This window comes from Paramacrobiotus metropolitanus, unplaced genomic scaffold (genome assembly GCF_019649055.1).
Source record: "Paramacrobiotus metropolitanus isolate TYO unplaced genomic scaffold, Prichtersi_v1.0 Parri_scaffold0000159, whole genome shotgun sequence".
Lineage (NCBI taxonomy): Eukaryota > Metazoa > Tardigrada > Eutardigrada > Parachela > Macrobiotidae > Paramacrobiotus > Paramacrobiotus metropolitanus.
In genome coordinates this window covers 111617-248272 of record NW_026570379.1, presented here as the reverse complement: position 1 = coordinate 248272, position 136656 = coordinate 111617, and the positions used below count along the sequence as shown (strand labels likewise).

At 43.3% G+C, this 136656-nt stretch overlaps 12 protein-coding genes, 3 long non-coding RNA genes and 3 pseudogenes across 22 annotated transcripts; 9 read left to right on the top strand and 9 right to left on the bottom strand.

Annotated features, from left to right (window-relative positions):
- The first annotated feature begins 55 nt into the window (after positions 1-55).
- Positions 56-4027, top strand: LOC129599999 (peptidyl-prolyl cis-trans isomerase FKBP4-like; annotated as a pseudogene).
- A 228-nt stretch (positions 4028-4255) lies between these two features.
- LOC129599988 (uncharacterized) lies at positions 4256-5249 on the bottom strand. The gene is made up of 3 exons (XR_008691994.1): positions 4885-5249; positions 4663-4740; positions 4256-4550 (listed from the first exon to the last, which is right to left on the bottom strand). It is a non-coding gene; the product is annotated as an uncharacterized LOC129599988 (long non-coding RNA).
- Positions 5250-5543: 294 nt separating this feature from the next.
- Positions 5544-7447, bottom strand: LOC129599986 (uncharacterized). 3 transcript variants are annotated; one of them, XM_055498362.1, is made up of 7 exons: positions 7327-7447; positions 7128-7255; positions 6925-6981; positions 6725-6796; positions 6259-6498; positions 6154-6198; positions 5544-5900 (listed from the first exon to the last, which is right to left on the bottom strand). In XM_055498362.1, the coding sequence occupies exons 1-7, from the start codon at positions 7409-7411 to the stop codon at positions 5733-5735; spliced, it is 795 nt and encodes a 264-aa protein (XP_055354337.1). In that variant the 5' UTR covers positions 7412-7447; the 3' UTR covers positions 5544-5732. The 3 variants fall into 3 exon arrangements, with proteins under 3 accessions (XP_055354337.1, XP_055354338.1, XP_055354339.1); XM_055498363.1 differs by lacking the exon at positions 6154-6198; XM_055498364.1 differs by lacking the exon at positions 6154-6198 and having other exon boundaries at positions 6342-6498.
- LOC129599987 (uncharacterized) lies at positions 6167-6549 on the top strand. Its single transcript, XR_008691993.1, has 3 exons — positions 6167-6226; positions 6295-6333; positions 6400-6549. It is a non-coding gene; the product is annotated as an uncharacterized LOC129599987 (long non-coding RNA).
- Positions 7448-8322: 875 nt separating the features above from the next.
- Positions 8323-9860, bottom strand: LOC129599998 (guanylate-binding protein 5-like). The gene is made up of 4 exons (XM_055498372.1): positions 9759-9860; positions 9098-9283; positions 8504-8752; positions 8323-8361 (listed from the first exon to the last, which is right to left on the bottom strand). Exons 1-4 carry the CDS (start codon positions 9858-9860, stop codon positions 8323-8325), a joined length of 576 nt encoding a protein of 191 aa, XP_055354347.1.
- Positions 9861-12819: 2959 nt separating this feature from the next.
- On the top strand, positions 12820-15556 carry LOC129599997 (rhomboid-related protein 2-like; annotated as a pseudogene).
- An 11381-nt stretch (positions 15557-26937) lies between these two features.
- On the bottom strand, positions 26938-33055 carry LOC129599981 (uncharacterized). Its single transcript, XR_008691992.1, has 9 exons — positions 32773-33055; positions 32543-32674; positions 31453-32337; positions 30375-30474; positions 30115-30163; positions 29370-30045; positions 28619-28732; positions 27322-27473; positions 26938-27121 (listed from the first exon to the last, which is right to left on the bottom strand). It is a non-coding gene; the product is annotated as an uncharacterized LOC129599981 (long non-coding RNA).
- Positions 33056-39047: 5992 nt separating this feature from the next.
- Positions 39048-41007, top strand: LOC129599996 (uncharacterized). The gene is made up of 3 exons (XM_055498371.1): positions 39048-39258; positions 39562-39877; positions 40614-41007. Exons 1-3 carry the CDS (start codon positions 39048-39050, stop codon positions 40783-40785), a joined length of 699 nt encoding a protein of 232 aa, XP_055354346.1. The 3' UTR covers positions 40786-41007.
- A 14555-nt stretch (positions 41008-55562) lies between these two features.
- LOC129599984 (uncharacterized) lies at positions 55563-57304 on the top strand. Of its 2 annotated transcripts, none has more exons than XM_055498359.1 (2): positions 55563-56469; positions 57059-57304. In XM_055498359.1, exon 1 carries the CDS (start codon positions 55693-55695, stop codon positions 56449-56451), a length of 759 nt encoding a protein of 252 aa, XP_055354334.1. In that variant the 5' UTR covers positions 55563-55692; the 3' UTR covers positions 56452-56469; positions 57059-57304. The 2 variants fall into 2 exon arrangements, with proteins under 2 accessions (XP_055354334.1, XP_055354333.1); XM_055498358.1 differs by having other exon boundaries at positions 57034-57304.
- A 2485-nt stretch (positions 57305-59789) lies between these two features.
- Positions 59790-61320, bottom strand: LOC129599982 (uncharacterized). Its single transcript, XM_055498357.1, has 3 exons — positions 60866-61320; positions 60451-60552; positions 59790-60290 (listed from the first exon to the last, which is right to left on the bottom strand). The coding sequence occupies exons 1-3, from the start codon at positions 60969-60971 to the stop codon at positions 60049-60051; spliced, it is 450 nt and encodes a 149-aa protein (XP_055354332.1). The 5' UTR covers positions 60972-61320; the 3' UTR covers positions 59790-60048.
- A 189-nt stretch (positions 61321-61509) lies between these two features.
- Positions 61510-69317, bottom strand: LOC129599995 (uncharacterized). Its single transcript, XM_055498369.1, has 6 exons — positions 69172-69317; positions 67030-67922; positions 66720-66748; positions 66505-66651; positions 66368-66451; positions 61510-62428 (listed from the first exon to the last, which is right to left on the bottom strand). Exons 2-6 carry the CDS (start codon positions 67330-67332, stop codon positions 61744-61746), a joined length of 1248 nt encoding a protein of 415 aa, XP_055354344.1. The 5' UTR covers positions 67333-67922; positions 69172-69317; the 3' UTR covers positions 61510-61743.
- A 2162-nt stretch (positions 69318-71479) lies between these two features.
- Positions 71480-74388, bottom strand: LOC129599974 (uncharacterized). Its single transcript, XM_055498347.1, has 4 exons — positions 73820-74388; positions 73026-73412; positions 72403-72647; positions 71480-72113 (listed from the first exon to the last, which is right to left on the bottom strand). The coding sequence occupies exons 1-4, from the start codon at positions 74193-74195 to the stop codon at positions 71757-71759; spliced, it is 1365 nt and encodes a 454-aa protein (XP_055354322.1). The 5' UTR covers positions 74196-74388; the 3' UTR covers positions 71480-71756.
- Positions 74389-74668: 280 nt separating this feature from the next.
- On the top strand, positions 74669-93365 carry LOC129599972 (myotubularin-related protein 5-like). Of its 4 annotated transcripts, none has more exons than XM_055498344.1 (24): positions 74669-75000; positions 75780-76005; positions 79555-79628; positions 80235-80507; positions 80575-80677; positions 80787-80903; positions 81404-81536; positions 81665-81776; positions 81835-81951; positions 82323-82400; positions 82460-82573; positions 82634-82762; positions 83022-83675; positions 84008-84193; positions 84319-84570; positions 84740-85479; positions 86114-86434; positions 87567-88311; positions 88786-89095; positions 89593-90185; positions 90500-90685; positions 91148-91643; positions 92284-92441; positions 92846-93365. In XM_055498344.1, exons 2-24 carry the CDS (start codon positions 75939-75941, stop codon positions 93098-93100), a joined length of 6213 nt encoding a protein of 2070 aa, XP_055354319.1. In that variant the 5' UTR covers positions 74669-75000; positions 75780-75938; the 3' UTR covers positions 93101-93365. The 4 variants fall into 4 exon arrangements, with proteins under 4 accessions (XP_055354319.1, XP_055354318.1, XP_055354320.1 ...); XM_055498343.1 differs by having other exon boundaries at positions 74669-75027; XM_055498345.1 differs by having other exon boundaries at positions 74669-75047.
- Positions 93366-94299: 934 nt separating this feature from the next.
- On the top strand, positions 94300-96806 carry LOC129600001 (uncharacterized). Its single transcript, XM_055498376.1, has 2 exons — positions 94300-95686; positions 95748-96806. The coding sequence occupies exons 1-2, from the start codon at positions 94480-94482 to the stop codon at positions 96485-96487; spliced, it is 1947 nt and encodes a 648-aa protein (XP_055354351.1). The 5' UTR covers positions 94300-94479; the 3' UTR covers positions 96488-96806.
- Positions 96807-101861: 5055 nt separating this feature from the next.
- LOC129600000 (glutamate [NMDA] receptor subunit 1-like) lies at positions 101862-108369 on the top strand. Of its 2 annotated transcripts, XM_055498374.1 has the most exons (18): positions 101862-102522; positions 102820-103236; positions 103290-103688; positions 104348-104530; positions 104611-104999; positions 105065-105311; positions 105400-105538; positions 105610-105776; positions 105856-106095; positions 106160-106394; positions 106452-106524; positions 106588-106595; positions 106651-106718; positions 106790-106947; positions 107003-107181; positions 107271-107524; positions 107623-107915; positions 107978-108369. In XM_055498374.1, exons 2-17 carry the CDS (start codon positions 103159-103161, stop codon positions 107806-107808), a joined length of 3003 nt encoding a protein of 1000 aa, XP_055354349.1. In that variant the 5' UTR covers positions 101862-102522; positions 102820-103158; the 3' UTR covers positions 107809-107915; positions 107978-108369. The 2 variants fall into 2 exon arrangements, with proteins under 2 accessions (XP_055354349.1, XP_055354348.1); XM_055498373.1 differs by lacking the exons at positions 107271-107524; positions 107623-107915; positions 107978-108369 and having other exon boundaries at positions 102817-103236; positions 106588-106718; positions 107003-107143.
- A 7366-nt stretch (positions 108370-115735) lies between these two features.
- LOC129599994 (uncharacterized) lies at positions 115736-117095 on the top strand. Its single transcript, XM_055498368.1, has 2 exons — positions 115736-115834; positions 115891-117095. Exons 1-2 carry the CDS (start codon positions 115736-115738, stop codon positions 116941-116943), a joined length of 1152 nt encoding a protein of 383 aa, XP_055354343.1. The 3' UTR covers positions 116944-117095.
- An 8462-nt stretch (positions 117096-125557) lies between these two features.
- On the bottom strand, positions 125558-126643 carry LOC129599993 (IDLSRF-like peptide; annotated as a pseudogene).
- Positions 126644-130298: 3655 nt separating this feature from the next.
- On the bottom strand, positions 130299-132364 carry LOC129599985 (uncharacterized). Its single transcript, XM_055498360.1, has 2 exons — positions 130432-132364; positions 130299-130365 (listed from the first exon to the last, which is right to left on the bottom strand). Exons 1-2 carry the CDS (start codon positions 132315-132317, stop codon positions 130362-130364), a joined length of 1890 nt encoding a protein of 629 aa, XP_055354335.1. The 5' UTR covers positions 132318-132364; the 3' UTR covers positions 130299-130361.
- Between the last annotated feature and the right edge of the window lie 4292 nt (positions 132365-136656).

The following is a 136656-nucleotide window of genomic DNA, read 5'->3' as shown; positions in this document are numbered from 1 at the left end:
GTATTACATACCAGAGTGGTTGGAAAGGTTTTATCATCAGGTCATTATCTTCGGAATGGAAGGGATGCAGGAGAATCGCAACGATGTATTGGCTTTGGAGGTGAAATGTGAGTACAGTAAAGCAGCGTTTTAGGTTTCAAAGTAAAAAAATTGTTCATGTGGCTAACAGGAAGGACAGTTGTGTTTATGTGTTATCTCCGAAACTACAACCATCGATCAGGTGAACTATGGATATTGTTTTTCTCTAAATCACCTAAAACACAGATTCCAGTTGAATTTTAGCACGCTTAACCATGACCTTCGCTAAATTTAAACCGCCACCAATGAGGACCAGCAATGCCAGTCTGTTTTACTGTTTAAATTATTGTTTAAAATTTTTACTGCCTGTGTTTACTGTTTTTCTGAATCATTTTAAGCAGTTTTACTTTTTTACCTGCGCAAGCTCATTGTTATCTGAATTGGCTACGAATAAACAACACTCAACTAAATTTAAACTGTTTAACTAGGTATTTCAACAGCGTTGGAAAAATTCCCAGCTTATAACGTGCGACGATCCTTTGTTAACGAATGGTCGGCTACTGGAATATTTTGCCGAAAGTGTCAAAGACGGCCAAGTTGTTGCTACCACACATCAACAAATTTGTGGACGGAAGCGCGAAAGTGCGTACGGCCCGATTTAATCGAGCATTCGTTGTCGCAACCAACAGCGTGATCCCGAGAGCTGCTAACGTAAGTTAAATTCTGTAGACATTACAACTGAGTTCTTAACTTCGTAATACTGAATAATGCACTACGATTCCATTTCTTCGTTTTCGACGACTACCACGTTGCATAATTCGTTAAGATCCCATATGATAATTCAAAAAGAAACGTCAGGCTGATAATAAAATTGAAAACCAATATATAAGAACCTATATCAGAGCTTAGCGCTTTCAGTCTAACCATTGCACTGGAAAAGTTCATGCTCAGCGGTCATCAGACATTTACCCATGATCTCTAATAAATCTCCAGTTGGAATATTTTTTGATTTTCCCAATAAATATATGACGCAGGTTAGTCAGAATGGAAAGGATGATCGGTGGTATCGAAGTTTGATTATGACTATAAAGGTCATTATGGAAATGAATTAATTCTTCATGAGTATTTCCTCTGTGTTTCAACGAGTCCGAATTCTTGCTGCAGAAATGGCGAATGAATATAATTTAAGTATTAAAATTTCAATTCTTGCTGCAGAAATGGCGAATGAATATAATTTGTATTAAAATTTCAGTGGACGCGGATTTTACGGATATAGGCTTGTGCGTCCGATCAGGTATATCGTTTATTATATTCATTTGCTTTCGTATTGATCTTGAAACGTTATCTGCTCTTAGCTTACTGTGTTGGTAAGATTTCTCTGCTGCAGCACCATTGTACGTTATAACTTGACGCTTCTCTTGTGGTTTTCAGCGAAGTCATCTGAATTTGACCTAGATTTCGATAAGCCGATGGAGAAGATGCCGGTGGACTTCGACATTGAGGATCCGGCTCCTTGACTGTAGCGACAAACAGGATCGTGGCGTTCTGAAGAAGATCATCAAAGAAGGCACCGGACGGATACACCATTCGATGGATCCATTGTGCACGTCCATTACATCGGACGCCTGGTGGATGGCAGTGTTTTCGATTCCAGCCGCAAGCGAAATGAGCGTTCAAATTCGTTCTGGGAAAGCGTAAGATGCAGTTTCTCTTTCCGTCGTCATTTTATTGTGAGGATAAATTTCAGGAGAGGTGATTCAAGCTTGGGATTGGGCTGTTTCGACCATGAAAAAGGATGAGATCTGTGAGATGGTCTGCAAATCAGCCTATGCATACGGAAAGATTGGTAGTCCATCAAAAATCCCATACTCAAACTCAACACTGATTTTTCAAGTGGAACTACTGAATTGGGATGTAAGTTTGTCTGTGTATTAATTTTAGCTTTTGTAGATTTTGAGATTTTCGGAACCGATTTTTCCGAAGCGGTCAAAACTGAAAAGTATTTTATGTTTGCGTTTGCATAGCGCTTTTGTATGTAATTCGTAACTCTTGTGATTTGTGTAAAATTCTTTGGGTTGAGTATTAACTAGAAAAGTGCACTCGCTTTTGCGGGCACTGCATGACCGAAGAGTAGCGTGAAGGGTAGATTTAAGGGTTAAGTAAGGTAAGTTCTTGTCGTAAGGGTTAAGTTCTTGTGTTGTACCAGAACTAATGCAACAGATTACTGAAGGTAATCTGCTGCATTAGTTCTTGTGACTTTTTGGTCACCTCAAATTATCGCTACAGAATGTCATAAATTTTTCGAGGCGCATAGAAACGAAATTAAATAATTGGCTCATTAAAACGCAAAGCACTAGTAAATACGCTATCGTTTGGTTTATTTCAGGATGAAGAAATTGGCACAGAAAAACTTGTGAAACGGATTATACGAAAGGGTGCTTCCACGCCCAGTGACCATTCCTTTGTTGAAAGTATGTATATTACCGGAATTTGCATGACATCGTGTTTGGACAGGATTAGCCGGAAAGCAGTTTTTGGCTGCATAGCTTTGCTTCAAAGAAAAATGCAATATGACTTTTCACTGATAACCTTTAACATCGTGGGATTCGTATGCGCTGTGCAATATCATAGTCATAATTACTTTGTTAATTCCAGTCCGCCTGTGCGGGTTGTATGAGGGGCGCAAGTTTGACGAACGAGAAGTGGAATTTTATGTTGACGAAGTAGACGACGACCTGCATCTTATTCCTGGCATTGATTTGGCCGTGAAGAAAATGAAAAAGCATGAATGTTCGTTATTTACTTTTCATTCGGATGTCGCTTTTGGACGAGAAGGAAACAGGCAATGGAAGATCCCCGGTAATGCGGAAGTACGCTACGAAATCACGCTTCTGGATTTCGAGAAGGTAAATGTCGCTTCCAGTATATCTTCGGAAATAATTTTGGTCCTACGTTGAGGTTACCGACTAATAAAACGCTGAAGAATCAAGCTGTTGTGCAATTAAAAACCTAATGAGGTTGTGAATGTACAGGACCAAGACACTAGGTGCATGAATCCGGATGAGAAGTTCGAAACAGCGGAGATGTATAACGAAAGAGGATCTCAGGCGTTCACGGTTAGTAAAATAATTTGCGTTTAACGTTGAAGCTCATTTAGTACTGGATTTTTATGCTATAGAAAGGAAGACACGCGGCAGCGATTAAACATTATGAACGAATGAAAAAGATGCTGGCCGCTGACGCGGAATTTAAAGATGAAAACGAGGAGAAACGCAAGAAAATGTTGGCTGTATCGCATAACAATTTGGCTGCCGTTCATTTGAAATTGGGCGATCTGTACGCTGCGAAACGAGCCACGGAAGAAGCTTTGACGCTGGATCCCAACAACATCAAAGGGCTTTATCGAAAGGGAACTGTAAGTGCAGATCTGTTATCTTGGTTTGTGAATTACTGCAACGTAGTTAATTCACATACTGGGGTTGCTCTTTAGGCCAACTTCGGCTTGAGAGACTACGAAGAGGCTAAACGCGATTTCCAGCGAATTGTCGATCTGGAGCCGAACGGATACGAAAAAACAAAGGAGTATCTCAAGACGATCGCTGATATACAGGATGCTGCGGAAAAGGAAGAACATAATAAAAGAATGAAATCGATGTGCGGTATGATGAAAAATGTTCGCAAATGAGTACGGATAAGGCCAGGCCGTAACCTCCTTTGAAGGGCAGCGAATCGATTGGCAGACATTCGTTTTTAAATTCTGTGACATTGTCTCATAAATACGGACTTGCTCGGTTTTGGTTTTTTCTCCCAAATATTTTTACTATGCATCCGTGTGTTGCACATATATTGCGGGAAATTGTCGTTGGGACGAATTTTATGTATGTTTTGTGTTTTATATGTATTTCGATGCATGTTTTTTTGCCTGAATGACTGGAACTGAATGCTTGGATTGATGGTTTCGAATGAGTAAAGAATCGGCGTTTTTAACGGGGAAGATTTAATGGCCAATGATTCTGCAACGCAGTAACCAATGGGCAACTTAAATTTTCGGGGGTAAACTTTTATGCTCCTGGCCTCGTTCTAACGTCTTATAGCATTGGGCGCGATTCAAGTATTACGTAACGGAAATTTTCCACTTTTTCGACCACCCCCCCACCCTTTTGTGACCTTTATCCATGTATTACTTATGGGCGGGTAACGCCAGCCGGACCCACCCCCCACCCCCTGAGCCGTTACGTAATACTTGAATCGCGCCTTGGCCAAAGTTTCGTTGTATTCAGTTAGACACTTCATAACAATTTCGCGACTGGGATACTTTCCTAATAAATTTGGTTCCATCTGTTGAGCGGAGCTTTGTCTTGTGGACATACATTCGGGACTGCTCTGCGGACGCAGAACTGCCGGATTTCGTCTTCAAGATCGTTGGCATGTGCACACTTCTCGAACAGCATTTGATTGGTTTCCTGATACAATGCCACCTTGTCCTTCAGCTCTGTGATCTGCTGTTTTTTGATCGAAGAATAATTTGTTGCCTAATAAAATAATTAATGGCAGTACAGACTGCTGTTTCTGACAATGACTAAAGAAATGAGCAATTAAATCGCGCATAAATGCTTTTATAATTTTTCTTATTTCAATCGTCACCTGAAACCAGTGGTGTTATTTCCTATGCTCATCCGTTTAAAGCTGAACAGTAATGAATAGGCTTCGATAGATTCCAGTCTACTGGGACAATAATTGTTATAAATTACATAAACGAAATTAATGTGGTTTTGAAAAATTGTAATTGTAACTGAAACAATTGGACATTCCGAGTACAAGCACCTATAAGTTTATAACTGATCTACCACTGATGCGTACCCTAACCTTTCAAGACGTCCATCCGTGAAGCAACACAGGAATCGTGATACGCGTCCCTTTCTCCCTTGAACCGTTTACACTGTGCTTGTACGCTGTTTAATTGCTCTAGAACATGCGCTAACTGATGCTGTAATGTGTCACAGTCTGAGCAGGTTTTGGGCATGGCTTGACAAGGTCACATGAGGAATGAGGTCGAGCCCTTTGATGTTAAGATGTTACGTACAAGGAATAACACAGTGGATGGAAAAATATTGTGATAACACCACTAATTATCCAGAAAGAAGTGAAATAAGCTATCTAACGAAAACTATGAGTTTTTAGATGTCTGTACTTCTGCTTCGATAATGTAAATGCCTCTTTGATAGCAACAAAATTACTGTACAGTTTTAGTTCGAAAATTTTATAGAAGTACGTAGGTATTCTTGGGGGAGACCGTTACAGTACTTTACAGATAACTCTATACTACTTCTGCAGCTAGTTTTACGACACACTTTTGCCATGTAAAGTGCTTTGAAAAGTTGTAATTGTACTCTTGTACTTCGCTTAATAATTAATTTTCTGCTTAGGTACTGTACAGATACGTCATAATGTTTTTTAGTAAAAAATTAAATTATTTATGCATATAAATTATTTTCTTTCCTCCAGTATTTTGGAAATTAAATTATTTATGCATATAAATTATTTCTTTCCTCCAGTATTTTGGCCTCCGACATATAAAGCACGTAAATGTTGTGAATCACACGTATAGACAAGTTGTGTTAACGGTGTTCCGTAATGACAAATTTTATTTCCGTATGTTTCACAAAATTCTAAGTTTTATTTAATAATATGTTAATTGACAGTTATAGCGGTTATCAAAGACTCGCTGCAGTCTGTTTTCGGGAACGTATTTTATGCAAGCAGGAGATGATCCAGTAGAGAATATAAAGCAGCAAAAATGCTGCTCCCAGGGAAATAAAGGGAATAATTGGTTGCAAAACAGTGTCGAGAAATGACCCTGAATCATCCTTGGCCATCGCAACCTAAATGGTCAGCTGTGTCAGTAACCGGCACCGGTAAGACTACACGATTGCATGTTGCACTCTTTTATACGAATTAATCAGAATAGAATATAATATTAATAACAACAATTACCAGATCATAAGTTGCACTGAATTTCGTTCATAGCTTTGTATGTACACTCCATACAGTATCATATATATAGATATGCTAATTTGATAAATAGTTTAGACTTTCATTAGTGTATCTGTACACTACATAAAGCTAATTGCTTACTATTCCTTTTTGAGCATATTTGTTCATCTGGGAAGCCATCAAGCTCTGCACTTTATGTCATCAAATTTCCTCAGTATGTACAGTAAACATCGTACGTTTTCCTACCTGCATTTTTTGTTCGTTGTTTTTAATTTGTTCCAGAGCATGGTAAAATCTGCGAGCCTGAAGGGTGCGATCTAGGTACTCACTGCTTTCATAGTACAAAATCTTCGTGGCTTCGTTCAAAAGTTTTGGCTTTCGGATTAGCACTTCATGATGACGGAGATCGGAAACAAGACGCTGCCGTAGGGAGAAATGTAATTCGCGAATTTCTTCTTCCGGAACATTTTTATGATTATGTAATCGCTATGGAGAAATGACGATATTGGCTAATTATACGAACAGCTTACGATTAAAACTTGCATTGTACTTGTTAATCATGGATAACGGTAATCATTTTAACTGTTTTTGTATAATTGGTTTTTAAATCACTTCTTACTTCTTAATTGAATTTTACAAGATATGATAGACTGAAGTACAGAGCACATGAGGCAATTGGTTGTGCCTACTAGCTGACGATGAACACAAGTACCTGCAAAGTTGCTTTCTTGTAATGATTTATTAACGTCGCTGTGAATTCCTGGCCGATAAATTCCAGCTCTTTCTGTAATAATGTAATAATTTCAACGCAACCAATGAAATAAACTTGCTCCATATTTAAACTAAAGCTCCACTCATTGTCTGTGTATAAGTAAAGTCAGAGATATTTATTTGGCTACTTCATAAAGTTACCTCCAAGGCATCCTGGACCGTGGGAATACGCGTGTTCCCAAAAATTTCTTCATACACCTGCAAGCGTTTTTCCTATAATTTGTATAATGCAAATTATCAAGATTACGAAAAACACTAACTTTTACACATTTAATTTGCAATTTGAATAACTGTGTGGCGATATTTTTATCATAGGAAAATTAATACATAGGTTGTTTGAAAACCTTTAATCGCTCAGCCAGATCGTGACCGGTCAGCTGCTTTCCAAAGATAGTTTTTGGAAAAATTGTGAGCGGACTAAAGTGTGAGCTAAACAACTGAGAACAGGCCTCTCCAAACACTGGATTGATATCTGCAAAAAGCTTCCTTGTTCACAAAATACGTTTCCCAAATCTATCAATTAGTCGTAGTATTTATGTTCACCATTTTTCGTAAACTGCAAATTTGTGGGATCAAGCGAAATCGTAGGCAGAAATGAACAGCTTATGCCGTGAAATCCTAGCTGCATTTCTTGCAGTGATCCATTCCGATCCGAATCAAAATACCTGCACGATGCAAAATTCACAATATGACATTGTAGCAGAAGTTATAGCTATAGTCATAATAATGGTGATATACTCGTATATAGATATGACTCATATAGCGGTGATACAGTCGGATTATTGTACATTGCTGCTAATAAAGCCTTAATACGCTTAAACTGACAATATCCGAAATGTAATATTCCGCTTCCCTGCATGTACACATCCGGATTTTTTTCAGCAAGGTGATAATCACGAATCACAAATAAAATATCTTGCAGCAGTCGTTTGTTTCGGGATTCTAACAGAGTGATCACTGGTTGATCGGATGCTGCAACAAGAACACCATGCGCCACCAACACTGAAATTTTGCAAGACGATGCAGAAAGGTTATCTGCGCAACTACCCGTAGCACTTGTTTTGCGGCAACATTAACCGAGTTACAGCAACCATTTGCATAGAATTAGATAGTTAGACTTAATTATAACAAACCTACAAAACATTACTACAAAAACATTTTTTGTGTTTATGGCATTATGGCTTACTTATCGAATTCCCACTGTTATCGATCGTATTTCGAAGCCTCACGGTTGGAGCTCCAAGAAGATTCGTCAGTGCCCGGTCCAGAGTTTGTTTGGTGTTTATGATCTGTGCAAACATTCAGTAACCTAATGTAGCATTCTGGTTAATAGTTTCCTGTATTCATTTTCTTCTTATTTTTACTTTTCAGTATTGGTACAGTTAAAAAAATTCGCTAGTATTGACAACATGGGCTCTGTTAAACGGAACAAGTACTAAACAGCAATAGTTGCCGTGAAAAAATATTTCCATCATTATTTGAGGGATTATTCACAGCTCCCAGTTATTAAAATCATTTCAGTATTCTAAATCTCTTTTATCACTGCTGATAGCGATGTGTGCAAGGGACTGGTGGATTCTGTTAGAACAAGGCATTGTTAGTTTTGAAGAACTACCCTAGAGATCGCTCGATTATGCTGGTAATTTTTATACAATACGTCTCACGAGCAGTGCTTGCAGTATTTATCAGTACGGTAAACCTAAATTTTAATAAAGCTTACCGTTGTGGAAGAAAGCAGAGTAGAAGCGTAGAAGAGTTCCGAGTCAGTTTGGCTGCTGTTGAGATGATTATCAAAAAGCCCTTGAATATCAACGAGGAACACCGCCAACCCATTAGGCATCAGGTAGGGATGTGCCGTGATCCACATGCCTTTAGTGCAGACAAACTGAGCGGACGATGTCTCAAAAAGTCGTTTCCGGCAATAGCGCGGTATCACCGAAGCGTCGTCGTACAACCAGTCTCTGGTGGTCTAGCGCAATGCAGTATAATTATTCAGACGGCAAAAATTAGTTCCCATATATATATTGCAGTGTGCCGGCTCTTTTATAAGGTCATGCACCCATCCTCCTTGGTTCGTTTAAACTCGAATAATTCCTTGCAAATACAGTATATAAGCGGTATTTTTACGTACAGTACGTAAATATGCGCTATCGAATTTAGTCACAGCGCAGCGTTATATACGAGTACACGTCACGCGCATATTTCTAGCGGAACCGTATTTATCACGGACGCATTTTATTAAAATGAAATTAAAGGTCACGGAAGGTAATGAGAAAACACCGCGAAATGTAAAAGGATTGGTTTCTTAACCCACCGTGCTACTGCATGCTAAATATCGTGACAAGATATTCAGAAGTGTCGATTTGCCGCTTCGGTACGTCCCCACGATACTGATTATGGCTACTTTACGTTGTCCAACGAATTCGTTTGACTTCAGCATTTTCCGGAACTTGTCCAAATTGATAAATTTTAAAGACCCGTTTTCTTTGATCTTTGCCAGCTGTAAATGCAAATTAAGGAGCACTGCATATATCAATTCTCGGGACAGTGCATAATTAAGCAATAAAACATAATTTCAAACATAGATTTTCTAGTGAACGCAACGCTTGACCAAACAATAAAAGGGCTATACCAAGATCCGTCACAAGTAAAAATTGCAGCTCATTACGTGCTGCTAAATAAATCGAAGCAGTTGTGCTTTACATTAAGGTATAGGTACTTACGTGTCATGCGTTAGTTTTGCGTTAAGGTTACAATTAAGTAAAAACATTCTCTAGCATTATTATTGCTATTAAATAAAAGACAAACCAAAATTTCTTAATCAAGATGCTATAGGTACGAGTATGCCGACTGTAATATGTCTGCAAGCTTTGAGATTGTCAGCAGGATTTCGATACTAAGTAGTCAAACTTTATACTGATTTCAACTGGTGCACTGCTTACAGTTTTTTAAAATACTAATTAAAGGTCACATACCTGGTAAACAGATTGACGCGTGTGTTTGTGCTTCGAATGTTCGCACCAACACGGCAGTGAATCGTATTCCAGTTCTTTATCAATCAGCACATGCTGATCCATTGTACAGAAGCTGATCATGCTAATCATTACCAACAAAAATAAGAACATCCGCAACGACAAGTGCGCTTTTATCACAGTTTGCATTTGCATGTTTGTTTGAGCAAAGTAAAGGTCTGCCAAATGCCCATTCTAATTACTTTGAATATAGTTGAGTTCATTGCCAGAAAACGATTAACTGACTTTTTAATTCGATTCAAAGCACCTCGAGTTTCTGTAGAACCAACTCGCATAGTGTTTGTACGCTTGCTTCGTAAGCTGTCCGCTACTCCCAATGTTTTGTCTGTATGTTCATTCTGGATCGTATAAGAGTCCACATTTTTTGAGAGTTATTAGGCAGGAGATAGGTTTCTTTATTGAACATGCGTACATACGTGCGTTTTTGGCAATGAGGAGTACTTATAGACCACGAGCGGTGTTTGAGCTTAATTTGCGTACTGATGGGATATTAATATAGATCAGGGACCAAATTATGAAGTCAATCTGTCAAATCCAGTCCGCGCCAGTCGTATCAAAAAATATTCTGACTCTTCTGGCGTTGACACAAAAATATTCGGTACTTCTATCTGTATAACATAAAAATGCGCATAAACTTGCGCTTATGACAAAATTAAACGTAGCAGTACGATCTTCACAGTTTTTTATTATAATTCTCTAGATATAGAGGGTACAAACTAAAGGTTAGCTTTTATATAACAATATCTTTCTGTTTTTTGTGCTTGCACACATGTGACGAGTAAATACTCAACACAGTACTTTCGGCGTTAATATAAGGGTGTACTTTATTAACTGGCGGTATACTAAAGTCACAATTTTTCTATCATAATAAGGGTGTACTAATTTCACATAATATAAAATATTTGTGTAGTAAACCGCCAAATTTTTCGTGACTCTTGTTACATACAAATTCTGATGATAATATCAGGTGCGCTTGTGCTTTATAAGCCTTGACCGTGGTCTGTACGTTGTAGATGATATTTTTAGATACTGAATAAATCTTTTTTCAAACACCGGTAATTTATGCGGTACAACGGTATTGAAACTACAATTATGCATGACATATCAGTGAAGTTTGAATATCGTCGCCATCCAAACGTTCGGGACATGCTGCATGAGATCCTCCAGCTACGCATAAATTTTCTTACAACAAATGGGCGCATCCAAATAGTGCAACCATTAGCCGCTTTTTTGTGTCGTACGTTCATTGATGTGGACGGGCACTGCGCTAGCTGATCCACCAATATTTACGAGTATGTATGCAAATAACCGAAGCAAAATTATACGGAGCCAATTCGTTTGTCGTGTAACGTGTTAGAAGCGATGCAACACGGTAGTGGCACGCAGTCAATAATACAACTTGCATATTATTATGGTACAAAGAATCAGATTTTACGTAATGTACCAGAACAGAATGTGCTTCGAACTATATTACCTAAAATATGGCTTCGAAAGTAATTATCCTGTTTCTGTAATCTGGCTAAGATGAGCTAATCCAAACCGAACTGTCTTCCGATCTGACAGTTTTCTGTGAGCGCTCGGAAATTAAATTATTTCTTGAACCCTGCTTGACCTTTTGGAAATTCAACTACGATCATGTGCTTCGCAAGAAATCGAACGTCTTCTTTTTTTGCAAATCACGAACAGGAACATGTTCACTGAATTACGTACAACCGGTGTTTAGCTTGTAAAATTTACTTTTTGCAATCGCAGCCCGGACAAGGACATGTGTAAAGTTTTGCGAATACAGTTGTATTACTGTGCTATATTATCGAAGAAGTACATGTACGATTATGAGCATGGACAGCAGCTGCGGTTCGGTTAACCCATCAAAGATGTTTGCTAAGGATTAGATCGTTGTTTACCATTGTGAACCGGCTTGTAAGCGGCCCAATGGTCAGTATTTAAAGTGGCTAATTTACGGCGATAATTATCGCGGCCAGAACACTGCCAGTCTGGAATGGAGAGCGACATTTCGACCCGCCAAGCGGAACACAAGAATGTACAGCGCCATGCTTGACAAGGCAAGCTTATGATAAAACGCCCCCAGTGAGATCTTTATTGCACCCAGTAGCCATAATAATATCCTGTAAACAATATATCCAATTCTTAGACAAACTGTCAGTAACTTAAAACCTTTCTTTCGGAATTCTTGTTCGCTCTACTTTAAGATTACCGGCATTAAATATCAAACTTGCAGTACTACCGTAGGATATGCAGTACATCAACCAAATTGAACTCTATTTTTCAGAGCAAAATAAGTATTACTTCATTAGCAAAACAACTGGCGAGAACTTTAGAATATACGCGGTGGCCCAATTCACCTAAATGATAAAATTATGAATTCCAAAAACTGCATCATGTTATATACAGTATTTGAACGTGATTTGTATCAATCACAATACTTCATTGGTGATCAGGAAGACTGCAATACCGAACGGAGCAACAGAATAAGATACTTATTGTCAGTGTAGCTATATCTTTAGCTCGCACGTGAATGAATATTTGCAGCGTGTAATCATTTCTTTGAAATATAAGTGTTATGTTGTTATTTGCATAAGTTATTTGTACCAGTATAAATTGAATTAAATTAGTTTACATCTCACCCGCAAACATTATGCGCATGTTATAGAATATGAATATTAATAACGTACATACTCTATAACCAAACGGCACCGCGTAGCCAGCAGCTGGATATCCCGTTATCAATTTCAGCATAGCAATATGGACCAGTGGTCAACTGCACTTTCCGCACGCACACGTGCACATGTGGCATAACAGTTGGTTGGTCGTGTCCCTTGGGTGGTACGTCTAGTTAACCTCGTCGATGACACCGGACCGTGTGGAGCATATACTAGGGCGTCTCCAGCTGTTCGTGCACATCTGTCCAATCTATGCGCTACTTAGATATTTTATTATTCGGGAAATATGATCATCTAACCAATGCCCGGCATTCATTCTAGGCATGTTGTCCATTCATTTTCCCAAATTTCTACTGATGATCATCTTTGACTGGTCAAATGTAAATGTGTGGACGGTCAGCTGCAGTTGTGCTTGGTTGGGCGTATGTCTCGAGTACCAGTAGTGGATATATGCGACTGTGTGGTGGACTGTGTTGACGGATAAGTCAAAATATTTGGAGTGTGCCACTTTATGGTATATATGATTTTTTTGCAGGTAAACATATATTTACATCACTTATCATATGGATATACATGATTTTTATTTACCGCATTCTGGAAAGTTTACTCAGAATGGAATGCAGTTTTTGTCCGTTTACGCGGTTAAACATTATGCGGCGCAAATATTTTTTGTTAAACTGTTTTATATAATAATATCATCTATATTAAGTTCATCGCCAGAATTCATACAGGTTGGTGGTCAACGAGTAATTATGTGGCTTACCCGAAGCAAGTAGTTTGAAACCGCCTCAATTTATCTTATGATTTGTGTCTACAAAGTTTTTAATGTGGCTAGCTGTTCGCAAATTTCTTTTTTTTACATAATAATGTGGTGTACGTATACGCGTACTTATACCTAGTTGCCAGTCTGAAATTTTTAATTTAAGGCAAGCCGATGATGCCTTATTGCGCGATATAATACGTATCCTTCCTACTACCAAAACCAGCACATCGGGTAAAATTAAGCATTTGGTAAAATTAAGCATTTTTGCAGTTTATCAATAAAAAATATAATTTGGCAAGTAGTTTTGCTATATATTGACAAACTTAATAATTATGAGCTGCTCTGGCGCCAAATATTTTTTTAATGGGAACGTGTATGCTTACATTGTTTATCGGCACAGTAAAAGAACAATAAACAAACAGCTGTTGTTTCAAGAGTTATCAGACAGAATAGTCGCAGCTAATGAAGCCCGGTTCGGTCAATTGTTACAGATTCATTAGCTATTATGGCAGCGGAGTTTATATAAATTTCTTCTATGGCGGAAACAAAGTGGCGACGACATTCACATGTCGGATGATAACACTGACGATGAATTCGGATTTATCAAGCCGACCATTGAGCCTAACAAGCACACTATTGTCCAGAAAGTCGTTAGGAAAGCCGTGAAGGAAGTTTTGGTTGAAGATGGGCTTATCGGATATTACGCGGATAATTATCGATGTCGACCCCCTCCGGTCTTCCTCATTGCTGTCAGCATTACAGAGTGACAAGCAAATGTCCTGGATGGTTGATAATTCTGTATCATTATAAAACTATCATCCTGGATTTCGTTAGCGAGCACTTTTGCACAGTCTCGGTCCTTATTAAAATTATGGATCCATTTTATAATGCGATACGTTTTATAATCTGTGATTCTAAATCACATCTACACAACACCTGTTTGCCATTTTGTGATACGATAGTATTGCATAATAGCGTAATAAAATAATAATTTAGTAATTTGGTATTGTAAAAGGGCCACAGAAACTTGAAAAAAATGTTGTAACATATTTTGGTGGTAAACAGCTGAATTACTATAATTATGACAAAATCATTGCAAGAGGTATAGTTACCTGCAAAATACTCGCAGTTTTCGTTAACCGAAAGAGTCACTTGGAATTATATTAATTGATGTTGGCATATGTCATATAAAGTAACGATGGTTTCTAAAGCTTTCCGTCTTTGTGGAATAAATACGTCAAAAACTCACCGAGTATAGACATAACTCGTGTATTTTCGTGTCGGCAGTGGTCAATGCTGACGTGCTGCTTTTGAACGGTCACGCGCACTGGATTTGGCTTCTTTCTATACACGCATTAATAAAATTCATCCCAACAGGGCGCACATGAAATATAGATTATCGATTAGGAGCATATTGCATTGAATCATCGACAAAAGCCATTAGTTTGACCGTTGGTCGGCGGTATATTGATTCGTCGCACTGGCTTTTGTCAGTGACCATTGAATAATCCATAAATTACTCATGCTTTCGCCGATAAATTGCCCTGTAAGTTAAGTAATCAACTATTTTCTTTCCAGCTTGCCGTATTTATCTACTATGGAATTGTGATGGGAAGCGTGTCGACAATTGGGCCTGTTCCCATCGATAGCCCGTTTATTTATCGTCCTGACCGGCGACTGGAAATCTGGCGATCCATTACATATTCCTTTCTGCATGCCGGGTACGAGCTGTGTGCGCATAGCGAACAAACAGCATAATTTTAACTTTTATGGAGAAATTTTGAGTGACCGACGCATCAAATGCATTAGCCGCCAGTATTCACATACAGATTCTCACATTTGGGAAAATTAAAGATAACTCTCACATGTGGGAAGTTCTGCAAAAATGCTTAGTAAATAATTTGAAGTGTAGCTGTATAATACAGTAAAATTATCTTTGCGTATAATGCATAATTCAAACTTATTGTTATTTTAGGTAATAATATTATTTCTTTTGCATGCCGGTATGACCTTCTTATTATTATGCTAATCGTTTTGACAATAATTTTTGTACATTATATACGAGCCACATCATATACATTCAGACAGATTATTATGGTTTTTCAATTCATTTATTTGACTTACGATGTTTTTCTTACAGGTGGTTTCATTTAGTTTTCAATATTATTATCCAAATTTTTGTGGGACTTCCACTGGAAATGGTCCACGGAAATTTTCGCATCGGCATAATATATCTTTCCGGTGTTTTAGCAGGTCAGCGTGCATTTTATTTCTGCGTCTATGTTGTATCTCAGTAGTACGTTTGTTTAACTCACGCCAATTCTGCGCATGTGCATTTGCATTTGCACGGATGCGCAAGTGTGTATGAGCATTTGCACGCGCATCGTAAAGTGCATTTCAATTCACCGGCAAAGTTTTGTGCATGTGCAGCCGATTTGGATATTAATTTTGTAAATTTATTTGTATGTACACAGTAGTACGTTTGTTTAACTCACGCCAATTCTGCGCATGTGCATTTGCATTTGCACGGATGCGCAAGTGTATGAGCATTTGCACATGCGCATATGTATAGTGCATTTGCAATTGCACACATGCGCACAAGTATACGATACACCTGTGCATGTGCATCTGCACGGATATGTGGATAAATGGAAATAATTTTGTAAATTTGATTTGTATGCTGACCACAACACAGTATGTCGTGATTGAATGTACCATGTACCATGGTACATGGCCCAGGTACATGGTACAGGTACCGTTACCATGGTAACGTACCTGGTGCCAAGTACCAGTCGCATATAATAACAGATATGCATTGGCCTATGAAAATCTAGTTGGTAATTACAAACATGTGTGCATTCTATCTGAAAGTTACGGAAGAAAACTGTTTTCGGCCATTGTATACTATCCAATCTTTTTTTGAACCATTGCAACTGCTACTGATTTGTTTACCGGGTGTTGATATGATATTGTTGTACTATTCCATGGATTAACCAGGATTGATAGCCAATTACTTTCAAGCTCTGACGGAATAACGGGTAAGGGAAAGAAGTAAATGTTTGTTTGGTTTACTTTCGTTTCACCCAGAATTCCGATCTTGCGTCAGATTTCGTTCTGTTTGTGTGGATATTTAATTGCATTATTTAAAGCTTTATTGCATTTGATTTACCAGCTTTACTTAATATATGTCGTCATAAACAACTCCGTTTATCATGGCATCATTTTGTAAATAAAAAACCACAATATCAAACAATGTTTCGTCGGTACATGTGACAAAAGAAATTGCAAACACTACAATTCCAGTTTCTGGATACAAAACGTTTTAATGTGTGAAAACCAGGCTCTGTAAAGTTTGGATTCCAAAACGCCCAGGGTGCCATTGCTATCAAAGGCCAGCAGTGCTTCCCACTATTTGCAAGTATTTAAGCACCGTAGATCCACCTTTTTTGTGTCGAAGAACTCCCGAAATACGGAATGGTCGTTATTTACGGACATCAGTCCCCTCCACATGGTATTCGGGATCTGCGGTCTGAACAAAGGACTTAGGGTTACATTCTTTATCGGGCATCTCGTTTATCTTTATTGCCTCACCTTTGTCGAAGAGACGGAACGCAGGATGTGAGTTATAGCGTCATATTACGTAATGTCTGATTCAGGAATCACTTTGTAGGACTTTTCCTATTCCTTCCGTAATGATTATAGCAGCGAATACTATAAAAAATAACACGTACAGAATCACTAACAAAACTTTTTCGCATTTCTTCTGGACGCCAACAGCGTCCGGAAGCATATCTGTAGCCCAGCCATGTTATGCACCTTGTGTTGTGTTTGCAGTGCTTAAATAGACTCGTTATTGTTTTGTGCAGACATGAACATGAACAGAAGAGCGCTGAAAAGGTGTCACCTTTTCTGCTGGCTGAAGCAAGGAATACCATCAAACCATGTGCGTGAGCGGTGGATAGCTTCTAATTTCAACATCAGATTACTTAATTTGCTGAATTCGCCATTTAAGCGTAGAACAATACTGAAAACATTATTTTCAAAATGTATAGTACTGTTAAAGAATATCCGCCTCAGTGCGCCCTTTGGGATGTGTGTTTGTGGACCGACCATGTCAGGTAAATCAGAGTTTGTTTTCTCATTAATTGAGCAACGGAACCGCATGATTGATAAACCACCAACAAAAATTATCTATTGTTACGGTGCTTGGCAAAGTGGATTCGAAAAGCTACTATCTGCAAACCCTTTTATAGAATTTATTAAAGGATTGGACGAATTCTTTGCCTGTTCCGAGTCACTAGATGAAAAGGTGCCTACATTAGTTGTTATTGACGACTTGGCGACTGATCTCTGCAAAGACGTGCGGTGTGCCAATCTTTTTTACGCGGAATCCATCACAAAAATGTTTCAGTTATCGTGCTTCTACAAAATCTATTTAAGCAAGGCAAGGTCATGCGGGACATTACCCTCAATCTACAGTATCTAGTCCTTTTCAAAACGTGAGAGAATTTATTAAAGGATTGGACGAATTCTTTGCCTGTTCCGAGTCACTAGATGAAAAGGTTTACATTAGTTGTTATTGACGACTTGGCGACTGATCTCTGCAAAGACGTGCGTGTGCAATTTTACGCGAAGAATCATCAAAAAATGTTTCAGTTATCGTGCTTCTACAAAATCTATTTACGGCAAGGTCATGCGGAAGGACTACCTCAATCTACAGTATATAGTCCTTTTCAAAACGTGAGAGATGTAAATCAAATAGCATTATTGGCCAGACAGACCGGACTGAAGCAACTGGTTACTGCTTATAGTAAGGTCACTACTACCGTACCAACCTTTAATTTTGGACTTGCGACCAACGTGCCCAGAATACTTACGTATTCGCTCCCATATCTTTCCCAACGAGCACATGAGGATTTATTTGGATCGAAATTCGTCACAACTGCCAAAATGTCGGAACGCGTAAAATCGTTAGCACCCTTTATCATCACCTACAGAATTTAAAACCGCGACAACGACGCGTTCTGATGAGTTACATGAGTAAACCGCAGATGAAAGCTTTGGAAGAAATCGCCGTCAACATTGTAAAAAATACTGTCGCATTGACACCATCCCAAATGGATAAATGTAAACGCCATCGCAAAGCATTAAAGCTCATTGCACTGCGACGCTATCCTCTCAAACAAAAGCGAATAATCTTACAACAAGGAGGATTTATTGGGGCTATCTTACCGGTTATTGCTGGGGTCCTAACATCGTTGATTGGAAATGGATGAGTACTATATTGTTCCTAGACGCATTATGGAAGAGCGCCTGCATGAGAAAATACAAGTTAACAAAAGAACCTCCGGAAGCCAGAGCTGTTGTTTCTTTGGACGAACTTGTGCCAAAACATAAAGACGAACCGATATAAACGAGTATGAGAAAGCCGACCTGCTAACAAGCATTTTGGAGCGTTTCTTAGCATTGAAACAAAAGTCTTACCTGACGAAAACCCTGTGCAATTCTCCGATGAAACCGTGTTGCAACCGGCACCATTAGGAGTACAACAAGAGCTGGAAAAGTTTCGCAAACGCAAAAGAACTGACGAAGATGAAATAGAACAAGTGCCAAAGCAACCGCGCCCACAATTATTTCCATCGACGTTGCCAACCAAAGGGCAAAAAAAGGTATCTGGAAGACGATCGAGATGGTCCAATAAAACATGGTCGTGTCGCCTTGTTTCCACCAACACTGCCAGCAAAGGACGAAAGCGTAAAACCGCGGACGATCATCCAAATAGCCGTAAACAACGCCGTACCCTTGTTTCCATTATCCATTGGAAAAAGGAAAACGGAAAGTGCCAACGAAGATACCGGTCGGAAACTGCGTTCCCGAACTGTTCAAAGTGGTAGTGGTCAACATAGGATTCAGTGGATAACCTTACCATAATGTCCAGCTTTCTTCCTACTGTATTGCGACTGTGTCGGATATTTAAGATCAATTGCGTATCCAGTTGTTGCAATAATGGAGAAACTGATGAAAAAATATCTGAACCCTCGCGATCCCGGAAGTCTTGGCGGCGTCGACAGGTTCCGAAAAGTTTAAAGACCAGAGCCGACAAACCGAAAGCACAGGCGATCTTGCAGGAGATCGATGCCTACACTGTCAACAAAGAATCACGCAAACGCTTCCCGCGCAACCGCATAATAACAACTAACCTCCGCCAACAGTATCAAGCGGATCTGGCCGATCTAGCCAAGTATTCGAAGGAAAACGATGGATACAAATATTTGCTGTTTGTTATTGATTGTTTTTCCAAGAAACTCAGTATTCAACCTCTGAAAACCAAAACGGGTGCTGATACCAAGGAAGCGCTAACCAATGCGTTCAATGATTTGGGAGAGCCGGAAAAACTGCAATATGATAAAGGGACTGAGATGTTGAATAGAACGGTGGCCAAGTACTTGAAAGACAAACAAATTCAGTTCTTCACTTCCGAGAACGAAGACATCAAGTGTTCCATGGCGGAGCGCGTTATTCGAACCATCAAAACGCGGATATTTCGATTGTTTCGGTCCCGCTTATCGACGCGCTATATTGACAAAATGCAAGACCTGGTGTACTCGTACAACCATTCCAAACACCGTGCGCATGGTATGCGACCCAGTGATGTACGGCAAGACAATTCGTTGGCAGTGTACAATGCTTTGTACAAGCACAAAGACGTCAAGAAGCCACGGTACAAAGTCGGTGATGCCGTGCGGATTGCGGTGCATAAAACAAAGGTGGAAAAGGGTATACTTACCGTTTCAAAGAAGAAATCTTCTACATCCATCAGGTGATCCGCATCGTATTCCGGTCTATCGTTTGAAGGATTACCAAGATGAAGTTATTAAAGGAACGTTTTATGAGCATGAACTGTCACCAGTCTCGAATCCACAGCATAAGGAACACGCAATTGATTTTATTGTTAAGCGGCGCGGAAAGAAAGCATTAGTCCGTTGGTTAGGTTACGGACCCGAACACGATTCTTGGGAACCACTATCATGTTTGAAGGAGCGCCTTTCTACATAACCTTACCCAGTGATGTCGCCACAGAAGCGGCCAACACGCCCTCCAACTGGACTACCAAACTGAAGCATCCCATTACCTTGAAGGGCAAATGGGAAATGGCCCTGGTGGAACTGCAGTATTTAAATTCTTTCTATACTCTACCTACCGAGCAAAAAAAATTCAACTGGATATTGTCCGCGAATTTCGGGTTAAAAAAGAAGAAGACTTTATTGATAGCGTCAATTACGTTGTGCACCAAGAAATTTTGACGGTTCCTCCGGAAATTATAAGAATGCCGAGCTTTTACTGCAAACCGTCAACAACTTAGCTCCTACAATCGGACCGTACATGGTGGATGACGCTGTACATCAGGATAAAAGTGCTTTGCCGGATAACAAAGCTTTCAACTTGCAATTTTAACCTCAACAAACCACCGAGTGAAACTGCTTATTGGCAACGATCGAGTGTCAGTTACGTTTCCCCTGGATCCGTTACCTTGCAAAAAATACTAGGGTTTGAACAAGCGGAATTTAAACCAGATGTACCCGCAGAAACTCACTCCAATGCACTGGGACCCTTTCCGTTTGTTACCAAACCAGTAGCATCAAGTACTTGTCATTCCTCAGTAAAGCTCCTCCACCTAAACTGACCACCTTCTTGTCGGAACGACCGGTGAACACCATGCTGGGGAACCAAAGCCTGTTTCTGTACAGTGATGTTGCAGACTACAGCCTGATTGGTGATACTGCCGCGCAGTTTTTGCGCGCTGTACCTATTAGAGGGAGGTCAACCAAATTGTGGAAGCACGTTTCGACATTCCCCACTATGTTCCCGTATTACGCCAACATTTCGAAACTATTCATTTAACTATTGCCAACGACCTGGGTGACGACGCTAAATTTCAGACGGGAAAATCACTAGTAAAATTACATTTTCGACCACAACGCTTATACTGAAAATGCCCTCGTCGCCTATGTCCCAGACCCGCGACGCTACGAAAACGTTTTCGTGAGCCAAACGGGAGGAAGTGCTCTCATTCGCTATCGTGGCACACTACAAAATGGATCCGGGTTCCCACAAATTTTGAAGAATTTATTTGCCAAAATTACCAACTTTGCCAAACCGATACTGCGTAGAGCAGCGCCGCATGCTAAAGCTGCTTTGGAAGCCGCCACCCCTCACTTGCAAGATGCGGCAACCGGGGTTATTAAAGAAGCAGGAGCGATTGGTAAACGCCTAGTTTCGCAAGAAGGAGAAGGCGTTCGGAAGAAACAACGTGTTAAACGTACATCGCATTAAACGTATTCCGCCAACCAGCATTCCGGACTTTTTCTAAACAATGGCACTGCTCATGATGGAACATTCCGAACCGGCCATGCAGCTGGAAAATCAGCTGTTTGCCCTACATTGACCGACCGCTGGCGTACCGAACACGAGAAACTGAACCCTACAACTATTTTGACCGACAATGGATCCGCTGGTGACATTAATTTTATACCACCTAGTACGGCTGGTCTGCTCAGTTTGGCAGATATGATATTGGAGTTGGAAGTGGGCATCAAAGTGCGTAAAACTACCGGTGACTGGGAATTGGTAACCGCGGATGATGGGGTGGCACCGGTCAATAATTTCTTGCACTCGCTCTTCTCATCCTGTCATGTAACGGTAGCCAATCGACTGATCTCGGATGCCGCCACGTTCTATCCATACCGAGCATACTTTGAGTCATTGCTATCGCATAGCAAAGAGGCTCAAAGTAGCCAGTTGACTTCGGCTGCATTCTATTTGGACACGCCCGCCAAACATAACGATGAGACGTCTAATCAAGGAGAAAAGAGCCGTAAGGCTTTATTTCAAACCGGACAATATGTTCAACTTTCTGGAAGACTGTTTTCGGACTTGTTTGACCAAAGCAAACCACTGTACAGGGGTTCCTGTGAACATCCGTCTGGTAGTCAGCCGCCCTGAATTTGCCCTGCGTGTGTGGGATAAAGATGCCACGAAAACATAAGCCCTTCATTCGCAATGCTCGGTTGTCTATCCGACGCTACATTCCCTCACCGGATTTTCTGACAGCTGTTGCTGGTGAATTGTTAAAGAAAACCGTCAAATATCATGTTGAGCGGATAGTTATGCGCGTGTCGGACATTCCTCAAAAGACGCAAAGCACCGTGGTCAGCAATCTACAGATTGGGCAAATACCCAAAGTCGTGTTCGTTGGATTTGTCGATAGCGAAGATTTTCACGGATCCATCAAAAAGAATCCGTTTAACTTTCAACATTTCAACATTACACAACTTAGTGTGGAAGTGGATGGTCAGAGCTTCCTAGCAAACCCTATAAGTGATTTTGAACACAACTTATCCTTGGAGTGCTACGATGGTTTGCTCGATACTCTGGGATACCGACCGAGTTTGCAAGGCGGACTACCGTTCAACCGCACCGAATATAATCAAGGATATACCATATTTGGTTTGACCTTACACCAGGACATACTGGCCGCGGACCTTTGACCTTGATAAAACAAGGAAATCTGAGTGTATCAGTTTGCTAAACCATTGACGACAACAATCATGATGGTGTGCATGCTGATTTATGACAGCATCATCGAAATTAATCAACATCGCCAGTTGATTGCGGATTTTTCAACATGAACACGGAGCAAATTCAACACTGTCTGCAGGAAATCCTGTTACCACCCAGCTGTTCCGCGGTGTGTTTGCCAGTGACCAAGTTCCGCCATGTTTAGCCCCGTACCCTGGAGCATGTGTAGTTAACACGGACCCTCTGACCAAAATGGCACACACTGGATTGCTTTGCTACAAACCCAAGGGAATCTTGGAAGTGTTTGATTCGTATGGTAAAGCGTTGGAAACGTATTCTCCAGCACTTCTCTATGCTTGCTCAGAATAATACTATTGTCTGTCAAGACGAACAGTTTCAGTCCGAATATAGTACCGTGTGGTCAATATTGCTTATTTTTTGTTTTGAGACGCGCTAACGAATCTTTATAATATTGTACATTTATTTACCGATAATCGAACAAGCAACGACAAGATGGTGTGTCAGTATGTAAATTCTTTTTTGATATCAATACAGCACTAGTTGACGGATCTTTTCTCCGTCAGATATGTCAACGATTAATGAAATGAACCATGCAAAACGATCTGTTCAAAGAAATAAATAGAACAAATGCCGTGTTATACTGTAGTGACAACCATAAAATGCATTACAGAAATCCTAAGTTAAACTTGGTTCAGAGCAGTTTACTTGCATACGGATTTGATTTTCATGTATCCAAATACTTCACCACATCCAAACTTAAAGCTTGCTTAAAGCTCAGTTCAAAAACCAAGCAAAATGCCATGCACAAAACGAGCATCCAACAGACGTTGCACAGCATCTTTCCATTCCGTATCCGTTAACACGTCGGAAATCAGGGCATCTTTCATGAACTAGTTTCACCATAGCATCAATAATAGCGTCGCACAACTTCTCCTTTTTGTCGCATCCACATCCTCAACGATTTCGTCCACACTGACAATATGTTTGAAGAGAGTGAAATCCCGTATGAGTTCTTTCAACGCTTCGTAGCACTTCTCGTTCAATGAAATCCGTTTCTCGTGGGCATCAAATCACCTTCTTGAGACCGCTGATGGCGAAAGCTAGCCACGATTAGGACGGCTCCAGCTGAAGTACACCCTCGGTCCAGTAAGAATAAAGGAGGTAAATTTCCATTGGAATGATCCAGATCGGCTTTTCCCGTCAGCAGTAACGATACCAAGCGCATGAATCCTCTTTTGGTAAGGCTTATCGTTTTCGCCCACGTCTGCTTCCATTTCCCGGGCGGTCCTTCCTTCCATTCACCAATAAAAATTGAGTTTCTTCCCACTGATAATCGACATGCACAAATTTCTCGTTGCCCAGACGATACACAGGACGACCGTTCTCTGTGAAGGCTAAACGAGGATGAGTCTTCTCGACACTGCACTTAGTCTTGTTGACTAGTGGCATTTTAGGCTTCGAGTCTGAACGGCGGCGTTTTAGAGATGGTTCCATTTTGTCAGAGCTGAACTCAAATGAAGTGTATGTTGAGCGCACGCAAGTTGTAAAACAAATGTTTGAAGGTCAACTGTGGTACATGGTGCCAGGTAAAGTACCTGGCACCAGGTACCATAAACTAACTGCTATTGCCGAAGTGATAAACGAGTTGTGTATTTCAGTCTAGTCTTGACCATGGCTCTGCCATGTGTTTTAGATGCTGATTGGTTTATAATTGAAAAGGTACCATATATCAAACAGCTGGCCTTCTCGTGCCCAAAAAAACATGACAGTGGGCAGTACACCTTCAGCTTACCACGATCAGCCGGTAAACACGCTCGCGAGTTGCAGAAACAGGCCAAGCATTCCCATGGGCTTCTCTGGAGCACCTTTGGTGATTATCGACACAATCAAGTGACGGTTGCCTTGGAAGACATGTTTAACCGTATTGGCCGTCCTAGTAAGCTAACTTTCTATGCCAAGGGTTTGGACAAGTGCCGTTTACTGGAGCGTTATGTGCCCCAAGTGGTCAATCTTGAGGAACTAGGTTGCCCCGTCTATCACCGTCTAACAGATGTGCCCCAAACAACACTGCGCAAAGCTATTCGGTTCGGTTTGTGGTTCTACTGCCATGCCAAAAATCATGAATGTCGTTGCCGTTGCGGATTTAAACACTATCCTCAATCTGAAGGAGATTGAAAGAAAGTACCGATGGCGCAGTATATTCCCCGCAAATTTTCCGGCTTACTCCTTCGTATTCTCTCTCCTACAAAGCACATTGCCAACTATATTCCAATGGAAAAATCACGGTCAATGGAGCTCGTTCGGAATCTGCTGCCAGAGAATTGGTCGACAAGTTTACCAGCATTCTTCAATCAATTGGGTACCGTTGTATCGTTTCAGGATTTCGAATTGTTAATATTGTTGTCACTCATGATTTTGGTGCGTATACATATTGAGAAATTCAGCCAACATTACAAGTTGGAATATACTCCTGAATTGTTTAGTGGTTTGCGTATAAAATTGCCTTGGTTTACGGCTGTGCTCTTCCCATCGGGGAAGTGCAATTTTTTGGGATTGAAAGAAATGCATGACATACAAATATCTGTAGACTTTGTCGGTAGAATGATTGCAATGCAATAAATTTATTCAATTGTGTATCCTGCTGGCCTTTGATAGCAATGGCACCCTGGGCGTTTTGGAATCCAAACTTTACAGAGCCTGGTTTTCACACATTAAAACGTTTTGTATCCAGAAACTGGAATTGTAGCGTTTGCAATTTCTTTTGTCACATGTACCGACGAAACATTGTTTGATATTGTGGTTTTTTATTTACAAAATGATGCCATGATAAACGGAGTTGTTTATGACGACATATATTAAGTAAAGCTGGTAAATCAAATGCAATAAAGCTTTAAATAATGCAATTAAATATCCACACAAACAGAACGAAATCTGACGCAAGATCGGAATTCTGGGTGAAACGAAAGTAAACCAAACAAACATTTACTTCTTTCCCCTTACCCGTTATTCCGTCAGAGCTTGAAAGTAATTGGCTATCAATCCTGGTTAATCCATGGAATAGTACAACAATATCATATCAACACCCGGTAAACAAATCAGTAGCAGTTGCAATGGTTCAAAAAAGATTGGATAGTATACAATGGCCGAAAACAGTTTTCTTCCGTAACTTTCAGATAGAATGCACACATGTTTGTAATTACCAACTAGATTTTCATAGGCCAATGCATATCTGTTATTATGCGACTGGTACTTTGGCACCAGGTACGCGTTACCATGGTAACGGTACCTGTACCATGTACCTGGGCCATGTACCATGGTACATGGTACATTCAATCACGACATACTGTGTTGTGGTCAGCATACAAATCAAATTTACAAAATTATTTCCATTTATCCACATATCCGTGCAGATGCACATGCACAGGTGTATCGTATACTTGTGCGCATGTGTGCAATTGCAAATGCACTTATACATATGCGCATGTGTGCAAATGCTCATACACACTTGCGCATCCGTGCAAATGCAAATGCACATGCGCAGAATTGGCGTGAGTTAAACAAACGTACTACTTACGTGACAATCACTTGAAAAGTGTATCAAGCCGGGCCTGTGGAACGGTTAGATACTTACGGCTGAAAATTAAAGCGGACGAACCACGTACAAGTTAAACAGCACGCCGGCTCTACAGATAAATGACTAGCGGTGCTTGCGAAGCAGAGTATTGCACGAGCGCGAGCGCCAGTACCACTGGGAAATGGTATTGGGACTGTGGAATTGGAAGAGCGTGACGCACACTCTTCGTGGCGTCAGACAAATTTCATGCTCTTGACGAAGACTTACTGCAGTATCTCACGCTTCGCGCTCGGTGCAAAATTGCAAATTAGCGGAACAGGCTCAGGCTCGCAACAGTTATAGTAATAAAACGGATGTACCTTTAATAAGTATCATGTCATAAGTACAAACTTAGTACTAGAAAACATTTATAACAGAAACACCTCCCCAATGCTATCCTGATCGGGAATTGTACCCATTACACAAATCGCATTAGCTATAGTACTACTCACGGTCAGGGCCCGCCTTGCGCTGCTGTCCGTCGAACGACAGCGACCTCTGCGGTTGTGGTGGGCTCGGTGGGCTGGCTGACGGACATCCCGCCGACAAGGACAGCTGCTGCAGCAGTATTACACAGCTGCACAGGAAGGCCTGCCAAAGGCCGCAACGGGCCTGAGAATTCGCCATCCACGAAGCCATCGCCGTGCGCCTGCATCAATCAACCATTCAGACTGTCTTTTCCTAAGCTTCTACAACGTTGTACAAGCTGGACACTGGCCAACTATCGGCCAAACAGCTTGACATAGACCTGTGCTTCGCCATACGCGCATACATGGGGTTCGCTGACAAAAATACAACTAACATTATCCAATGAACTGATTATGCGCAGCTTTAATTACTTGGACTTACCCACTTCGATTCGGATCAGATATTTATTTTAATAAAACGGGAGAAAGATGGACGCCGGAGAGGTGCAGTGTGAAGTGCAGTAGCTTCTTAATTGTCCCTATGCAATTTTCAGGTTGTCAGGAGGTTATTCAGCGGATAATCACATCCCGGCGCTAAAACAGAAGTCAGTGATTTATCGCTAATTTAGGTTGATGCCGTATATATACAGTATTAAAGATAAACGCCGGCCTTCTTGCAAAGCTGCCGATTTATCCGCAGAGCCTTCGCCATGGCAAGTGATTGGTTGACCTTTTTAGCCGGACGCCATCTTGCTTTTGAGCGCACTTTGCTTGCTGACTGATCAAGAAAAACCCAAAAGAATTTTCTATGAAACTCTACAAAAAACAGCTCGTTTGCATAAAACCGTATAAATTACTAATTTTTGTTGAATTTCTAACCATTTGTGCAGTAAAACTGAGTGTTATTTTCGCGCCGCGCGAAAATAACTTAATATTGTACATTCAAACAAGAATAATATATTACCGCACGAAATAGGCATACAGAGTTCATCATGTTCTATAGTACTTAGTACACAATCTCCTGGTAATCCTTTACCTGGACAGATGAACCAATTATTTTGACAGTTGCTTTTTCCATTTTGATGATAATCCTTCAACTTTGTATTTAAAGTTTAAAGTGCAAATCAGTACAACAAAGTTGAGTCAACTGCAAAAATAGATTTCAATCAGGATAACAGTTTAAAAAACAGAGCATAGTTGTTTAGACGTTTGACGAACTGTTGGGCGAACTGTGCGAATGCTGCAGGTACTGGAAATGGCATTTTCCAGTATTTGCAGCATTCGCACATTCGCCAGTGAGAGGTACTGGCAGTCTAAGTAAGCCTAATCACAGGCCTACCAGGTCGGATTTTGCCATATTCGCCACCTTCTAACAGTTCGCCAAGGGTGCTTTAAAGGTTAATCTCAGGAGGTATGCCAAACGGAATGCCGAGTCTGATTTTCCCATGTTGGCAACGTTCGCCTCTTTAAAGGTCAATCTAAGTAAGCTAACTAAAGACATACCGGGTCCGAATTTCATAATGCAAAATTCGCGCTGTTTCGCCGCGGATGCTACAAAGGTCAGTCTAAGTAAGCATAACAGACGGAATGCCGGGTTATACGTAATTGCCGGGTTCATGTAATGCTTTTAGATAAAATGAGCGTCGTAAGCTCGTAACTCGTAAAAGCTTATGGAAGGAAACACTTAACCAGCCTGCGGCTCCAAGGCCCCTTTTACTGCAGTGTGTACGTCTCTTTACCTCATTTACTGCAAAAATGGTAATAAATGCAGCGTCTGGGTCACCAGTTTTCGCTGAGGCGATTCTGTCAGAAGGGCCGTCTGGATGTCTTCAATGGTATCGGGAGGCGGACTGCTCCACCTACAAACAGTTTAACAACCCCTTTACCGTTCACCCAGTTGTTGCGTTGTAAATGCGTAACGTACAACTGTACATGTTGTACAACGAGTCAATACTACGTGTCATGTCGCGAAATTATAATTATGTTGAATGTTTTTATGCAATTTCCGCTTAGTAGTTGTTTTTCTTGTATTCACCTAGCAGCGTTATCGGTCATCAGTTGAGTTGTTGTCTTCCAGTGAAAGCAGCGTAAAAGCGTAATAAGATACTCTGTTAGATCACTTACGCCTACTCCGGTGATTTAGCACACCGGTCTACGCAGAAGTCTTTCGAAAATTAATAACAGTTACAGCGCTAACTAGACTGAAATATCCAAAACCTTTGGTGAGGAAAACATTTTCTAAGAAGTTGTTACTGATTTAATATGGTTCAAGTTTACGCGACTGATAATGTTTTTGGCGGCCTTAATACGTAACCGTGGTTGCGGACGAAATGTAAAAAAGACGCAGAAAGAACGAACTTACTACTGTAGTGACACAGGTTTAAGGAACGTAGGGGAGGCGTGGTCAGCGCACCCGGATCGTTGGTCTCTTTGATCTTGAAAAGGGCCGACGACTCGTGTGCGCTGCCCGGCCCTGGAGCGTCCTTAAACCTGTCCAGCATAAACGAGACGCTTAGGAACGCCCACAGTAATTCCTCCGGCAGATGTTCGGGGACTGTGAAAGCGTTTAAGCCATACAGCAGACGATGCAGCTGTGTGCCCTCCAGTTCCGGACAGCACACTTCTAACATTCGGCGAACGGAAGCCGAATAATCCGCTGTCGTTGTGCCGGCAAAACTGAACGACCAACGAGCCACGTTGAGAAAGAAGGTGGCTTCGTATCGGGTGCACAGATCGTGGTCCACGCCCCCTGTCTCCCCGTTACGACGTACTATAGGGAGGTTAATGGAGTTCTTCGCGTCGAACACACACTGTCGCAGCAGGAGATGATCGCATATGGTTCGGAACTGCGGAGCCTGGTAAGGGAACAACATATACACATCCGGCTCGATCACGGTTAAGACATTGGTCGGCTGGGGAAATCCAGTTCGTTAATGTACAGGTCTGTATTGCCAGTGATGACGAGCCACTTGAGCTTCAGTGACAGAAATTTCAGTAAGTCGACCAAGGAGAACAGACAGTATTCCCACTCTCCCACGAGGCACAAAACGCGGCAGTGCTCCGTGACAGTGCGCGCCAGGTAGTGCACACAGGCGAAACTTCCGTTTCACCTCCACGTTCTGCTTGCTGCGTCCGCATCATCGGGACCCACATCCTCATGAAACGGCTGCACCGGCAGGATGACACACGACCGGATTATACTGGAGTCCAGCAGATGTAGAAACGCCTTACTTACCCTGTAACGCCAGCAGCGTTTCGTAACCGACAGGTAATTAACGTGCCGTCTGCGGACCAAATTTTTATTGTATCGCGAAGAATCGATTGTCAGCATTTATACGATTTTGCTTTTTTATCAATTAGTTTCGTAGCAAAAACCTTGCTTCGTAAACGCGGCTCACCGTTTAATTATTTTTACGCACGGTAACGGGAAGTAGTGGCAATGACGCCAGAAACGGTCAAAATAGAACCTCTAGAAATGTCTACCCCAGCTTTTACCTTTTAAGTAGATTTTGATGGAATATGTCCAGATTGGAGTAGACGATGATTTGAATTTCCAGGATTAGTTCGCTAAAGTAGGGCTCATCGTCAAGAAACTCTGCAAATTAGAGAGTTATCCAAGCACATTGATATTGTAGCCGTACAAATGAGATCTGTAGTGAAGATGTACATCTCATTGGTGCTAGTTCAACCGGAAACATTTGAGTGTGTACTTGTACGAGATGACCAGTTCTAACGTGGATTTTCTAGACTTATGAGATTGTTTGAATGTTCTGAAATCATGCTTGCTCTTGCCCGTGCCCTTACTCTGTCCCCAATGACTTTTCAGCTGATTAAAAATGTTTGTGCACTTTGACAATCGCGCCGGTATCGGTTAACATGTTCGCAATTGCATAACTGACTTTTGAGTAATTCGCTAACTCGTAACATCACCGTAATAGGGGCCAGTGCCGTATATGACTGCGTAATATGCTCGTATACTGTGCTGACGGAAAGTGAAAGTAATAGTTCTTAATTATAACTTTAATCACACAACAAGCAGGAATAACAACGAGATGGAAAGCAACAGGAAATGGTAGACCGATCGCTGGAATGATCGATATCATTCACAGCAAAGCAAAACCTTATATCTCAGTGCCACCGTGTTGCAACGATTCTAGAAAGTTCGGGTAACTTTCACGGTGACAATAAAACATGAGACCAGTCTCTTAGATTGTTATGCGTTATGGCCAAAGCCATAACGTGCTCATCCATGCACACATTCGCAATGAAACAAGCTGTAAGAAAACGCATCATGCACAAACACAAGTTTAGCAATAAAGCTCATAAACATAGTCGCCTATCAAATGACCGCTATGCGTATACCGGCGTAACAACCGACGGTCACCGACGAACCATTAAAACCTAGTTTTATCGTGGTACGGGTGGATTAACCCACTCCACTAGTGGCAGCTTAGAAGTTGCCGTTGTAGTATCGTGATCGCTTTACTAGTTTTGCCGCTGATAGTTGCTTTAGTGAGACTGCCAGCTTTTGCAGTACATATATATTTTTGGTTCAAGTGCTCGAATGTCCTACCTTCGGACTGTAGAACGGTGCAGACTAAGCCACCGAGTATGTCGCCGACCGTCCGCTGCTGCATAACGAACAAGCCTTCCACAAATTCCGTTGTCGCTCTCCGCACTAGAAAACCGTCATAGCGGCCTGTGTCGGCGAGGTAGTAGTTCTTCACTTCGTTATACATTTCCGCGCGCTCGGGGGGGCCAGCAGCAGCTCCATATAGTCATCGTGAAGGCCCAGCAGCATCGTGTGCGAGTCTCGCAGCCAGTATGTATGGAATCGTGGGAAGGAACACGCTGCTTGCAGAAAGCGCACGGGATGCGGATACTTCTCGGACGGACGGAACATGGGCTCGGACGGAACATGGGCGCGGACCTTTTGAAAAGCACCACGAGGCACGAGCGGGCCGTGATCTCCGCGCCGGCGCAGCCGTTGCGTCAGTGCGGTGGGTCCATCAATGACGGTGTAGTGCCCTACGATGGCATCCGCTTGGGGCACTTCCACGGTGACGACCCGAATACCCGCACGAACTAGGCAGGAACCATTCGGTCTCCGCCCAGCGAATGCTGTCCACCAAGCGAGCCGGCGTCCACGCCGCCACGCCGCTGTCCTGGAGGTCGATGCGAACTTCGATATCGCCCGAGCTCAGGTCCGTAGTGGATTCATCGAAATCGGGGTCTTTAACACTCCACACATCACCATACGCGGCATGCTGCACCGTATGGGCGTCCAGCCTAACGGACACGCCGTGCTCGTCCACATCACAGACATACCCACGCATCAGTTCACCGGACGCTCCCAGTATATCCACTACAAACGGATCATACAGACCACTGTCCGATTCTAAGGAGTATTCCGGCCTGTATATAGGGAGAAGAAGAAATTTTCCCAAAGGCATGCTACCTGCAATGGAATATACAGTTGAACCTGGTACTTGTAAGATACAAACTATTAGGATTTCATTAATCGAACGGAGCACAGCAAAGGCCCTCTAATTCAGACAAAATTAAAAATCCTCGATCCGCTACGGAAGTAAGAAATGACGTCATACAAGGAAGTAAATGTCGCCATATGAGGAAGTTAAGGGACAGCTTAAGGAAGTACTTACAATATATAGATATGTTTGCACATCCAGTGTTCAAATGTTAAATACGGCACGGTTAGTAAATTTTTCCGCCATAGGTACTGCGCTCAGACACATATAGCGGCTGCCGACGTTTTCATTTAAGGCAGCGTCTTTCTGTTAAATAAGACAAAACATATTTGGCAAACCACATAAAATGCTTTAGTTTTCCATCAAAGTGCGTAAAACTGCATAAAATCCATGGTGCGACTCACTTGTCAGGAAACAGGTAGACAAGGCCACGCAGAACGAACGCTCCACGAATAGTTAAAATTATTCTTGAACTAGTTACTTAACAATTGGGAAACCAGCATAATCAGACTAGCCAACAATTCCAGGCCTACTATCGTCTGTATTGGCAACACTCGCAATCGAATCAGCGGACGAAGAACGCTTCAACAAGGAACAAGGTTGGGAGAAGAAACTGGGAATCGGCTTAACTGGAATCTAAGGGGATAGTGCGGAGAAAATGCATATGCGCCAGTGCAGAAGGAACTGCTCGTCGGATCAGCAGCGAGAAACGGCGACGGATCGATACTATTGCGTAACTTCGTAGCGCGCAGCACGTGCTGAATAAAATCTTGTTGCGAGTGAACAGCCGCAGTTGGCGGTCTGGTGGATACGTATCGTGAGGATGGATGGCAGGGATGATGAGAGATGTGGCTGGGCGAATAATCCGACTGCAAGGCTGAACTATACCGGCATCGACGGAGATCATTCCTGTCTATATAGTCACAGTGGAGGCCGATCAACGGAGGTGTCAAAGATTCTTATTGCGGTGATCAGAACACCGCTACCAGTTATACAGATATTCTCCGGATCCTGAACCTGTCCCACAGCGACGTCAGCCATCTCCATCCGGACGCGCCTTCGACACCCGCAACTTCGTCTTCGGTAATTTGTTCTCTCTGCAATTCGATGGCAATGTGACCTTTCCCCGCGCAGCGTCCTGGACACCCTCAGTCTGACATGGCAGTCGACAGTGACCTTTGGGAACAATTTCCTGTGCCCGAACGTCACGCCGGACTGCGCCTGCTGTGCGGCGTTCGGGATCGTCGGCTTGGCGTACGAGACGGCGCTGGGGACGGAGGACGTCAAGCCCTGGTTCCGGTTTCGCTGCGGGACGGTGCCCCTTCAGCCACGAGTGGTCCGTCGGCGGTCCGGGAGGACCACGAGAAAGCCGATTATCCCGGATGTCGTACTACGAAACTTGCGTGAATCCGAACGCTCCGCCGACCTCCGAAGCACCCTCGATGATCTCCGCGACCTGCAATGGTCCTTTGAACGACACTAGGGACGCCGGAAACCTGTACGCCACCGGATGTGATCACGGCGACGTGCACCCGGGGCAGTGTGACCTTTTCCCAGGTGGATTTTCACGCGTCGGACGCGCTACAAGCCAGGGTGTCGGTGGACAACAGCGCGCCTTCTTGCACAGTTCTGACCGGAAGCCGGTTTTTGGCTCAGTGCACTTCCTTCAGCCCACATCGGCAACCTACTCGACGACGAAACGATGAAAATTTCAATTGGCCTGCGTCTGGGAGCGGATATCTGCGAGCCACATAACTGCACCAAATGTCACAAACATGTTGACAAGTTGGGCCACCACGGATTATCATGCAGCTACTCGGCTGGTGGGCATGCGCGCCATGGAGGGCTTAACAGTATTACGTGCCGCGCCTGTGCTTCAGCTGATAGACTCGTAACCGTACACTGCGCAATAACTGGTTGTTTAACGTTGTAATGATTAACGGATAACTGCTGAACTCCAGATTCGGTGTAACGTAATGATAATGTGTAAAGCATTAACAAGCGATTAAATATGACCGACAGAAATCACGTATCCTTCTGACACACATCAGACGAACATACTCGTACAGATCACCACAATGTAGCCACATTCCTTATGTGCACCATTGTAACAGTTCTCTCTCACTCAGAAACATGTAAACATGACAACGCATGAGCAGCTGTGAATTAGGTAAGCTAGGAATGGTGGGAATCAGTGATCCACACGACTGGTGCCATCCTTTTGCGGCGTCTGGCTGGCACGCGCCACCACACACGCGCACATCCGGCTAACCGGCACCGGCAGCATGCAGGCGGCTTGCACAGCTGGTGTCCCTGCTAAGCTCGAACCACGCGGCACGTCCTCCATGACAGATCAACGCCCTGACGGCTGTACAACATTCGCCTGGAAAAGAGGAATGTGTCTGGCCTGGGATGTGACGTGCGTCGACACAATGGCCCTTTCCCATTTCCCGCCTACGTCGATTACGGCAGGTGATGCTGCTGTACAAGCAGAAGAAAAGAAGTCCCGACTGTATGCCTATCTGCAAGGGCGCTACATTTTTTCTCCGATCGCCTTTGAGACGAAGGGTCCTTAGTGCCCATCGGCTATCGCCATTGTGCAGGAGTTGGGCAAAAGACTTCAGGAGCACACAGGAGAGCGTCGATCACACGAGTTTCTGCGTCAACGACTATCGTTGGAGATTCAGCGCGGAAATGCAGCATCTATCCTTGGCACGATGGACGGAGTGGATAGTTTAATGAAGGTTTGCTGTTGTGATTAATATAGCGAGTTTCTTTCTTTATTACCATAACTGCGCGATGATTTTTAATAAGAGCGTTTAATAAAAACACCCTGAAGCGCCGGCACGTGCTGCGCGACATGAACGCGTGGATACTGCGCCAACCGCACCGACTGCAGCTGACCGCAGCCCCCAGCGGGTTAATTTGTTAGAAAACGAAGAACACAAACTCAGAATACAACTTAAGGGATTTGGCTTGGTACATAGCACCAAATTCGCGTACATTTACGGGGACTTTCGCTGTCGCGCACTCCCAAACACGTTTTGCATTGCTTTTATGGTATTTTGTAGCCAAAAGAATTGTATACGAAGGTGCGAAATCCGTTTTCGCGCAACATCCGGTTGCGGAGTTGTGAAGGCAACAAAATTCCAAAAGATTAAATGCATTCAGGTGTACCAAAGTCTCGTTATGGACCGATCCTTTCAAATTTTGCACATACATAAATACGCATAACCATGAAGATCGTTCTTACATCGATTCACTGTTCTAGCATGTTTTCAAATTTTATAAAGAATTTCAAAAATTTTAAAATCGAAAAAAATCTTCAAGTCTGGCTAGGTGTAAGAACGATGTTCATGGTTCTGTGCATTTACGTGCAAAATTTGAAAGATCGGTCCATATGACTTTAAACACCGGAATGCATTAAACTTTACAATTTTGTTGCGCTCATAACTTCGCAACCGGATGTTGCGCCGGCAATGCACGCCTTTGTATACAAATCATTTGGCTATACAATGTCAAAACCAACCCTAAAACGTGTTTGCAAGTGCGCGAAAGCGAATATTCCCGTTAATCTACATGAATTTAGTGCTATGTACCGGGCCAAATCCCTTAAGATCGTATAGCATAATATTATAAATTTCGATGTTGGACTTATTTTGAAAAGGTCATTTAATTTCGCCCCGAAACACTTCGGCAAAATACAGCTGAACGGGGTGAGTGCCGCATATGACTGCGTAATATACTGGTACTGTGCTGACGGAAAGGGAAAGCATTAGTTCTTGACAATAACTTTAATAACAAAACAAGCGGTAATATCAATGAGATGGAAAGCAACAGGAAATGGTCGACCGAAGGCTGGAATGATCGATATCATACACAGCAGAACAACACCTTATATCTCAGGGCAACCGTGTTGCAGCAACTCTAGAAAGTTTGGTAACTTACCAGATGACAATAAACATTCACAACTTCGTATGACAATAAAACATGAGAGCAATCTTTTAGGAGTTTAGATTGTCAGTCGTTATGGCCAAAGCCATACACACATACGCAGTTGAACAAACTGTAATATAACGCATCAAGCACAAACACAAGTTTAGCAATAAATCTCATAAACATGGATTCATCTTGTTGTCAATACAACAACTTGTTTCCAAGCTGCTTCACAGATGTCATGATTGCACAGTGACGTTTACCAAAACTGCAAAACCTGTACCATGATTCAGCCGAGCTCCAAAGACGCAGAAACACCGCCATCGGCCGGAGTTTAATTATTCAGTCTAACCTAATGTGTATTGCTCTTATGGCTGGAAGCACTAGATTCCTGCCTTAAAAAGGGCAATTTTCAAGATTTTATTTCAAGAATTGTCAGAAACGGGCGCTGTTCTAGTCCGATTCCTTATGTTGTATGGAAATGGGACGAGTGCAGCGATGTGGAGGAATTCGCTATACAAGTACAGCGGATTGCTCCATATCGCTGCGCTCGTCCCCCGTTAGGTCGCCGGGTCCGGGGCATCGTGTGGCGTCGAATCCCCGAAACCCGTGCGGATCGTCACGACGGAACTTCCTGTTGGCAGTGTTGTCTGCTCTCCCGCCACTCCCTGCAACTACTGCCAATTTTCTACTGAATATTGTACTAGTGCTATTACTGCACAGTGCACATGGCTACTTACTTTACTAATACTCGTATTATTAATTTTTATCTGTACTTCCTTATTTACTATTGTTCAACTGTCGCTTTGGCCAATGTCAAAACGCCGGCAGAATTTTCTGCCGACCGAATTTTTGTGTGGTCAAAATGCCGAATTTTTGCCTCGAGGCATACTTGGCACGCGGTGTATAACAAAGGTTTGGGAATCTACACTTATGCAATTATACCAGTTTCTTTATCGGCACGATTTTAGTGTTGCTTTGACAGGGTGTATAAAAACTCGCAAAAAGAGAATCAAGAGGCCGCGCAAAAGACAAACAAGGTGCCACAAAATAGGTAGAAAACCAACTTAAAGCGATCCTCGCATAAAGTAAAGGGTTAACATATTATGTACTGTATTCGTTTCAGAAGAAGCTTCTACCTGTACCCATACATGTTCCATCGTCCGACAAATAAGCAAAATTAAAGGAGTATGCAATGCGCTTTCAGAAACCAATCATCTAATCATATACCTGACATATACCTGCTGTGCTGCGCGACGAATAATGTTATACGTTAAATGCATCGACGAACGCATTTTCTTTGTGAGCGCGTCTGCGCGTAGAAATTCCTTCACGAGAGTCAGCTGTGCCAGTCTAGACTCTGAAGTTCTGGCTCATCTCAGGTACGTTCCAAAAGGAATCAGACAAAATCACACTTCGGTGTTATTGCCGCTGTGGCATTGTTGAACACCTTGTTTGTCTGTTTTGCGCGGCTTTTCTTTCTCTCCCAGTCTCCCGGGAGTTTCTATACACGCTGTCAATGCAACAGCACTAAAGCATGCCGATAAAGATCCTTATGTAACTGTAAGATCCAGATCTTTGTTATACACCGCGTGCCAAGTATGCCTCGAGGCAGGTATTATTTTTAAATTTTTACTTTTAGCTGAAAACGTTGAAAAAATTCTGCCGGCATTTTGACCACCGGAAATTCGGCCGGCGTTTTGACCCCTCAAAAATTCTGCCGGCAGAAAATTCGGCCGGCATTTTGACCGCACAAAAATTCGGTCGGCAGAAAATTCTGCCGGCGTTTTGACATTGGCCGTCGCTTTACGCCGGGAGTTACAGTAGTTGTTCAGCTCATACATCACAATTTGCGCTCTTAGTCACAGACTTTTGCCGGTTGCCCTGTATGTCACACATCGTCAACCTAGTGAAACAGACCCATTTTTTTTTAAATTTTTTTACTGTTTTAATTTAGTTGCACGCGTGAAGAATGTTTGTCCCTGTAACGGGGTACTTCTGCCGGGAAGATGTCCTGCTGCAAGCTAGTTTTTCTTCTGAATAACCATTTCCCGGGAATTTCTTTGGTTACATGTATATATTTTTTCAGGAATTTTGCATGACTTACAGATAATAGTCCCTGTGTTAGGAATCACACCCGAGAAACGACTTAGAGACAGCGTCGTTAATTTCCATATTCTCAGCAGCAATTAAGTATATATATCGCACGCTGGGTCCAAATCGAGATGCGAATCGACTCAAAACCAAACTGCGTACTTTAGATTATTTCGGTATCCAAAGCACTGCACCGCGAAGGATAAAAATCGCCCATAAGTTCTCAATTTTTCCATCACAACGAGTGTCTATGTGTAATATACTATAAACCACATTCCACGAACTTGTGAAAAAGTTTGCCTTATCACCGAATAAATCGACCATATCCTGACTGTTACCATAGCATATATAGCATAGCATACTAAGCCTATACCCGCTCAGAAATGCATACATACAGAGAAGTTAGGAGAATGAGAGTAAGTATGTAAACCGAGCCGTTTTCGAACAAGTAGCCGAATAAAGCAATCGCAAAGTACGGCTATCAGCTATGTTTTTGTAAAATAGAATGATAATTTAGAAAGGCTGGTGAGCATGCCTTCACCATGACAGCATCGGCCGGTATATAACGCCATAATTCCACCGCACATTTTAAAGAACTAACTATTCTTACGACAGCCAGAATATATTGTGGTTAACTATAGATCGCAGAATGCTTCGACAAATAACGTTGTTTTCCTTGGCGGTGTTTGCCCGCATCGTCGTCAGTCTGGACTGCGAGGAACTAGCCGCTCAGTGCCAGGAGTATGGCAAGCAAGAGCGCCTAACCGTTGAACGCTTAATGAGCTTGAGCATATCCTGGCCGTTGACCGCGGAGGCCCTGCGGGAATACCAGCCGTTGGACGAAGCCTTTTCTTTTGCCGGTGTGGGTTAACGTTGCTTCATTTATTCGCCGTATTTCTATTATTAGTGCGTCATTCTGTCATTAAGGATAATTACACGTTATTGCTTGTGTTCATCTGGCCATAACCTGTGGTGATAGTACTCTGTACGGCTGCTTTTAGGATTCGATTTAGGTCTTGGTTTCGATTTCTTAGCTGGGTAACTTTCTACTCAAAAACATTTTCCAGTAGCCTGGTATGGTATTCCCGTTAATACAGTTTGGCTGCTGTTGTTCGGTAATAATAATAATAGTAATAATAATAATAATAATAATTCACTGGTAGTGTTTTCCATGCGGCTGCTTTGCAGATACTCCAACAACACCGGACACTGCGTCCGCAACCTGCTGACCAGTTGCCCGGAATTCCTCCAGGACAATCCCAGCGGATGGTTCGACTCCGAGATGCTCATCGCCAAGGGCCGTCTCTGCGCGACGAGCATCGCCCCGGTCCAGTACTATCGCGCGCTCAGTCACTGCCGCCAACACGATCCCACGCTGCAACAGTCCGTCCGCCGGGCCGCGGAAGCGACGGCGAGAGACGAGGTAGAAGACGTCCCGGTCAACAGCCATCCAGTGTGCGGTCACGTTGAATATTGCCAGTAGGTGGTGTCCATGTGGCTGTTGCCTGCTGGTAGTTTTTTTAGTGGTGTATAATTGCGCGACTGTACGTTTTCACTTTGCACATACAAAACGTGTCTCATCTTTATATTATTCATACTCGTACAAGTAACAAGCTTACCGAGCAAAGCGTTTTTATTTATGCGCCGTTTTTATGGACTCGTCAACGCGTGGTCAATTTAAGTCCAGCTTTGTCTTAAAAAATTCCATATATCACAGATGTGCCAATAGATTTTAGTGACCTCTGGTCAGAAAATAATAATTTCATCGGGTCTTCAGTACGGGAAACGTACGAGTAGAACACCGGAATAAAGCCCAGACTGTAACCACGGAGAGAGTAAAACCAAAATAATTTATGCATCCACTATATAGACTCTCCGTGGTTACAGTTATTATGTTAAGTACTTTTTATTGCTGTGCAGTGAATACTTCTTCGAGTGCTCTTTACGTTTCCTGTACTTAAAACCTGGTGAAACCATCTTTTGAGTTCTGACCACTGGTTCATAAAACTAAACAAATATCTATTGGCACACCTATGGAAAATATGGAATTGATATGGAATTGGACCAAGCTGAACTAAAACTGACCACGCGTTGACGAGTCTATAAAAACGACGCATAATACGTTTTGGTCGGTAAGATAAAGATATCGGTATATGCGTATTGAAAATTGGGTTGCAAAGACACTTTGTACTGATGTTCCCGCTTTGTACTGCAGCGTTAACGCGGCGGGAATCGAGGACGCGAGTGGTGAAGCCGGTGCGAAAATGGCGGCATACTGTGGCGCGGAGGCCGTGGAGACCCTCCGGGAATCGGCGGTGCAGATTTATGCCGCTCACTGCCTGAACGAGAACGATAGCGATAACGCCATACGTTTAATCCAGCGATAACGGCCGACATTTAGTTAGATTGCGTTCCTTGCCTGTCACCAGAAATTCTATTATTCTGTGAACAGACAACTATGTGAACGCGTGTGAAGTACTAGAACTTGGAACTGTCGGAAGTTAAGCATGATTCAACGCTGACTAACAGTACAGATACAAAGGCGCACTTATATAAATTCTTTTAAAGTTCCAGTCTGAACATTTGCCTGATTTTCCCTCCCGGATTTGTACACATACCAGTACGAATAAAAATCGTTAAGCACTTTATACGCATTGTGATACATGAACAGGCAGGTTCTTCCACTGATTTCCTCTGCACTTTCCCGTGGTAAAAGCAGAAGCGTTGTACATTATGCTGCTTTTCATAGCACTCTAAGCCGTGACCGGTCAAATTGTGCTATCTTATCGCCGAAGGGTTGCAAAATGTTCATGGCCGGGGACGGGGAATTTTTTCTTACTGTACCGATGGTCGGCATTATTTTTATCAGGCTGATCCGGCAGCACTTTTTACTGGCACCGCAAAATCGCTCCTTGCAGTAACTATATTTAGGTTTTTATTTTGGGTTTTAACTGTAAGTAAGTCATTTCGCCCCTTATCTGTAGCGTCAACTTACTCGCTCACAGCTTATAATTATTAGTAATACAGATTTTTTTGGGTGAAATGACTGGTAGTCTGGCACATGCACATGTATAAGGTACGTAGAACGCGCAGTATTACAGCACCTCTGGCTGATCCATAGCTACAACTGGTAGGACTATGATTGTTGTTTGCTGGCCTCTCTGCTGCTCCGATCCGATTATATAGGGATTTCCATGACGGAATCCTTGCATGATGCGTCCGCTGCGACGCCAGTTGGAAGTCACAGAATTCCGGTAACAATATCATACATGCAATCATATGTTCGCCAGACGCCGGGTCCGCGGCTCATTGTAACAGCAATTGCTGTTACGGTCCAATGCGCGGAGGAGCCGGCGTCTGGCGACGCTTCCCGATGATGGCGAGCATTACCAGCCGAGCGAAAAAACTTCCGGCCGCAGTTCTGGTTGCGATAAAGCCGAGTGGATCCATGCTTGCTTGTGCAAAAATTATAATAAATACTACAGGATAACTGTAGGGAGTGTGTAGTGATGCGGTATGGTAAGCGTTGGCGGAAATGCTAATATACTCTGCAGCTTATAGCCTTAAGGATACTTAACTTACTGCTACGCTGCCCGACGAGGCAAGACGGCAGTGGATAATCACATTAATCAGCACCAGCACCGTTTACACCGCATCGAGCTACCCTGGAGTATTGTGAATGACGGAATATGGTGTACGGTAGCGGCTAAGTACAGTACTTTTTCCATCAGTACTCGTACATGTTTGTACTTTCTAGCATTTTCCTTTTGTCTTCGGATATACTTTTGGCTTTTTCTACACGGAGGCGCTTCGCGCCTATATAAGTCCGAGAGTTGCAGTCTTTTGGCATGAGTTGTTTCGCATTCGAAGTTTGGCAGTGTCGGAGTTTTTCTATTAAAATCTATCGTCGGAATGCAGTCAGATTCTCGCTTCGCGTAGGTCGTAGCGTATGCATATTATTTAGTTATGCCACATTGAGATTATCAGCTCATTCTCTGTCGTTGAGTCAGGTCGGTAGGATTGATATTACGGTATTATCCCTATCGTACTCGTCTCTCCGTCATGGCGCCCACCGTCAGTTCGAACCTTTCCTAGGCCAAGCTAAGTAATATGTGAAGTGTGTGAATTGTACATTCCCAGGTGCTCAGTCCGGGTACTTCGGTACCGACTGGACGGATGTCCGGGCAGTGACTGCCGACTGGACGCCTTAACTAAGTAGTCCGGGTACTGGCGACAGGTGGGTTGGTGGTGAGCCAATTCTGCCTGTGCCTGCGACCCACGACGAAAACCTAATTGTCCGGGAGCTTTGCTCTGTCTGGACGCTGTGCAGTTTGTCCTGCCAGCTGATCGATGCAGGGTTACCCTGTATATCGATCCTGAGCACTAAACTGGGTAAAGTCTAACTAAAGTAGGGACTCAATTCTCCTGGCCAGAGATTGATGTTCCCGAATTATTCTTAAGCCAGCGAACAGACGTGTTCCTGGAAATCTGAAGTGGAAGTTGCGCAACAAAACTGCGAGTAGACAGAGTCGAAAGCAGAATTCTAAAGCTGAAGTACGTATGCTGAGAGCAGTGCCGAAGCATACTAGTGTGCACACAATCTTGAGCGTAGCTAAAGCGTGGACAGCCAGAGCAGTGCTTGAGCTGTAAAAGTGAGTGTTACGAACACGGAGAACAAAGGCGTAGCTAACGTATCCGGGTTAAACAAAAGACGGTTCTCGGATTCAAACAAAAGAAGTCAGTGCAACGAGCGCTGAACAAAGAACTGAAGTGAAAAGTGAAAAAGCTGAAGAATGGATAATTCGAAAAGCACGGCGTCACAGCCTGTAGTGCAGCCGAAGTTTACAAGACAAGCAGTAAAGCAAGGTGCAGCAGAGCTGATACCGGATAAGTTTATCGTGCCGATTGGCGTTAAAATCGAAGCATTCCTTAACGAACTGAATGTTGCAATTCCGAAATCAGGAATATGTGGCAAAGATTTCGTTACCTATGATAACGATGAAGCCAAAATGGGAAAGCCACCGACAGGTTGGCGAGTGTGGTTAGAACACATAGAGCTGCCGACTAATATTACGAAACTGTTTACTGTTGAAGCTTATAAAGCTGCTATGCAGAAGTTTAATGCGCAAGTGCAAGCTGTTCAAACAGCAGCTGCTGATGCGTATGAAAATTCTGGTGAAACGGTGGAAAAGGTTGTTTCCCCTTTTGCTTTTGTACAGCATAATAAGGAGCAGGAAGTTGATAACACAGCTGCTACCAATATCGAAAAAGATATGAATGCGAGTATCATTGATGAAGATGTGCCAACTGATGGGGTTGAACCACTATCAGCACAGCCGTTCTTTCAGCGTAGTACAGTGGCTCCCGGTCAGAGCGACGAACAGAATAAAACGATGGACGTGATCCATCCGTTATTTGCCGCAGTGAGGCAGTTTTCCTTAGATCAGGAACAGTTTGATAATACTGTTCAGGCATGGGAAGGCAGTATAGGAAATGAAAAAGATTTCGGCGAAATGAAAGAAATGGCCAAAGCCGGTTTAAATGCAACGGAAGAAATGCACATGAAGTTTGTAAAGGCTAACACGTGGTGTCATACACTAAGTGATGACAACGACGCCTTGAAAGAAGATGTGAAGAAACGAGATGAAAAAATAAATGATTTGGAAGAAAAGATGAAGAAGCACGACGAAGAGTGCAAAGAAAATGTCAAAAAATTGAATACTGAGATTTTCGATTTGCGCGTTCATAATGACAAAAACAAAGATGAAGTGGACCGTGTACGAAACACGAATAAAAATCTCGAAAAGCAGTGCCATGATTCAATGGTCAACAGTGGTAAACTGCAACGTGACGTTATACGTGCGCAGAGAGAACGCGATGATCTGCAAGTTAAACTAAAGGCAGAAGAATCGCGGGTCGATGCGGAATTGAAAAAAGAACGTGACGACCTTCAAGGTCAATGGATATTTATCGAAGATGAGTTCGATAAAGCCAAAACACGTGAAAAACATCTGGATGAGTGGGAGGCCAGACTGCAGCAGTGGGAAGACAGTTTGAAAACTAAAAGCAGAGCTGTCAGTGGTCAGGTTGAATCCCGGGTACATACTAGTACTTTTGAACGGGAAGCGGCATTTGATGCAGCACCGAAGCTGACGTCTGGTTAACAGTCGCAGCCGCATATAAGCCGTCGTGTGGAGTTTAACGAAACCCACCGCAGTCGGGATTATGTACCCTTGCGTAATAATGAGTACGAGTACGAAGACGACATGCGCAGAGCAGAAGACGCGCAGTGGGAAGATGCACAGTACGAAGATAACGAACAACCGCGTGTAAATACTCGTACCGACGAGTTGATTGAGCGCAGTATAGCGTTAATGGAAAAATTTGAGAAAAGTGGAAAGGGTACAAAAGGAAAAACTCACTACCCGCAGAACTACAAGGGTACGCAAGAAAGCGGTAAGGTTGAAAAGTTTATTCTTGACTGTGAACGCTGTCAAGACTTAAATGGTTGGGATGACAAACAGCTTATCGACAAAGGTTTCTCAAATTCGCTAAAGGATGATGCGTATTTGTGGTACGCAGACCATAAAAAGAAAAATCCAGATAAAGACTGGAAGTACTGGAAGGGAGTACTTCTAAGTCATTTCTCTTCCGAGAGTGATCCCGCAGAAATACGGCAGGCAATGTATGCCCGTGTATTTACTGACGCGCATACGGTAAACTCGTACGTGGATGGTTACCTAAACTGGTTCAACACATTGGGAACAAGTGAAGAAGAGCGTGTGTCAATCCTTATTCAAGGATTAAGACCGCATAGATGGCGCTGGTTTGAAAAGTTAACTGAGTCCAAACCAAAAACAGTTGAAGAAGTGTGTACTCAGCTGAAAACGTTTTACAGCTTGAAGTCGCAACAAGCTGAATACAATAACACCAGGAATCAAAACAACAACAGTTACGGTAATAACGGCAACCGTGGACGCGGTGGATACCGCGGTAATAATAATCGTGGTCGTGGTGGCCGAGGCGGATACAATAATTACCGCCAGAACTCGTACGAACAAACTGGAAGTACGTACGAGAAAGGAGAGAGTATAATGGAAAATACTCAGAATAGCGGCCGACGGCCGTTCATGATCGGCAACGTTGAAATTGACTTAAACAAGTGGAAGAATGATGCCGGTCAGCTGATTTGCTTTAAGTGCCACGAGCTGCACCCAGCAAAGTTTTGTACTTTCAAAGGGAAATTCAAAGAGGCGACACGTGAACCGCCCGCGGACGTGTTAGCCCGGCATAATAGCAGAAGAGCGGAAGCTCGTGCAATGGAAGTTTGCAAACTTGGGAAGGACGTGCAAGTGAATGCATTGTCCGTAGAGCGAATACAGCAACTCTCACAGTATCCAGATGCTGTGGAGAAAGGGTTCGATGTTGCGTTACCGACTCTAGACGCACAAGCTGTCTACGTATTATTGTCTATGAATGACAATGATGAAGTCAAAACGTTGGTGGATACTGGAGCAAGTATTTCCATTATGCCTATGCACATAGCGGAAAAGTTGAATGTGAGCATTTTAAAATGCCCAGCACATGTGTCAGACGTAACACTGAACACGGCGGCAAACGATGTTACCGATATTGATCCCTTGTGTGGTATTGTCCGAATCGAATTATTCGGTATCTGCTACGAACATGCTGTACTTATTGATCCAAATACAAAGGTTGACTTTGTATTACTGGGTACAGACTTTTTCACTGGTAAGCCGGTAGCGTTCGATTTTAGTACGATGGCGTTTAGGCCTACTCGTACAGACGCCGGTTATCCCAGATACCACCCAAGAGACTGTGTCAAAATACTGGATTATATACAGCAGCACAGTTTTAAACCGGTTCTGAATCCCGGTGTACGTCCTTGTCCTACGATACCAGCGTGGTTCGATACGGGGCGTGTTCTCGAATACTGTAAAGCATTTGACGGAAGTAGTGTCACGTATGAACACTTGAATAACTGGATAAATAAGGAGCGGCCGACGATCGCTGTGAAGAAAGCGGAAGTACAGAATATTGGTACAAAACGGAATGAAATATCGCCACAGAAGTCATTCGCAAAAGCAGTGAAAGGCAAAATTAAAATTCTTAAGAAGCCGCAAAATGCACCCGGTGCAACGTCAAGTTTGCGGGGGTGCGAGCAGCCGCAACAGAGTACGAGTACTCTAGTTTGCGGGGGTAATGCAGATGCGGACGAAGGTACGCTGCCAGAGGGACAGTCAGTTACTTTCGGTAACTCTAAGTTAGCCGAACAGTTAACTACAAAGTACCCGGCGAAAGCGTGGACACGCCCGCAGGGGCAACCGGAAAACCATGAGCGTATAGTCACTGCTGAAGAGTATGCAGATGAGGCATTTTGGCAAGCAGAACAGTGTAAATGTAAAGATACCAAACACTGGTATTATTTATACAACAACCCGACGAAAACAACAACTGATTTTGAAAGAGATGAAATAGGGTTATTTCAAGTGTGTCGCGGCATGTTATGTCGTAGACGAAGCGGAAGTGGAATTCCACGAATACTGGTGCCATACCAATGGCAGAAAAAACTCGTGTATTCGGTTCACCAGAGATTTCACGAAAATAAATTAATCCCAAAAAATGTGTCCATTCAAAAGTATCTAGTAACTAGGTACTACTGGTTTAACATGTACGATACAATTAAAGAAGTATTGTCACAGTGTACACATTCACCAAAGTGCAAAAGTGGAGAAGTGTACAGGACTATGGGTCAGGAGATGAGAAACTGGTCAGATCCACAAGTACGCGAAGAAAAAGGTGTGATTGGTATTGGTCCCTTTCAGTTCGCACACACCAACAAGTTCGACGTACTCAATTCATTTGAGTCAGAAGACGTTGGCGAAAGCTCGCAGGAAAAGTCGCAAGCAGTGCAAAATGCTGCAGTTCAGCAGAAGAAATTTACCACAAAGAAAAGTAATTATGGGAAACAGAATCGCGGTGAACAAAAGCAAAAGTACGAGTATAACTTTGCCGGTCGTCGCATCGGTACTGATAAACCGAAGGTAGTTAATCAGTCTTTAGCTGATCTGAAGTCTGATGCCATTATCGAAGTAGATGGACAAGAAGTGAAAATGGTTCACAACGGAAGTGTGAACAATACCGAAAAACGTAAAAGCGCAACAGTTGAATGTCGCCGCATGGAAATATTCCCGAATAAATCGATTACTGTACATCCAAAAAGTTACGTTGAAATAACAACGCGAATTAAAGGCGCAAATAACGTACAGTATAAGCGCGCTGAGTTGTGTGGAAAGCCGTTATTCTACGATGGTAGTCTGCATACAGATAATGCGCAGATGTTCATTGAAGATGGCGTACTTGATGTGTCGAACAAAGGTACATGTACAGTACGTATTATACATGACATGTCAGATGTCATGTGAAGTTGGATAGTGGATACTTCCCTTGGCAGTGTGGAAGTTGTGGATGAAATTCTCACTTCTGCAGACAAAGAATTTGATACTGCATATCACGAGTTGTACTGTACAGATAAAGCACAGTGCGAATGCCGTAAGGCAGAAGTCAATGCGGCAGAAGTCAGTACTACACCAGAGACTGAAGAGACAATAAAGAAAGTAAAAATGGGTTCATTATTAAAGCTGGAAAATATCGAACGTTTGTACAAAATACTTCGCGCAAACAAGGAAGTATTTCCGACTAAGGATAGACCGGTAGGATGCTGCAATATATATGAGCACCCGGTCGATACAGGTACAAGTGCACCTGTAAGACAGCCTCCGTATCGTGTGTCCTTCGAGGACAGGAAATGGCTCCGAGAAAAGACAAAAGAGATGATGCGTGATGGAATAATTGAGTTGACAAATTCCCCGTGGGGATCGCCTATATGTATTGTGAAGAAAAAAGACGGCAGCCGACGGCTGACCGTAGATTTCCGAAAATTAAATGAAAAACTGCAGGGCAGCAGTTATCCACTGCCCAGAATTGACGACATTTTAAATGCAGTTGCGAAAGCGAAAGTCTTTTGAAAAATCGACTTAAAGTCCGGTTTTTGGCAGATTCAGTTGAAGGAGGAAGACCAAAAAAAAGCTACAATGGTAGCTGAAGAATTTACTTACCAGTACAAAGTACTACCATTTGGTATGAAAGATGCGCCAAGCGCATTTCAAAGAGCCATGGACTTGACCTTAGCTGAGTTAAAGCACAAAAAAGTACTCGTATTTATTGATGACATCATATGTTTCTCAGATACGATCGAAGAGCACTTTCGTGACTTGGCAGAACTCCTTGCACGCTTAAAGGAGTGCGGCTGGACGATTAATCCAGACAAATGTGAATTTTTCATGGAGAAAATATCATTTTTGGGTCACGTGGTCGATGGTAACGGTATCAGTACCGACCCGGAAAAGCTGGAAGCAGTAAAATCGTTCGTTCCGTTGAAAGACCGTAAAGGAATACAACGATTCCTCGGTATGGTCGGTTACTACCGACAGTTTATTCCCAAATTTCAAGACCTAGCTGAACCGCTTCAGCGTTTAGTCCCGAAATCGGCAGAATTTAAGTGGGGACCGGAACAGGAAAACGCAATGCAACAGCTGAAGGACGCATTGTGTTCGGCACCGATATTGGCGCGCTTCGATGACCAGGCGCCGATACAAATGGTTATTGATGCATCAAAAATTGCTGTTGGCGCAGTACTCAAACAGTTTATTGATGGCCACTGGCGGCCGATTGCGTATTTGTCGAAACTACTTACGCCAACGCAGCGAAGAATATACTTTCCACTCGAGCTGGAAGCGTATGGACTCATTTGTGCGCTTAAAAAATGGCGTCATTTCTTGGCGTATAAGAAGTTTGAAGTGTACACAGACCACGCTGCGTTAACATTTTTGCGTAATATGCGCGATATGCACGGGCGTATTGGTCGTTGGGCACTGTACGTGCAGGACTACGATATGGTGCCAAAGTACATAAAGGGAGCAGCGAATGTTGAAGCCGATGCTTTGTCACGGCAGACCGGTAACATGAAAGAGCCGGAATCGAATGAGTCGGATGTCATTCCAGACTATCGTGAAGATGACCAGCCCGATGAACATACGGTGGCACAGATCGATGCAGTGCGTAAGAGAGAAAATTGTAAACAAGTACAGTACATCGACGCGTTCAGGGCTGAGGTCCGTTTATTTAACAAAACAGAGCGGAAAGAAGTAAAAAATAATACGGAAGTCACGTTCGTACCTGAGCAACGTGCTCAGTACTGGGTGGAAGAGCAGTCAAAAGACCGCGTAATTGCACATTGGAAATCACTACTTAGTGATCCTACGCAGGATATGAAGCCGTACCAGCGCCGGTACTTGAAAAAGTTTATTTTGAAACAAGGCGTTGTGTACTATCGGTACTCTGTAAACGGTAAAGATTTCTATTTGTTTTATGTACCGTACCAATGGAGAATGAAGTTTTTGTTCGAAAATCACGATACGCAGTATGCCGCGCATCAGGGCATTGAAGCGACATATAAGAAGATGCACGCGTACTATTATTGGCCGCATATGAAAGAAAGTGTCACTAATTATGTGATGTCCTGTGCACAGTGCCAAGCACGTAATCCTGTGAACCTAAAAACAGCGGGATTTTTGCAGCATAATCCGATTGTGAATCCTCGCAGCTGCTGGTCAATTGACGTTGCTAGCAGTTTACCGTTGACGAAAAACGGTAAAAAACACATCATGATTGGTGTGAATTATGGATCAAAGTGGGTTGTCGCACAAGCGGTAGAAGCGAACGACAGTGCTACGCTAGCACAGTTCGTATTCGAAAAAATTATTATGCCGTTTGGTGTGCCGAAGAATCTCACGTCGGACAGGGGGTCCAACTTCATGTCGGACATGTTCGGTGAATTATCGGCCGTTATGGGTATTGCACACGTACCGGTAGTTGCGTACCATAACATGGGCAACGGGTTAGCCGAGAAACGTGTGGGTGAATTCAAAAAGGCGATATCAAAGTATATCAATGATGAACAAACAGATTGGGATGTGTATCTCCCTGCTATCTGTTTCGCCTTTAATACGAAGCCGGTAAAACGTATTGGCGGTTTTACACCTGCAAAACTGATGTATGGTGAAGACTTGCGTTTACCGCAAGATAACTTCATTCCGAAGTATGACGGCGATGAAGACTTCCCGATCCCTGCGCATTTGTTCGTACAACATCTGCAGCTGTCTCTGTCAGACGCACTGGATCAAGTGCGAGCGGAAGAAACACAGCAGCGCTTGAAAGATAAGATCCGGTATGACGCTAACGCACGGGAAGTCGAGTATGCAGTTGGTGATCAAGTTATGGTTCGAGCGATGGCGCGTACGAAAGGGAAACATAAGGCGTCTGAAGGCCTTTGGCGCACAGGATATGAGGTGAAAGCGAAATTGTCCAGTATACACTACAGAGTGCAGTGTAATAAAAGAGGAGCAGTGAAACTGGACGTTGTACACGTATCGCAAATGCGACCGTATAACATGCGAAAACCTGATGAGCCAGAGCCGACAGATATTGAAGATATAAGTACAAGTCATAAGCCGCTTAAGCCTGTGGAAAAAGAGCTGGAAGACGAGATCGAGGAGTTTCCCGTCAGGCCAGAATTGCCTGAGCCGGAAGTCCAGGATGTTCCCGTTGTTCCAGTCAGAACTCGTTATGGCAGAAATGTGAAACAGCCGGACAGGCTGATTAACAAACAGTAATCCCCGAAATCCCCGGGAACTGTCGCAACCGCCGCGAGACGGCAGGTTAATGCATTATCTGTATGCTGCAGTACTGTATTGTGGGTAAAACAGCGCATTACAATTTGCAGCTGTACACATTTGAATTTATTTTGGGTTCTTCGGTTTGCTCTTTGCGGATTGATCTCTTTTTCTTTGTGAATCTTATTTACCATTGTGGAAGTTTGAATTTTGCGTTATAATGCCTCCGTATTTTAACCGTGGACGAGGCGGCCGTGCCCATCAACACTATCGGAATCAGCTGCTACAAGGCCTTTATAGCACTACGCTAATGGCTGCAGGTTTTCAAACGCAACGAGGAAGATATGGCCGTCGTCGTGGACGATTTGGTGGTAGAAACCGCGGTGGTGAAGCTCGAGGACGTGGTGGCGTTAACACTGAAAGTAATGCCTCTGTTCCCACGGACAACTGGCGTCGAGCAGGGCGAGATCTTGCAGCAGATCCCCAGAATGGACAGAGTGGCAGTGTTGGTAATGTTGTGCGTAACGGTGATGTGGATATGACTGCTGGTGTAGGAAATGGCTCAGTCCCTGCCCATAATTCAGCTGCTTCCTCTAGTGTCCCCACTGGCCAGCCGAGTGCCTCAGCTGTGCAGAGCGATGCGGACAAGGAGCGTGAGCGACAACAGAAGCTTCGTCAGCAGATGGCCTTGGATGCCAGCAAGAACGCTCCGTCGACAGGTACTGAGCAAACTCGGTTCTCATTCTGATCGCGCTGACAGTTTCTGCTGATTTTGCCAATTCTCATTAATTCTTACTGAATCCCTGTTGATCTCCGATATGGGGTTTTGCTCAGTTTTTTCCCATGTGATTTTTCTAGAATTTGCTGACAGAATTCCTCAGTGCGAAAGTGGCGTTTTATTTTTATTTTTGTGTTTAATCGCGGATGTTTTTGCCTTAATTTTCATCGGCGATTTTACCTTAATTTAATTTGGATTTGCCACTGAAATTCCGATTTATTTTTCCGACGATTTTCCTGTTTGTGTTTTCTCCGACTGCCGTGTTTCCCATCAATTCATTTCCTGACAACTCTCACCTTCCACCCCGTCTTGGATCCTCTCCTCATTCACCATCTCACTCAGTCACCCGTGGAGGAGGATCATGTCATTCTGGGACGGAGGATGGATTTTGCCCGCCTTGCCCAGTCGAGAGCGTGAGAACTCATTTTATTTAGTTTTTTATTCCTGTTCTTTTCGTTTCTTTTTGTGTTGGGTTCCCCAAGAGCCGTTTGCGGGGGTGACGGAATATGGTGTACGGTAGCGGCTAAGTACAGTACTTTTTCCATCAGTACTCGTACATGTTTGTACTTTCTAGCATTTTCCTTTTGTCTTCGGATATACTTTTGGCTTTTCTACACGGAGGCGCTTCGCGCCTATATAAGTCCGAGAGTTGCAGTCTTTTGGCATGAGTTGTTTCGCATTCGAAGTTTGGCAGTGTCGGAGTTTTTCTATTAAAATCTATCGTCGGAATGCAGTCAGATTCTCGCTTCGCGTAGGTCGTAGCGTATGCATATTATTTAGTTATGCCACATTGAGATTATCAGCTCATTCTCTGTCGTTGAGTCAGGTCGGTAGGATTGATATTACGGTATTATCCCTATCGTACTCGTCTCTCCGTCATGAATAAATGTATCTTCAGCGAAACCTATCATTTCCGTGCCCTAAAAGAATTTTATTATTTCATTACAAGCACTTTTCGGCAGCGAAAGCCGGAAGACTGCAGGCATAGATATTTTAAAGAAGAAATGACGATCTGAGAAAGAAACCAGCTCACCGATTTGCTTGCTGGGATACTGCATGGATACAGGCACAATATACCGGTACGTACCGATAGTATGTGTTTTTGTTCTCAGTAAATTGTTTAACAGCTTCCGCTTAAATGGTTTTACCTACTAGCGAAATCCAGGTGCGAGAATAACAAAATCTATTACTCGTAGTCATTTGTGGGTGAATTCACCTTACCACGATCTGTCGGCTGTTAGTGTGGGAAAGGCTGGCACGGTCGGCAGCGATGCTGACCGGAAGCTGGATACCGTTTATACGGGGGATAACGGTTGGATTGCACGATCATCCCATGGCGGTTAAACAAAGTAACGCCAGGACATCGCCAGAGTTCATGGGCAAGTGTACAGCACGATTCAGCGAGCAAAACAAGCTGGATGAGCAGGATGCGCATGGGCACAGTTCATTGGAAGAAATTCCACCCGAGCTCAAGACCAAAACTGTACAGCGCATCAGGCGCCCGCCCGCAGAAAGCCACGTTTCGTGAAATCAGGATTGGGTTTATTGTGCCGGGCACGCGTGATAAACAGCAGGTTTTCCAGCAACACTGCGAAGTGTGATTCCAACGACGGGCAGTATTCAGGCCTGAGCACTTTGGTCGGAGCACCCGCAATAGTGCTCCAACCACAGTGTCCGGGATGAAAATCACCGCCCCGTCGTCGCCTTAGCCGGTGATGCAAGGAGTCGTACAAATCTGCTTACGGGATACAAACGGACTACGTACATCCATCCGACCACGTGTACGTACCGTGTGGCTCCACGTCCCATTGCATGGGTCGGTGCTTCCAGGGTGAGTTGATGGCACTCGTTGTAGCGGAGGTCATGAACTCATGATCCTGCTTAACGCCATCGGAACTGGCGTTAAGCAGGATCATCACTTCCGCGGCGGTGAGTGTAGCGCGTAATGACCCATCACGGCGCGGCATCACCGGATGTAGTCAATCGACGGTGTCCCGGTGAAATTCTGCGTCAGTTTTGGCGGTCCCGTAACCCCAGAAAACCGAATGTTGACGTGTGCACCGGCGCTCTGGTGTAACGAAAGCGCCAACTTTGAAGCTGTTTTACCGCGTAGTTATTGGGATGCAAAAAACCGGGCAAAAGTCGATATCGGTCAACAAGATATGCCACATGTGACACCAGCCGTATCGGCATCGTCGGCCCGTCAGGCGACGCGATATCGTCAGCTGCGAAGAAGATGTGAAGCGTCCGCGGCGTGTACCACGCTGGACCGGATGATGCCTGGTGCAATCCTTCGTACTCATCCGTCTCAGCCCTCAGTCAACAATTTCCACTGTTTTGGTAACCGTCTTCCGGTAGCTGATGGATTCGCTGCTGATTAACAGCCATCCGAGCACCAGCAACAGAAAAATCCGTCTTTTTGCAGTACTTCGCCATTCTGTATCGGCTGCAACAAGAACAAGCACGGCGGTTAAATAAATAGCTACTTCGACATTTTCTGTATATGACAAACGCTTTCCCTATATGATTTCATGGCAGGGATCCTACGCTTGGTCGGTCCAGCGTCCCTTAGGTTTCATAAAATATGACGATTCGTTCGGTAACAAGAATCAGGCTAATTGGAAAAACGTCTGGCAACCGCACAACATCAGCCCCATTGGGTGGCATGGCTCTGTGTGTCTGTCGGAGAGCAAGCGAGGAAAGGATCCACTATTCCATAGTAGTCTACCGGGCGCGATCTTTTAACCTACGTTGTAGTCCCTTCTCATGTTATCTGGGACACATTCTTCATTTGGTTGTTACTGTTGAGCGAAGCTCGCTTTGTGCATATTGAGAAATAAACTGTCCATTCTGTTACAGTATTAAATTATTAGTGGGCTCAGTACAACAGCCGATAGAAATTAACCCCAAAGCGGAAAACCATAAGAGAACATAAGAAAACATAAGGAACTAGGATCCAAACAAAATTTAGCCCAGATCAGTGCACACTCCATTAGGTCTTACACAGTTTACACTCACCACCGCATGAAGACTGCAACACCCAAGTACTGCTCAGTAGTTAAGAGAAATCATTGAAATCGCAGGTTGTAATAACGATTTTGACCAAGACACTTGCGTGAAAAGTAGAAAACCCGGATCCACGGACCACAGGCATGCATCAGTCCCTCGAAGGAATGTGGCATGGCAAATTAATGCCAAATGTATTACTGCGTCTAACCGACGGCAGAAAGCGAACGCGTGCCGATCAAGTATCGCCTGAGTGAGCCGGCCGCTGCCGATCGGTGATTGGACGACAGGGCGACGGCGGCAGACAGAGTGGGAGTGCCTAACAAAGAGGGCGGGGCGTCTGCAGCGCCGCCGGAAATGACGCAGAACGGCCGACGCGGAGCAGTAATTATATTTGAATTCAAGGTTAAATATATATAAGCCTTAGATTACATCTGTCTAGCGACCGGTGCGGTGGCTGGTACATGCCATGACAAAGACCTTCTCGGCCGATGATAACATCGTTATCGGCGGCGTTTTATTGATTGGCACTGGTAATCGATGTGCCTTGAATTCGCACACACGCTTAGCAACCGCCGTGCACCACAACGCACGTCTGATGTCACAACACATCCGGCGAGCTAAAGCAAGAGTAGTGCTTTGAAACAGGAGTAACTAGAGTACAGTCAGATGATTTTGACAAGAGTTTTTCCACAACCTTCCTAAAATTTCATTTCAACCGTACAGACTGTACAGTATAACGGATATATATAATTATGGAGGAAGCCATGTCTTTTACACGTATGGTCGTATCCGACGCCATGAATGGCAAGTATCACTTCCCCATCTGGTCGTCGTCGCGCCGCGTTCGGCGGACAAATCCGCGTCGCAAACACCACGATCTGCGGGCTCTCCGGGACAACGCTTCCCGCCGTTGTCACGCGTCTCGAGCATTGGCGCGAGGACAATCCATGCCGGCAAAAATCGAAGCCAGAATTTCCTCGAAGCGCTCGGCCCGCGCCCTGTCGGTGCATTCCACGGCCGCTCCCAGCCGGAACCCGGATCCCGGCAAGGGTGTCGACGCCGAAGACCCGGACCCGGATACGGTGGACTACGTGGCGCTGTGCGCGCCCACCCAGCCGGTGATCCACCGCGGCTTCCTCTACCGCCGCGCGCCGGCACTGGACACGCCCGAGCACCTGGCCTACGCCTGCGCGCACGGGGCGCGCCGCCGGGAGGCGTGTCAGGGCGGCCTGTACATGGCCCGGGGGGAGCCGCAGCGTCCGGTGCGGATCCCGCACTGCCATCGTCCCAATTACGTGCGCTGCTTCGATTTGTACCTGCAGGAAGCGGCGCTGCGGCATCTACGCGAGCAGGTCCTGGCAGCGGACAATCCGCGCAAGGGATACCAGGATTTCTACGGCCTGGACCGGGAGCTGGCCAAACTGCTGCCCACCTGGTCGGCCTTTCAAAAGCATTACCGCGCGGAGCTGAAGGCGGCCAAGGAGCGCAAGTGTCGTGGTGTACATGCGTGATGATTCACGTATTATAATGTATACTTCGAATGCTGCCTTATATGGGCTCCCCTTATATTACTCTCCCTTATCTGGGCTCCCCAGCAATATGAGCAACCCTCTACACGGGCGGTTACGTTATTACTCACACTTTCGCAGCTGTTATCAGTGTTATGCTTGACTGAAAATTTTGATTTATTTAAAATACTTATTTTACCAGTACTTTTGTAGCATTTAGTTTGTTTCAAAGTGCTCAGGTTGCATCAACGACAGATTCAAATCTTTTCTAAAATTCAAAATCTTTCTAAATTCAAATTCTTTCTAAACGTTGCCCGCTTAAATGCATTAAGAACCCCATGAAAAAATAATGTGATATGAAATTTTGGCATTTTTGATTTTTCAGTTTGTTCATTGGCAAATCCGATTAAAATTAATGAAAAAAATTATTGTATAGATAATATATATAAATATAATTCGGATGTGAAATTTCGGAATTCTTTGGCGTGCTCACTTGTAAATCCGGTTGAAAGAAGTAGAAAAGGGTTCTGCTATAAATCCGATAAATTTAATTTGACGGGTATTGCTAACTAGCCGGGAGCCCAGATAAGGGAGAGTAATATAAGGGGAGCCCATATAAGGCAGCATTCGAAGTACTGTATATGGGTGCTGCAAGCTGATGCAATATTCTATCGATACTTCTATATGTTGCACGGATGCAATATTCTGATACAAGCTGTGTATATATCGCTATAGAAACTTGGCGCTCTGCGTAGCGCAAGTTAGAGTTATCCAGAGTTTACCATAGTAACGTATACTGTACTCTGTACTCTTATAAACTAACGTCTTTCAAGTGAACATAAAATTTATACCGGCAGTACAAGTACATGTGTCCGACTGTCCGTGTATCGTCTACTCAGTACACACATAATTATGTATCTTTAAGTCAACAATAATTGTTGTTAAATTAATGTCGTTTACTATGGAGTGTAGCCCTCTTTAAGCTAAAAGTTATAAAACGATAGAAGAAAAGATTACTTCACAGACGAAATGTTTATACAGACCCAACTGATGGCCATTAAGTAAACTTAGTAAAGACCAAAATTTGCAGAAATAACATACAATTTAGCGTACTTCTAGTTACAGCTGCTGATCTATCACTTTCAGAGTGTTGTTGAGATGCCCTCTCGGCTTATCTTTCATGACGTCAAGCGGATGATTTCGGGAGATCAGAAAGTCATAAAATCGAAAATTCGCTGAATAATTCGTCATAAGTGAAAAATCACGGTGCCTATAGCTTGAGAATTTGTTTTTGGAAAGAATACTTTTCTACATGTACAGTATATACACTAACAGCAACAGGTGTCAAAAGAATCAAGCAATTCCCAAAAACTTCCACTAGTGTACTGCATCTTTATTTTCACCGCTCTTTACTTACATTAGCGACTAGCGTCAGCACGGCGTAAAGCAATCGAATCGGCTTACTACGGCGACAGTCTGACAGATACCGGAAATACGAGACAACTCAACACTAAGCGATTCATCAGCGACAACCAAACAGGTACCTACCTATTACGTAGGTATATGTACGAGGAACAGAATTCACGCCAATTTCACGATGATCACGCATACTGTATCTGTACGTCTGTCCAACCATTTGTAATGCCCGTATAAGTTCATAACCATTCTGTAATGTTAATTCTGTAATGTTGTGGCAGCATCAACGAACACCGGGGTTCGTCGATGCCTGTATGTAGCACACTGGGGCTAGGTATATACCTAATGCCCATTACAGTCTTCCAAATCCGACTCCTTCTCCTGATTCACAATTCATTTTCTGTATTGGCTCTCATAATCATAATCATACTTATGATTATGTGAACATTAGGCAACCGATAGAACAGTTACAGAACAGCAGTAAACCGCGGCGAACAGTAATTAACGGTGGTAAACCGGGAAAAGCACGGCTTCTTCTCTTCTAAATCCACGTCGTACGTTGTACCGATAAACTCTTCGGATCCATCAAATAATTTCCTGCAACAGACAACAGATTACCCAGTTTCCAACGGTGAAGGGCGTTATGTACGCTGCTCACCGATGAAGCTGTTGTTGCGAGCCAAGTGATTACTTAAAACAGCAAGGACACTAACATCCCAGTCTGGTGGTGCCTGGTTCCACAAGGACTGATACGTTGCGATCACGCTTCCCGCTCTGATAACGTGCAACAAACGAAGCTTTAATCATCGGCAAATGCAATAATAAACAAGCAACATAAGTGCCGAATATTGAGCATACCGGAAAGCGCCAGTCTGGCGTCCACCCGGTTTATTACACGTCACCATAATTACGAGTATATGATCATGTATACGAGTTACACTATATTGTAACGCGGGCGGTTATGCCGGCGTTCTAACGGGTTGGCGTGTTGACCGTACCACGATGTTGTGTCGGCTGTTGGGATGAAAGGTTGGCACGGCCGGCGACGATGCTGGCCGAAGACGCTCTTACTGACGTCACACAATTACTGAACGTAACAACGGAAGTTCACGGCATGTTTAATGACAAGAACAATGCAAGACAGGGACAAGGTTTGGGCAAGAGTTTAACAAGCTGAACAAGCTGATGCAAGCTGTAACAAGTGAATGCAAGAGTGAATTCTAGAAATTATGAAGAAGAACAGCTAGCCGGGAAAATGGACAGAAATTCGTAACGCAATGATGGATCATAACTTGGTGGTCTATGGTTGTACAACTTCTGTCGCTACAATATGGAGTGCACGCCAGCTTTTCACATGTTTCTACGTAAATCAGTTTATAGTACAGTTACTACGATCGACACGCTGCAAGAGCGGGCAGTAGTGCATGCGATAATAGCCAGTTACGCTGTCAGAAACGGCGACAAGGTGCCCTGAGGTATGCCTCGGCGCTGATAATCCTCGAAGAACGCGTACTGCCACCGGCAACGTTGCACGATGCGTGTTACAATTGAATTCAGTCGATTTCTTCTATCTCAAAGGTTTTCATAGGTTTTGTGAAGTTGTCTTTACGCCGGTAACGACGAAGTCGGTGACCTTTTAGTCGACCGTTGCGTCTATACAGATGCCAAGGTGACCACGTCGCCATGACGGCAGGCACGCCGTAAAGAAAACTCTCCCGCAACTGAATATCGGCGCACAGTAACATTAACCAACTTTAACGTGAAGGTATTATACAGTTGACCTTTATGTGTTTTTGTATAGCACATTTAAATTACAAAATATTAACTTTTCTCCTTTACAATTACATGTGCCCTTAACTAATGAGAGAGGATGTTGTTCAAGATGTTCACGATGTGTACAAACACCTGGCGTGAGTAATATACCGTTTTTTAGTACTGCAGTATTGCTGCTTGCGCTAATGCATGATTTAATGCCAATCCCAGTGCTGTGACCTTTTCTCAATGATACACGTCGTCAAAAACAGTTCAAACACTGCTGCCTGACTGACGTTATATGGTACGTAATAACTCGGCGCTCTGATTTGGGCAATTAGGATTAGAACATGCGTCCGTCTGGTCTGCGGTATTAATCCGGGCGTCACGAACTAACTCCGGGAGGGCTGTAATAGCCATCCTCTGCTCGGGTTAATCGAGCATGTCGGGCGCGAGGAGGCCGCGGGTTTCCGGTTCCGGGTAGACGGTGACGCCGGCGATGGGCTGGCTATCCAGGGAATTATTCATTTCCTCCACGGCCTTCTTCCGCTGGATGTGCGCGGCACCGGCGCTCTTCTTCGTAAAGGTCACTTCGTAGTTGACAATGTGCTGCTTCCCCCTCATTTCCTCTTTGACAAATTTAATGCTGGTCGCCGTGCGCGCAAACTTCTGCGCTGCAGCGTTAATAAAATAAGTCCAAAAAGTCAAAATCAATCTTATGTTGTTAAACATTCGTATTAATATTAATATTAATATTGTTGATATATACTGTATATTATAAATATTAGTAGTAATAAAATAGTATTAACTGGCATATTGAACTATGCGGCTTACCGAGAATGGATTTCCAGCGGGTAAGAAGCAGCTGCAGTTTGGCGCCGCGATCCTTCTCCGTCTTGTACTCCATCATCACCGTGTGCTTCATGCTCTTCAGCACTGTACATACACAACAAACACGCCCACATCATCAATCATACGAGTATGGATTATTTGATAATATTTTAAGGAATTTATTCTCCATTGCATTAATTTCTTTGCAATTGTCTACAGTACATAGAGATCGTTACTGGAATGCTCTTGATTATAGGTATTTGCGACAGTGGGCGTGGCGAGTACGGTAAATAGTCGCTATATACTTTGGCCCGCCCACTGTCACCAAACAGCGGCCATTGGCCGACCTGTCCTCTTCTGATTGGCTACCGCCCTTCAGTCGCCTGCGCCACCGCCCCACGCTGTTGATTCCACGTACCTTGGCCCTGTGGTCGGCCGGGGAGTTTCTCCAGCGCCGCGTCCTCGCCGATCATCAGCAGGAGCAGCGTAACGACGCACAGCAGTCCCAGATATAAGCGGGCCATGATATTAGATATTAGTATATGACTGGTATAGATAACCGAACGCAACGCACCCACATACAGTTATACAGTAGGGAAGCCTACGCGACAAAGAAGGGGGGAATTATGCAGCTGGAAACATGCAGTTATGTATTACCGGTTTACTATCAATTCGCGCCGCTTGCGGGCTCACGCGTGGTATACTTGTGTAGTTGAGTTTTTCTGTGACAGCGACTGAATTTTTCGCCGCAGCCGGTACTAGCATTCCACACTGTAGTGATATCATAATTTATAGAGGAATCGCCCGCAGTCACCGCCACCGGTTTTACTTCCTTTTTGTCGCCGCGAAGCTTGTTCAAACTGTACCGCGTTCCCCGCCGAAAAACGCTGGAAATATGAATAAATACAGTAGTATTTTGTCGATTTTATAGACATGCTGTAAACGCTGATTACGTAAAAGCACCGCGTATTTGTCCGGTGTTTTGTGATTGGTTACAACGGAACGGTGGGCGGAGACGGGCGCTGTCGGCACAAACCATCAGCGAACCGCTTTTACACGCGAATTACTCACTACAACGAACAGCTGACGCCATTTATTTTATTTATTCAGTTGTATAATTTGTATTTTAAGAATACATCTAGTATAGGTACTACAGGATCATAGAAAACATTAGTCGTTTCTTCAAACGATCACCAACACATTGTGCGAATTATGATGACCTTTCTCTAGATTAGTGTATATGTGCAAAATGCCACTTTTCTCTATCACAATGCCAGTCAATCAAATGGTCATTTTCTACTGTTTGGCAGCCGCTGCTATGGCCGCAGCGGCCGACGTGGAGCGTCCCTCCGTGAACCGATGCACCAGCCGCGCGCCGAGCCCTTCGCGCGTGTCCTCCCGGCGGACGAAGCCGTTGGCGTGCGGCCACAACGGCCGCACAATCAACTGCATAAACCGTTCCCGGAACTGCGCATTCGTCAGTATGTAGACGAAAAACCGGAAGCTGTACAGCATGTACATGGGGACGTTGACGAACGGCGCCGCCAGCTGCTGGGCGGTCGGATCGAAATCAAACTGCTGGTGGTAGTCGGCGCGCATCAGGCAGTGGAAGACGACGGAGGGCGTCTTCGTCAGCAGGTACAGCGCGGCGCCGCTGATTAATATGATGTCGCTGTTGCGCGCCGCCGCCCGCGGGCCGCGCTTTCCCGACTGCAAAGATGCCGCTGGGGAGATGGGCGGTTTGTTCGCAATTTGTTTGACGCGCATCTGCGCCAGCTTGGAGCGGCGGTGGCGCGCCAGGAAGACGATGAGCGCCACGTTGATGGTTAGGATGACGAAGAAGACCAGCAGACTGACCACCACTTCCGCCGGGTTCTGCACCTGCTCCCAATGGCGCAACCAGGCCGGGCGCTTGGCGCGGGCTTTGTACAGGTCGTACTTGAAGATTCTGCAATGTGTCGTTATACACCGATCGTAATTACTGAATGTAGTTAAAGGTCACTTTATAAACGTGTAATACAAAATTATTCTTACATGTATATATATAAAATATACACATAACACAAATAAAAAAAACTTATATACATGTACATGTATATTTATATATCAATTACACACACATGTACATATATAAAGTATTGAATAATAAAAGGTCCATAAATAATAAAAGGTCCATAAATGTATATAAGTGTATATAAGTAAGTACATGTACATTTATATATAAATTACACACACATGTACATATATAAAGTACTGAATAATAAAGGTCCATAAATAAAAAATTAATATATATAGACGTATACATGTCTTTATATCTTTTCTTTATATTCATACAAGCTTACCGACCAAAGCGTATTTATGCGCCGTTTTTAACTCCTCGATAACTCGTGGTCAGTTTAAGTCCAGCTTGGTCTTAAAAAATCCATATTTTCCATAGGTGTGCCAATAGATTTTGTTTGTTTTAATAACCAGTGGTCAGAAGATGGTTTCACCAGGTCTTAAGTATAGGAAACGTAGAGCACTCAAAAACGTATTCACTGCACAGCAATAAAACGTGCTTTAAAACATAATGTCTGTAACCACGGAGACTATAGCGGATGCATAAATACTTGCTCTTTAGGTAAAATTATATATTATTACGTCATGCAAAAGTCCATACGTATTTCAGAGCGTCAAAACGTCAGAAATTCAATACGTGTGAACGTCAGAACGTAACACCGTCAGAACGTCATAAAGTAAGAACATCGGAACGTCAGAACGTTAGAACGTCAGAACGCCAGAACGTCAGAACGTCATAAAATAAGAACATCAGAACGTTTAGGACGTCAGAATGTTAGAACGTCAGAACGTTAGAACTATAGAACGTCATAACGTCAGAAGGTCAAAACGTCATAAAGTAAGAACATCAGAACGTTTAGGACGTCAGAATGTTAGAACGTCAGAACGTTAGAACTATAGAACGTCATAACGTCAGAAGGTCAAAACGTCATAAAGTAAGAACATCAGAACGTCAGACTGTTAGAACGTCAGAACGTTAGAACGTCAGAACGTCATAAAGTAAGAACGTCAAAACGTTAGAACGTCATAAAGTAAGAACATCAGAACGTTAGAACGTTAGAACGTTAGAACGTCAGAACGTCAGAATGTTAGAACGTCAGAACATCAGAACGTTAGAACGGAAGAACGTCAAAACGTTAGGACGTTAGAACGTCAGAACGTTAGAATGTCAGAACATCAGAACTTCAGAACGTGAAAAATTAAAATTGTCCGAACGTCGTAAATTCCAAACGTCAGCCTTTATATATTCATAATGACCTTTCCGAAACAAAGCCAATACTATCCAGTACTTAAGTGCCGAGCGCGGATGCGCGAGACCTTTATATTCATACAAGCTTACCGACCAAAGCGTATTTATGCGCCGTTTTTAACTCCTCGATAACTCGTGGTCAGTTTAAGTCCAGCTTGGTCTTAAAAAATTCCATATTTTCCATAGGTGTGCCAATAGATTTTTGTTTGTTTTTAATAACCAGTGGTCAGAAGATGGTTTCACCAGGTCTTAAGTATAGGAAACGTAAAGAGCACCCGAACAAGTACTATTCACTGCACAGCAATAAAAAGTACTTACGATTAACATAACGACTGTAACCACGGTGACTATAGCGGATAAATACTTGCTTTTTAGGTAAAATATGTATATTACGTCATGCAAAAGCCCATACGTCAGAAATTCAAAACGTGAGAACGTCAGAACGTATCACAGTTAGAACGCTGGAACGTTAGAACGTCCGAACGCCAGAACGTCTAAACCTTAGGACGTTAGAGCGTCAAAACGTTAGAACGTCTAAACGTCAGGACGTTAGAACTAGTGCCCTGCAACGTACGGAGTACAAAACTGCGTCCAGTCCGATCCAAACTTAAAAAATTTTATCCGAACCCAGTCCGACTTCGAATTCTAAAAATCTTACTCCGACCAATCCGATCCGAAAATATTTTTGGCCAATCCGAACCCACTCCGATCCGATCCGAAAAATTTTCCAAGAAAATATTACTTAATTTTATTTCACAGTAGTTATACCGTAACATGGCATTCAAAAAATTTTTAGCCATGTTGTCGGTAGCAAAAACTTCAGAATTCACAAGTACAATTTTCTTGGGCATAATAAAGGTTAAGCTAGAGGATTTACATATATATACAGAATTTTTTAGGTAAATTTAGTTTTTTAGCAATACAGTGTTGAAGCACTTGGAGAGTTTAGCTATCTATCCTCACTGTCAGAAATCTGTATGGGATCTTTTTGTTGTATACGCCTACTATGCGGTTCAGCCCACGGATTACCCACGTATTAGCCAGGGTCAAAATAGGGAGAGAAAATTAAAGGGAGGGATGTTTCTACACGTCCGCAACCAAAATAAATGGTAGGTTCATGCATTCCTTAGGTTTAGTTAAACGTATATATATTATGATATTATTTTATTATTATTGTATATGTTATTATTGTATATTTTATTATTATTATCTTAATCTCCAGTATTAATCCCATTACTAGTGCTGCAAATAAAAATGGGAAACCGGTCCCAAGGGAAACTGACTGAGCCGCACAACACATGTAGTCCGTTTAACCGAAGTATCTGTAGTTATACTAAAATTATTTGATAAGACGATAACAATTAATAACGACATCATAAAATTGTAAAACACTCTAAATATTAAAAAGTGTCAGGAGAATTAATAAAAGAAAGTGAAAGAGAATTAACAACAGTCAGCTAAACAAAAGCAGACACTTTGGTGTCAACGTATTTAGCGCAAATCTAAGCCTCGCGCGAAGCGCGAAGCGCGAAGCTGACGAAGTTTTTTGTTTTAAAGGCGGGTGAAATTCAATAAAAATTAATTAATAACATTTATTTTAATTACGGATTATTCGGAGTCTTGATTGCATCCGAACCCGATCCGATTAGGTGCACATAAACTCCGAAACCACTCCGAATCCGAATTTTCCATATTGAAATCCGTCCAATCCGGTCCGAAAATCGGAGCGGGTTCGGAGCGGATCGGATTTCCCAGTCCGTAGCAGGGCTCTAGTTAGAACGTCAAAACGTCCGAACGTCCGAACGTCAGAACGTCATAACGTAAGAACATCATAAAGTAAGAACATTAGAACGTCTAAACGTTATGACGTTAGAGCGTCAAAACGTTAGGACATTAGAACGTTAGAAAGTCAGAACGTCAATACGTTAGAACGTCATAAAGAAGAACGTCAGAACGTTAAAATGTGACAACGCCATAAAGTAAGAACATCAGAACGCCAGAACGTAACAACGTCAGAACGTTAGAACGTTAGAACGTCAATACGTTAGAACGTCAGAACGTCATAAAGTAAGAACATCAGAACGTTATAAAGTAAAAACATCAGAACGTGACAACGTCAGAACGTCAAAACGATAGGACGTCAGAACGTCATAAAGTAAAAGAACACCAGAAGGTCAGAACGTAACAACGTCAGAACGTCAAAACCTTAGGACGTTAGAACGTTAGAACGTCAGAACATCAGAACTTTAGAACGTGGAAAATTAAAATTTTCAGAAAGTCAGAAATTCCGAACGTCAGTCTTTATTAATAGATAATGAATGACCTTTCCAAAACAAAGCCAATACTATCCAGTACCTAAGTGCCGAGCGCGGATGCGCGAGGCTAACTTGTATATAAATAAATATACGCATATGTACTGCACATATATATAAAGTTTGATTAGCAAAAGGTCACTAGACGTACATAAAAATATATATAGACGTATACATGTATATAAATAAATATACGCATATGTACTGCACATACGTACATATATATAAAGTTTGATTAGCAAAAGGTCACGAGACGTACATAAAATATATATGCAGGCCACGATATACGCAAGAACGCCACTGATGATATAAGAAGATTCGCTGCAGCAAGCGGAACGGACTGATGATGATGAGCAAACGCTCCAACGAGAACATCACCAGCAGCCTGAAAAAAAATAATTCAATATAAATATACTTATGTTGTATATATGCACCGACCAGTCGGAGGTGAACATGCAGGCCTCCTGGCCCCAGCCGGTCAGCGGTTTGACGGCGTTGATGACCTGCTTAACCCGCGGCAGTTTGTGGTAGGCCCGGTCGAAGACGGCGCCGAAATTCCACAGCATCACCGGAAATCCCAACCAGCTGCAGCACAACGCATCGCTTCATTCACACCCGCTCTCTGATCAACACACAACTTCCGGTCAACTTACAGAGCTCCCAGATCGGCCAGCGCCGTCACCTGCCGGAGAGGAACGAGATTCTGGATTAATCATACCTCGCTAATTAATATTAGTTCAACTAAAAAAATATACTAATCCAGAAAAATTAAAATAAATACTTCGAAGTATAGAAAAATATTGAAAGATTTATGAAGAAACATTCTATGATAACTACATAAATTAAAATGGAAGAAGAAAAATACATAATAGTAAATTTTAATAATAAATAATATTTACTAATAATTTCAACAGTAATTGTTTTCAATTAATTTACTAATAAATACATAGTAACGTAACTGACCAGCATGTAGCGGGAGGCGGACGTCTGCCACTGCCGGAGGCTCCGTCCAATCACCGCCAGGATTAACGTGTTGCCCAAGGAACACAAGAAGAGCAGGAGGAAGTAGGAGACGATGTAGAAGCTGTAGGCGCGGTTGATCTGCGCGTGTGTATACGTGCCGGAATGCGGGACCAGACTGCGCCAGGCCTCGGCCGTGGCGCCGGGATGCGGGTGGACCATCGTGTTCAGCCAGTGCGACGCCTGGCTGAAATTCACCGGAAGGGAAGGTACAACGGAAGAATCGCCGCTACCGTTAACCGGCATAATTTATTCCGCCATGCACTGGAACAAAAAAATGGCACCGGACACTTCCGACACCGGACACCGATGAGGCAGTTACGTGAAATTTGCCTTCATTACTCGGAATACTCGCCAAAAATTATACGAACATGTATGTTAACAGAACGCTAATAGGCTTCTGTTTCCCAGATAAAACGCACTTGTTTTCATAATTATGCAGTTAGGATGCTCCAAAAACAGGGTAAAAAAAATCTCACGCCGATATTTTATATAAGACGAACGAGAAACGGGAAATAATAGCCCGATATTCAGAATAGAATTTGTAGGACTTGGTTATTATCAGGAGAGGAGAATTGTGCATTCAAAAAAAAGTCAGAATGCTTAATCGTTTGCCCGCAGGGAGTACTGAACAGCAAGCGCCCGCAGGTCATCGTAGCACCGTGAAACATGCTCCAGCGCACGTTAAAAACACACACTGGCTCATAATGATCTCGTCCTTCCACTTTTCACTGTACGTACTCGTATATCCGCCACTTCATTTTCCACCTGATTAATGGTGTACTCTCCCCAAAATTGACTGATTTTTAACTCCAAAGGATAATGCAAGTACTCCCCTGAAAAAAAAGCGGCAAAAAACACGAATTATCCTGTAATCGAATTCTGGAAGAGTTTTCGTAGGTATGGGCCCTACCTAGCTGCTCTGAACTGAAATTATTAGACGTTTAACTAAACCCTAAGTGCTTACTGTACATATGTACCGCACGTACATACTGGCACTCATAATAAATTATTCTTGGTACTAATTTTTCTACCGCTTACAATCAACTGTATTGTACCGGTGTTCTGCAATGGTGCTGTGCAGTCTGTAGTGAACTTATTATCAGGTAGATGTTACGATACAATGATGACATTGAATATTATTAAAGTGCTGTTCGAGTACAGAATGCATATGTATGTATGTACTACCTGTATGTAGGAATAATAAGTAAAATCATTTAAAAATTAATACTACACTGCTGTGGCAGCGTTAGGATCGTCATCCGCACGAGCCACTCCTGGATGCTGTTAAGGTGCTGCCGGAACCAGCATTCAACCGACCCATCGTTATCGCCGGGCGATATGGAGAGAAGTTGTCGATTAACGATGACAAACTCCCCTCGGAGGTGCCCATCGGAGGAGAGGGAGAGCCAATCGGATTTGGGATGGAGGAGCCTGACGCTCCTCGATCCCGGGTATCATTAAGAGCAAATGGATCCACTTGCTGCTAATGAGACCCGGGATCGAGGGGCGTCAGGCCGGGTGCCGGTACGGCGCAGCGGAGGGGCCCGGGGCAGTGCGTCTCGTATGAAAGTTATCGGAGAGTCGACTATGGAAATGCGGCTAAAGCGTCTTCTGGATAAAAATCTTGCTATGAATCCTAAACTTCTCGAAGCTAGTCCTTCTTGTAAATTTCTACTCAGACCTGTTAATCTCTCCTAAATGTTTTGGTTAACAGAAAATTGTTTGTGTCAGACTCGAAGTCCCTTCGGGGTTGTCTGCTCTTGTGCCGTAATAACAATAATAATAATGACGCGAACTCATATTATGAGTGACCATATCTTTGTCGATGCGCGGAGGGATCGACTAGCGAATCGAGCAGGGAACATTAACACGTTAACGCGTGTCAATGTTCCGTGCTCGATGCGCTTACCCACCCGCGGTGGCGTTGACCAAAGGAGCAGCTGACGGCTGGAAGACATTGCTTTTGCCGCGTGATCATCAAGGGCAGCAGCAGAAAGTGCGCAGTTTCTACTGCTGTCCTTAATTATCAAGTATTTTTCTGACAGTGATCGGCATTACATCTGGTTTAGTGCTTGTACTCACGGCGGTCGCTTGGTGACCTTTGACGTATTGGGGGGCAAACACCAGGCATATATTCCCGCATGCGTTTCCTACTGTACAAGTAGAAGCCATAACTACCAACAGTATTTTCTCCACGCGCACTGCTGCAGTTTGCTCCATTACACGAAACAACCTAATTATAACGCTGCAAAACAGAACAGCGAAGGCGCGGCTTATATACGAGTACTTACATATGGGTAACCAGCTTTGCTTTTTATCTAGTACAATCACAGATTGGCAACTTTGATATTCTTCTTCAATAAGAAAAAAGAGTTGGGGACATGCTGCATCCGCTGGGAAAGGTACACAGCCTTAAGACACGGTGTGATTTTCCAAAAAATTCAGCTTTTTTAAGATGATTTTCTTGCGTATCTATGGTACAATTTTTGGCTGCTTGACAGTTCGCAACAACAAGTGCCATTTTGACATGTAGAAGTAGCTAAGACCTTGCTCTTTCCGAAACAAGATGGAACCGGATAAGGTTCTAAAGCGGGACTCAGAAGTTAAAAGGTAAAAGCATGCTTGCGTATCTCACCAGAATCACACGGGCGACGCCTCAGTTATTCCGCTGTTGTAAGCAGCGAGCTTCTATGCAAATACAACGGGGAAACGCGATTTGTGTAATGGGTACGATCCCCGATCAGGATAGCACAGAGGAAGTGTTTCTTTTGTAAATGCTGTTTTGTTCTGGTGCATAGTCTGTACTCGTACCATGATACTTATTAAAGGTTATCGAAGTTATTCCGTGTACTGGCCAGACACGGTCGTTATATATAATGCACTTCCTTCCAGTAGAACGAGAACAGATAGCCTTTACCCGCAACTTGTAACATCACGGCACCTCTACACGCCAAAGCCCAAAGGCCAGGTTGGCGCGTGCTTCGAATTAACCGATCAGCGGCACCGTGCATGCTGGGCAAAGATCGGTGCGCGCGACGCGGCGATAAGGGCCCGGGGAAAAAAAAAACAAGTGTCAGGACAGCGGTATGGCCACGGTGTCTGCGCGTGCCTAAGCAGGACGTTAGAAAGATTATCGTATCGCTGGCATCGGCATCAGCGCGGATTTCCTGTAATACTCGTCGTCAGACTGTAATACAGTATATAATTATAACGAAATGCGCATCAGCGACCGTAATCCAGATACTGTTAGTTTCTTACTGTTAGATACTATTAGATATTGTTAGTATCTTGCTTTCGTGTACATTGTAAATATCTCCATTCGAATATTATTAATGTGATTCTTTAACATTGGATTGTTAGCAAGGTTGGCAGGAAAGTTTATTGGCTGGCACTTGGGACGGCTGAAAAGCTTTGGCCGAAATGAAAACGGCCAAAGTGATCGGTAGCCATCCGGCGGCTTCTGACCCGAAAGGTCACAAGAGTTTCGATTCACGTTTTCCCGCTGTACTGCTGCAATATTCATCGCGCAATACGTACACGCGTAGTGGTCGTTGTTATCTAGAAGCGGCTCACGTACAGCGATATAAAGTCTTTCATAGGATTTCAGACATGATTCAGAAAGCTGGGTTAAATTATCCGCTGCAAAGGCACCCGAGCCGTACGATATCTGCAGGCGAGAAGTTAAAGCGGTGCCGGTGGAGGACAGCGCCGATTCACAGCGCATCGCGAATCGTATCGTGCCCACGACTAAACTGGTAACCCGGACAGCTTACCAGTTCAGTGGCGTGTACGACACTTTCTGCTGCTGCTCAGGATCCCGCCAACCCATTAAGGGAAGTGGCCCGGTACGTGCTACCGAATTCGTGTACATGCACGAAAACTTACACTTTCGCGCACTCCCAAACACATTTTTGTTTCGGTTTATGACATTTCGTAGCCAGACGATTTGTATACACTGGTGTGAAAACCGTTTGTGCGCGCAACATCCGGTTCGGGAGTTATGGCTGTAAGAAAATTCCCAAAAGTTTAAACGCATTCAGGTGTACCAAAAGTCTCATTATAAACCGATCTCCTTCAAGTTTTGCACGTAAATGCACCTGGCCTACCAGGTCTTACGGTAGCTACTAGCTACCGAAGGTGATGCTCGGCAGCCGGACGGAATGCTATGCTGGTCGCGCGATGCCCAGTGTATGGAATGCGCATACCCTGGCCGCAGACTGAAGTTCCTTCGATGCATTTCCTCGGTATTTACCAGTGTTAGCAGGCATGCAGCCATTTTCGATAGAATTATTCTATTAGCTCTCTGGTTATATTGCGTGCCATTGCCATGCGACAATGAACTGTCTAATTTTCCACTATTATACTGATTGTTAACATACTCCAACCGGATCGTTTATTACCATTCTCATATTCGTACCGACATTAGTCCGGCAAACATCCATAAAAAACCATTATGCTATCGGCTTGCACAATCACCAGTGAACCGGACGCACAGGTAAAGGTCACCGGCAGACCGCCCGCGAATACAAAACCAGCCGGCTGCGACGACATAGTAAATACAAAAAAAGGAGCTAAACAACAACAAAATCGAGGAAACCGTACACAAATCCCGTACACAATACCTTCACCGTGTTCAAAAACATCCGTCACACATTGTTACCCGGAAATCACTCATCCGGCATGTTTTCCACCGGCATTCCGAAGACCTTGAAGCGGTAGACACAGGTGAAGTGCGGATGGCCGTGGTTGGCCAGCACCCGCAACTCCACAATCGCCACGGCGCGATCCAGTGGTTGCTGGACCGGAAAATGCTGACTGGGCCGCAGAGGGGATAAAACGTAGGTGTAGTTGCCCAGCAACACGCCGTCTTCGTCGTTCTCATCGGCCAACGCCCACACTTCAAAGTGGGAGGGCGCGGAGGTCAGGCGGGAGGGCGGGACGCTGCGGCTGCTCAAGTGCGACAGCGAGAAGGCGCTGATGTCCACCGGCTCGGCTAGCTGGATCACCAGTCTTCCAGGAAATCCCTAAATAATTTCTTGATAATTATCAGCAATTTCTGCATTATTTATTCATTTATCTGCATTTTTCGCCGTATTTTTTTAGTCAAATTTTAGATTGAATTTCTCCATTTGTACAAATTATTTTCGCAATATTTTTATTTAATTTCTGCTAATATCTGCGGTACATTGACTCACATTTTTAATTTTTATTATTTATATGCAAGTATTGGGAAATTTCATTGATATTTGTGATTATTTTTAGTGATTATTTTCTTTATTTTTCTGTGTATTTTTGTGGTATTTATTTTCTTACCTGGAAGCGCCAGCAGCGTCCGGGGACGATGAGGGGAAGTAGTGGCGCTTCCTGTAGGGAATTCCACTCGCTCTCCTGGTACACCGTGAAGCCGAGGATCTTGGCGTCGAACACGGTCAACGGCTGCGTGTCGCGGGTGCTCAGCACACGGGCGCCCAACGACAGCAGCGCGTAATCGAAGGCAATCTGCGGCTCCGGCGGGTTCAGCGCCCCGGACGGGTCGGGACTGCCCACCGCATCGTCGTCTACCACAAAACTCACATCCCGGAAATTGCTCACTTGAACTATTATTATGCAAAAAATTTAAAAATAAAATAGCGAATTAAATACGAATTTAATTGTGATTAAAAGCAGGTTAATAAGGCAGAATGCAGCAAACCACCGTCGACAAATTCCAGTAACGCGTGCTGCCAAAAAATAATAATCACAAAAAAATCAGATGATTTATTACGGCTGTGCCAATCAGTAAATTAATTTCAATTTCGATTGAACTTAAATAAATTTCAAAATTTTTAAAAATTTCAAAATTAAATTAAATTTTTATGTTTAATTCAATTAAATTTCCCCGAGGGTTTAAAAATAAATTCTAAAAATATTACAAATAACAAGCAGAAAATTATCACCTTTTCTCGGGTTGATCTCCGTGTTGGGAGACGGCGTATTCTGCGCGCACGGCAGCCCAACGCGTGGCATCCACTGTCCTTCTATGAGCGCTGTGGGCGCCGGCGCCGGGCGTAAATTAATGTAGACGACGGCCAGGACGAAGCCGAAGAGCGCGGCCGCCACCAGCGCCACCTTCACTTGCCAACTGGTCAGCACGAAGAAATCACCGGACTGGGATGCGCGCCTCACCCCGCCCGCGGGACGGGGAGGGAACGCGGCCCCCTGCGGGGCGGAGGCCGGCCGGAAGGGGCTCATGGTCGCGGGACCGCGAGTCGTCACAGTGGGGGCCGATAAGGGCGTCTTGCGGCGGTGGAAGATGCTCGTCGGGCTGGCCATCACGCGTTCACCTATTTTTAACCAATTAATAATAATTACTTTTTATTAATCAATTTTTTTCTCGTTATTTTTCGGTTACTTATAACTTTATTTAAATTCATTGGCCTTAATTTAAAAAATTAATAAATAAAAACTGCATTAAATAAAACTAATCTCAATTGTGCGACAGGCTGTTAATAATTTATTTGAAATAATAATGAATAAAACCAGAAAAGCTACAAATAAGGGCAGTACTTTTAATTGATAAACTGTTTATTATTTTTCCATTAAAGATAAACCTTATCAGCCGCTTTAATATTTAAAAGTTATTAACCTGAATTTACTGGAAATTTATTATAATTATCTAACCAGTTATAAATAATTTATTGCAATTAAATATGAATAATATTAGAATAAATACAGAAAAAATGGCACTGACTGTAGAAGGAGGGCGGGGCGGGCGGAAGGTGTCGCGGACCGTGATTACTGGAGCCGGAGACGGAGGAGGCCTCCGCCAGGCTGGCCGCATCGGGGGACGGCGCCGGGTCGGGGAGGGAGGAGGCCTGCGAGTAGCAGGAGACCTGCGGCGACGCTGCGGCCTCCGAGGCTGCGCGCGGGTCAGGCTCGGCCTGGCTCTCCGCGGACACGGCCAGCACGCAGCGCGACTGCGACAGGGAGCGGGTGATGCGGCGCAGATCCATCTGCAGCGCGGGATCAGGCGGGAGAGGGGGTGCGGATGAGGGATCGGCGGGAATGACGGTGTGGGAGCGGCGGGAGCGGACGGCCGCGGCTGAGTTCGCGACTGGACGTTTCATCGTACAATAACACAGCACGGATAGATAACGATACAGGGAAGCGGCGGCCTTACGCCGAGTATGCAGCACTCATGGTAAAGCCTGTCCCAATACGATCAACAAATTTACGGTTACAACGCAAAAACCAAAAAAACGAAAAAATCTGGGTATTTGTAATTGGCTCGACGAAATTGAACGGGATTTTCGAACACAAAAACCGTGACTGGCAACTGATGACTCATGTTGGAAATATTGACGTGAACCGTCGGTTCATAGAAAAACCCGTCCGAATAAACCGATTATCAGCTGCCTACATTAGTTAACATTGTAAAATCGGTCGGCTCGCGGGTCGGTCTGCGTTACTGAGCGCTTCCGAGCTGTTGACTTGAATTTTGACAGGAACCGTCGGGTGTCGGTTCGGAAACCGTCCGATACGTGTTTCATTTTAGTGATTTTACTGTTTAGCGTTTCCAGCATTGAAATATCGGTCGGCTCGTGGTTCGGTCTGCATTATTGCCGAACCATTGGCTATTCGGAGCCGCTGTTGCTGCCCCGCATTTCCGCTGCACAGCATTTTCACGTTTTGAATTGCCAATTTTTTCATGCTAGAAATTCCGAACAATTCTGAATTCTCTGCCTGCTGCCAGTTTTCTGAAAATTTTCTAACAGTTCCACTGTGGAATTTGCTGCTTATTGATAAGGTTATCTCTTGGATTTTGTGGAGACGGAAGATTTGTTGGCGGAGATACTGGCCATTGGAAATCTGATGTTTGTTTGTGCAGCTGGATTAATGTGAGTGCTGCAGCAGCGATTTCGGATTCACAGCGTGAGTGCGACCTGTATCACACAACAGGTTAGCTTTGTTGTCTACTGGTGAGGAAACAATTTGGCAGGAGAATCACAGCGTTTACTGCCAGTGATTGTCAGCAGAAAATGTGCATTTTGCAGGGACCTCTCGACATACCAGCGTAAAGTATCCAAATGTAAATTTGTACTTATCACTGTGCGAGTTAAAACCAGCAAAGTAAACTGTGAATTTTATTAATTTTTGTGTATATACTGTAGAATAATTCATACGATTTATCTATCTGATTGTTAATAAATCATTAAATTTTTATTTATGGAAAATAATACGGACGTATGTCAAACTAATTTCGTTTGGGCTGTGGAATTGTAATTCTGATAATAATTTTGACGGAATATTGGAATAATGACAGTTTGATGTTCCATGCCTCATTTGAAGTCATTTATCTGTTTTAACTTTTATTTTAATTTTTCTCTTGATAAGACAATTATTTTTGACCCAATAACGACGGGTTAACGATCGCATTAACCGATTAATTAACGAGCAAGTAAAAATTTGTAACTCGCACAATTACTATACCTGCTTTATGTCTGATGTTTTCGTAAGTTTAAATTATTTAAATAATATTAAAAATTGCGCCAGTGTTGTTGCTGGCAGATTTTTTACGAATAAAATCTGTTTTTCGTTGCTTTGAATTATTTGCAAATTTGTAAATCATCTGTCAGGTTATCAGGACGATACCGAGATATTTCTGGAATTTTTTTCGAAATGTGCGGAATTTAGAGAAAGTTGCATTGCAGGGTAATGCGAGATTTATTTGGCTGTCTGGGATTTATTTGTCTGGGCCGTTCTCGATAATTCCGGCCTCGATCTCTTCCCGGCGCATTAATGGACCCATTACCATGATCCCCGCTTTTTCCTTCTCCTCCCCGTTGTTTTAAACCCGATCCGCGCGGAGAATGTCGCAGCCATCGCAATCGCGGCTGGTCGATTACTTCGTCGTCGTCGGCTACGATCATGAGAAACGTAAGTCTTTTTTTATTGATTCTCCATCGTTTTGCTTCCCGTAATTGATTGGCATAACAAATTGCCGGTGATTGTGCGCTGTTTTGTCGGCAACGAGCAGAGCTTTCGTTTTTGACCGCGAACAGCGCGAACGCGATCTTTGTTACACTTTCACGCCATTGTCAATGCTGGGCACGTGGTGCAATTCATTTCTCCGCTAATGAGATACTCATCTGCATTTTCACCGACTGCTTCGCCGTTTTTCACTTGATGTTGTTCTTGGCCGCGGGACGTTTGTTGTAGTCCGGTTTTTCTTATTTTATCGCCCGAAGAATAACGAAAATCGCAGTTGAACCGGTTTATTTAGAAAAGGCTTTTCAAGAAAACAAACAGCATTTTTTTGCAAATAAAATGCCAGTTTTAAAATAAAACAACGGTTTTTTTTGCAAACAAAATGTCAGTTTTAAAATAAAATCAGAGAAAATAATTAAAAGTCAATCATAAATTAAATTTAGCAATATTGTAGTGCTGTATAGATAATAACAGAAGATTTATAATAATTAATCTGAATAAATATAACGAGAAATGGAGAGAAAATTCTAACTTAAATTCTGATAAAATTTTCAGTGTAGAATAAATTCTTGAAAATAATCCAAAGTCGATCGTTTATTAATAGCGATTTTGTTAAATTTCTGGATGTTGTATAAAACTATAAATATTATGCAGTATTTTGTAAACTTTGATTTGATCAAAAAATAAATATAACGAGAAATGGGCTAAAAAAATTTCTAATTTAAATTCTAGTTAAATTATCAGCGTAAAATAAATCCTGGAAAATTATTCGAAGGCAATCGTACCATTAGAAGTGATTTTTTTATTTCGAGATGTTGAATAATATTCATGGAATATTTTGTAAACTTTAATTTGGTCAAAAATTGCATAACGTTATGGATGGGAAATTCTTTTTCACATTTGAATAGAATTTTTCCGAACACCACAGCAAATATTACGTGGTGGCTTCCGCTTTTTCACTCAAGCAGAGAAAGCACTCCGTGTATTTTTTTCCGAGTGTTTTTCACGGGCAGTTGACCATGCGGGCGTGATGAGTAAATAACTGGAGTCAATTAATTGCCGGTAATTCGTGCGTATTTGCATAAGGACCGGCCCGGTGTGTACCGCGTCTGCGGTCGTCTGCTGATTAGCGGTTTTATCGGGGGAAGGGAAACTATTTATATTTCTCGAGAGGGGACGTATTAAACTCGGTAATGCGCTGCATAATGTCAAGCAAAAATGTAGCAGTGGAATGCTGTGTTTATGACCCGTCTTGACCTGCACAATCGCTGATTATTCAGATATTCTGTATACACAGTATCTGTGTCACCTTTTCTTTGGGTTGCTTTTATTCTTTTTGCTTGTGCAAATTTTGTGGGCATTTTCGCCGGCAGGCGCGGATGAGAAAATTCTCGGTATATGCTGGAATTTTATTCCGAGGGTTGTTCAGAGTGTAGCATGTGAGAAGAGGACGGGCGTGCTTCAGGGAAAGATTGCAGATTTGATTATCTACTTGAAAACGGGATTAATGGATGATGACGATGGGGTTTTAACGTCATCCGCTCGGCTCTCAGCAGCTGCAATTAATCTCTGGGAAATTGAGAAAAATTACAAAAATACCGATGGATATTAAAAATAGCTTGAATGACATTTAAAGGATAATTAAACAGCATTAGCGGTAGAATTAATTTTCCATCTGCTTCTGAAATTGCTGAAATATTGCTTGTCTTTTTTATTTTAATTATCTGGACTGGAATATTTAATTTACATTTTATAAAACTGATTGCAAGATATTTTTTCACCGCTCTGTATTTTCAGAATTCTGCGTTCAAATTTATGTTGATTAATTTAGTTATTTTTTTAATATTGTCATCCAGTAGACGATTTGTATTTTGTAATTAAGTATTTAATAAGAAAAATGAAAGATGTAATTATTACAACTGACCAGTAACGACAGACCGTTGCAGTATTTTCTATATTTTTTATGTATATATTAATATAAAATGTTTATTAGTGAAAAAAATTGTACTGATTTTTTGCGTTTTGATTTCAATCGTGGTTTTGTTGTTTGTTGTTGTTTGTTCTAAACTTATATAAGTGGGTGTTTGTCTGCGGTTTGTGTTTAAACTGTTTATGCTAATCCAGCGAGGCTTGATGTCGGCTGCGAGCGCAGTCGGGCATTCGAACGAGACGACGGGGATCAAATTACAAATTGTCGAAAAATGTATCTTTTGGCCGCGGCCGCGGATTTCCCTTTCTCCGCCATATGGAGCGATTTTGAAGCCGAGGAAAAGTGATACCGCGGCGGCGGCTAATAATAACGATGAAAGCTAGCTGGTCACTGCGTGGAACGTGTCAGAAACGTCTCGGCTTGACCCAAAAAATAAATGAATGGATAAGGCGATAAGCTGAAGTCAGGCTAAAAATTGCACGCTGACATGCCAAGTTGCCAACGTTTCTTTTGGCATTCAGTAGTGTTCTTGACACGCACTGGAGCGGATTGATTAATGTTTATGGCGGTGGTGAAGCGATCCGTTAGGTGCAATGGGAGCTCCATTCAACCGCGTGATTTCCGGTTGAAAAATGTCGCTTCGGAAAAAAATGGAAAAAACTGGCTATTTTAATAATATAAATTGAAGAATTTATATCTAAAAAATGAATTTAATTAAAATTGAAGTGAAATAATTTTAAATAAAGATTAGGATTGAATAAAAATAAATTGAATAAATATATTTTTGGCTTGTAGTGTTTCCCAACGGAAAAATGTCGCAACGAAAAAAATTAAATGAAAAAATAAAGATTTTTGTATCCAAGTCGAATTAAAAAATCGAAAGTTCAGATTAAAGCATTTCTGGCTTGAAACGAACTTAAGCGGCGATGAAAGCTAAATAAAAATAAACTGATTAAAATTATTTTTGGCTTGCAGTGATTCCCAGTTGAAAAACACCCCTATTAAAGAAATTAAATAAAATGGAATTAAAAATTCGAAAACTCAAATTAAAACCAAATTAAACTGGAGGTAAAGCTAAATAAAATATAAATCATTAAAAAAAATTTGGCGTCCATTTTTGTCTGGCGTTGGTCGATTTAAACCGGCGCGATGGCATGACGCGGCGGGTCCTGATGGGATTTTAATGCGAATGCAATAGCGCCTGAAATTCCACCGCGGCGTTCGATCAGCATTGTAGAACTGTGGAAAATTGGTTGCCTTGCGCAGCGTTTATCCCCACACGAGATTTTCTGGGGCAGCGGATTGCGTTGTATTATGAAGAATGTCAATATTAGCAGTTGGCCGCGGATTGATCAGGCGGAAACGCGATTGTGTTGTGTCGACACTAGACCGCGTTCAGCGAATCCGGGCATGTTGGTACAAGCCATAAATAATAAATAACCATTACGCAATGGCCCTGTCTGCTCCTATTATTTGAAAAACGACAGTACGAACGATAAACCACAGTCCAGACGGAAATCAAAAATCGTCGATCACGGGCGGTTTTTAAGGTTAATTTTTGTGCGTAGGTGCGGGGAAGATTATTCAGCGTTTCCCAGAAAATGACTGGCCGGACACGCCTTTCCACCACGGCATCGAAATGGTACCAAATCGTTACAAAAATATAAAATAAAACGTAAAAAAATCAAACTGGAATGGAATTAAATAAAAATCAAATTAAAATATAAAATTAAACTGATTACAATTATTTTTGGCATTTAGTTTGGGCTCGGTTGAAAAAAATGGAAGAATAAAATTTAGATTATCAGACTGCAATGAATTTAATTAAAACAGACAATTTAAATTGATTTAAAATTTTTTAGCTTGTTAGCTTTGGTGCAAACGGTTTGAAAAAATGGAAAATAAATTTAAAAAATTCAGACTGGATTGGAATTTAAATTTTAATATAATTAATGTAGAAGAATTCAATTAAAATTGAATTATTAAAATTGAATTATGGCTTGTGGTTTTAGTACAGTTTTAAAAATTGAAAATAAAATCTTAAACTATCAAACTGCAATGAAATTGACTTTAAATGAATGAAAATACAAATGTTAAATTGAAAAAAATTATTTTTGGCTTGTAGCTTTGGCACAAACGGTTCGATAAAATAGAAAGAAAATTTAAAAAATCTGCCTCGGGTGTAATTAAATTTAAATAGCATTTAATATGAAAAATTAAATTGAAGAAAATTGTTTTTGGCGTGTAGTTTTGTCAGCCGCAAGGCTGGCGCCTGTCGAGTGCCGCGCGCGTCCCCGAGTTCTTCGTCAGCGTGCTGACGGACGTGGACGCCTACCGGCACTACTGCGCCTGTCTGACCTTCGCCGAGCCCTTCACGCCGGCCGCCTCCCCCACCGCCGACGAGCTGGACGACGAGGAGCCGCACGCGGACAGCGAGGACGACGCCGGCGATGTCCGCGTCAAATTCGCCACCAAGTGCCTGTGTGTCGTGTCGCGGCACGAATACTTCGACGTCTTTCGGGTAAATTATTACAATTATTCCGCCGGAAATGTCCCGCGTTCCGTTCCAATCGGTGTCTTGATTGCAGCAATGCTTGGGGATTATTCTGACGGTGCATCTGGAGAAAACCTCGTTGAAGCTGGAGAAACTGGTGGGGACGTTGTTGGGGCACGTCGTGGTGCCGCCGCCCGGTAAGCCGCGCTAGCGAAGGATTTATTTTGGATTTTTATTGGAATTAGTTTTGATTTTATTGGAATTAATTTTATTTTTTTGTACACGTGTGGTGGTGTTTTTCGACAGGTGGCCCGCAGATTCGCTTCAGTATCGGCGCGGATGATTGGCAGTTCGTGCAGCCCAGCCAGTCAGCCGCGGTCCCGACGTCCCGCGAGTCCATTCTGGTATTATGCCGCGAGTTAGGTGCGTTGTGCGATTTTGTATGATTTATTCTGAATAATTTTTATGATGTTTCTCCAGTTTTGTCTGATGTATTCTGGATGTTTTCTGTTATTTTTTCCAGTTTAGTCTGACTTATTCTGAATAGTGAACTGTTTTTTCAATTTAGGTTTGTTTAATCTGGCTAATTGTTTTTTTTATTTTTCCTGTTCATGTGGTGTCTGGATTATTCTGGATAATTTCCAGTTTTCGTCTGATTTCTTGTGAATATTTTTGCGGATGTTTCTTAACGTTTCCCCCATTTGTTCTGCATTTTTGTCTAAAATTGTCTATTTTAATTTTCTAGTTTTATCCAAACGCTCAGAATAATTTTTACGGATTTTTTGGTGCTGTCTAAATTTTTTAATTACAATTTTCTGGGTTTTCGATGTTCTTTTGGATTGTTGTGATTAATTTTTCATGATTTTATCAGGTTTCAGAAGAAAATTTTTAATTTTCCAAATTTATTATTTATTTTTTTGCAGGAGTAAGCAACGTCCTGCGACTGCTGTGCGCCGCCCTGGTGGACGCCAAGATCCTCTTCTTATCCTCCAGCTACAACCGGCTGGCGGACGCCGCTCACGCGTTAACCAGTATTTTCTATCCCATGAAATACAGGTAAAAATCATAGAAAAAAACCAAGTAAAATTCGAGAAAACTTTGGGCAAATTGGGCAAAAATTAGACAGTATTTCTATAAAATTCGCCAAAAAATAAACGTGCATGTAAAATACCTTGGGTGTGCAGTTACGTGTACGTGCCCATCCTGCCGGCCCCCCTCCTGGAGGTGCTCAACACCCCGACCCCCTTCATCATGGGCGTCCACGCCTCGCTGAAGGAGCAAGTGGAGAACCTCGTGGTCAGTGTGTTTTCGTTGTTTTCCCCTCCCTTGTCAGTGCCGCAATGTTTGTGTGTAGTTGGATGTGATAATCGTTGATCTGGACGCCTGTGACCTGCCCAAATGGCCCGACAACCTCGCCCTACCGTCCGCCGCCTCCGCCGTCTACGCTCAAACCCTCCAAGCCCTCAAAATGGTACATTTGACCCTCAAAAATTTTGTAATTATTTTGTTTTGTATTTTATAATGTTTCTGTTAGTTTATTCTGTATTTAAATTACCTTTTTTTAAATTATTTATATTTAAAATATTTCACTTGTATGTAAATTAAATTTTGTATTTAATAATTTGTATTTAAATTATTTATATTTAAACATTGTATTTTATAGTTAAATGTAACAGGTTATTAAATGTTCATGATGGGTATATATTAATCCTTTTATTTTTCAATATGCACAACAACGAGAACCACTCAGTATAGTACAATCAGATGAAGAATTTGTCCCAGTTAACATGAGAAGGGACTGTACACAATATGCAGGTATATATTCAGTTTAATATTTTATAGGTTTTGGATCCGTCGTTGGTTAGCAGTGATCATGCATTCCCAAATGGCAATTCTAGTCGCAATAGCTCTGATCTGCAGGTAAAAAATATTCAATAATTTTTTCTAACGAATTATCTGGCATTTTTTATTTGTGTTAGGATAAAGAACTGCGCGCGGTTTTTCTGTGGTTTTTATGCCAAATTCTCGCCGGTTACCGGAGTTGTTTAACCGTGGTGCGGCTGCATCCGCAACCGGTCATCACGTTCCAAAAGGTGCGCTTTTTCTTATGAATAAAGCGAATAAATAATGTAAAAACGTGATTATATTTGCAGGCACAATTTCTCGGACAGCGGAATCTGGTGGGCGACGAGTTCGTCACGCGCGTGATCAGCTCCATGTCTTTCGGCCGCTTCATCCAGGAGTACGCGTCGCCTTTCCGCCAACAAACCGTTTTTGACGAAGTAAGGAAGAAGAATATTTTTACTGCGATTTATTTTTCATTTTTTGTATTTTTCTTAATTTATTTTTATTTGTGCCTCTGACTTATTTCTATTTTCTTTTTCATAAAAATCAATCAATAATCAGTAAAATAATGAATAAAAATAATGGAGAAAAATAGGAAATAAAAATAAATAAAAAAGAATAAATCAATAAAATATTATTAAAGTGAATAGAAAATGGTGGATTAATATAAAATAAATATGAAATAAATTTCTTTAGGTGTATACGAGTATCCAGTACCTCCGGGACGGCGGGAAAGGCGACGAGGACGACGTCTCCCGTCGGGAAGAACTCCTCAAACGCATCGCCATCATCGCCAGCCGGTTGTACGTCAACGAGAACCCGCAGGGCCACGCGGCGCCCTTCGCTAACAAATGCCTCCGCCCCTCCACCGCCGCGTTGCTCCGCCCCACCTCCCAACCCTTTCCCCTGCTGGACGCCGACGCCGTGGAGGAAGTCCTCCAGGAGGGTGTCCGCCGGACCTCCGCGGCCAAATGGCCGGGCCTGACCCCGCCCCCCAGTCAAGTGATCCCCCTGGGGCCCGCCGCCAGCGCCGGGAGCGCGCCCGTCTACAACGCCCGCCGTCTGGAGGTGCTGTCCACTTGTATTGCGCATGTCTTTGAGAAAAGGATCAACGACGCGAAGAAGCTGATCCCGGCGGCGGTGCGGGTGCTGAGCAGTCCCAGTGCGCGGCTGGCGTTGGCGCGGGACCTCGCCGGACGGGTGCATAGTAGTCAGGCGGTGCTGGAGCACGAGCAGTTCGAGCTGGTGTGCAAGCTGATCAACTGCGCCCTGCAGGATGATGGCGGCGAGGCGCTGGACGAGCACGGGGTCGCCGCCGCCTTCATGCCCATCGTCTGCGCTTTCTGTCGGGTGGGTGCTGAAGAAAACTCAATTTTAATATTTTTTAGTAATAGAATAATTTTATTTCAATTTTCTTTGTGATTTAAGCGCCTGCGGGTGTCGATATAAATTAACGGATTAATATGCAGTTACTTTTTTTCCGGATTTTATGTACATTTGATTTATGCGTTTATATTATGTTATGCGTTTTGTTTTTATTTTATGCGTTTATATTTAAATAAAAAAAATTGTTATATATATTTGTATTTGTATATGCATTTTATTATGTAATATGTGTAGCGTTTATATTTTATCTGCATTTATATTGGAATTAGTTTTTATGGGTTTTGTTTGGGTGGTAGAAATTATCCACCGGAGTGATCCAGTTCGCTTATACGAAGGTCCAGGATCACGATATTTGGGGCAGTTTGTCCTTCTGGGAATCGGCGTTCTATAAAGATGTCCAGCAACATATAACCTCGCTGTACTGGCCGGCCATGCTCACACCCGACTCCCCGGAACGCAGCAAAAACGGAACCGGCAACGAGGTGCGTTGAACGGCATTATTCTCAATTTATTTGGTTTATTTTGTAAATGTCTGGATTTTCTGGTGAATTTAGTTTATTGCTGATTTATTGTTTATTTGCTGATTTAATGATTTAATATTGGACAGGTGCTGCCGAGTTCGGCGCTGGACATTGCGGCGGACCAGCTGCGCTCCTTCGCCGGGAACAGCCCCGACGCGCAGAAGGAGCTGATCGAGCGCGAAGAGTCCACGGTCTTCTCGCAGGCCATCCACTACGCGCACCGCATCGTCTACCTCCGCGTGCCCCTCGACGCCTCCTCCACGGCCGCCCGTCTGCGCCGTCGGCCTTCTTTAAACGGCGACGCCCACTCCAGCAGCATCGTCACCAACTCCTACCAGGTACGCTTCACATTCCATACATTTTCGGCTTTTTTTAAATAAAATAAATTGAATTGATTAATTATTGAATTGATTCCGATAATTATTTGACAAAATTGCGTATTAAGTATCTTAAACATTGAAGTTGTTAAAAATGGGATTAAATTGTAATTTGCCCTCTCCTCCACAGGAATCGGACGTCGGGAGCCTGTCGGACGAGAGCGGCTTCCAGGAGGAGGAGCGCGGCGGCCGCGAGCTGTCGTGCAGCGCCGTGAAGAAGTTCATCGCCAAATTCGTGGATAAAGTGTGCAGCGAGAGCCACGTGACCGAGGAGCACATCCGCCAGCTGCACCAAATGATCCCCGGGGTCGTCGACATGCACGTCGACGGGCTGGAAGCCGTCTACCGGGAGAGCCGGAGTCTCCAACCGGTGTTGAAGAACCGCATCATGCGACCGACGTTATTAAGCGGGGAGGACATGGTGATGGACGGACTGCGCGGGCATCTACTAATGGACGGCCGCCTCGAGGGGGCGCACCTCATCCCCTGTGAAGGGGCGCTCTTTTTAACCACCTACCGGGTCGTCTTCATGGGCGTGCCCAGGGATTCCTACTTATCCGATTATATCGTCGTCCGCAGCTTCCCCGTGGCGGCGCTGACCAAGGAGAAGATGCTCAACGCGCAGACGTACATGAGCCAGCTGGAGCATTACGCGCCGGAAGGGATTCAGCTGCGGTCGTCCACGTTCCAGCTGCTGAAGATCGGGTTCGATGAGGAGGTCACCCGCGATGTCATTGAGCATTTTCGCAAGTTTCTGGAGCGGATTCGCTATCCGCTGCACGTGTCGGAGCTGCTGAATCAGGGACTGTCCACGCACCAGGCCGTGATGAGTCTGACCAAGAGCGGGAAGAAGGTCGCGGGGTTTAAAGGGTACGTGACGTCCAGAGACCGGATTTATTCCGAATATTTTTTTACAAATTTTTCTTATTTTTCCCGATGATCTCGATTTTTTTTTCAAAAAATTATTCTTGATGTTTTTTAACAATTCACCTGATTATTTTGATTGTCCATTTTTTTCTAATCTGTTGTTGATTTTTATTTTTAAATTTTCGTTTTATCTTTAACAATTTTTCCCATATTTATTCGCGTTTAAACTGAATATTTTTTGGAAATTTTTCCAGCTGTTTTCCATTTTTATTCAGATTTATTCTTAGTATTCGTGACTTTGTCAGTTTTTTTTCTGATTTAATTTGGTTACTCTGATTATTTTTCCAAGTTTCTTCCTCATTTTTTCCAGATTTGTCTTCATTTAAACTGAACATTTTTTTTGAAATTTTTCCAAGCTGTTTTCCATTTTTATTCAGATTTATTCTTAGTATTTTTTGCATGACTTTGTCAGTTTTTTTTTGCAGAATTTATTCGGTTACGCTGATTATTTTTCCGCGTTATCTTCCTCATTTCTTCCGCACTTTGTTTATTTTTCTCCTGAGTTGTTGTGAATATTTTGAATGTATTTTTTGAGTTATTCTGAATTTTTTTGAGTGTTTTTCTTTTATTTCCACAGGTTTGCGAAGAAGACGCTGCTGCGCACGGCGAAAGCGGCGGGCTTGAAGCCGAAGACGGTGAAGAAGGACTTCCGCGGCTACAACCCGACGTCGACGCCCATCCCCGAGCGCAAGATGCAGCTGAGTCTGGCGGTGCCGCGCGCGGGGCCGGCGCGGGCCGTCTTCGAGGAGGAGAGCTCGGACCGCGACGACGACGGCGGCGACACGCTGGCGCCGGTGATGAAGGAGGCGCACAGCTTCGAGCGCGTCATCGACCGCTCCTACGTCAAGGATTACCGCCGGATGGGGCTGATTCCCAGCCTCTCCAACATCAGCAAAAGGTGCGTTTGTACAACTATTTTTCCATTTGTTTAACCCTTTTTTTTTTCATTTTAACTTGTTTTTTTTTTATTTTTAACTTGTTTTCAGTTTTGTCTGATTTATTTTTTTATCCGCAATATTTTGCAGAATTTTTCTCCACGTTTTTCCCAGCCTTGGTTTTGGTTGAATTTTTGTTTGCGGTTTTTTCTCTATTTTTCGAAGTTTTACCTGATTTATTTCGAATATTATTGAGGGATTTCTCTTACTTCTCCATATTGTGTCAGATTTATTCAGAATATTTTCGCTGATATGTCCAAATTTTGTTTGATTTCTTCATACTGTATTTTTCTTTATTTTCTCCATTTTTTTCCGATTGATTATGCTTGGTTCGGACGTCGGATTAATTGTAAGAGTTTTCGTTTTTATTTTTCCAAGTTTTATTCGATTTATTGTGGAATGTTCTTTGTTAAATTGTTTCTAATTTATTGTTCCCAGTTTATTTTATTTTTGCTGAATCCTTCTGTTTAAATTTCCCCGATTTCGCCACAAATCCGTTTTTATCCTGAATATTTTGGCTGGAAAAAAATCTGCTACAAATTAAAAACAATAACGTTGAAGACTTGAAGTGAACTTGCCCAGTTACAAATTTACAATTCGCAGGTACTCACCTGCGAATTGTAGCGATAACGTAGTGCGATGGCTGCTCGATTAGTGCCTCATATCAAGTTGCAATGGACAGCTGCCTTAAATTCCGTTTGAGAAGTCAATTTGAACATAGTTTTTTTACATCCTTGTATTCAGGAAAAAAATTTTAAATTAGCAAGAAATTTAACCAATTTACAAAAAACACATTGAAGTGAAAATTTCAAAAATAAATCACTTAATATTGGAAATAATAATAAGGAAAATCGTATTTATTGATCACAGTCAAAATCTTCAGAATAAAATAGAAGAAATTGGGAAAATATGGAACATACTGATTTATCCTGAATATTTTGGCCGGAGAAAATTCTGGTCCACATTAAGCGTATTTATTCAGTAAAAATAATCCGAAAAAAATACGAAAAGTGAAAATATTCCGAATAAAATTAAAGAAATTGGAAAAAATACGGGAAGATGCTTATTTATCCCGAATAATTCTCCCGCGTGTAGAATGGACACCTACCGCTTATGCCAAGTGAACCTGCACTACAAGATCTGCCCTAGCTACCCGGCGCTCTTCGTCGTCCCGAACTCCATCTCGGACGACGGCATCCGCAGTCTCGCCCGGCACTTCAAGCACAACCGCTTCCCGCTGGTGGTCTGGCAGCACCCCCGCACGCGCGCCGTGCTACTCCGCTCGTCCACCTACCAGCACACGCGCATGAGCAACGTCTTCAAGAACTCCTCCATGTCCACCGCCGGCTCTCTGATGACCATCCCGGTGGGGCCCCAGCACGACGCCCTCACCGTCACGACGTCCACCTCCTCCTCTTCCCAAGCGGATTTCGACAAATTCTTATCGGCGTTATCGCACAGTTTACCTTTATCCATCACCCGGCGTCCCTCCATGACCTCCGTGATGAATCTGAACATCACCCCGGATGCGGCGCGCCGGGGGTCCGGGACCGCCGGGATGCCCTGGAACCGGGCGGTGCAGACGCTGAAACCCGGGACCAACGGGAAGCCCAAGTCGCAGCGCTCCAGTATCTTCTTCTCCACGGATAAGTCGGGGAGTCTGTACACGAACCAGTCGGATTCGTCGTACCGCAGTGAGGCCTCCGTGGCGGAGTACGCAACGCCGGAGACGGCGTCCGTTGCGCCGTCGTCCACGGGGAGTGCCGCCGCGCCCACGCTGTATATCCTCGCCGATAAGGCCAATTTGAAATCGCTGCGCGGGGATTCCATCCGCTTCCAGGTATGATTCAATAAATTTTTGTATTTATTATTCTGCATTTTTGTTTGATTGAAATATTTTTTAATTTTTTTCAAATTTCATCGGGTTTATACTGGGCAGTTTGTCTGATTTTTACGTGGTTTCTTCCTGATTTTCTTGGGAATATTTTTTTTATTGATTTACTCGATTTTTTCTATTCTAAATATTTTGGTCGTCTCAGTTTCGTAAGATTTTTTTTTGGAATACTTTTTCTGATTTTTCTTAATTTTTTCAGTCTATTCTGAATAGTTTTTGGCTGTCTTAAATTTCATCCAAAAATTAATATTCCGGTATTAAAAACTGTTTTCAGTAATATTTTTCGATCATTTTTCCGCCAGATTTTGCCGGTTTTATTCGGCATTAATTTCTGATTGTCCTTGGGTGTTTTTGGAAAATTTGAAAATTTTCCAAGTTTATCTGAATATTTTTTTCTGGAATATTGGCTGTTAATTCCAGGTGGTCCCGTTGGACTACCCGGACATCCGGCGCATCAAGACGGCCTTCAAGTCGCTGCTGCAGGTGGTGGTGCCCAGCAGCATGGACGCCAAGCAGCCCGGCCCGCGCGCCGACTACGGGCAGGCCGTGGAGAATCTGGACTGGCTGCGGCAGGTGCAGAAACTGCTGCGCGTGGCCGGGACCGTCGTGGACCTGTTGGACAGTCAGGGCGCCTCGGTGCTGCTCAGTCTGGAGGAGGGATGGGACGCCAGCTGTCAGATCTCCGCGCTGGCCCAGCTCCTCCTCGACCCCTACTACCGCCGAGTGGAAGGTGATTATTTTTGTCTGTTTCTCAGGATTTTTCCTAAATTTTTGCCGATTTTATTTCCAGTAATTTCCCCAATTTCCCCATATTTTTGCCAGTTTGACTCGATTTTATTCAGAATATTTTCTGGTTTTTTCTTAAAAATCTCCAGTTTTTCCCCCATGTATTTCGATTATGGTTTCTGCTTTCCCCTTGATTTTCTCCGTTGTATCTGTTACTGTGGATATTTGTCTGATTTTTCCTTTTATTCTTAAGGTATTCAAAGTATTGTTTCTTTAAACTTTCCTAATTTTGTCGGATTTATTTTGATTAATATTTTTAATCTTCCGGTTTTTTAATCAATGTTGTTGGATTTGTTCTGGATATTTTCTTTAATTTACCCGTTAATTTTTGAAAATTTGTTTAGTTGATTTGGAATATTTTGAAAAAATTTTTTGCTTTATTTCCCCAGTTTACTCTAATTTTCACTGAATATTTCGTATAATTTTTTCTAATTTTTGTAGGTTTCGCCGTGTTGGTGGAGAAGGAATTCGCCGCACTAGGCTACCGCTTCGGCCACCGCAACTGCCTGATGCAGGGCGGCCAGAACAGCGCCGTCGCCCCGGTGTTCCTCCAGTTCCTCGACTGCGTCGCGCAACTCCAACGTCAATTCCCGTTGTCCTTCGAGTTCAACGCCTTCTACCTAAAATTCCTCGCCTACCACTCCACCAGCAACCGCTTCACGAATTTCTTAGCGGACTGCGAGGCGGAACGTGTGGAAATGGGATTAGAAAATCGGAATTATGAAGAGCAGATGGAGGAACTAGATCCGCTAGCCTGGCCGGTGGCCTTCGGATCCGTCTGGAAATATATCGGGATAATGCACAAAAGGACGACGAAATTTTATAATTTTTTATACGCGCCGCTGCCGCTGGAGGAGGACAGTATTTTGCGGCCCTTCACGGAGCGGCATAATATCGTGCTGTGGGAGTATTATCACGAGGAGGCGTTGAGTCACGGGACGCTGTATGATCTGGAGTTGGTGGAGGAGACGGAGGAGGAAGGGGAGGCCGAGAGTAAAGGGAAGACGCTGGGCAGTAGTAATTCTTCCTCGCAGGTATGCTGGCCGCCTGGCACATTCAAACCAATTTTCCCCGAATTTTACAAGGAATTTTTAAAAAATTTTAAATAAAATTTTAAATGATTTTAAAATGAATTTCTTATTTAAAATTTTCAACGGATGTTCAGTCAACTGTTCATTGCATTTTTCTATGAATTCTTATTAAATTTAAAATGTATTTAACAGGAATTTAGATCAAGTTTTTGAAGCACCGAAATGGATATCGTTACAAAATAATAGCAGATAAATGTCATGTTAATGTGATGTTAATTTTTAGTGTATAATTTGACGTTTTTTGGTGCGATTTGCAGGCCAGTCTGGCCAAACGCGCTATGACGAAATCAAGCGTGAAGCCGGTGGAAGCGCAGCGCCGCTTATTGATGAACGGCTACAATAATTCCCTCCACACCGTCGCCTCCGCCTTCGCCGGCTTACTGGAGGAAATCGCGCAGTTGGAGGAGGAACTGGCCGATGCCGGCAGTCCCACCTGGCAGGATGTGAGTTCGCTTGTAAATTATTTTGAATTTATTGATAAAATTTGTTTGTTAATTTTATATATGTGGACCGAAACCCATTTCCAAATTCAGTCCTAATTCCTCTTTAATTTAATATTTTAATTCAGTTTTAAAGTCGCTTGTAAATTTACTGAATTACTCATTTATATTAATTCGTTTTGAAACTTTACTGAAATCCTAATGAATTTCAAGCCAAATTTCGAAATAATTTATTTTTAATCCGGTTTGAAATTTGTTTTAAATTTGTTTTGATTGTTTTTGTTTCAATTCGCATTTTTACAATTTATTTAAAGCCATTTTTTTTCCAGAAATTCATCTATGAACTCGTGTAAAATGGCCTTTAAATTCATTTTTAGATATTTTTTAATTTCTTTTGGAAATTAACTTATAATTCGTTTAAAAATTTAATTAAAAAAGATGTGTAAATGGCTGTGGGCGTGGCAGGTGTGGCAGCGCGTGGACGAGGAGAGCCAGCTGATTCTGCCCCTGAAACCGCCCGCCGCCGCCCCCACGGGGGCCTCCCACATGATCCGCTCGCACAGTCGCCGTCTGCAGACGCAAACCACCCTGGAGATCCTCCACGACGGACTGGGCAAATCGCCGGACGCGGCGGGCCGGCACACGAGCGAGGGGACGATGCGCGCCGCACAGGCGCACCGTTTCGTCAAGCAGACGGCGCTGTACACGGCGGCGGCGACGTGCGGCGCCTGCGGGGCGCTGCTGTGGGCCAACGGCAAGCAGGCCATGCGCTGCACGCTGTGCGGCTGCCACGTGCACGAGCGCTGCGTCGGCAGTGTGGCCAAGAACTGCGCCGGGTCGACGGGGAACGGGGAGAGCGATCCCGGGACGCTGCAGCCGGAAGGGGGCGGGGCGCGGCATATTCTGGTGGAGCGGGAGTCCCTCCTGGTCGGGACGCAGCGGGAGAATTCCCCGGCCAACAGTAAGCCTGCAAATATTCGGATTTTTACTCCTCAGATTAAAGTGAATTTAAGATAATTGAAATGGCTGAGAGAAACTTGGAGGGAATTTTTTTGAGAAATTTATTGGGAATTTAAAAGAAATTTTTACAAATAAATTTGGTTAAAAATCAACGAAAAGAGTTAATTAACGACCAGCTGAATTTCGAGGGTTATCAACTGTGTCGTTTACAAGGACAGATTAATGCCGACATTCGTAGTACAGTGGCACTTGTCCTTTGGTTCCATTTCGAATCTTCGATTAAACGTGCGTACTGCGGAGATTGTCCACGCTGTAAATTACGGGTGTGTAAACTGTAAAGTACCGTTGATAATTATTGGTTCAAGTCTTTTTAGAAATTTTTCTTGAATGCCTAAAAAATAGAAAAACAGATAAAATGAGCTGTAAGCGAATATGTTTTCATTACTTCAAAATAAGTTTCATTACTTCAAAATCAACTTGAACAAGGAAATGATGCAATGCTGGATTTTAGAATGAGTTTAAAATAAATCCAAATGGGCTGTGAAAAATGATAACAAAATAATTTAAAATAAATCTGAATAAATCGGAGATAAATGAGAAATAATGCGGAAAGAAATAGACTGACTTGTGGCCGTTTGCAGCGCCGGTGCGACACGGTCAGCCGGACGGCGCCGGTCTGCAGGGCGGCGGCGGCGGTTCGGGGGAGAGCCGCGTGATGGAGGGCTATTTGTTCAAGCGGGCGGCGGTGCTGACCGGCTGGAAGCAGAAGTGGTTCGTCCTCGACTCCATCAAGCACGAGGCAAGAATTCATCCGCCATTTTATCCAATAAACTCCGCTGATTAAATTAAAATCAATTAAAACCAGATAGAAATACATTAAGCTGAGATAAATGGAATGAAATGAAAATAAATGAAAATAAATCGGAAATAAATTGAAATAAATCGGAAATAATTTGAAATAAATTGAAATAAATTGAAATAAATTGTAATAAACTGAAATAAGCTGAAATTAATTGAAATAAATTAAAATTGATGGAAAATAAACTGAAATGAATGGAGGATAAATGGAAAATAGATTTAAAAGCATTGAAATAAATACGGAAAAATAAATGCAAGTAAACAAAAATAAATTGAAATAAATCAGAATAAAATGGAAAGAAATTGGAGTGAAATGGAAATTAATTTGAAATAAATGTTGTATAGATCCGCTATTACGAACACTCGCAAGAACGCGAGGTGCGCGGCCGCATCGATTTGTCGGAGGTGACGAGTGTGGCGGCGCGCGTCCCCGGCAGCTCCTCGACGGCGCCCTTCACGGTGACGAAGGAGGGTCCGCGCCGGCTGGACGAGACGGCCTGCTTCGAGGTGCGCACGGCCAAGCGCGTCTTCAGTCTGTGCGCGCACAGTGCGCTCAATGCGCAGGAGTGGATCGACCGCATCCAGATGTGTCTGCAGTGAGGAGACGGAGGAATTTATTACGGATGAATTACGCACTGATTTCCCGATCGTCATGACACGTTTGATCTTCCATGATAAATATTGAGATTGTTGTTTTTTTTATTTGTTGGCTCACTTGGTTGCTTTTTTTTCCGCGTTCCCGTTATTATTACCTGATATTTGACAGAGTTGGTGTAGCGCGGCGAGGCTGATACAGAGAGTGCGCTATTTTCACTTGCATTTTCTCATCGTTGGGAATGATTCTAATTAAATACAAATGAATTAGTACGCTGGAAAAAAATCAAAGTAATATATAAGCGAATTACAGAAAATAAATCGATTGAAAAATCACAATTTAAAAATTCTCTCAGCGTGCGGATTAATTTGATTAATCGATTTTAGAAAATAAATCAATAAAACATTGCGTAAAGATTACAAAAAATAAATAAACGGGATATTCATATAAGAACCGAATCAATAATTAATAAAATACAAAAAAAAAGAGAATAGAAAAATTAAATCATTAAAAAACCACAAATACTTAAAGCAATAAAAAATATGTTAGAAAATTACCAAAAAAATCCAATAAAAATTACATACGTATTTAAAAGACCAGCAGAAATGCCGACGAGTCAGAAAAGAAATATTAATTATTCCTAATAAATCAATAAAATATTAAAAATGGATAGGGCAGTTAATTCGGGTTCCACTGCGCTATTGAGCGATTTTACCGGGACAGTCTTCGCGCGCTGACACGGCACATTTCGCCTGTCTTCACCTGCACACACGCACCCAGCACGTTTTCCTCGCGCGTTTAACCGGCAAACACATTAACGCTGACCGCGGCATTTTTGCCAAGTTGTGAATGAATCTTTTCGTCCAGAACGTATCAGCCCAAGAACAAACACAAACAACCCATCCATCGGCAAACAGCGCTCCACCGCAATTGACGCCACATGCGGGGATGATCGGTGGGCGGGGTCAGACATGATTGGCCGGCGGCCGACTCCATTAACGCAGAATGCGGATAAACCAACAGCGCGCGCTTTGCATGTGCAGCGGCCGTGGCCCGGCTGGCGTCACAACTGTCCGCCCAACGTCACAAAAACGCCCGACTTCCCCGAACAACAGCTGCCGAAAAGCGGTGAAAGTCCAGCGTATATAAATCACTGCAACACGGAAAATTGCAGTAATAAAAATTAACAGTCATTCGAGCGATTCTTAATACAGTTGCATATATAAAAAAGTGACCTTTGTTACTTTTTATATATATAAAGTGTATTTGTATATATAAAAAGTGGTCTGTTAATAATTTTCGTGTATATTATATGCAAAGCATATATAAAAAGTGACCTTTTGCAATTTTGTGTATATATAAAGTTGCCGTTTATATTTTCGCCATGTGTATCAGCAAATCCGGGGACGCGGCCGTCCAGCCGAGCCCGTCCATCTCGGAGCTGGCCAAGCAGAGTCTGTACTTCGCCTACATCACGCAGGACCACGGCCACGCCCACCACGCCCCCTTTTCCCTGCCCTTCCTCCGCGCCAAAGCCAAGGACGAGGCGCGACTCCTCCCAAAAGGTCACCATGCCGAGATCGAGCCCGACGACGTCCTCCTGGTCAAACGCAAGGAGCCCCTCCCGGCGCCGGACACCTTCATCACCGTCGACCTCCAGAACCCCGCGAAGACCCTGGAGGTCGTCCAACCGGAGGTCGCGGCGCCGGAAGTCCCGGTGAAGGCGGGGAACCGGCGTTTCCGGTGGAATCTGTTGTGGTTCGCGGTGTTTTGCGTCGGGTTCGTGCCGCTGCCGTTGTGGCTGTCGGCGGTGTCCTGCGTGGGCGGGTACCTCGCCTCCTGCATCGTGACGGTGTGGATGTCCGTCGTGATGCTGGTGTGTGTCGGGAACGCCAGCTGGACGATGGTGCGCATGTTCCGCGCCAAGAACAAGTCCTGGCTGGAGCACTACCCGTCCCCGGAGGCCGGACAGCAGTTGGTACATTTAGTGATCATGGCCGGGTACAAGGAGCCCCTCCCGCTGATGTGCAACACCCTGGACACCTTCCGGCAGCAGACAGTCCGGGAGCGGTTGTGCGTGGTGGTCGGACTGGAGGAGAAGACCCCGGAGTTCGCCGCCAAGAAGGCCGAGCTCCTGAAACGCTATTCAGGGGACTTCCTGGACCTCCTGGTCACCCAGCACCCCTTCGGCGTCCCCGGCGAGATCCCCGGCAAGTGCAGCAACAGCAATTACGCCGCGCGGCAGGCCGTCGCCGCGATGCAGCGCAGCGGGACCATGTCCGGGGCCGTCGACGCCGGATTGGTGACGGTGACCTTATGCGACACCGACAACCTCTTCCCGCCGCGCTACTTCGAGTACCTGGGCTACGACTTCCTGCGGCGCCAGCCGGACGCCGACCGGCACGAGGTGGTGTGGCAGGCGCCGCTCTTATACAACTACGACCTGGACAAGCGCCCCTTCTTCGTGCGGGTCACCGGGATCCTCCGGGGCCTCTTCATGATGGGCATGCTCATCCCGCAGGACATCAACACCATGTCCTGCTTCTCCATGAGCCTTAATCTCCTCATCGCCGGCGACTACATCCATCCAGGTAAGACCGCCGACTTCCGGTGACCTTTCCGGGTGTCCGCGTTAACTGGTGACCTTTGCAGGCTACCAGATGGACGACATCATCTGCACCCTGCACCGCATGATCGCCCTGCACAAGCGCATCCGCATCCCGCTGATCCCCTACCCGGTGGTCAGCGGCCCCACCTCCGGCGTCGACCTCCGCCAGGAGGTCACCGAGTGGGCGCGGCAGGCGCGGCGGTGGACCATCGGGGCGGCGGAGGTCTTCCACTACTTCTGCGTCAAATGGCGCAGCTTCGACGGCTGGTCGGGGGTGCGCTACGGCGTGACCTTTACCCACTACTACGGCTTCGTCATCTGCGGGATGTCGCTCTTCTCCTTCACCAGCCTCGTCGCCTCAGCGGGCTACCACGGCGCCGGGGTGTGCGACGCGTCGGTCTACCTGGCGCCCCTGTCCCCCTACCTCATGTACGCGCCCCTGGGGGGCGTGGCCTTCTCCTACGTCATTTACCTATGGGCCTTCATCCTGGACGCCGTGGCCACCCGCGGACTGTTGAATCTCCGGGAGGACATCGGTTTTCTACGGAACGTCCTGCACTGGGCGGTGGCGCCGCTGGTGCTGCTGGCGTACAGCGCCGTGGAGTACTACGCCATCTGCGAGGTGGCGCTGCGGGGCAAGGAGGTGTGCAAGCACGGCGCCAGCAAGAAGGACGGCCTGGCCACGCCCCCTTCCTCCGCCGGGTCTCCGGCGTCGTCCACTTCCGTGTCGACGATCTCCCTCGACATGATTCATCCGCAGTTAGCCAAGCCGGGAAAATACTAAACTGTGACCTTTATGTATATTTAAATATATGCGCGTAAAAAAACTGACCAGAGTCTTTCCGCCGCCGGTGGGCAGTTTGCGGTGTTCAACTGTCTCGGCGTGTCATGATCATTCAATAGAACCTCGTTCATATATGCAGCTGATTTTAATTAAATGCTTTACATTTAAATTGCGCCAATATATGTATGGGAAAGCGAAATGTGTTCGGGAAATCAAAATTCATAAATGGAATTTTTTGTGAGCGATGCTCGTCTCTGCAACCATTGTGAATAAATATGTGCGAAATTCTGCAAAAATATACTGTAATTTACTACTCTGTTCTCGCAGATTGCACTGTTCATGAAATGAATGTGGAAAATAAAATAAAGTTGAACAGCTGATGATTTCAAGAGAGACAGCAATCAGTTTTAACGTGGAATATCTCTTCAGGAATATTACAGTATTCCATCTTTAAGGGAAGTGGCCCGATACATGGTACCAAATTCGTGAACATGCACGGAAACTTTCACTTTAGCGCACTCTCAAGCATATTTTTGTTTCGGTTTATGGTATTCTGTGGCCAGATGACTTGTATACACTGGCGTGAAAACCGTTTGTGCGCGCAACATCCGGTTCGGGAGTTATGGCTGTAAGAAATTCCCAAAAGTTTAAATGCTTTCAGGTGTACCAAAAGTCTCATTATGGACCGATCTCCTTCAAATTTTGCCTGTAAATGCGCATGGCCATGAGGATCGTTTTTACACCGATCCAGTCTTCCATGATTTTTTTCCAATTTTAAAATGAATTTTAAAATTTTTGAAATTCATTTTAAAATTTGAAAAACATGCTAGAACAGTGGATCGGTGTAAAAACGTTCTTCGTGGTTATGTGCATTTACGTGCAAAATTTGAAGGAGATCGGTCCATAATGAGACTTTTGGTACACCTGAATGCATTTAAACTTTATGGAATTTTTTTACAGCCATAACTCTTGAACCGATGTTGCTATTTCACGCCGTATACAATCATCTAACATAAAAACACAAACAAAATGCAACTAAAATGAAGTTTCGTCATGTTCCGAATATAATTACTTCCCTAAGCAGTCGTGCTGCGGATCGCCAAAGCTATGCAAATGTAGTTTTCCTGGCTTGTTTTCGACCGATTGACTATTGGTTTCTACTCGTAAATTTATGGTTTGTAGCGATGTGACGAATGATGATTCGAAACCAAACTCGGCTTCCAAACAGTGAGACGGTTCACATACATGTACTTAGAAAAATTTAATTTGGTGCGATATAATCTGTAAAACTTGTTTTCTGTTTGTATTACAGTACTAGTTTTAGGCGGAGAAAATGCTGAAATTAAATGGCGATTTAATAAAATACTGGTGGAAATAACGTTTGATCGATGACGGTGACGATCTCACTGCATTTCTTCGTTTATAACAGAAAATTTATTGTATAGAGATAATTTCTGTTAGAAATTATATTGCCAATATAATATACACTCATAATGTGTCATCTACTTGTGAACTATGATCATTGTCTTACTAGCTGATCTATGAGTGTACGGTGCACCCAGGTCACCAATCCCCTTGTTTATCAGATGTTTAGGTGCAGTAACTTACTAATATCGTGAATGTACCTAGTGCTATATAAGAAACCTGCTTGTATAACGTTGATGAACAGAACATAACAGAACAACACCAGTGTGTGCGACGCTTCCGGTTTCTGTTCCCGTGACTATAATAATCTCCTAATATAAATTCTAACAGATTATGAGACCTGCTTGTCTCTAAGCAGGAAGTTGTATCTGCCGTGTCTTACTAGTATAGTGGTTTGCTACTGTTACTGTTACGGACGCCAAGATGGCAACGTTGAAGGAGATAAAGGTCACGGTACTCAATGGCTCGAACTACGCTCGATGGAGAGTCGAAGTGGAGGACGTCTTAACTGGAGAAGGCGTGTGGAGCATTGTGGATGGAAGCAACAAGATACCAAGAAATGATCCAGCAGACGAAAAGAAGCATGCCGCTTATAATAAATGGATATCCGGAGACGGAAAAGCAAGAAGTATTCTGCGCGCAACGCTCGACGAGGTTACCTTCAATCAGGTACGCGACTGTGCAACGTCAGCAGAAATTTTGGATCGGATTAAAGAGTTAAGGAGCCGAAAACTGGATGCGACTTAATGACCGCGATGACTGAGTTTTTCGGACTGAAGTGGAAGGATAACGACGACGTTAACACCTTCATGTCAACGCTGCACGTATTGGCATCGAAGATCGACGCCTGTGGGAAAGCCGTGAAAACCAGCGATGAGTGGCTGATTTCGAAAACACTGTCCAGCCTGCCAGTTGAATACGGACCCTTTGTGGCATCATGGAACATGATGGCCGGCCCCGACAAAGATGAGCGTCTTCCGTGAAAAGCTGATGTCAACAGAACAGATGATCAAGACCCAGGAAGAAAATCGTGGATATCCTAAAGGACCTTTTGGATCAGCCTATTCCAGCTATAACCAGAGAGAAAGAGAGAATCCGAACCGATCAAACCGATCCGACCGATCTAACCGATCCGACCGATCTAACCGATCCGACCATTTTAACCGATCTGACCATATGAACCGATCTGACCGATCTGACCGACCGACCGATCTAACCAATCAAACCGATCAAACCGACCAGTTCCAGTGTAACTACTGCGGAATGGAAGGACATACGACCAGACAGTGCCCAACCTGTCCTGCTTGTGCCAACTGTGGAATCGTTGGACATAAAGCCCAGTATTGCCGACGTGAACGCGTGAGAGAATCAATGTAAAGATATCAAGGATCCGAATCAAGAACCTTTGGAACCAGTGTGCATTTCAGTGGATATGGCGCGCTGGGTGAAGGGGGGTGTTAGAAATTATATTGCCAATATAATATACACTCATAATGTGTCATCTACTTGTGAACTATGATCATTGTCTTACTAGCTGATCTATGAGTGTACGGTGCACCCAGGTCACCAATCCCCTTGTTTATCAGATGTTTAGGTGCAGTAACTTACTAATATCGTGAATGTACCTAGTGCTATATAAGAAACCTGCTTGTATAACGTTGATGAACAGAACATAACAGAACAACACCAGTGTGTGCGACGCTTCCGGTTTCTGTTCCCGTGACTATAATAATCTCCTAATATAAATTCTAACAATTTCCAAATGCACGTTTATTAATTCGTCGACAATGCCGTTGGACATCATTCCGGAAAATTTCTAAATAGTGGCCTGTCCCAAGTAAACAGTTACATTTCCCTGCGGTGGCAGGCGACAATGGGTCGTTTCCGCCTCGGGCGGTCAGTTGCGTTGTTGAACTGTCCGGGCGTGTTCGTGCAACAAAGCGGCGCTATATCCTACCGCACCGAGCGCAAGTCTCATGCATAACTGATTTTAACGAATGAGATATGACAATAATACTGTAAGCAAAAACACATACGCACATGGTACATACTTGCACACGTACCGTACACATACAAGAAATACAGCAAATGCGCAAAGAAATTCCCAGCGTCTCGGATCGCTGGGAAAAATGTATAGTTGTATACATTGGCACTATCGCTCAACACAGCGCGTTCTGCCAGCGTTGGCGTGAGTGTGCACTTGCAGCGTGGGCCAGGCGCGTTGGAGTGGATCCGGAGCGGCGCGCCGGCAGATCGGTGCTGTGCAGCGGGGCCAGCTGCAGTCGATCCTGCCTGTCTATCATCCCTCCATCGCGGCGCATTATGAATGTGGGCCGACTGTCTTCCTTCCGGGCCTCTCTGCCTCTACAGCCTGTATACATACAGTGATACACGTATATATACATACACACAACGCGGACGCTGCTCAACAACCGATCACTTGCGCTATATATTCGAGACAGCTGATCACCCGTGCCTCCAATTTCTTCACGATACTTCGAAGTATTGTACACACATTCCAAAAGAAATTTTTTGCTTTGTCCTGACTTTGCATTTGACCTTTACGCGAAATGTGCATATGCATATATATAATTGTGAAATCATGCAATGCGTTCATACATACACCAGTACATAATCATAATTATCATTTTTTGGATTTTTATTGGTCAAATCAAACTCATACAGAACTGTTAGAGAAAAAACACAAAACTACAACAGCAAAAGTTCATGCAGTTTATCCTGCCCTTCCATCGTGCCCAGCACTGACGCTGCATTTCCCCTTTGGATTTCTATCGACAACCGCTGCCGCAGAAATTCATGCGAACGTCCTTCTCCCGTTTGCTGTTTAAGTCTTTTCCCTAGCTCTTTGATGATTGCAATCGCCGAAGGTCCCCATGAACCAAGCGTCTCGAAGGCAATCGGCACGAAAAGGTAACGGCCATCCAGATAAGAGTAAAATCTGGATTTCTTTTCCTCTGCTTGCACTGCGGCCGCTCCCGCAATGGCGGAAGTAGCTTTTACATGCGACGGCGCAACCGTGTCTACGCATGTTATGTCCCATGCTAGACACAACCCGCGTTTCCAAGCGAATGTCGTGCAACCGTCCGGGCGGCGTTCGGTGGTGTGAGAGGTGCCGCGCGGCTCGAGTTTTGCAGGTACGCCAGCGGATACAAAACTTCTGCAAAATATGCTGTTCAATCCTCCGTGACGCGGAAGCCGTCCGGCGGAATAGGTACACGACAGCCCGTGGTGCCCATAACCGTCAACTGCTTTATGGCATTTAGCACAGTCATGAGGGTCGCAGATTGTGGCCCCAAGGCGGAGACCAACGCTGATCTTTAGTTCGTCGTCGCCTAGTAGATTGCCGATGTGGGCCGAGGGCAACGCGTTAAGCCAGAGGCCGGCTTCCGGCCTAGACTGGGCAAGTAAACGCGCTGTATTGATCTCATCGCCTTGAAACAATTGCAGCAGGGTGGATAAGGAGATGTTGCATAATGGTAGATCCCAGGCCTTCTGGGACTTCCGGAATGGGGGTTCTGGGATTACTGGCTGAGAAGCTTTGAATTTCCAAGACTCTTGAGCATCGGTAACATCTTTGACGTTGAGCTCCGGAAGTAGCGCGGACAGCAAGCCGGATACGGAATGAATCGAAGCCAAGAAGGCTGGTAAAGATAATTCTTCCGACCGGCGGAAGAATTATCATTTATAGATTTGTATTGTGTATATATGTGTTAATGTGTACATGTTATGTGGATGTATATTTATACATATGTTGTTTTATATGTGTACATGTCTATACATATTTTTACATATGCATTTGATGTACGAGTGTATGTCTTGTATACATAACATTCTGGAAATATTTGTGCCTCCAAAAAACAGGAACACGCCGGTGATCGTCTGTTGAAAATATATAGCGAAAGTGATCAGTTGTTGAGAAAACTGCAAGTATATGTGGAGTTCTGTGCAGCGGATCGATGGATGCCAACGGACCCGGCCTGGCAACACAGCCGCGTTGGTGGCCCGGGACGGCGATCGATCGGATCATTGGGATGCGCCGAACCGGCGCTGCGTGGGGCCAGAGCGCGCTGGAAGGATGCACGGGCAAATCGGCGAGCGTCTCTGTCAGCGCTGTTGGCGTGCGAGTGTGAGTGTTGTGCTGCGGGTTGGGCTAATAATAGCACGGCCGTTTGCGCTGGGATCCTGCGTGCCGCGGCTGCATATGCCACTGGTATATCGCATCCGCGCCGTGAAGTGCCGTGTGTGTAGACTGTAGAGTACACTTGTCGGGTATCTTCCCTTTCGGGGCTTCCGCTTACTTTTCACCTGACCGATAGTTGCCAATAACTGCCTCTAATAGCTCTTCCTCACTGCGATCAACTTGGTCGTTTAAAAGACAGCCAAAGTTGACATCTGCCTTTCGCTCCTTGCTCACCGTTCAGAAGCCCATCAGTTACCATTACACACGAAAATTATTATCTTGTACAGATTAATCAGTTAATCGGCAGCGCAATGGCTCCATAATTTAATAACACGGGATGATTATTTATGCGTGGAGCGGATTTGCGCAAGTGTCACTGTTAAACGACACCGGTGTCGCCTTCAAGCAGGTGAGTCTGTCTGCCGGTTTCAGTGTGACTCTCTCTGCGCTGTGTGTACGCTGGTATATCCGCATGCGCCAATCAGCAACAGTGTCTTTGTTTAATTATATCCGACTTTAACTGTTTAGCATATGAAGGACTTTATTTGTTAGCTGCTCACCCAATGAGAAAGTCGTACAATCACTTCAGCCTTTTACATGCGCTGTACGGTACATTTAATTACAGTATACACAAACATCAGTGATAGGCATAGTATAACGTGTGTCTTTAGATTAATGTCCGTCTTGACAACAATTTTTTTAGCAGCGAAGAAAAACAGTCTCCTTGTTGTCCTCTTCTCCCGTCGTGCCTGTGAGCGTGCACGCAGGCCCACGCAGCACACTTAACTGGCTGGCAATTGAGTCCGCGGAGATAATCAATCGATCAAGTGGCAGAAGGAGCGCACACAGCGTTGCCGAGCCGGCACATCTGCACAGTACACTGCATAATCATCTGCGCCCCGCTTAATCCCGACTTGATCCCTCCGCGCGCGCGGCGTCGTCCGCACCCAACCCACGTCTTCCTTTCCTCTTATCGCGCCACTCTATCAGCCTGACAATGGCGCCATATGCGGCGGAAGGAGTATAAGGGACGCGCGGCATACTAATGGATCTCCGCGTCGTCCTGTGCGCCCTCTTCTTCTCCCTCGTCGATTTCAGTCCCGGGCCGACCGTCGCCGCGCAGGTCGGTTTAGAAATATTTAGAAATGTTTAGAAATATTGAGGAATAATTTCCAGGAAGTCCCGCCCGAGCCGCCGCTGCGTATCCGCATCGGGGCGCTGCTGGACAGCGAGGAGCACCGGCGTTTCTTCCTGCGCAGTTTAACCGAGGCGGCCGGCACCTGGCAGCCGCCGCTGCGGACGCTGGAGGGCCGGCGCATTTTGCTCAACGCTACTGCTGGCCTCGTCCACAGCAATCCCATCGCCACAGCCCTCCAGGTCTGCGAGCGGCTAATGGGCGAAGGCGAGGGTGACCGGCTGCACGCTCTTCTCATACTGGAGCCGGCGGGGACGACGGTGACCGGCCCGGCGCCGGACCAGTTTCAGTTGGCGGCGGCCGCCGTCTCCTACACCATGGGCTTCTATCGCATCCCGATCATCGGGCTGGCCAACCGCGACAGTGCCTTCTCCGACAAGGTACGTGCGCTTCGCTCGGCAGATCACGTCAATCGATACGGTTGAGTAGCGGTGATCGTAAATCATAATAAACGCACATTCCGGCTGATGCGCTACTTCAACGCGCAGTGCATTTACTAGATTAATTTTCAAGTGCATATCGTTCTATCGAGGAATACCCCTGCCTCCAACAGCGAGCAAAACGCGCCGGCTAGCGGTAGCATTCCATTTCGTTCCCTTAGCATCTAACGCTATTTCTGAACATTTCTAAATATTTCTAAATATTTCTAAATATTTCTAAATGATTCTACATATTTCTAAATATTTCTAAATATTTCTACATATTTCTAAATATTTCTACATATTTCTAAATATTTCTCAATATTTCTCAATTTCTCAATATTTCTCACTATTTCTCACTATTTCTAAATATTTCTAAATATTTCTAAATATTTCTAAATATTTCTAAATATTTCTAAATATTTCTAAATATTTCTAAATATTTCTAAATATTTCTAAATATTTCTAAATATTTCTAAATATTTCTAAATATTTCTAAATATTTCTAAATATTTCTAAATATTTCTAAATATTTCCAAATATTTCTAAATATTTCTAAATATTTCTAAATATTTCTAAATATTTCTAATGATGGTAAAGTGCCGATCGACCTTTGGTAGAACATCCATCGCAGCTTTTTGCGGACGGTGCCGGCGTACTTCCAGCAAGCAGACGTATGGGTGAAGCTGGTCGTTGAATTGGGTTGGAAGAATGTAATGGTGCTCAGCAGCAGCAGTCCCAACGGGCGGATGCTGCTGGCGCGCCTGCAGAGTCAGATGGAGAAAGAGGACAAGGACATTGCGGTGCGTGCGTTAACTTTCTATTTATCATAGTTTGGCTGTCGGTTAACCGGCTCATGTTGTAATAGTATTATTATGAACAGATTGAACGCGTCGTGGAGTTTGAAGCCGGCGGCGGCAATCTGTCGCGCGAGATGCGCCCAATTGTAGAGGCCCAGAGCCGCGTCTTCCTGGTGTACGCTGACCGGGCCGAGAGCGATCTGCTCTTCCAACAAGCTCAACTACTTGGGCTGACCGGTGCCGGTCACGTCTGGATCGTCACCGAGCAGGCTCTCAGCTCCCCGTACTGCCCCCTCGGCGCGCTGGGCCTCACGCTGCAGTTCAGCCGCAACACGCAGGCGCACATCACCGACGCCGTTCACCTCCTGCTGCATGCCCTGACCGCTGCCTACGCTGAGAAGACGCTGGCGCCGGCGCCCACTTCCTGCTCCGATACCGCCGTGCCTTGGACCGATGGGCCCTTCTTCTGGCAGTACGTCCTTCGTTTGCAGTACGTACATTTCTCCATGACCTTTCGCTATGTTTCCCACTTTCCAGGACCCTCCTAAAGCAGGAGCTGATACGCGGCGCCACCGGCCATGTGGCGCTGGACGACGTCGGGGACCGGCGCAGCGCCGACTACCAGGTGGTGAATATTCAGAGCGGCCGCCAGCCGGTGGTGGTTGGGCACGCCCAGACACTGCCGGTCAACGACGTCCGTCTGACGCTGGACCGCCGGAAGATCCTGTGGCCGGGGGAGACGCGGGAGGTCCCCAAGGGACTCATCGTCCCCAACCACTTAAAGGTAAGGACCCATAATCTCCACAGGATGCCTCTCAAATCTCAATCGATCGATAAATCAAGCACTCAGTCAATAATTTATTACGGAATAGGTGTTGACTCTACGGGAGGCGCCCTTCACCACGGTGGAAGCCGGCTGGATGGAGGGCGGTCTCCTCAACACCAGCTGGTGCGCGGAACGCTTCCACGGCCTCGTCGGTTATTCCAACCGCTCCCTTAACGCCACCACCGGTACGCATATGCTGTTGCAACACTCGTTCCCACGCTCTGTTATTCTTGGGAAAACTTTTCCTCTTTGACAGAATCGGTGACCGAGCGCATGCGGATTGCCGGGAAAGAGTATTTCGCCTACTGCTGCTGGGGTTACAGCATGGATCTCCTGCAGAAGCTCGCCGGCGAGCTCAACTTCACGTATGACCTCTTCATTTCGACGCACACACCCTACATTGCCGCAGACACCAAAGGCAGGGTACGGTGTACATTCACATTCGACGGGTAGATTAGGAATGTAACTTATTAACAAGCTGATAAGTCAGACACTTGAACAGTACACCGCCGCCTCGACGGCGGCCAACATCATTCTGGGCCGGAATGTGTCGCTGCCGATGGGGAGCGCGACCGCGACCCCGGCTGCCGGTGATCCGCCGCTGTCCGGCATCCTCCGCGACCTGATAGAGGAGGCCGGTGACATGGCGGTGGCGGCGCTGACCATCACGCCGGAGCACGCCAAGTTCGTGGAGTTCTCCAAGCCCTTCAAGTACCTGGGCATCACCATCCTGGAGAAAAAGGTGCGCCCGTGCCTCGTCTTAGGCAACCGATCAGTTTAGATTGACACTGATGATGATCTTTTAGCCACCGTCCTCCTCGACGCTCAACTCCTTCTTCCAGCCTTTCCAGGAGGATTTGTGGGTGCTGGTGATGGTCTCCCTGCACGTGGTGGCCGTGTCGCTGTACCTGCTGGACAGGTTCAGCCCTTTCTCGCGCTACCGCCTGACGGAGGACGGGGAGACGGAGGACGACGCGCTCAATCTCAGCAGCGCCATGTGGTTCGCCTGGGGCGTCTTGCTTAACAGCGGCATCGGCGAGGGTGAGCCGCGTCCATTGAATCATCGCTTCCGATCATAACTGCTTCGATTCTTAACAGGCACGCCACGCAGCTTCGGCGGACGCGTGCTGGGCATGGTGTGGGCCGGCTTCGCCATGATCATGGTCGCATCGTACGTCCAACTAAGAATATTTTATTCCGGTGACCTTTGTTCTAATCGGGCTTGTTTTTACAGATATACCGGTACGCAACCGATTCATCGCTGTTTGAAGCATGAGGATAATCACTTTGTTTGCAGCCAATTTGGCGGCGTTTTTGGTGTTGGACCGCCCGCAGTCCGTTCTCAGCGGCATCAACGATGCGCGGGTAGGGAGAGCTAAGCGCTGCTTTATTTGCCGTAAAAAATTCTAAGAATTTTAAGAGCTATCATTGTGTAGCTGCGCAATCCGACGGAAAATTACGTCTTCGCGACGGTCCGCGGCAGCGCTGTGGACCAGTACTTCCGGCGGCAGGTGGAGCTGGCCACCATGTACCGCATCATGGAGAAGCACAACTATGACAGCGCCGAACTGGCCGTGCAGGCGGTGCGCAATGGGTGGGTACATGTCACTGGCGGCGGTGGGCGGCCGTTGACTTGTCTCCTGGTCTAGGACACTGAAGGCCTTCATCTTCGACTCGGCCCGCCTGGAGTTCGAGGCGGCCAACGACAGCACCTGCGAGCTGGTCACCACCGGTGAACTCTTCGGACGATCCGGCTACGGCGTGGCACTGCGGAAGAACAGTCCCTGGACGGCAAAGGTCACGCTGACCATCCTCGGCTTTCATGAAAGTACGTCTAGTGTACCGTGCGCCGATGGCTGTACAATTAAGAAACCTAAGAAATCTAAGAAACCAAGTGGTATTGGGTGTCTTCGGCAGCCGGGTACATGGAGAGCCTGGACAACAAGTACATCTACATGCGCAACGAGACCAAATGCGTGGCCGACCAGAACGCGCCGGCCACGCTGGGCCTGGAGAACATGAAAGGTGTCTTCATCCTGGTGGGTATGGGCATCGGCGGCGGTGTCATCCTCATCATCATCGAGATCAGCTACAAACGCCAACAAGTGCGCCAGCAGCGCAAGGCCCGGTTGGCGCGAATGGCCTTCGACCGTTGGCGGCGCTTCGTCGAGGTACGTTGGGGGAGGGTCATACCTCCGCCCCCGGGGGTGACACTTGCTTGTCCGTAATCTAAGAAACCTAAGAAATCTAAGAAAAACTTGGTGTGCAGCGGAAGCGGAAAAGCCGGCAGCGCGGCATCCTCAACCGCGCCAACACCAGCATCGGCCGGTTCACGGTGCCGCTGGCCAGCAGCGACACGGACCCCGGCCTCCTCAAGGAACTGGCCGACCGGCCGCTGTCGCATCCCTCGCCCAAACGGATGATCCGCGGACACACCGTGTCGGCTGCGCTCTAACCTAACAGACCGACGCCGAATGATACCGCCCACTCCGTCCGATTCCAACCTGAATTTGTCTCCTCCCACATGTTTTCCTTTACAACGAAGACATCAACAGCACTCCGGTAATTATCACGTATACTTTAACGTCTATAAAAGGTCACCGACGCCGTATCTTTTTTAATAGGTGGCCGATCGACGTGGTCCGAAGATAAGCTAAAAGGTCACCGATGCCGGTCGTCAATTGTCCTGCACGGTTTACCTTTTAACGGGTTTTCTACTGATTATGACCGCCTTGACACGGAGCGTGTCGCGCTACCTGTACTTCCAGATTGCCTGACTTCCTCAAATCTTTCACTTGTGATAATAACGGTTCACGTTTGTATCTCGCTAGAATGCGCCGTCATCGTTTAACGGAGTTTTGTTCTTCTTCTCGCTAACCTTTCTATTCTTTTTTCATTAGTGATACTGGTTTTATCAGTGTGGTTGTACAATTCATGATAAACCTATGTGCTTTGCGCTGTCTACTGACGCACCCGAAATGATCGATCACTTTTATTGACTATAAAAATTGTTTCCAATTCCATGACCGGTTACAGCATATTGTACATGCGCGCGCAGCAGTGGTCAGTGGTCACTGACAGTGTAATGTATTTCCAACGTCCAGATCGTGTTTTACATGTATATGCGCCAAGAGGACAGGCATGTGGCCGGTGCAGCGTATGTACAGGTACGCCGACGGATTGGACATTTGTCGGTCTAGGATGTACTATGTAGAGGTAGCCCTTTCGTTCCTCATACGGCAAGCAACGACGCAAACGACACCCTTGGTGTCGATTATCACCTGTGCCTAAGCGCTCACCGTCAAACACTTTACCGTTTTGCCCGCATTTTGGCGTAATCAACGTGAACACAGACAACTTACTCTAGCCATATTTCTGTTAGTGCATTTTCAGTTCCTGTTGTGTTGGAGTAAAGATTGTTCTCGTGTAACAAGTTGTTCTTCCCTCCCGCCCACCCTCTTGGGAGAGGAGACGGGGGGTTGTTTTAGCAAGGACGGCGGGGCCGGTTGCGCCGGTGTCCCGTGTTCCGGTGCTAGTGTCTTCACCCAGTGCCCAAATAAAACTGAATCGTTACGCGCTGCTGTTGTTGTTACCGTAGACTGCGTTAAATAGAATTAGCACAGCTAATTCCGGTTAACGCAGCGGAGGCGACCAAATAGATCGCCTCCGTATAGAGAACATATAGAACGGGTTTCCGATTGTTTGCGCGTATTGTCTTAAGGCCATGGCTAGTTCGGCTTTGATCAAAAGGTGCCATTTTGCAAAAAGAAGCGGCTATATAGATTGAAGTTTGCTCTATTAGATGGCAGCATTATCAAAGTTATGAAACTGCAGGGTTATGAAATATAAATTTTTCAAATTAGCTGCCTAAACTGAATAATGGTGCAAGCAGTGACTGGCCCGGCTTACCATTACAAACGCTTATGTAAGCTAGCGCACCTGCGATGAAATCAATGGAGAACGCAGAATTGTGATCCACATCTTTTGTTTTACTGACAGCCATAAAACCGAGCACTGGTCAGTGAAATGAAAGCAAACACCGAAGACAATAGATTTTGATCACACCGAAGTGTGGTAGGAAGCGAACAATCGGCTGTCTGGACAGTCACTATGGTTTGGTTTGTGTGGTGGGCTAAAACAGTCAACGTGCCTTTGACTGATGTAAACTTGCATGAACTGTCGAAGGCTACCGTTCAAAATGCACCAAATGAAGTTTGAAAACTAACTCCTAATTCAGGGGATATAACAAAATTGTGAAACTTGATGCATTGGATTAAGAAAAACCATGGAAGTATAATTGCGAGAGCGATTTTGAAAAAAATCGTTTTTACTCAAGTTATATACGGAAATCGAAACCCTAAAAGTGTTTTTTCAAGTTTTTGAAGTTTAAAATTTTTTTATCAAAAAAAGCCCTCGCAAGGTGCAGGAGAACTGCGTTTACGATTTTCTGGGTGGTTTATCTCAAATTCTGTATGGTTCCCTGCAGACTAGTTAATTTTTTAACGTGATTTTTTCGATTCAAACTTTAAACTGTGTGTTGTAAACCGATCTTACCAGTTTTAAGTTGTGAATTTTTCTCGATTTAAACTGGACAGACAGATGTATCGAGAAAGAGATACGATTTTAAAAAACTTATAAAACCGGCCTTCTTCATCTGAATTAAGCCGAACTAGCCTTGGCCTTAATGGAACATACCATGTGCAAAACTCTGGCAAATCACAGGTCTTACTTGGCTCGATCTACAAATGGTACGCGGTAGGTCCTGAATGTATACTAAAGTAGCCAGCCTGTGATCTGTGATTATAGCATCTGACGTGTTAGTAATGCTTTGGACCGTTTTACTGTAGTCACCGGCACTGAAAGTAGAATTGTACTATCCCCCGTGGCACGAGACCGCTGCCGCATTAACCAGATTAAGAATGCTGAGAACGACTTTTCTTTAAATATGCTAAAACATTTTATGAAGGTTCAGTACGGCAAATTTTCTCCATTATGTTCATTTTTTACCTTCTTTACGAGGTGGAAATTCCAATTTAGCAGTAAATTTGCATGATGACCTTTGTCATTGCATTGAATCAATGCAATGATTCAATGCCATGACAAAGATCATCATGCAAATTGGTAGCGATAATGGTAATACAAATATCGATCGGGCTAGCGCGTGGCCAGTTGTGTTCGAGGTATGGAAGAATGAAAGAAATTAGAAAATATGTAGAATACTTCGTACAGCAATAAAATAGATGTTGAGAAAAATATTTCAAATGTAAAATCCCAGCGAGGCCAGCTGCAAAATTACTATTTTAAACATGTAAAAATGCGGATAGCTTTCACGCTTTCCGGTTAAATTCGACCAGTTTTACAAAAATTGTGAGAACGACCGTAATTTTTCTTTTGTTGGTCTTTTTCACGTTTTTAGTATAACTTCATGTTGCCGATGTAACCGACTCCGAGCTTGCATTTTTTTGTACGATAGCCTGTCGTGTATAAAGGAAAGACGTTGTATAAAGGAAATCTTCAAATCATACACATACCGACCACGACACAATCGGTAAGATGCTCTATCTCACACTGTAGGGAAAATGGGATGGCCTTTACTACGAAGAAGATCCGGAACAAGACAAGAACTGCTGGAACTCAGGAATCCCTGCAGCAAACACGAGAAATATGCAAGAAATGCGAGCATACTTACGTGACTTCACGCTAGATGTTAGCAGAAGCGGTAAAAGTATGATCCATCAACCTGGCGCTACAGCGCATGAAGATGATGGGACTAAATGGTCAAAAATGCAAATGAGCGCTAAAGGTCACCTATCTGACTCCGAGACTACCTGACTCTGAGTGATGCACGCCAGTGAAGTTCAGGAGTAGTTCAAAAATTAAGTGAAAGGTCACCCACAGGTCTGACAGCGAAATCGCTCTTTTGAACGAGAAGACCAGAGTAAAACCGTGAAGTTAATCACATCGAGAAAAAGTCTGTAATATTGTTGGGATTACAACTCGTGATGTTACAATGGGCGCCGCTGCGCTTATATAAACTCTCGCCATACGCAGATGCCTCGCTCGTCGTACAACTGCTATCGAAGAACAACAGAGATTTTAAAAACTAGCCACTAATCTACAAGATCGTGGGCTTTTGAGAACAAGAGGTCATGTCGTACATGCAAGAACAAAAGGTTATGTTACGTGACTTACGTCCATTAGTCGCGGTCACGTCCAAACATCGAATCGAGGTCGATGTTCCTGCTGGGGATTTCTGAGAAGGCACGACTCGAAGGCGGGGTCATGACCCGCGTAGCCGACGTAATAAGGATCGTAGTGTAAGGGCAGTAGAAGTAGTAACGTAGTACGATGTGTAGGGTCGCTACGCCCGTCCACGTCAAGCCCAATGGAAACTGGGGGCCGCAGCCTGATGGAAATGGAAATGGGCTGCCACCTGAGCTGAGGATCCCAGTTTTCATTTAAGGCTGACCACCGACCAGAGTCTCCCAGTTTGTTGACTTATCATGATTATTTAATCGCAATAATAATTATTCCAGTCTTTACAAGTATCGGTTGCGCTGGGTTTGGATCATACACGGAAGAGCTATAACAATAACGGCGTACAAATTCTCCAACCAAAATCTACAAAGAAGCTGACTCCTAGAGACAATTGGTCGTATGAATTAGTAGTTCTTGTCCCTTAAAACAAAGTTGCCAGTTTTAGCAGTAGCAAAAAGCATTATTAAATTACAGTAAGTGTTACATCATTATATCGTATAGCTATACATAACTTTCTAAGAGATTATTACTTTTGCTTATGGTAAATATTATTAAGTTACAGTAAGTAATTGCATTATCATACCATATACAATAACCTTCTTAAGAGGTTTATTTCTTACTTTTTTCAGACAATGCGTTCTTTAGGAGGACACATACAGGTATTATACATAAGTACTGCACTATATTTTACTATACATTAGAAATTCTGGAAATGTACAAGCTTTGGAGCTGGCTTTGGAAAAATTTAGCGTTGTTTTGCGGTTTCCGAGCGGATTTAAAAACACCTTTAAAGGTTTCGGGAATTTAAAAAAATAGAATTATAAGTCTGATGTGATCGACAATTTTCAATAGCTATTAATCAGGTTGCTATCTTGCAAAACTAGTATTTTCTCATGCGAGACGTTTCCAGAATTTACTGGAAATTTCTGTGCAGTTAAAACGCTAAGTACTGATAGTTTGAAACGTTTTTAGAAATATTCTGGAAACCAAAAGGTTTTTCTTAGCTACAGGTAGGAAACTTTGAAAGACGCTGGATTGTATAAAAATATCAACAGTATCACAAACTGAATCTCGAATTAGGAGATAATTTCCAAAAAAATAAGAATGTAGGGAATGTACATGAATCTAATGATAATATCATCTAGCTGCTTGCCATAAGCAATGTAACTTCCATTTTTTTTACTTTTTGGGCCGCTGCAGTTGTGGAAAAAAAGCGCTACTTACAGTTAGTTCGCAATTCGTAACGACACGGGGGTATATGTTAGCCGGATGGGCGTCCTAATTCTGCATCGCGGAGATTGCCCGATGAATAAGTATGCCGTCTATGGACTAATATAAACGTATACCAACACGTGATTTCGCGGAGGAGGAGGTATGTAGAAAGATCTAATATTCTAATTCCTTCAATAAGCTGCGCTCCGGTCTGCCACAGCACGTCGTAATGTGCATTTCCTGCTAGTAATAAATATTAGCCAAACCTGAGTAACAAGTTAACAACACTGTGGGCAACAGAGTAGAATCAGAACGGATTTGGGGAAGATTAGATCCACAAAAATATTGAGATACAGTATGTATTATCAAGGTGCGCAGATATTAAAGTAGTGACTGGAGTGCCAACTGGCAAGCAGTGACTCGGGACTTTGGCAGACTTTGCTATAGGTGAATACTAGTACACCGGTATCAGCATTCCGGCAGATATCTTTACTCTTTTAATACTGTGCCCGGCACTACTGAATAATGGCGAGGCGTCGGTGCAAAAAGATAATATAACAGTGCATTATAATATTATATTCACTTGAATAACCAACAGAGTCGGATATCATTTTGCACATCCTGCTCGCCACTGTCGTCAGACTGCACGTGAAGGATATTTACACGGTGCAGCCACGCGGACACGTACGAGGACTACGAGCGCACTCGCGGATCATGATTCACAATCCCATCAACGACTGGCCGCAGGCAACGTACTACGTATGTACGTACATTCTAGGTTTCACAAAACAAGTTTGACGTTCGGGTGGAAGTTGGCGTTACGGGTTGATTTATGTCCGTTCGCGACATACGGCGCCGTAACCCAACGTCACTGGCTGACGCGTAAAAACTATCTGCCTTACGTGGATCTGTGCAACGGCTCAACCAAATGGCTGATCGACAAGCCAGCGTATGCTGCCTGTGGATCTTTTTTGTGTGCTCTAACCGCCTCCCCGAGAGCAGGTTGGTCAGTCTCTCAGCACTCTCGATTCGATTTATTTTTCATCTGTAGGTCACCGGTCGCTGCAAGTGTGCATCCGTATGAGCATTTTAAACGATTTTCAGTCTGCTAACGTACAGTTTATGTGACGAGTCACGACGCCAATCTGAGTTCCGCCCGATCCATCCGGCGCAAACAGGTTTTCTTAAGATTTCTTAGGTTTTCTTATGTTATTCTAGTGTTTTATTAGGTTTCGTAGGTATTACTGGGTTTCTTAGGTTTTGTTATTTTTGTTATTTGTTTCTCAGGTTTGTTTTTCGAATGATATGTTTTCTTACGTTTTTACTACTTTGTCATGGTATTACTGGTTTGCTTCTGTTTTTTTTATGGTTCGGAAATGTTTGGTTTCCGAATTGAATGGTTTCCGAAATGAACCGTTTCCGAAATGAACGGTTTCCGGATACTTTCTTTCCGAAATGATAGGGTCCCGTTTAGCAAGCCCGCCGCTTCTTGCCCAAGTTAAAGCTGACCTTAATGTACAGAGTACAACTCGGATGCGGAGCGAATTTAACACGTTGATGGCTGGGAAAGATACAACTGATATTTCGTGTTTTTTACATTTTTTTTGACTTCCCGAGTTCACAAAGAAATTGCGCTGGTCTGCAGGTACAGCGACAGAAGAAGAGGAGCAGCGCAAACGTAATAAAATCTATTTTACATATTTTATGTAATTTATATATATTTTACCTAAAAAACTGTCTAACTTATGTTTTATTACTGCTTTGCTCTGAGTGCAGTACAAGTGCAGTGGGCTCTTCCTCGAGATAAGCGAGTGCGCGAGTATGATGTCATTTGTATGATGTCATCGGGAATGCCTTCACGATTACGGGCGTGTCATCCCATACTTGATTGCACATTCAGCTGATGACGTTTTGGTTTTTTTAAAACCTGTGATGTTTGAAATTTTTGCCGCCAAAACGGAATAAAATCCAGTGCAAATTAAAATATTTTACAAATTTTATGTAATTTGTATATATTTTCGTTCAGATTTTATATATGCTTCATTGAATTCGTACTTATTAATAATTATTATTAGCTAGCTGCATTTTATCTAGTTTTTTATACGCGATTATAGATTTATACTAAAAATAAATAACTGTCCTAATTATTTTACATATTTTGTACATATTTTACTTGATAGATAACTATTTTAACTAAAAAGTGTATACACTTTTTGTGGAATTATGCAACTTAATAAATTTTTGCTAACTAATTCACTTTTTTTTCTGCATATACGTATACTAGATAAGTAACTGTTTTTTGGTTTTGTCAAATTTATGCTGAATTACTATATATTTTATATTAAACTGCAGCCAAAATACTTCCATAAATAGTGAACCTTTATCAAGCATCATGATACGAGTACAAACTGTGTACCAAAACGAAACATTATTTACAAAAGAATTATCTCCACTATCCTATCCTGGTCGGGGATCGTACCCGTTACCCAAATTCACGTTTCCCCGTTGTATTTGCATAGATGCTTGCTGCTTAAATGTCCCTAAATGTATTTTTTTCCCTTAATGTTTCCATTGCCGCATAATCACTACGGTTTCCACAGACAACAAGCGCACTCCCCACTCCGCCTTTTTTTCAGAAGGTTTCGGCCAATCAATGTGGCCGAAAAACAGGAATGGTCGAAAATCAGCAGGATTTTTCGGCCATTCCTGTGCTTTATTTGGTCTGACATCCTTTCGAAATGAAACACCTCATGGGCGTTATTCAAACGTTTTTCTACTCTCTTCAAATCTTTTATTCAACTATAAAAACGCAAAATCCGGCGTAGTCATGATCGAAGGTTTTTCTTTACTTTTTCCTGAAAGTTTTTGCAATCATGGTTTCTAGACTTTTGCTGGCAAGGCTATGTGCAGCCATGCTGTATTTATTCCGCATCGAAGACAGCCGCCCGCCCACGGGTTACGTTTCCCGCAAGGAAGCGCTCTCCCGTGTGCGGGAGCGTCTGGGGCGGCGCGTAAAAAAGCGCACTTTTCATCGGGCACTGTCGCATGCCTTTCGAGGGTTTTTTAGCCGTACTGGAAATGGAGATCTGGAGGGACATCGCCCCCGCCGGATCCGGCGGCTTGTCCTCCGGACCCCGCACCGCCGGCCGACGTTCCGTCCGCAGGGCCGTCCTGGGCTCCCCTGCCGGCAGAACCGTCGGATGCCCCCGCAGATTTCTACCACGCCCCCGGACCAGCAGTTCCGGCCGATGACGTCGGACCGGAAGATTCTCCATCTCCGACCCCGTCCGTTGAAATCGTAGATATGATTCCCCCGCCGGACGACCCTTTGTTTAGCCACGGGTACAAGACACCCGTTAAGGAATCCCGGGCTCCCTCACCCTTTCGGGAAGCCTTTGCGGATTTCACCCCGTGGTCGTGGGTCATGGGGTGGTGGTCACCGCCCCCGCCAGGGTCCCCGGAGTTCTCCCCACCACTGCTCCGACCCCGTCCCATTGCCGCGGAAGCTGCTTCTTCCTCCCCGGGTGCCCGGCCGCCGAGCAGCCCAGTACCGGGACCCTCGCGTGTGTGGCGTAGCCCAGTCCCCGGGCGGTCATCGAACCCGGCAGCATCGCTTCCGCCCCGTCCCTTCGCAGCTGCCACCCTGTACCGTGCACTAGTGCCTGCTGGTGGCTCAGCAGCGCCACCCATGTACCGCGTAGAACCGTTGCCGCAGCCGTCTTCGGTGGCTCCGTTGCCACCTTCACCGCCGCAGGCGCTGCCTCTAGATCTGCCACCTCCACCGCCGCAGGCGCTGCCTCCGCCACCTCCGCCGCCGCAGGCGCTGCCTCCGCCACCTCTGCCGCCGCAGGCGCTGCCTCCGCCACCTCCACCGCCGCAGGCGCTGCCTCCGCCACCTCCACCGCCGCAGGCGCTGCCTCCACCACCGCCGACTCCGTCCAAGTGCCCGTTGTGCTGGGATGCCCTGCAAGAGGTGATGGATGCCGGTGGCTATGCCGCCGCCGCAACATGCGGCCATGTATTCTGCAATGGGTGTATCGACACCCAGTTCAACAAAGCCTGCCCGCTGTGTGGCCATCGGATCACCCGGAGCGGACGTCGCCGCCTTTACTTTGGATAAGTACTGTACGTTTCCTAATTCCTTCCCTATACTTTGTTTACTTTCTTATGTATGTAAACTAATTTGTAAAATGCTTGACCACCGCAGCGGCCGAATCACGAACTTGTTTAACTTTTCTAATTATTACTTTGTTGTTGTCGTTGTTGCGTCTTTGTTTTGGTATTCGAATGTTAAAGGTGAAGGACTTGCGAATATCTTGATTAAAACAAGAAAAAAAAACAATCCGTCGTTATACCAACAGTAGCAACTAGCGTACATCAATATAATACATGCCCAATTGGCGTAATACGCGTGCAAGATGTCGGCATCGTATAAATACGAAAATGTGAATTGCGAAAGCATTCGTGTACGATACACGTGATAAAACTGCACAAAAAAAGATCAGTATTATTTCCCACTAAATAAAGTCTCATAACATCACTGTTCGCACCACGTTCTGTCTCGGACCGTCATTTCTGTGGCGCGTATACGGTATAAAAATACCGGCAGTCTGTGGACACCGCATAATACTCCTTAATATAATTGCTCGTGCCTACAGGAAGTACACGTAGTACTTTACTTTTACTTAAAATACGTTGTTATATGATTACTAATTATCTGTGTCAGGATTTTGGCCTCTCTTCTTCCCGGCCAGTGATCTCAGCTTCTAATCACTCGAGTTTGCCGAATTAAAGTGCAACATAATTTTTAGACTGCTGGGAAAGTGTAACTGGGCTTGTAGCGCTTTGTCAACTTTATTTTGTTACGCCCAGTGGTCACTCAAACACTTGTTACCATGAATGCCATATGGCTAACACGGGATTTTGTAACCACGTGCATATTGGCGAACTGGAAAATGCGCTTCAGAAATGACAGTTACAACAGTATACAGTAGTTACGGCCACTGTTCTTCGGTTATTGTTCAGAGAACACGCCCCTAACTTGAAGTTACAAGCTGTATTCAAAATTTCAACGAACTGTTTCTACCATTTCTACCACTACCACCTCTCGCTGAATTTAATGCAATGTTTCCATTCTGACAAAGTTGCATTACAGTGCAAGTAAAAGTTCACAATAATTAAAATTGCCAATAATCGTGAGCCTATATTTATCTGTGCTCAGCTTGTATCTAAGTAAATTACAATATATTTGTCTTTAAAAGTATAGCTCAAGGTCCCTAATGTCCAGCATGCGTAATGTAAATAAGTAAGCAAAGAAAGTACAGGTAGTAGTTTGCCGGTATAGTTTCGTTATTGGCATTTGAGTGAGCAATGACTTAAACACCGCCCTGTCTGGGACGACTGAGAGATTAAATCCGAAAACGTTGCCAGGGATACCGGAAGCGGACACCCGGTAATAGCATCAAAACAGAAGGGCCAGGCCGCAAGACGATAGAGTTTTCGCCCGTAATAATAACTAAATCATTATTTTTCAATAGTGGTGCCCACAGAGTCTGGTGATAGGAGATTTCGGTGGTTTTTTGTAAAAAAAAAACCATTTTTTAAAAAAGGATAAAAAGTGGTGTACGGAGCTTTCCCTATATATTTAATGATTTCTACACTATTCATGCCGTTTTAACGGCGTGTGAATCTTGCCGATAATCGTATCATTAAGGATACGCAGCATAATTTCGTATAGGTCACCACTCACCACTGCCTTGAGTAGGTTCACAATGGAACACAGCCAGCGGATGCGCTATTCTACATCGTACCTGTGAGTACGTACATACTATATGCGAACTTTGCCGCTTACGAAAGTACAGTCCTGCCGCGCCAAGTTTTGGTCAGTTGCGTAAAATAAATTCAAATAAATAAATAAAATTCAGATAAATTTATATTTGTAATTTTCTAGCATAACTCTTTATTGCAGATCCAGCAGTGTCAAAGTTGTTGTCGTTTGACACGACAGTAATGAGCCATAAGGCGACTAAGGGGGGTGGGTTGGTGGTCATTTTTTTTTGGCCGCCTATAACTGCGGCTCTGAGAAATACACCAATTTATATTTCTGCGTTTATTTCTTCCAGAACTATTGTGTGACCCAAGGGGGTGTCTTTTATAGTTTAGCAGAAAATTCTGGCGCGATATGTGCTCGAGGTCACGTCGCAGGAAAGTGCATCCTCCATAGACTTGTTAGAGAGCACCTACAGAGAAATGCTGTTGCCTTTTGCGCGGGTTGCATTAGGCAAAATGTTAGTGCTTGGATGAAATGTAGAAAGGACCCGTTAAAAAACCACGCTATCGGTTGATATTCCTAACCTCCTCCAATTTTAGAAATATTTTTGGATGAGCTTGATTTTTTCTCAATAAGCACTGCGATTTTTGTACTAATAACTAAATCAAACAGCTAGCTCCCGTTCCCAGTACTTCAGCTTTGGGCATCGAAATAAAATTTTGAAAGATCGTGCAGACCAAGAGCTATCATGCAGCAGTTAAATAAAAATTTTAAACTTTACTGGAGAAAGTAGAGGAATTTTTATGGATGCCTAAACTTGGCGTGGCAGGGCTGTAATTAAATTATTAACGTTTTTTTTTTCGCAATGATTTACCATTTAGTAAAACTACTTCTACACGGCATACGTAATTTTCTCGATTTACGTAATTTTTACTGCTTAAATAACAAAATTAATATTTCTGTACAACGTAATATGTAATAGAGAGAATTTAATTCTCAACCTACACGGCCGATGGACATTTTTCAAACCAACATAAATGAAAACAAATGACAATTAAGATGATTTTATGACATTCGCGAACATTGCCAACAAAGATAATATTGTACATAGGCACATGTATCCGCAATATTCTCCGGGTGGTTACAAAATCTGTTAAGTGCTCTGTATTTCTGTGCAGAAAATTAGCTTGTGCTCAATGGTAATGAAAACAAACAAAAACTCAGAAGGCAAACCTACCGAAAAAATAAAAAACTTTTTTAGACTACGCTTTTAGGAAAACTGGCCACGCGATGCCAAATCCGTCAGAACGGTGCGTAACAAGCGTAAGTACGTTCTTTTTCAATGGTAAGGTTGTATGAATATAAAGATAAAGAATTCATCATGGCAGTCCTGTTCAACATTTTTGGTGTAATTGCCGCAATAAAAATTTTGTTTTGAATGCAGGTATTTAAAATAAAGTAGCTGTAAATTACAGGAGTTATACTTTCGGCGGCAAGTTTGTAAAAATATCATGAGAATACTAAACTTTAGGTAGGTAATAGTATACGATGTTTCGTAAAAAACAACATTTATGTATACAAATACAGCTGTTTACAATAATAGTGTTTCGTTAAAAGCAGGTAATCGACAAATAGCAGCTGAAATCATACATCGTTGACCTTATAAGTTGGATCAGTTAGATAGCGTACCACATTTCTGTCCGTCTTAAGCTCGCGATGCCGTTATCAGTCACTTAACGGTTCATCGTTGGCAACGACTATTGCGGCGTGTCATCTGTGTTATGCAGTATTACAGATGTCATGCCGCTTCAAGAGACGGCAAAAAGATAATGAGCCGCAATGTCAAGGAAGCATGCGCACTTTACCTCATTACCGCTCTCGTAAGTTGAGCCCTCTGTCTGTAATCTGATTAATGAATTGCATTGCGGTGGCCTCAGATCGCTACATCTCAGCCTTGCGTAACGGTCCAAAACGTTTCAAAAATAGCAAACCGGGTAATCAGACCCATTCTTCCCTGCAAAACCGTCTTCTGTGACTCTTGCAGCTTGGTTCAAATCGGCGGTAGGTATTTGTGTCCTGCAGCTCCCTGCTCCCTTTCAAAAAAAGACACCAAGAAGGGCTAATCGGCTACCCTTTGCTCTACAGGGCGCCTAAGCGGTTAGCCGGTGAACATCAAACATTCATGTTAAACGCCGGTTGCTAAACTCCTGCTATGTATTTTCCGAAATCTTCTTTAACAACGCGGCGTTTCTGGATCAACCGGCAGAGGGCTGATCTGAAACGTTATGCTAAGATGTAGCGATCTGAGAGTCACCGCAATGTTCTTGTAAGTTGAACCCTCTGTCTGACATCTGATTAATAAATTGCAGATACACACAGAGCAGAAACAAAAAAAAATAAATAAACACAGAGCAGGGCTGGCGCGACTGCCGCAGAGCGCAGACTGATGCGGTTGATGCTTACTGTGTGCTACAAATATTTAATTCAGTGCTACTTGAACCAAAGCGACATATGACGGCTAGGACTATTGCCGCGGCGCGACATGTTTCGCAACGCACACGGGTGACAGGCAGCAGTGAATCGCAGTTAACTATAAAAAAAGCGATTATCGTTGTAATTTGCTCTGAATAAGGTATCAGCGTGTTGGAAAATAATTGATGTTTATACGGAAACATTCGTAACAAAAGTGAGCAAAACTGTTTTTGAATAGAAGTACATTCAACTGTAATATCTTACGTTCTGTTGAACAGTGCCAGATTAGTACAATGGATCGCAAAACAGGCATCGTAAGCGTAGTCTACTCTTTCTTGTAGACAAGATGGCATTTTTTTCTTATGTTGCATATAAGACGCTGGACATGCGAAGATGATTGAGACCGCGTTACAGCTAGAGAATACTGTATTGTTGGTGTTTCTTTGATGGTCTTCTTGATTAAATCCGATGATTAAGCCGGCGGCTATTAGCGACTGGGTTGTACTTGCAGGTTGTAAGCGCCGTGCTGTGCAATTATAAGCCTTTTGTATAGTGCAGACTAATAACACTATCCATTTAACTTTGCATAACTGTCGAAGATCACTTTTCAAAACTTTCCCCTATCGATATCATATATGACAGATGTAAACATTGTGCAGTATACCGCTATAAACATACTTTTTGTCCTGATGCAACTGACTGTTTTCCGGTTGTAGTAATTAACGAAGCCGTTTCAAAAGGTAAAGGTCGATCTTTTTCCGAAACAGTGTACCTGTGCCGGTTAGTAAGATAGATTTTAATATTAAGGCGATTTTGTTTCACATCGAATTCCATGTGGACAATTTCTTCCTGTATAGAACGTAACTTAGATTAAAACCACAACTTTAAGAAGTTCTATATCAAAGCTCCTTTCTCCACATAAGCTGGAGAAGACATGCTACAACGAAAAAATCTAAAGGTAGAGAACCATTTTACGCAACGGCATTAACAGCAGTTCAGTCGAGTAAACAGTATATCGTGTTTTGATTCTTGCCAAAAGTCAAAGTAAAACGAAAACGATACCTACGTAATAATAACGTATGTGATTATTAATAATACTGTGCGGATCGCTAGTCCGACATCCGCCTCCATCAATCATCCACTAATTATCTCTAAGTTTAATAATACGTGTCGCATATCTTAACGAAAGCGAAAATATATGTGCCAGATACACAATATGCAGGCGAGCTAATGGTGAAAAATGATCTGGTAAAAAAAACGTTGAAGTGCTCTTCGCAATCCACGCGGTTAGCCAGCAGTGTTACGTTTTCAGTATTGATGGTAGCGCTAGCTGTCTTGCGTCAACATTAATACAATTTTTTGCGAATTATTTATTTTTCTTTTATTGGATTAACGAAAAATAAATAAAGGCAGTCAACGCTTGTTAAGAAAAGCATTCCGTGATCAAGAAAAAGAACGGCAGGACAGTATCGACACTTTTACGCTAATTGTACATCACCATGCAGCTGCAGCTGTGGTAGACAGTACTGATGCACATACAGTACTGTAACCCTATCAATAACATTTATATGGAAAGACAGTTTCATATGTTTCGGATGAGTGGCTCCCAGATAACCGCATCCGATTCACAAGTGTGCATGTCGGTTCATGCAAATCGCTTACAGCGCTGACTGATAACACCTAGGCAGTTATAACTTTATCTCGTTCGTAACGAGAAGTGTCGTGGTTTGACAAATTTTGTTCGAAAATATGTACAAAAACTAACTTCAGCTGCCAACTGCCAAGCACCTGTCGGCAGCTGGTTTATACACATAAACCTGCATTTTTATTGGCCAAAGCTCAGCTTGGCCCAAGCTTTTTGAATGCACTTTATATAATATTACGTTTTACATTAAACATTTTTGCCTTCTTTCTAATTTTTAAAAAACGAAAATGCTGAAGTTACACGCTTATGCGTCGTCGTTGTGAAAAACTGTGAATATAAAGTGATCAGCCGCTGCACTTTCCAGTCTTCCCATTGCGCGCGTTTGCTTGCGCACGTACGTACGGTATAATTTACAATGCGTTGCGGGAGTTCCGACCGTATTACTATACTAAAACCCTTTTCTATTAAATAATATATGGATAAACCTCTATAAAACAGTATACACAGAAAAACCTCTATAAATCTTGATGTACTTTAAAAGTTAAAATATTAGGTTTTTCTTCGTTTTTTTGGTTCTTAATAATTAGTCATGAAATCTGCCTCTAATCAGTAATTATGCATAAGGCGCAGTATGCATCATTATGCACCTGCATAAACGTATACCACATAATGCTACGTATATATGCTGGTAGCACTTTATAAATATTATATTACATTAATCACCTTCACAGATCTAGAGAGAGATCGATGTACACTACAGAGAACAAGCACGATAACCGAGATACGACTTACGGAATTCTTTATTTTGGAAGCAGCTAAAAAATGAGTAGACACTGTAAATGGAAGTCGGCATGTGTAATTTTTCACACGCGCCATGAAATACTAACCGATTACGTTAATTACTTGAAAAACTTAATGGCCTTGTATCTGTAAATTAAACCGATTCCTAATGATTCTTAATCATGGTAAGCACAAAACCGAAACGGTCCGCTTTTATATATAGTAAAAACTGCTAAATTCTATAACAACTGCATGTTTATAAACTTGTGATAAGTGCAAAATTAAATTATTTCAAAAGCCCAAATACCTGGTATACCGGCGGTCAAGTTAAACTCATCTAACTAAATTAATACAGCTCGATACATTGATACTTAACATATCTACCTATACGGCTATATGTATACTTATATATGTACACAGTAACAGTATACTTACAGTCTATAAAGAAAACCGCCGAAGTACTGTAATACTTGTTTATTTTTATTTTTCCTACTTCTGTTTATTAACTAACAGAAGACATTAGTCAGCTAATGGCTGACCTCCCACAGCAGGCGCGCACGGACGCGTACATGATAACACTCGCATTACTGTTATCAAAAACGTCTCATATCAGGATTTCACACGGAGTTGCGTCGCAACGGCTGAATGCGCCATACAGTTCAATTGCGCGCGGCAAAAGTTGTCAAGTGTGATGAAAACTCAAAACTTGATATTTCAGTCGATCGTAAGCGCCATACAGCACTGCACCACTAAATCTTGATGTCACTGGTCTTACGCTTCCAAATAAATAATTACCGGTGGCAGCTCATATGGAGCTATTTAATTTATTGGGATAACAACCGGGAGCATCAGGCTGTGCCAATGCGTCTTTGGGAAAAGATTTTGAAATCGTCTGAACAGTGCAGCCACATTTTATTCCGAATTGATGCTTGCCTACGATGCTCGTATTTCTTTGCTTTGGCGAACTGTTGCACGGCTGTTGTTCGCATTGCACCGTTATGAATCTCTAATTGCTTCACAATCGAACCTCAAGTTTAAATTTTAATGCTCATCAAGCCAAATTGGAGTGGATGGTTTGTACAAACCATCCACACAGAAACCGGCAGCTGTCTGCAGAATACAGTGAGCAAAATTTCTTTTTCCAGGAAAGGATGAATATAATTTTGCCCGAACTGGGATTAATTAACTGTTCGATGCCGGTTACATATCTGTATCAGTCGAAAACTATTGCAACATTTATACATACACCACAACTACCGAATCCAAATCGCCCTGCTGATTAAAGAAAAGCGCCTAAACAAATGAATCCGCACAAGCGCAATAAAATTACTAGTGTCGTACTACAGAATACATATACCGGATAATATACTGTATTTAATATTTAGAAAACAACCGCAATTAATTTCATAAACGATTGGGGGCGGGGAGGGCACAATTTGCACCGACAAAATTATTATGTTATGTCGGATTACGACAAAAAACTTCCAGGACAAATTTTGTCTTTTTCTAGACAAAAAAACACTGATTTAAGGGTGATTGTGATTCATACGTTTCCCGTATGACTTAACGTCTAAATTGATGTACCGATATTACTATGATTCATATTTTTATTATTGATGGGGTAATAGGGTACACCGTACAAGGTACAGCCAAAAGCTAACTGTAATGGTAAGAAATTATGGAAAATTTATGTACAATACTGTATGATATTGCATTGTATTGTATAGTGTGCTTTCCGCAGTTTACCGTTTGCTGTCTTGTGGTACGAGTGTCACGTACTGCATTACAACTCTATGGCGTTTAAAACCGGCAACTTGTCCATGTTGCTGTTGTTATGCTCCCCGCATAGTTTAATTAATTTTAGTGCTTTTTTAAAGTGGTAAACTCGTGCACATATACGTTGAGGGCCGTCTGTCATGTATTTCAGTTTAATCATGTATACTGTATAGCAATGTATACTGCACAGTAGATACTAAAATGAATAATATTTTACCCTCTTTGCTAGTGACCTTATGCAAAAAACATTAGCCTTTGCCCTAACAATAACGGCACTGCAGATATGGAGAAGTTGCTTACTATACCGTAGCATTTAGGTACCAAAATACATTGACTGCACAGCCACTTGACCTTTACGAATGCACTGAATCCACCCTTACCATAAATTATTGGTATACACCATAATTAAAGTTAAAGCAAAAGATTTAAAATTCAAAGTCAGATCGTTGCGATCCGAAAATAAAGAATGTTTCAGAATTGCGGCTTGGCATATCAGTTAACACTTAACAGTTTTTAGTTCAAGGCTATCTATAAACATCTATCGTTGAACCACAAATCCGGTGGCAATCAGCTTGGCCCAGAAGAACTTAATATCGGACAACTCGGCATCAGAAATTCCCAGCCCGTGGAGATCTTCTGTGTTCCCGGATTCGGTGGCTGTTAAAATGTTTCGAAATCATTCAATGTTTTCCTGACCCATGTTTGTAGCAGCGTCAAAGTCGTTGATGGTTGGGCTTCCTGCAGTAAGCAATGGGCTTCGTTTGAGTAAAACATTTTCGTCATATCTTTGATGGGATTTATCTGTATATTTGTGTGTCGTGCGCATGTTCGATCAAATCTAAGAAAAATTTTGTAAGCATAGTAAGAGTGCATCATTAATATTTAAATTTTCGATTTAAAAATGGACTGTGTAAAGATTTAAAAACGCATTTCTGAAAAAACGATTTAAAAACGTTTTAAAAAACGTTTTAAAAGATTTAAAAACGATTTAAAAACATAAAGATTTATTTCTCTGTTTTAAATAAGTACTGAAATTTGTTCTAAAAGTAACGTCGGTTCGGTTAGACGAAGTAGAACTAGTTTTATATGGACAAACATTGGCCCCCATATAAGCTTACCGGACAAAGCAACAGCAACGTTAGCCACTCCACCCATTTTTCCATAATTATTGTTTTTTTGCAACCGGTCCAAAAAACCTTTTCCAGAAAGTTCGATCCATGCGATTTCAGGAGGTTATGGAAGAAAGTAGCCGTTTCTTGGACAGGGGAACGCTTTGCTGTTAAGACACACTGTTTAATAATTCAGTTGTACTCGTATTTATTATGTATTTTGTAATACTACTTCCCCCTCGCATGCGTACAGAACCAAATTACGCATGTATTATACTTGAAATTAAATACAAATGTACGTTCATTTTTTAATATATCCTGCGAGTATGAGTTGTTTCTGAGTTTGTAGACGTGCATATTCGGTGCTTTATAATTTTTAATTTTTTCACATGCATACGTTATTATTTGAACTCACAGGCATTACATGTACTTAGAGTGTCGTACACGGATAATTTATCAATTTACATGGTAATATCGATGCGTTGTTGTCTTTGTAAATTTGATAAGCAAAGCAAATCAGGTCTGTCGATATCTAATTAAGGTATGTTTAGAAAAGAAATTCCCTAAACAAGGTACGTTAGCGTCTGTTATGATGGAATAAGAAGCCATATAAAGACTAACTACGATAGACAAAAATTAAGGGTGCGCCCACCAGTCTGTACTATTCTGTATGCTCTAACAAACTCATCATGCGTGATTATTGTCTGGGTGCAAAAAGGGATGCGTTTGGGGATATACAAGCGCCCTTGGCCGCAATAGCACAATGCATCAGTTTTTCTCCCGTTAATTTCTTTGAAGTCATCATTTATAGGCCAATTTCATGGATCATTAAATTTATTTTATGATTTATACTAGCGTAATTCCAGAAAAAGTTGGTTGAGTAGCGTAGAGTGTTACGTCAAGTGCCCTGGGGTGTTAAAATTTGTATGAGCCATTAATATTGAATTTCCTGCAGTATAATATTCTGTTAATTTGAGTATTTTCCAACGCATATTCGCGTTGCCCGTCCTGCCGGCTTAAGTTTTCCACTACTGGAAGTTGCTATTTAAATCGATACGAGTCAGTAACGAATGTAAAATAAAGTTGCCTTTCTACATAAATTATACCCTTATACTTTTCCGCCTTTTTGTGTACTGCATCTGTTCAAACGACACGCAATAATATTATCAATAATACACAGGGAATCCTTGCAATTGTTAATTACCAGAGCTCGGCGTCGCACGCGGTTCCGCCTTTTAATACGCTATATATTTTTTCGAAGTTCGAGTATTCCGGAAATCTCAAGTTATCTAATAACAATGATTCATTCAACATTATTTAATGAAATTTGCGCCAGATCCAACTCCACCTCACTCGTTAAATTTAGCCGAACATTATTTTGTTGTAGTTCGTTTGGGGGACTGCATTAATCAAAAAATTTCACGATAGTTCAGAAATCATGCGGAGCAAACAGCATGCAGTTCTTAGAAGTAAAGCTAATAATAGTTGAACTAATAATAGTTTAAAGTTTAAAGCTAATAATAGTTGAACAATGGTGGGTTCTCAGCTTTTCCCGTAAACTTTGTACGTTAAAGCTTTTGAACGAATTCTTTCAAACGTATCTTTTTCTCGAAAAATCTGATTTGTGATGGTTAATCTACACTTTAAGAGCCATCACGTGATACATAGTCTGATAGGCATGGCAGTTTGGTTCAGCATATCGAGCTGGTGAACTCAACAAAGATTAAGGCTTACACGATTATTATATAGAGATATTGAGGAAAACCAGATATAATAATATTTCGATAACTGTAGTGTAGAGTGCAAGTATTCGTACGTACAAGTGCAGCGAAGCGTATTGTCATGAATGTGAATATTGACCGATGTCCGCTGTGGCGTAGCAACGGATAACGAAAATACCCACGCTGCTACGTTATCCCTATTTACTTTGCTGTTTGCTGCTGTGCCGAGCGAACAAAATAAAAGATTGTACCGTCCGTCACATATCTTGCAAGTTACATTAACAATGAAACACGCTATTGTTAACTGTATCATGAGCACATATTATTACATTATTTATTCCAAATGTAGTGTAGTTGTTCATTTTGATCTCAGATTAATTGTTGTTATTTTAGTAAGTCAGATTGGCGCCAAGCATGCATTCCGTTTGCATCATTAATGTCGGTGTAACCTTACATCTGCGATAATTACCACATTCCAACGGCCAGGTGTGCATTCCATTCCCATCATTACTGTAATCTAATGATGTGCAATTAGCTGACTGGCGCCGAGCATGCATTCCGTTAGCATCATTAATTTCGGTGTAATCTTACATCTGCGATAATTACCACATTCCAACGGCCAGGTGTGCATTCCATTCTCATCATTACCGTAATCTAATGATGTGCAATTAGCTGACTGGCGCCGAGCATGCATTCCGTTAGCATCATTAATGTCGGTGTAATCTTACATCTGCGATAATTACCACATTCCAACGGCCAGGTGTACATTCCATTCTCATCATTACCGTAATCTAATGATGTGCAATTAGCTGACTGGCGCCGAGCATGCATTCCGTTAGCATCATTAATGTCGGTGTAATCTTACATCTGCGATAATTACCACATTCCAACGGCCAGGTGTGCATTCCATCCTCATCATTACCGTAATCTAATGATGTGCAATTAGGTGAATGGCGCCAAGCACGCTTTTTGTTCCCATCAATAATGTCGGTGTGACCTTACATCTGCGATAATTACCACATTCCAACGGCCAGGTGTGCATTCTATTCCCGTCATTACTGTAATCTAATGATCTGCGATTAGCTGACTGGCGCCAAACATTCATTCGTTTCCCATCGACAAACACCTGCGATGCTTGAGAATTTCACACTAAACATGTTGGAAAGTTAAGAGTGTCGTACCAAAACATGTAAGGAAGTCAAGAATATTATGCATATCTTGTGGGAAAGCATAAAATGTCGTGTCACATATGCAGGCAACATAGGAATGTTGCGTCAAATATGCAACAAAGTTGGAATTGTCATGTCAAACATGCAAGAAAGTTGGAAATGTTATACTTATCTTGTGGGGAAAGCATAAAATGTTGTGTCACATATGCAAAAAAGTTGGGAATGTCACGGGAAACATGCAGGAAAGTTGGATTGTTACGCTAAAATATGCAGGGAAGTTGTGAATGTCACGGCAAACATGCAAAAAAGTTGGAAATGTTATGCCAAACATGCAAAAAAGTTGGGATTATCACGTCAAGCATATGCGAAAGTTGGTTTGCCTTTCAAAAAGAATGTGCAGCAAATGCGATATTTGCTTCATTTGCTTGTGCGGAAATCGGAGTTTTACAAAACAATTTGATTGAAACCAAAAACTCCCAAAAGTGAATACGAAATACTACCGAAAATTTATGAAAATGTATGTTAAGTCAATGGGAATCCCAAAACAAAAATCTTCGTTTTTTCATTCTGAAAAACTACAAGTTTTTGCAGCAAAATGATGCAAAACGGAAGTTTTTCATATCATCTTCCCGTAGTTTTCACAAATGTTTTGATTTGAATACGAGTTTGGTGAACTGAACGCGCATCATCTCATCGCTTTTGCTACCCATACTTCCGATTTTGGTATCTCACATTATTCTTCCATTACATTCGATGCAGTACCTTGCGCTTCCGATATGTGCTCAACGTTTCTTCATCTTTTCGGTGTGCTTTCATACAGCACATATATATTATCAGTAAAAGCTTCTGTTTCAGCGACGAATGCCCAAAGCCATAACGACTTCAACCTGGCCGCAGACAAGCTAAAGCCGGTACAGATTTGGGGCATTCGCCCTCTTTTTTTCTTGCTTTTTTTATGTAAATGTTTTTTTTTTTGGCTTTTATTATATGCTAAAAGTTACAAACTGCAAAATCATACTAAAGGAATTAATTTGCGGAACTGCGACACTTGCTCCAGCGACATCATGTCCATGCGCATCCCTTCGAATATGGGCCGCTAGCTGTCAAAAACGAAAAAATAGTGCGAAACTTTTTTATACAAGTACAGAACGGGCACACTAACTTACTCCTTGCGAGTTCCAAACGGTAAAGTACTATAATCGTCCATTAGCATCCGTTTATCGTATACTCGTCTGAGAGTTTTCGTCAGCTGAACGGTGCTAATTTCATGAGTGTTGACATTTCTCTTGATTGTTTCGGGATATACAACGCGCAGCGTTTGGTCATCATTTTCCAAGAGCGATTTCCAAAGGCTGTAGTCCATACTCTGACCTGTCTGAACCAGTCCTTCCCCAGAATTGGTCAGGATATTCTCCGTATATCCATTTTGAGTGAAGCCTTTAATTTTGCTTTCTACCCTTCCTGTATCTGTTTCGTAGTAATAAACTTTGGGCCCCAGAGAAATAAACTTGACAATATGACTCTCTCCCGATTCTAACTGGTTGCTCCATTCTCCAAGCATCGTACCTGTTGGTGGCTGCCACTCACCTGACCGCTGAACAAAAATAACGGAATCAGTGTCGAAATAAAGTACTCGTTCTCCTAACAGCTCCAGCATTTCCAAAAGTTTCAGCCGTGCATAACTTGTAGTAAAGGCAGCGATAGGGATATTAGCAGTGCACGATCCTTCTAAGTAGTCGTCGATTTTGGAAATAGTTGCCATGACGCATTCAGGATTGAAGATATGGACATTGTGAATCCATGTAGATTTTGATACAAGAAGGTCATAATAGTCTTTCGGCTTGAAAAAAATTTTTGTCTGATGAAGATTGTCATTTTGTCCAAATTTACCCCAGAATGAGTTCAGCATTAGCTTTGCAACAGCCTTTCGTCCGGGATTGTCTTCAATTTGTGAAAAGTCCAGTTCAATACCCTCCACGTCCTTCACTTTTCTCACAAATTCTATCCGCTCACACTCTGTGGCGCAGTTACTCGGCCACCCGCTTGCCTGAATTTTTTCTTTGAGGAATGTATTAACAAAGTCTTCGAACAATTTTTCTTTCCGCGCTTCCCAATGCCAAACTTCATGAACAGCAACAACTTTATATCCTTGTAAAATTGCATGTTGCAATTCGGGAGTAGTCCACACACCTTCCAGCAATCGTTCCTTGCCGCTATGGGTGCAAAAATCGTTTTGCCGATGCTCTGCACATTTGCGGCAGAGCGCGAAGATTAACTTGCCGTTTATAGTTGCAGGCAAAACAGGAAACAAGCAATGTCCCGGTGCAAGCACTGTACACTTTACAAATCCAAAATATTCGCTTACATCCTTAAAATCTGCTGTTATAAGTTTCGGATGCCCGATGGGATACACGCAGTTCTTGTTAACGTAAGGATACAGAGAGACGATATCGAAGTGATGGATCTTCTCATTCGGGCCGCATTCGTAAAGTAGCTTGTTTGCGTTAGTACGACCGCCTTTAAATGCTTCTTTTGGTTGGAGAGGACTGCGTAGGGACATGTCGCTCATATACTCCCGAATGTTTGGAACCTTCAACTGCTCGCCCCACTGGCATGACCACATTTCCACAAAGTTGAAGCCCCGAGCCTTTATGGAACAAACTTTGATCTGATATTCTTCGTAAACTTCTTGCATAGTCTTGTTTGATAAAGGTGAACGGTCAGTTGCGTTGGTACAGTCCGGGTGTCCATGAAAAACGCATCCATTGTATTCGTAAACCGTGTTAGTAAATCGATCGTAGCCGTCCACAAAATACTCATTGATGCGTTTTTCTTTTCCATTCCGTCCATGCTCGATTCGGCAATCCGCTTGAGTTTTGTTGACCCAGGTCAGCCACTGTGTTGCTTCCATGCTGGTGATTCTGTTAGTTTGATAACCGTGTGCTGAAATGACTCCGATTTCTTCCTTGCGGAGATTAAAAGTTCGAAAAAATTTCAAGCACGCTGAAGCAATGGTTACGGATTTGAAAGGATCAATGCACGCTAGAGCCATAAAATCATCTCGGAATTTAAGAGCACATTTCCGGAAAACTGACACGTCCATTGAACAGTAGCTGCTTAACTGTTGCCGAAAGTCGAAAACGCCGTTGCTTCTTGTTTTCTCGTCTTTATACCATTTAAGAAATTCAACTTTTTTGGTGGCACACATTGCTTCAATACCGTAAGAAGACGGGTTCGGGAAGGAATAATTTTATCCCAGTTTTCCGGCTGATTAATTTTGTGAGGGAAGTCACCTTTCTTCTCATCAGATTTAAGGCCGACAGCTTTAGGAAATTTAGACAAAGGCAACTGCACAAAGTTGAGAGTGTCCACTGCGTTGATAGACAAAGCCTTGTATCGAATATTCAGCAGCTGACTACCACGGCAGAGAATGTCTGGCTTCAAGTTATTGTCTATCATGTGGGCCAAAATGAAATGTCCATCGTATCCTCGCAGATTATGCGCAATTATCGTATAGCCTCGATGCTCTTCGCGAAAAAGCCATGTGCAGAAGTTGGAGATGACGTCATAATCTAGTAGAGGAGTACCGTCAGGAGGGAAACGAAATTCATCTCCGCACGAATACTGCGCGACGACGTAGTTTGGAATGTGAGTACCATCGACCGACGTGTAAGTTTCGAAATCAAAGAAAATGTACTTCGGATTAGCATCCAATTCTTCTGGTTCAAGAGGTTGGAAGTAACATTTATGCGAATTTTGAGGCACCCAGTCTTTGCAGGTTGAGCAGTACATTTCGTCACAGTTATGAACCTGATCCGGGCGATTGAGCATATTCACAAACTTGTTGCACTTGGAGCAGATGAAAAGATCCTCGCAAAGCGTCCTTCCATTTTTCGTAAAGTCTTGTGCACATCAAAGCACTCTTTGTTGGTGAAAGTTCGTCCACAATCGGGGCATAACTTTGGGTCACTGGCCTTGCAATCGCTTTTACTGCGATAACACATGTTGCATCTCTGTTCACAGCGATGATCTGTCTTTCGGCCGTATCCTTGATCGCAGTTTGTGCAATAATAACTCTGCATGTGGTATCCAGATGGTTTAGTTATCAGATCGAAATGATTTTTATCGTACATTAAGTAAATCTGCTTCATTCCCGGTTTCTTCTTCTCCGGCACTTGAGCGATAAGAGTGTTTCCTTCCTGCACAGAAATAACCTTGACTTGACACTTTAAAACGCGTTGAAAAGCCGGCAAATCTTCCAACCCAAACATTTTTCCAATAGTGAGACCCGCATCTTGGACCAACTGACACGCGAGTTTTTCCAACTTACGCCCTCTAGGATTAGTTAAAGCTTTCCATTTCATCTTGTCTTTGCCGCTGACATCATGAGTGTTTCTGAAATGACCGAGCGCCAATGCTGCAGGTAAGCAAAGGTTGTTTCCTGTTGTCACTGTAACAATAGACGAGCTGAATCGTTTTCGGTCAACCGTAGTATGGATATGTTTTCTTCTTCTTCCACCAGCCGGTATTACGGTCCGAACAATTGTAATTTGAAAACTTTCGTCGATGCAGAATGAGTTGCTTGAATTAATCATGACCATCATATCCATAAGGTCGTCAATCTTGAAATCTTGTAACCTTTTCATATGAAGATCAGCTTTGCGGTTGAGTGTATGACTGGAGAGAAGGATGACGATTCTGTCGTCTGGTCCGAATTCTTTCGTAATGACACTGAATATAGCTTCGAACACTTTGGGCATTGCTTCCATTGAGGTGACAGGATCGAATTTCATATTGAGGTTTTCGATTTTAACGCGATACGTGATTTCCGATGTTGAAAATTTCTTTGTTTGCTTTTCGTTGATCTTTTCCAGAGTAAAGTACTTTGTCCAGTCTGTGGATTCCAGTCCCTTGATCCACCGCTCTGTATGGCGTTAGCTTCCCGGTATTCACGAATGAGCTTTTGTTTCCCGTACAGATTGGCAATTGCATCGAGAGAAAACAGCCCTTCTGCCTTTTCTGGCCAGTTTTCATGCAACCATTGTTGCAGAAACTCGGCATAAAAGCGCAAAACTTCATCCAAGTTAAACATGGTTTCTGCTTACCTGCGATTAGTAATCCGCAAGCACAACAATAGCAAATGTCGGGTAACGGCCAGTAATCCAGTTAACACATAAATGCTTAGCTCGAAAACAAAAAAAGAAAACCTTTAGGAACAAAACAATCAATGAGACGAGAATGGAATACAAAGCGTGCTAAATACCTTTTACTATAAGCTATGCAGCTTCACATCTACTGCAACTTTTTACAGTTTCCTATGAAAAATTGTGTAGTCTAAGTTGCCAAAGGGCAGAACATGCAGTTTGATGGATGGTTTTAGAGTCTGCAGTGCAAGTGTACTGTTTAATATGGCAATTGTACGACGCCCGTTCAGATAGAATGCAGTTGTCGACAGAAATGTCGAGACTTAGAGGCACGAAGAATAGCGTATGGACGTGTGCGTGGTTAAATGTCTACAGAAACTGACAGATCACAGATGACAATTGCGATACGTGTGCTAAAATCGCAAAGTTCATGAAAATTGTGCACAATCAAACAAATAACGTGCAACAAAAGTGCACGCAGCTCGTCAGATGTTTGTGAAAGATACGCACTGTAAAAACGTTTTGGGCCTTACACACTTGCGGACAATGAGATGTTTATGGAAACTGGCATACATACAACAGTCAGATGTACCTTAGAAATGAGTATGTTGCAGAACTGTACGAATAATATGAGTAGGTAGAAACAAAATGTTCAGATGTTTGTAAGTAATCTGTACCCCTAGGATACGACATGAGAGTATACCAGCAGTTAGATATCTAAAGAAACTGTGTGTTGTGAGTTATTAAGGAATGAGCATGTTTTGACAGATCAGACGCCAAGGAAACATGTGTACGAGAATCATTAAAACACAATCTTCACCCAAACTTGCGCATAATGAGATGCCTATGTAAAAGACATATGTCAAATCACGAGCATTCATATTAAAACACAATCTTAACTCAGAGAAGAGCAAAAGTAGTAATAAAATATAAGTTAGATAGTTATTTTACGTAATAAATATAAAAATTAGATAAAATATGTAAAATAGATTTTATTCCATATCACCCGTTACTCTTCTAGCGACTTCTGGCCGGATGGCAGTCCGCACGACATCAAAAGGTCATACATACCAAGGGAGCCGCTGTTCTGGCGTCCAGATCTGTTTGATGCAACGGGTGCATTTCTACTAGCCGCAAATATTAACGCGTCGCCGGTCGCGTGTGGATGCGCATGGCCGGCGTGTGCACCAGTGCACCTGTGGATGATGCTGTTGCTTAGCTAACTCTCATGTGTCATGGGAAATGTATCGACAGTCTTGGCTGTGTATGTTGGAAAGTGTGAGGCAGTTTATCGGACCTGACTACTTGCTACTTGCTACCAATTTCGTAGGCGTGGTCTCCCGTAGCCGTTTTGGTAGCAAGTAGTTCCACAAAATGAGTTTATGCTGGCTGACTACTGCTACGTAGCTGGCTATGTAGCACCGACTATGTAGCGCAAATGTCTGCATAAACAGACGATGCTACGGGTAGTCGTGACTAGATTGCTAGCTCGTAAGGACAATGGTTAAGACATGTAGTAACCTCTTGAGGTTGCTAATGCATATACCAACTTCACAGATAATGCGGAGAAATTCGTTACAGTACACAATAACCATTAAAAAGTTTGAAACCAAGTTCGAATTAACAAACACGATCATGTAAGTAATAAAACTTTTTAAATTTTAACTTCAATTTTTTTAACTTTTAAATTAAATTTGAAAGTTAAACTGTATTTTTTTTAAAATTCAAGCTCAATTGGAACTTATTTTTTTTTTTAAATTTCAAAAAAATTTTCAAAGATTTCAGTTTAGATTTTAAAGATAAAATCTTGAAACAAATCAAATAAATAAAAAATGTTTCATGTGTACAATAAATTAAAAAGTTAAAAGCGGATTAAAATAATTTCCAGAAAACAGCAATATTACGAGTACGCCTAATATCGGCTTGCCATAATGTATTTAATGTCGGCTTGCCATATACCTAATGTCGGCTTGCCATAAGCCTAATATCGGCTTGCCATAGTCAAGTAACCCGCCACCATAAGAGGTTGTCCGCTGCCGCAGCGGTGGGCGGGCACTGCTGTTGCTACCTGCCGTTACTGTGGGCGGATGCCTTCTGCGGTCACACCGGGCGGGTGCCGTCTAGTCGTAGCAAGCCGCTGTGAACTGGCTACTTTCTTGCTATCAGCTAGAAGTGTAGCAAGCTGGCGACGAGTTTATGCGAACAGACTAGCATTTGTGCATCGGGGGAGGGGATAGCACGTAGCCA

What these genes read in the sequence shown, in the direction of transcription:
- LOC129599986 (XM_055498362.1), bottom strand. Translation starts at nt 7,411, where the DNA reads ATGCAGCTAGGATTTCACGGCATAAGCTGTTCATTTCTGCCTACGATT. An exon ending in ACAACGAACAAAAAATGCAG is followed by an intron (nt 6,199 to 6,258) that starts GTAGGAAAACGT and finishes CATAAAGTGCAG; the next exon opens with AGCTTGATGGCTTCCCAGAT. An exon ending in AATATGCTCAAAAAGGAATA is followed by an intron (nt 5,901 to 6,153) that starts GTAAGCAATTAG and finishes CTGACCATTTAG; the next exon opens with GTTGCGATGGCCAAGGATGA.
- LOC129599998 (XM_055498372.1), bottom strand. Translation starts at nt 9,860, where the DNA reads ATGGATCAGCATGTGCTGATTGATAAAGAACTGGAATACGATTCACTG. An exon ending in CGCGTCAATCTGTTTACCAG is followed by an intron (nt 9,284 to 9,758) that starts GTATGTGACCTT and finishes TTGCATTTACAG; the next exon opens with CTGGCAAAGATCAAAGAAAA. An exon ending in ATTTAGCATGCAGTAGCACG is followed by an intron (nt 8,753 to 9,097) that starts GTGGGTTAAGAA and finishes GCATTGCGCTAG; the next exon opens with ACCACCAGAGACTGGTTGTA.
- LOC129599996 (XM_055498371.1), top strand. Translation starts at nt 39,048, where the DNA reads ATGCTTCGACAAATAACGTTGTTTTCCTTGGCGGTGTTTGCCCGCATC. An exon ending in CGAAGCCTTTTCTTTTGCCG is followed by an intron (nt 39,259 to 39,561) that starts GTGTGGGTTAAC and finishes ATTCACTGGTAG; the next exon opens with TGTTTTCCATGCGGCTGCTT. An exon ending in GGTCACGTTGAATATTGCCA is followed by an intron (nt 39,878 to 40,613) that starts GTAGGTGGTGTC and finishes TTTGTACTGCAG; the next exon opens with CGTTAACGCGGCGGGAATCG.
- LOC129599984 (XM_055498359.1), top strand. Translation starts at nt 55,693, where the DNA reads ATGGAGGAAGCCATGTCTTTTACACGTATGGTCGTATCCGACGCCATG.
- LOC129599982 (XM_055498357.1), bottom strand. Translation starts at nt 60,971, where the DNA reads ATGGCCCGCTTATATCTGGGACTGCTGTGCGTCGTTACGCTGCTCCTG. An exon ending in CGGCCGACCACAGGGCCAAG is followed by an intron (nt 60,553 to 60,865) that starts GTACGTGGAATC and finishes GTGTATGTACAG; the next exon opens with TGCTGAAGAGCATGAAGCAC. An exon ending in CCGCTGGAAATCCATTCTCG is followed by an intron (nt 60,291 to 60,450) that starts GTAAGCCGCATA and finishes TTAACGCTGCAG; the next exon opens with CGCAGAAGTTTGCGCGCACG.
- LOC129599995 (XM_055498369.1), bottom strand. Translation starts at nt 67,332, where the DNA reads ATGCCGGTTAACGGTAGCGGCGATTCTTCCGTTGTACCTTCCCTTCCG. An exon ending in TGCATGTTCACCTCCGACTG is followed by an intron (nt 66,452 to 66,504) that starts GTCGGTGCATAT and finishes ATTTTTTTTCAG; the next exon opens with GCTGCTGGTGATGTTCTCGT. An exon ending in CGAATCTTCTTATATCATCA is followed by an intron (nt 62,429 to 66,367) that starts GTGGCGTTCTTG and finishes AACTACATTCAG; the next exon opens with TAATTACGATCGGTGTATAA.
- LOC129599974 (XM_055498347.1), bottom strand. Translation starts at nt 74,195, where the DNA reads ATGAAACGTCCAGTCGCGAACTCAGCCGCGGCCGTCCGCTCCCGCCGC. An exon ending in CGCCCCGCCCTCCTTCTACA is followed by an intron (nt 73,413 to 73,819) that starts GTCAGTGCCATT and finishes GGTTAAAAATAG; the next exon opens with GTGAACGCGTGATGGCCAGC. An exon ending in GACGCTGCTGGCGCTTCCAG is followed by an intron (nt 72,114 to 72,402) that starts GTAAGAAAATAA and finishes GAAATTATTTAG; the next exon opens with GGATTTCCTGGAAGACTGGT.
- LOC129599972 (XM_055498344.1), top strand. Translation starts at nt 75,939, where the DNA reads ATGTCGCAGCCATCGCAATCGCGGCTGGTCGATTACTTCGTCGTCGTC. An exon ending in CGTCGTGGTGCCGCCGCCCG is followed by an intron (nt 80,678 to 80,786) that starts GTAAGCCGCGCT and finishes GTTTTTCGACAG; the next exon opens with GTGGCCCGCAGATTCGCTTC. An exon ending in CGGTCATCACGTTCCAAAAG is followed by an intron (nt 82,574 to 82,633) that starts GTGCGCTTTTTC and finishes TTATATTTGCAG; the next exon opens with GCACAATTTCTCGGACAGCG.
- LOC129600001 (XM_055498376.1), top strand. Translation starts at nt 94,480, where the DNA reads ATGTGTATCAGCAAATCCGGGGACGCGGCCGTCCAGCCGAGCCCGTCC. An exon ending in CGGCGACTACATCCATCCAG is followed by an intron (nt 95,687 to 95,747) that starts GTAAGACCGCCG and finishes TGACCTTTGCAG; the next exon opens with GCTACCAGATGGACGACATC.
- LOC129600000 (XM_055498374.1), top strand. Translation starts at nt 103,159, where the DNA reads ATGGATCTCCGCGTCGTCCTGTGCGCCCTCTTCTTCTCCCTCGTCGAT. An exon ending in TAACAGCGGCATCGGCGAGG is followed by an intron (nt 106,395 to 106,451) that starts GTGAGCCGCGTC and finishes GATTCTTAACAG; the next exon opens with GCACGCCACGCAGCTTCGGC. An exon ending in GTTGGCGGCGCTTCGTCGAG is followed by an intron (nt 107,525 to 107,622) that starts GTACGTTGGGGG and finishes CTTGGTGTGCAG; the next exon opens with CGGAAGCGGAAAAGCCGGCA.
- LOC129599994 (XM_055498368.1), top strand. Translation starts at nt 115,736, where the DNA reads ATGCTGTATTTATTCCGCATCGAAGACAGCCGCCCGCCCACGGGTTAC. An exon ending in GGGAGCGTCTGGGGCGGCGC is followed by an intron (nt 115,835 to 115,890) that starts GTAAAAAAGCGC and finishes AGGGTTTTTTAG; the next exon opens with CCGTACTGGAAATGGAGATC.
- LOC129599985 (XM_055498360.1), bottom strand. Translation starts at nt 132,317, where the DNA reads ATGGCTCTAGCGTGCATTGATCCTTTCAAATCCGTAACCATTGCTTCA.